Source organism: Protopterus annectens, chromosome 6.part0 (assembly GCF_019279795.1).
Source record: "Protopterus annectens isolate FY-2018-M chromosome 6.part0, PAN1.0, whole genome shotgun sequence".
In the NCBI taxonomy this organism is placed as follows: Eukaryota; Metazoa; Chordata; order Ceratodontiformes; family Protopteridae; genus Protopterus; species Protopterus annectens.
The window spans coordinates 1,853,888,559-1,854,032,737 of NC_056737.1; positions in this window are offsets into that span (position 1 = coordinate 1,853,888,559).

Consider the following 144,179-nt stretch of genomic DNA (forward strand, 5'->3'; position numbering starts at 1 on the left):
GCAGACTAGAAGGATATCAGTGTACTACTGTTCTTAGGTTTTATTGACCTACATTTCAGTTTCAGACTTCTTACCCTTCAGAACTAACATCCCACTGCCTGACCTGTTGTAGTCTGTCTGTGTAGGCCTGGAGGGGGGCTGTTCTCCATAGCCATCAATCAGAGGCCTTAGCACAGCCTTTCTTTGTGTTTGTCTACGCCTGTCCTGCTGGCTGAGACTGTTGTGTATGTAAGCCTCCCTGACTGGCATGTGTGTCCTATGGACACACATTTGGCCCACCACATTTCCGGCAGTGGATTTTGTTACCTTGTCTAGTACTGGCTACTGTGGTGACACCAGTATTTGTTACAGATTTCATGCTGCCACTATAGGTGTCTACTATCTGCTGGCATCCCATTCAGCCACCCGATTCCTTTGCATGCTCACATCCATACCATAGATACATGTAACAAAACATACTACTCCATTCAGCAATTGATAGGGAGAGTGACTTACCTTGTGGCTGTGCCTGTATTGAGGATGGTGCTGGAGGACTGACTATGTCGGATGCACATAGTACACTCCCTATACATAGTTAAGCACAGGTAGTGTCATGTTTGGCATCCTTTTTACTGTATGTGTGAGTCAGAAAGAGGTGTCATTCCCTGGGTTCCTACCATGTCAGTGTATATGCTATGGGCTGCCTCTTTGTCAAGGCCTGGGCATACTGGGCACACCTCGTTCTACCTACTGGGGCAGGCTCAGGTTGTTCCTCCTCCGAGTCACTCTGTGCCTGTGCAGGCCTTGGCAATGGTGGAGGGCTGTGTGGCCCTGCCCCATGCTGTTCCTACTGCAGCTGTTTCCACAGGATCATATTGTGTAGCATGGTACATATGATGACAATTTGGGTACACGTAGCTGGTGAGCACTGCAAGGCTCCACCGGATATGTCCATGCACCGGAACAGTGACTTGAGCATCCCAAACACATGCTCTATTATGATTCTGGTCTGTGCGTGTGCCTCATTATGGAGTTCTTGTTCGGGTGTGTGTGCATTTCTGATGGGTGTCATCAGCCATGGCTCCAGTTCGTAACTAGCATCCTCCACTAGGTAGCCATAAGGGATGTCTCCACTGGCAAATCTCTGGTACAGCTGTGTCATATGCCATATGTGGGAGTCATGATAGCTTCCAGGGCAGCCAGCACACATATTCATTATAATGCCCTGGGCATCACACATGACCTGGCAGTTGATGGAGGAGAAGCCCTTGTGGTTGATGTAGACCCTACCTCGCTCACCAGGTGGTGCTTTGATGTGTATGTGCATGCAGTCTATAGCACCCACTACCTCAGGGTATTCTGCTATTTGGTGGAAGAGATGCATATTGCTGGTCAATGCCTCATGGCTGTTGTGGAAATATACGTGCTCACTGGCATGTGCTGACATTGCATCCAGGAAATGGTGGAGTACCCTGGATGCTGATGCCTGTGAGATCCCCATGATATCCCTAGCTGGCCTTTGGAAGGTACCTGTGGATAGTATTCTTAGGCCTACACATACCTTGGTATCCACTGGGATGGGTTCCCCTCTGTTGGTTCTGTGTGTGAGGCATGGCCGGCACAGCTCAACAATTTGCTGTAGGAGGTCCCTGTCCAACCTATAGTGGTCCACTGTCTCCAGCTCATATAGCTGCTGGTAGGTTACCCTGAGTCTGTACACTCTTCTCCTTCTCTTCACTGTGGGTTGGTCATCAGTATTCTCATCCTCACCAATTCCAGTCTCTTCCACAAGTTGATTTATGAGAGCTAATGCAGACCCTATAATTTTGTTGCTTTTCTTACGTACAATTTCCACGCTTTTGTACACCGGTGGTGTAGAGTTTGAGGGAGAAAACAGAGGAAAAGGTATTTGCATAGTTTATAGTAATGTGCTCAGCTGGGCTGGGCTGCTGCCTGTATAATTGGCTGATTCTGATACATTTCACCTGCCAGCTATGCTAGTTTTCCTCGATTGCCTTCCTACTGCTGTTTTCCCTTCCCATTGCCTTCCTGTTTAAGCCACAAGGCCTGCCATGCAAACACAGTGCTCAGCTGTGCACGGAGCTGCTATTTCCTGGTTTACTTTTTTTTTTGTTTAAAACACAGTGTGCAGCATGCACACCTGCTTAGGCAATGTAAAGAGTGCTTGGCAGCTTCAGACACCCCCCCTTGCTTAGCTCTGCTAAACTAAGGGCAAACCCGAGCCACAGGGCTCCAGTAAGCTTACAGTATGCCTGACACACCCCTCTATAATGTCAGCTAGCTCTTAGGCTTGCACCATTGTCTTCCTGCACCTACACAGTTGGGTGCAGGCTAGCCATGAGGGGGAATCTGGGATTCAGTATCATTCCCCTCATTTGCATAGGATTGCCTGCTAATGCCTAGTTACAAGTCTGACACTGAGCCTTCTCCTTTAACAACCACTATTCACTGGCCATGTTGTTTTCTGCCTGCCATTGAGTATAATGGCAAAATTGTGATTTTGGATATAATACTTTTTTCAAGTTTTTTTTTTTTTTTTTTTTTTCGGGCTGATCCCATTTGAGCGCCGCTGCCCTACGCTTAAATGGCCGAAATTGGCCAAAAAAAAGTTATTTTTTTTATTTTTGCAACTGCTTTACACATTATATACACCCTTTATTTGGAGTTGTCATGGCTCAGTTTTGTAGTTTGCAGAAATGTACTTGGTTACTAAATGAGTACATTTCTGCAGATTACACTAGTCCTGCATGGCTGGCTGCCAGCTTCCTGGATCGCAAATTCACCTCATTTGCATGGTTTTCACCTGCAAATGGGGTAATTTGCATACAGGAGCTGTGTCCGTGTAGGAATAGTGCAGGAGCACTCATGCACGTTCCAGGAGCTTGTTCCTAGATCTCTCTGCAGCCATATTGCCTCCAGCAACTCCTGCACCATTCCTGCACACTGTGCAGAGCTTGCTGAATCCCGGGGACAAATCTGACATATACTGACATTAATGTGTGCTCTCTCAGTATATAACACTCTTTTTCCCATGTTTGCAGATGTTTAGGTGTAAGCTTACTGGTAGTCATTTTAACATACGTAGCTGGCTAACTGCTGTATAGAACATACACATCAAAATTGCAGATGTTTAGATGAGCAGTGCTTAACGCTGGAAGAATATATTGCAGCCATGCATTCCCTTGTAATTATCTATTGCTGTACTTAAACAGTTACTAATTTATTTATAGCTTAACAGGATGGCAGTTACCTGGCAACTTTACTACTTGTCTCCGACGGGCACAAAATTGTGGATTAAACCAGTAGAACAGATGCTAAATATTTCTTACAAGTATCTGAAAAAAAACAAAAAAACATTAAATTATAAATCAAGATATATTATTCTTTCTCTCTCTGTTAATTATTTGCATCAATTTAATCTGAAATTCTTCCTTTAAGGTGGAGAACTGGTTATAGCAGAGATGCCAGTTCATCACAGGATGCGTATGTATGTAATGTGATGGTTTAATCAGGAATTTTGCTTTTTTTCTAACTGTAGTGCAATCATGAAGTTGGTATATATAATAAGCAGGGCATGTAGAAGGGGGCACAAGGGGATATACTCCCCTGAAAAAAAATAAAATTTTACTTTTGTTTTCTATTTTTTGATAGACATATATAAATATATGTGGAAATGTCAAAAAATCAACATATTGAATGGCAAATGATCAGCCACAAATGGTCAAAAATCAGCCAATCAAAAAAAAAATTAAAACTTTTGTTTTGCGGGGATAAGTCTCCCTCTTCTCCATACCCTCTGCTATATATATATATATATATATATATATATATATATATATATATATATATATATATATATATATATATACTCCAAGATCCTGTACATTCAAGACAGTAAAGTTAAAGTCCAAAACATGGCATGTCTACAGCTAGTGGGGTTTGGCTTTACTGGCCTGAATGTATCCATGAAGGCTTTAAACGTAAAAAGTCATGGGCCATATAGCTTAAACATAGGTATGTCCTTAAGGGGTCATTTGCATATATCCCATTGGCCTTCACTGCAGGAGGTGTAAGGTAAATTAAAGTTTAGGTTAAGTGAAGACCCTAGCTTGGCTAAGCCTTTCTTGCAGTTTTTACAGAATAATTTGAATAGTTTGTCTGTTACCTTTTTACACTTTTCTTGGATGTTGTTTGGGATATTTTGCAGGCACTTTAATGTTTATGGCCATCAGATGGGTTTTAACCCCTGTACTTTCTAAAGTTTAACCAGGCAATTGACTTATACTATATTGATGTGATTAGAGTAAGTCATAAGCATGGCATGCCTATAGTGACTGGCATATGGCTTGACTACCAAAACATGCACAACAAAGATTTAAGAAATAAAAACTCATGGATATTCAAACGACATATAGCTGAAATGCTGGTATGTCCTTAAAGGTGTCCTTTGCATATATCACAAGTCAATTTTAGTTAATTTATTTGTACTTTTTACTGAATAGTTTGCCTGTGTAACCTGTTTACTCTCTTCTTGGAAGTTGGTTGAGATATTTTGCAGGTGCCTGGACATCAGCTGGGTTTTTAAACTATAGCCAAACAATCCACTTTTGCTGTAGTGATGATGTTAAAAAAAGTTTGAAACATGGCATGTCTACAGCTAATGGGGTATGGCTTTACTGGCCTGAAAATATCCATAAAGATGCAAAAAGTCATGGGCATTCAGATACCATGTAGCTGAAACACTGGTATGTCCTTACAGGATTGTTTGCATGTATCCCATGGGTCTCCACTGCAGGAGGTTTAAGGTATTACACAGAGAAGACACTAGTTTAACTAAGGATTTTTTTGCATTTTGTTCTGAATATTTTCTCTGTGTAATCTTTGATAAGTTTCCATTTTATTTATCTGGTCAAAAAACATTCACCAAACTATGCAAAGAGAAATGGAGATAACAGTGTTATGGGAACCGAGTGTAGTGTGTGGGTTTTGCTGGACCAGAAGTATTAGCTGACTCTGGCAGGAAAAAAAATCAATAAAAACGACATGCACTTAATAGTATGTCAACAAATTACATTTTATTCACTACTGCTACTGTTATTGCTGAGTCTTAATTACTTGTTAAATTTGTTAAAACTATTTAATGTATTCAGACTTTTATTCTAAGTTATAATAAGAACACAGTTTCTGTAGTTTTTCCTATAATTGTGTATTTCTGACACCTTCACCATTTTTTCATTCATCTTTGAACATATTCATCAGTTCTATAAGGTTTTTGTTACACATGCAGTACTCCAGATGTAATTTAACCAAAATGTTGTACAAAAGTAAAACCACCTCCTAATACCTAATGTCATTTCTGCTAGATATATAACCAAGTATAATGTTAGTTTGGAATTATGAGGGACATGTATTTTAGTGATGTATCAAACTAGTTAAACAAATATTGCCACTAATTTTTATTCATGATAATTGCAGGGAAAAACATAAAACATCAGATGTCAATACAAAATTCAGTCTTCACAACTTTAAAGATAGCAAACATAATAGATAGATATTTGTTATTACATCTAAATTACCAGCTCACAATTTATCAAAACAATGAGCTTTTAAAAGCTGTTTTTCTCTTTGAACAAACAGTTATGCCATGGTTGTAGTGTGTGTGTGTGTGTGTGTGTGTGTGTGTGTGTGTGTGTGTGTGTGTGTGTGTGTGTGTGTGTTGAGGGGGACTGTATCCCACATCTTAACTTGTATAAACAAGCTCCAGGTCACACAACCTTTGGGAAAGGGGAGCAAAACAACTAGTAAAAGCTTATTATTTTGATGAGTTGCATCTGTGATAAGTTCAGACATGATAAAATATTTAGGTTTCGGGGAAAAAAAACAGATACACCTTAAGTTGCCACCAAACATGCCTTTTCCCTGGCAGTCAGATTTTCTGGAACCACATAATGCAAATCAGTTTAATTAATGGCTAGTAAGGTTGAAAACTATCCTGAAATCTATGATTAGCCTGTTGATATTAGTTGGAGGTTGGCTTAATGGTTAATGTGTTTACCTAACAGACACAAGGTGTAGAGTTTGATTCTCACTTGGAGTAACTGGCTAGACTTAAAATGCCCCACAAGGGCAGTTAGTCTGGTATGAATCTATATACAGTTTAATCTTTGATTCCATTTCATGTTGTTTATGTCAGGGTACCATGGTGACTCATTAATTAAGGCTTCTGTCTTACAATTCCATAGACTGGGGTTTGATTCTTACCTCTTGTTATTGCCTGTGTTGAGTCTGCACATTTTCTACATTTGAATATAATGTTTATCTCCTAAAATGCCCTTTAGTTTGTTTTACTAAACTACACACACACACACACACACACACACACACACACACACACACACACACACACACACACACACACACACACACACACAAATGTACCTCAAATTCTGTGGCACAGATCATGGCTAAAAGGGTCCAATAAGAAGCAGTTCACTTACCCAATTAAACTATTTTCAAAAGGGTCTGCCTGGCATATGTGATGTTTGACCATTATGACCATTAGTGGCTTCTTTATCTATCATTCTATATCAGATAATAGACAAGTGTTAAGAGTCAGCCATCAAGTTTATTTATTACCTTTTGTTCTCTGGTTAAGACAACTGGATTTGAGACCTTTTTCAGCCATGATCTATACTCTAACAGCATAAAATATATTAGGATATTACTAATCAACAATATCATATGAAAAAAAGAGTAAATGGGAAAATTCAGTGCATGATATATTCAATGCAGGTAGGGTAAAATTGAAAAAATCCTGTCAGAGTGGAGTGAGAAAAATCCAGAGAAAAAAATACAAGCTGAGATATGCATACAATATGGTGCAATCATACAGAAAAATATATAATAATATATTCTCATATATGCATATAAACTATACATTATGAGACTGAGAATTTTTTTTTCTTAACTGTATTCCGTTATCTTTGATATGGCATGCTAAGTTACCTAACCATTGCCGTGGTAGCACTTGCAGGTAGATTTTCTAAAGAGATGCTGTTTAAGTGCATCTTTGAAGCTTTTAATGGTTTCTATATTTTTTTAATATCACTAGGCAGGTGGTTCCAGGTAGCAACTCCCAACCAAGAGCAGGCTGTGTCACTTACAGCAGTTTTAAATGGAAAACTTACAGAAAAATTGTCATGTGTGCTTCTGGGTTCATAAGGGTTGTCTTGTAAAGGAAGTTTCACTCTTAGAGGGGGTCAGTAACAATGCTTTAGAACCCTGAAAATTAGAGCACTCAGAAGAAAATGTGGCCCTATAAGGCACAGAAGACCATTCTACCCATTTGTGGTCCTATGAGACACAGAAAGCCACTTCTATTTTTTAGCAAACTGCAGTGGTGAATCTGGGTGTCTGCTAATAGAATGAATCTGTAGATTTTATTCTCAGCAGTCTATATTCTGTTTGTCTTGTGAGCCGAGTGCATAACAAGAAAATGGAAGGTCATATTCCAGTTTGGGTATTAAAATATTTTTGGCAATGGCCATGGGAGTAATTGGTGAGAAGGGGTGATTGATCTTATACTGTAGATTTAATTGTGCAAGGACTTTGCTAGTTATAATATCTGTATATCTGGTAAAGGAGAGAGTAGGATAAAGTATAAGGCCTAGGTACCTCTGTTCGGTGGAATTAGGTGTCATGTTCCCATTAAGATCTGTTAAGGGAATGGGAGGGATAGTGGGTAATTTATTGGCTGAGTCTAAAGACTGTGACATTAATTTTCTTAGGGTCAATGAGTACCTACTTAAATGTGGACTAGGTGTGTAACTGAGTGAGGTTGTCCTAAAACCTGGTTTGCAGGTCAGACTGGTTTGCATTGGATTGCAGGAACAGCATATCATCTGCATACATTATTTAATATCTGGTAATTCTATGGGAGATCATTGACAAAGATGGTTAAAAGCAAAGGACTTAGCACAGACCTTTGCAGTGCAATTGTGTTACATGTGCAAACAGCAGAAGGTGAGATGGTACTATGGACTTGGAAGGTTTTATCTTTCAAACAGTTGCAAAACCAACAAATAGTGTTGTCACAAAAGTTGAATCTTTTGAGTTTATTGAGAAGAAGGCTATGGTTGACTGTTTTGAAAGCCCTTGTAATGAAAACAGAGACTTTCAGTAATGAATCATTCATTCAGGTTGCAATAAACTGTATCAGTGGACATCATTAAGAAGGTAAGGATACTGAAGGCATTGTAAAAGCCATGCTGTGCATCACATAACAGCTGCTAGTTTGATAACTAGTTCTTTCTATAAAAGTTTTTCAAATATTTTGGTAGTAGGACACAAATTATAAGCCTATAAACCATCATTCCATTATAAGATGTGACTTTAGGTAGTGGGATTATAACTGAGTGGTTGAATGCCCAAGAGGAGAGAGTGGTTATGTTAAGGGGTTTAGTGGGTTTTTTTCAGCTGTAAGCCTTAGAAAGGTTTATGAAATTTGTTGAATTTGGATCCTGAATTGTTAAGTTTGAGTGGAAGGAGCTTGGTCTGCTTTACTGAAATTTCAGAGAAGTGAAAGGTTGTTGCGTAAGAGGCTAGAGGGTATAAATCAAAGGAGGAAGATTCCTATTTGTTGTTGATGGGGGAGAAAATTATTGGAATGACTTTAGTTATATCTGCTATAGTGGACTGCAGAAAGTAGGCATAGCTATTAGCAAAACTGGAGTGGTTAAATTTTGGTTCATTTTTTGGTAGTTGAAGAGTTATTTAATACCTATGTTAAGCATTGTATTTATTTCCAAAACAGATTGGGTCTAGATCAGTTTGCTACCTACGTCTGTCTAAGGAATAGGATTTTTGCAGTATTGGTTGCAATTCTTGTTTCTTTCCTTGGTATAGCTCGTTATTTTGAGGGTTCCTTTTCCAGTTCTTCCAGGCAGAATCTCTGGCTTTAATTTTGTTTTTGATATCCACTGTAAGCCACTGTGATCTAAGCCTTCTTTTTGTAAGGAGGGTACAGTATATCCTGAATCATGGTCAGTTTTGAGCTGAAAGTGACTAAACCAGTGGTAGGGTCTGTCATGGCAAATTGGGGAAGGGGTGACCAATCTGTAGCTCTGAATAGGATGTTGAGATGTGACAACTTATTATTAGGGAATTATCTTCCTTCAGTTTTTTAAGATTTTTTTTGTATGTTCTGAATTATCAAATGGATTTAATGGTTTAGCAGTCGCACATAGCACTGGAGAGTATTTCAGTGTGAGGGCATCTGTTTTTTTAAGTTGGTTATTATTAGGTCATGGCTTAGTTACAGGTTTGACTTGTGGCTATGTAAGTAAAATTACTTTGAGAAAAAGGTTCAGAGGTAATTCTGTTAAACTACCATAACTAAATTTGTGGGATTAAGTCCCAGCAATCATGTATTATTATTTTATAACACTTGCATATTTTAATATAACTCTGTATAATGTTTCCTCTCATCTTGTTTAGTGCATTAATTTGTAGTGTTTTGTTTACTTGCCTGTGAAGGTGAAAGCTGTTAATTGCTGTCATGCTGAATATAAAAGCTAGTAACTGACTGAAACATGAGCAGCACAGTTACAGACAGTAGTTGTTTTCCTGGTGTAAAAAGCAGTATCCATGCACATTCCCATTATTTTATAAAGAACAGCTTGTTAAATGTATAAATATGTACCAGCTTATTGTTGTTTAGTTATTTATCTGAATCCAGTTCTTCATGCTTTCTAATATTTTAAAACCTCAGGCCCATCTAACATGAATAGCTTCCTTAAGTTCATTCAAATGCATATTCATACTTCATTTAAGTTGTCTGTCCATTTTAGCCTCTGCTGCCCAGTTCTTTTTTGTTTTTTGCCTTCAGTCTTTTCCAACATTGGTGTCTTCTCTAGTAAATCCTGTCTTCTCATTATTTGGCCAAAGTATTTGAGTTTTAGTTTTGCCAGCAGGTCTTCCTGTTAACAGTTAGAATTTATTTCCTAAAGAATAGATTGATTTCATTTTCTTGTAGCCCATGGAATTCTCAAATGTATTCTTAAACATCACAGTTCAAAAACATTGATTTTTTTTAATGTATAGTCTTACTTATAATTCAGTTCTCACAGCCATGTTATTAATTGGAAAACCTTATCTTTGAGTAGATGGACCTTTGTTAACAATGTGATGTCTTTGCTCCTTAAGCACTTACCCAGCTTTGCCATAGCTTTCCTTCCAAAAATCAAGTGTCTTTTAATTTCATGTCTGCAGTCACCATCGGCAGAGATCTTTGAGGACAGGTGTAAAAATTGATAATACTGTACTGTATCGTAATTAGCTGAAAACACTGTATGCAATAAGACTGAGAAATGAAAGTCTTTATTTGTTACTTACCCAAGCTCATGCTGAACAGGTGTCAGTCTCTTCTTTATGGCCCAAGTCTTGTGCACTTTTCAGAATGAATTCTCCAAATAATGTAATTCATTCAATAAGGCTTTATTAGATGTTCACAATATCTGAATACTGTCTTCATTAATAGTACTGATAAACAATTAATGTTCAAATTTACTGCATGTCATATTCTGATTGTCCTGAACAACGTAAACTTACATAGTCTTTAGATGACCTGCCTTCTGTACTCAGGCTCGAGTGTCTGTCATCTTGTCTGGGGTAACAGATCGAACAAACTTACTAACCTTAACTGAACTGCTATCCTGAACACAACATATTATATTGCTTCAGTCCAGTAATTTTCCTTATTTACTTTTTCTAACCTTGCTCTCAAGCTTTGTCTCATATGTGGTTTATTTAAGGAACATTCTGTAGCTAGCAAGATTTCATCTTTCCCTTGAGAAAAGAACATTTTGTCTGCAGACTTTATGCTTATCTTTTCTTTCTAATAAACTATCTCTCATGCTTGATCAGCAAAGTTATTTTTCTTTCTGCTTAACTGCCTTTTAGGCATAAATAAAACATAATTTATTTTACCCTTTAGCCTGTCTAATGTCTAATAACTGCTTTAAAATGGAAGTCCCTAATCTAACAGTTGCCCCTGAGGTCCCTGATGAAAGTCTACTGGGACCTACTTCTGTAGTTACCTTACATTTATATTGCTAACTACTGTATACAGCTTTATGCTATCTAACTCATAATATGAAAAAAAAAAAGTGGTAAACCTGCAATTTTAATATTGACCACTAGGTGCCACTTGAGAATTTATGGCCTGTTTGAATTGAAGTCTTTTAACTTTATGATTTGAATGAACGTGCAATTTTAATTTTGACCACTAGGTGTCACTTGAGCATTTATGGCCTGTTTGGATTGAAATCTCTTAATTTTATGATTTTATTTTTATATTACCTAGATTTATAGTCTTTAGAGCCTTTAAGTCTAAGTTCTGATGTATGAGTGATATATTTAAAAGCTGTTCGGGTGACATTCTAAAATTTGATAATACTGCACTGTACCATAATTAGCTGGAAACACTGTATGTAATGAGACTGAGAAATGAAAGTCTTTATCTGTTAATTACCCAAGCTTGTGCTGAAGTGGTGCCAGTCTCTCCTTTATGGCCCAAGTCTTGTGCACATTTCAGAATGAATTCACCAAACACTGCAGTTCATTCAATAAGGCTTTATTAGATGTTCACAATATCTGAATACTGTCTTCATTAACAGTACTGATAAATAGTTAGTGTTCAAAGTTACTACACGTCATATTCGGATTGTCCTGAACAATGTAAACTAACGCAGTCTTTAGATGACCTGTCTTCTGTACTCGGGTTCAAGTTTCTGTCATCATCACTGAAGTAACAGGTTGAACAAACTTACTAACCTTAACTGAACTGTTATCCTGAACACAACATGTTATATTGCTTCAGTCCAGTAATTTTCCTTATTTACTTTGTCTAGCATTGGTCTCAAGCTTTGTCTCATATGTGCTTTATTTAAGGAACATTCTGTAGCTAGCAAGATTGCATCTTTCCCTTGAGAAAAGAACATTCTGTCTGCACACTTTATGCTTATCTTTTGTTTCTAATAAACTGTCTCTCATGCTTGACCAGCAAGATTATTTCTCTTTCCTGCTTAGCTGTCTTTTATGCATAAATGAAACACAATTTATTTTACCCTTTAGCCTGTCTAATGTCTAATAACTACTTTAAAATGGAAGTCCCTAATCTAACAACAGGAAAATAGAATTTGTCACTGTTTCCATTTCTTTCTCATCTGTTTTCAAATAATTGATAGGGCTAGATAGCAGCATTTTATTTTTTGATACTGAGCAACATGCCAGCTTTTGCACCTTCTATTTTCTACTTCATCAATGGGTCCTTCATTTCTTCCTCACTTTCAGAGTGGTAACATTTACACATCTGCATCTACTCAGTCCTTTTATTTGTTTTGTCACATTTGCATGTTATTGTCTTCATTCCTGCTTCTTTGTCTAGTATAAGTTTCATTAATAACAACAAAGATACAAGAAAAATATTTCACAGATATAAATGGTTTTGTAGGGGGTAAACATGTACTTTGATGTGAAATCTGGGTGGAGTAAAAAGCAACAGATGGGTTGTGGCTTAAGACTTAGGTTTTACCTCTCATTTAGCAGCTACACACAGATAGCAGTGAGGGATAGCCCAGGAACATGAGTTCCATCATTTTTGTAGTCAAATCTTGCTTCCTGGTAGGTTGATGTTCTACCCCAATATATAATAATGATTTTTCAGGTCCGAATCAACCCCATTTCGGTAAATGTCTAGATTTGCCACTGCATAAGATATATGCAACAATAGCATTCTTACTACAGGCACAACTTACCTTTATGAAGAGCTACAGTCTATAATTACATTCTTGGTTTACTGCAACCATGGTTGGTAAAGATACTCATTTTAAAGGTAGGCCTTTCAGTTCATTTAGAATAAAAAAAAGTTATATCTGGTGTGTGCCAAACTGTCTTGTGATGAATCCAAATCAGGACATGTCCGAGTTTAAAAAAAATCATAAGGCCATTTAATATGGCACAGGACTTAACATAGCTTTTAACCACTTGGCTCAAGAATCAGGAGCAGAATAGGACATAATCAAGTAAAAACTCTACAAGTCATGAGTGCTTGTTAAATTATTAATTGCATGCTATTGCAATGTCTTTCATCTTTTCCTAGTTAGGGGTCACCACAGTGAATGTAGTTATTTAGTGAGGCTGTGAGTTGTGTCAAGGATGCCACCATCTTGTGTCTTTAGTGAAATCTTTGCTGTCAGGGAGTTATGTGTAGAGAATGTTATCATGGGATCTCAGATATTGCAGACTCAGATGCACAAATTTCTGGCAAACAGCTCATAACCCATAACTGGAGTAAATAAGTTTGAGGTTTTATTAGCAAATGAAGAAAACAACATGTGCATGTATATATATATATATATATATATATATATATATATATATATATATATATATATATATATATATATATATATAATGTAAACTTCCACTCCTCCCCTTACTTATTGTTATTTTGAGCCTGTAGCTCTTTGGAGAAAGGCAATTAGCAGGATGCAAATCCATCCTGCTTTTTCTATGGGAGGCTGTGATCCCAGACAACATAAAAAAACAGCAGACAGTCAAATAAGTTATACAGAAGAAGCAACAACTGAGAATAAGTTACTACATCACTCTGTGAAGGTAAGGCAGCTATGACTGTGCAAGGAATCTTGCACTTAGCAACAGCATGCAAGCCTTACATGTCTTTTAATGCTAATGGTGCTTGCTTACCGAGTTTATACTGTGGCAGAAGTAACAGGAGGCAAATTAGATATTGACTAGCAGTTCTTTAAGAACTCAGGTCAGAATTTTGCCAACAGAAAATTATCCATGATATTTTTCAGAATTTTTGAGACATTTTCAGATGCAGGAAGTGTATCTATATAGGTATGGCAGGCTATGCAAGGATAGCAAAACACTACTAGATGAATCTGAGATATAACCTTTCATGACCTGGTAAGTAGTCAATTATCCTTCAGAATATGAGCAATTTGGACTTCACAAGTTTGGTAAAGGATAAGATGGAATGCAGGGTGATCAGTGAGGCAATGATTTAGCAGAGTGATGAGATATAACTCATATCTTTGTATAACAATCACTGTGAACAAAGCACTTTAATTGGTTAGGCAGTTGAACACACATTTCAAACAGGAGCTGTAGTTATGTGATCCAACATGTGCACTTCATAAATGATATGTTGGCTTTTTAATAGTTATGCTACCACGTGAGACAATGTGTGGTAATGATGGATGAAATCAGACAACGGCTTCCAGTATGCTTCTAAAAAAGATTGTTCATATTTGCTTCCAAAAACTGAAAAAGAACTAGAATATCTCATCATTATTGATTTTAATGACTTTCAGGCATTCTTTCTTTCATTTGCTAAAGATACAATGACGCTGTTTATCCAAGAGACAGCTTTTCCTCTCAGCTGTGTACAGGTAGCAGATAGATGAGATCATTATTAGTGAAACGGATTAAAGACCATGCAGTCTAGATGATATAATAACATTTAGGAACTGGGTTTAGCTCAGACAAAGGCATGAAGATTTGATGAATTTGCAGTATAGATTAGATGTCTTGCTTTTCAAAGTAGACACATATTAAGAACTCAGTCAATCTGGGAAGACTTGGGATATGGTAGTCTTGTGAGGACTGCCTGATACCATTCAGTCCAAAATGGATTTTAAGTATGTTCTTGAACCATTTATCATGAGAAGCAAGGTATCCATGTTTTCTTTACTATTGGCCAAATCACGAACTAGCTTAAAATCCCCACGATGCCTAGATCCTCCCTGTGGAGGTAGAGAGTAAGTTAAAGAATTCCCTGAAGGGACTCTACTGTTATTTTAGGTGTCAGATATAAGCATTCTTTGGTGAATTAGAAACAAACCTGCAACAGTATGGTAACTGGTAGTCATAACAGCTACAGATACTCTTGCCATATTATGCAATAGTAGTATCATCTCATAATTAGGTTTAGTATAATTTATATTCTCTCTCTCTTCTTCATTTCATAGTCTAGTCCAGCTTGCACATATATTTAAGCAATAACCAACAACATGGTGTGGTATATTGAAGATTTACCCACGGTTGGTGCGGTTTAATCACGAGGGCGAAGCCAGAGTGATTAAATAAAGCCAACTGTGGGTAAATCTTCACTATACCACAACCACAGAGTCGGTTATTGCCATTATACAATGACATTATTTAAGAAGAAAAATACTTACTTTTCTTAAATAATGTCTTTGTATAACGGCGCATTGCTGTTCTTCCGCTGGTTGTGGTACACTGCTTCCTTGTTTTGATGTACTCACCATGAGTATGGGACTTGCGTCCTACGCATACCCAGTACATCAATACTTTATAATGGAAGCAATGGAGAAAAGAAAGTCTCCGTTGCTCCGTTTTTTAGTTTTTCTTTCTTTTTTTTTTTTTATTTGTTAAAAAAAATGTTTTGAGCACTTTATACCAACGTAAAAAAGTCTGGGCTACCGAGCCATTTTTGGTTGGTATATTGTGGGATTTGCAATGGGCACGCTGGCCAATCAGCGTACACGTTTTGGAATATTAATGGGGGGGGGGTCATTGTATAATTGTCACCTTCCTTCTTACTGGTTGGGACAGTGTCCCTGCCACCGTATTTCCTGGGTGGCTCACGAGAGTATATTCATTAGGACAGTGGAACCAAAGGCGGCCCTGTCCCTGGAGGCCAAATCAACTTTGTAATGAGTGAATAAGGTATGAGGTGTTGCCCAAGTCACTGCAGCACAAATGCTATCAAGTGGCAGTCTAGCTCGAAAAGCAGAAGAGGTTGCCATGGCTCTTGTAGAATGGCCTTTGACTCTAAAAGGGAGAGCTTTGTCATTAAATTTATATATATATATATATATATATATATATATATATATATATATATATATATATAAGTTATACAATCTGAGAGTCATTTCGAGACTGTGACCTTAGAAATGGGGGCACCTTTCTTTGCTTCTGAAAATGACACAAATAACTGATCAGAATTCCTGAAGTCTTTTGTCCTGTGTAAGTAAAAACATAATTGTCTATGTACATCCAGTTGGTGAAGTGTATATTCTGCCTTATTGCCATGGTTTGGGAAAAAAAACTGGTAACTCAATGGACTCATTTAAGTTTGACTCTGAGAATATTTTTGGTAGAAATGATGGATTTGTTCTGAGGGAGACTGTCTTCATGAAAAATGATATATGGAGGCTGGATGCACAATACATGCAGTTCTGAAACTCTTCTAGCAGAAGTAATAGCAATAAAAAAAAACTGTTTTCCATCTTAAAAAATTTAGAGCACAAGATGAGGCAGATTAAAAAGTGGAAAAGATCAAATAGAACAGAACAAAATGTAGGTCCCATGGAGGTAGAGGAGCTCTTATGGGTGGCCTTAACAAAACAGCTCCCTTTAGAAAGGCTTTACAAAGTTTGTGGGACATCACATTAGAAAAAAAATCTATCATATGGAAATTAGAAGTTGCTGCTAGCTGAACACTAATGGTAGCTGCAGCAGTGCCTTCATTAAATAATTTGGCCAGAAATTCAAGAATAGGAGTTATGGGAGCAGAAAAGGGATCAATATGTTTTGTCATTGCCCTGGAAGAAAATCTTTTCCATTTGCTGATATATAATCTTCTGGTTGAGGCATTATGAGAAGATATTAAGATATGTTTGACCGAATGAGGGAGATTAGGAAGCCTGTCTATATTTGGAACTGGAGCAGCCAAGTTGTCAGTTTGAGGGTTTGATGAGAAGGATGGAGCATTCCGGACGTATGTGTCAAAAGCACCGCTGTCATCTCTAGGACATTAATATGCAAATAGGCCTCATGATCCTGCCAAGTACCTTGAACTGTCCTGCCCAGCTAATGCCCCCCACCCTATCTGGGAGGCATCCGTGGTCACTGTTGCCATCATCTGAGGTGGAAGAAAGGGTTGACCTGATATCGCATGGGTTGAGTGAAGTCACCAGTGAAGGTCCTTCTTGCAGGACTCTGTTAACAGAATTTAGTGAGACATGGGTAGTTCCTGCAAAGACCACTGGATGGAAAGTAGCCATTGTAGAATTCTCATCTGCATGTGTGCTAGTGGAACTAAACTTATAGCTGCTGCCATGGTTCCCAAGACCTTTAGAACTGTTCTCGCCTGACATTTGTCTTGGAGAGAAGATTGAAGACTTGTTGCCTCAGAACTGAAACTCTTTCTGCAGGTAGTTTTGCCATCATGCTTAGAGTGTCTAGGTCTGCTCCTATAAATACAATATGTTGCGATGGCAACAAGGCAGATTTTTCATAGTTTATTATGATTCCTAGGTGACAGCAAAGAGATAAAGTGGTGTCTCTTGCTTCGAGTAGTAGATGCTTGGTGGTGACAGTTTGGAGCTAGTCGTCTAGATACGGAAACACTCGGAATCCTAGATGTCTCAGGTGAGCCGTGACTACTGCTATACATTTGGTGAACACTCTGGGGGCTGTAGTGAGACCAAAGGGCAGAGCTCTGAACTGGTAATGACTGGCTCCCAGCTGCAAGTGCAAATGACTTCTGGATGGTATGTCCATCTTCATGTGGTAGTATGCATCCTGGAGGTCTATGGAGCACATCCAACTGTCTTTTCCCAAAAAGGGAAGGATTGACTACAGTGTTACCATCCAAAACTTGGTCTTTTTCACAGATTTGTTTAATTTGCTGAGATCCAAAATTGGTCTCCAGTCACCTGTTCTTTTTGGCATTAAAAATAATCTCAAGTAAGTTCCAGATCCTATTTAGCCTGCAGGGACCATTTGGATGACTCTTTTTTCTAGCAACTTTTGAATTTCTAGGGTTGCTTGATCCCTTTGACTGGGTGGAACATCCAGGATTTTCATTATGTTTGGGATGGGAAGAGAAAAGGGTATACAGTAGCCTCTGGATATGATTTTTTGTATCCACTTGTCTCTTGTTATTTCTAGCCAGGCTTCTGGGTACAAAGATAAGACTCCCCTGACTGCCTCCAGAGCTGGACAGATGGGCCTCCTTTCAGGAGTGCTGAAAGGGCCTGCCATGGAAAGAATCCCTGTCACCTTGATTTTGCGAACCCCTTCTGCCACGTGGATGGTGTCTTCCATTAATATTTCCCTCTCTGCCCCTGTGGGAAGAGTCACCACGTGTGTCTTGAAAAACTCTCTGGGATTTCCAGAACCACATTTTTTCCCCTTTTGGCCTTTAGGGCAAGGTCTTGAAGGTACAGAAAAACAGACTCCTACAGCAGAGAGAGTTTTTCCTTCTTGTTCACACCTGGTTAACATCTCTTTAAATTTCAGCCCGAACAAGGACAAGCCATCGAACAGGGCATTAATAAAAGAAGACTTGAATGGTTCCACAAAGTCACATAAGCACATCCAGAAATGTCTCCTTAGGGAAATTTCTAAACCTACTGCTCTACTCACTCCATCTGCTGCATACAAAATGAGTCTCATGGAGGAGTTGACCAGATAGCTTAAGGTGGAGATCTGGGGTAATACCTTTTCAGAGAGCCCCACAGCTACTGTACCTTGAAGAGTATCTCCTAACTCATTCAGGAGATCCCTTTGTAGCCTTGTAAAATGTGTCAGGTAGTTTAGCATTCTGAGTGTGAACATCACTGAGGAAAACATGTGATTCCCATATATATACATCATACGAGAGTCTTTGTTCGGTGGATGGACAGATGAGGATGTTTCAGAAAGCTCCTTCTTGGTGGCTGCTGCCACCACCATAGCATCTACAGGGATACCTTTAGTCAAAAAATGCCCTATGCAGCTCGACTAAAGAAGCTCCAGCTCTACTCAGTTGCTTACCGCCTACTCAGAGGTGATCTCTGCCTGACGTTCAAGGCCATGTCTAACCCGGAATTGTTGGACATGCTCCACCTCAAGAAAACCAAATCCATTAGAGCTACATGCTCCAGGAATTTAAACCTTAGCACAACAATAAACAGGACATGCTGGAGGGATAGATTCATAACCCAAAGGCTTCTCTCGCTCTGGAATAGAATCCCAGTTCATGTTAGGCAGAGCCCCTCGCTGACCCTCTTCAAGAGAAATCTTGATCAGTGGATGGGAAATCATAAATTTACTCCTGGGATCACTTCTATGGCTCTTCTGGACAGAGGATCAGGAATCTAGTCTAAAAGGGAGGTGAAAGCCAACATGCTGGCTAGGCTTATAAATGCCCTAGGGCAGATAGCCTAGTACCTACCTATGAACCTATGAACCTATTCAAGGGCTGTAATAAACTTATTTGGCCTCCTAGGGACAGGCTCCACTGCGTCTGGAGACTCCCACGCCTTTCGACTAACTAGTTCTATGAGCTCATCGAAAGGTGGAGACACCCAAGTGGCTGAAGGGTGAGACCCAAAGGCCTTCAGGTAAACAGACTCCTCATCAGAAGGGTTGATGGGCTTCCAGCCTCCTCTCTGTTTAAGGATTTCTAGGATGTCTGTGAAGGAAACATCCTCAGAGGGCGACCATGGGTACCCTTCTGACTCATCGAGGTCTGTGTCTGAGATGACTGACTCCTCTGGGGAGTCCAAGTGCTTTCTTTTGCAGAGTCTCTTATGAGAGGCCTCTTCAGAAGCATATTATGGAGAAGTTTTGGAAGAGAGGGGTTCATCTGATGGGGTACCCTGAGGCCTAGGGTCTCTGCTGGTCTGTGGATGGTGTGGTGCAGAGACAGATGCCGACGCTTTAGGGAGAGGAATGTCAGATCCTCTGAGTGGAGCTTCCTGGGGTGACAGCACTCTCCTCATCAGCTCAAAGTCCCCCCTCCCCGATCTGACAATCCCTCCAGCTCAGAAGAGCCAGAAGAAATCACCGGTACCAAGGGGGTTGGCTCTAAAGCTGATGTAGGAGCCGAGCTCACTCACGCCGAAGCCCCGAGAGATAAGTTTGGATCCGACAACTGTCTGATCTGACTCCCCTCCCCAGACTCAACTGGAGAGTGTCAGCTCCTAGACTCCTCAGACAGAAATGAGGATGTTGGAGCAGTAGTCAATGCCAAAGAAACCAGGATGGTTCTCAACACTGACGGTTCCACAACAGTCGGCTCCAAGCATTCCAGCTCCAAGGCCCCAGGTTGGCTCGGAGGAGGAATCGATATCGATGGGGTAGTCTTGGCCGGCTCCAAATCCCTGTGGGTTGAAGCCAAAAGAAGTTTGGCCGGTGGCGGTGTCTTCAGAAGCCTATGCACCACCCTATCTACATCATCATCTGAAAGACTCCTGTAGGACCTAGAGGAGAGGGTGGGAGATCTGACTGACTGTAATATTGGTGAACTCAGAACGGGACTAACCAGTTCCAATTCTGGGGACCAAGTCCAGATTTCAAATTCCATAGGAACCAAAACCGGTGGCACTGATAAAACAGTCTTTGTTGGTTCCAAAGTGGTCGGAGCCAGAGATACAATTTTGCTCACTTTCTTGGCAGGTTCTAATTGTCCCAAAGAGAGAGAAGATGTTTTTGATTTGTCCGATTTAGCTGAAGAAAATTTTTTAGATCCTGATGTCCCCGGGCCTTCTTCCAAAGCTTCCTGGAAGGGGGAATTTAACAGACCTCTAACAATCAACTTATTCCTACACACTAATAGCACTCTGGAAATAAAGGAGTGACATATTGAGCATGATTCTTGCTGATGAACTGCTCCCAAGCAATAAACACAAATAGTATGAGAGTCCATAATAGACATCTATTGAGTGCACTTACTACACTTTTTAAAACCCGAAGGTTTAGTCTCCTTGTGCTCTTTTGACATGTTAATACACAATTCACACAGACACACACAGAAGAGCAAAAACCAACAGCTAGAACAATAGCTATCAATTTCTGAAGTATACGAAACAAACAAACTTTATTTATTTATTTATTTTTTTAGAGTAAGAGAGGTTGAAAAAGGTTAGGTTGAAAAAAGTTAGGTTGCCCTCTAACTAAAATGGGCTGCAGCAGTCCTCTAATTTAAATGGGCTGACATCCCTTATCTAAAGAATAGAAAAACAGTAATAAAACAATATACACTCAGAAAACAACTGCCCTCTAACTGACGTGGGCAGATTTAGCCCTCTAATTCAAACGTGTTAAACAATTTAGTCTAAAGGCAGTTAACTGGGATAGGGGATAAAACAAAGCCTAATGGAATGATGGCCAAAAGCAACAATTCAGCAACAAATGACTCTACTTACTACAATAACTAACTAGTACAAGAACAGTTTTTAATAAGGAGCAATTTTAAGAGGCAATAAAAGGTAATGAAAGGTAATAAAAGGTAATCAAAGGTAATAAAGTGGTTCACTTAGCCAGAGCCAAGATGGAAGCTTGCGATCTGTTTAGCGGCAAAAGAGATCTGGGGAGTTTCACTAGAGCATGATGGGATAAGGATACAGCCACGAGCCAGTGGAAGACCTCAAGCTTTAGTAATGAGGCCATGTCAGAACCGAGGATCGGTTCCGAGCCCAACCAGTAAGAAGGAAAGTGAGATAGGACAACATAGCATTTATTGTTTTCCAGTTTGTTATACCCTAAAATGTCAATATGGAGGCTGCCATATTGATATGAATTCATTTTTTGCAAGTGATATTGCCTTCCTGATGATTTTATGGGGCACAGAGTGCACTGTGGTTATAAGATCATGTACTGTGATTTCCTTTCTTTGATATCCTTTAATGAAAAAAATTGTGAATTCTTACTTGTTTGTTTTTTTATTTCATCTTATTTCAATTTATTTATTTTTCTGTCACTGGGACCATCATCTGATTTTTTTCAATGACTTTACTTCCTTTGATTTTTGTTAGTGACCATCTTAGACATAACATTTTAAGGTACATCTGAATGTCAGGTTTAAAGGTAACTGAGTCAGGGGTCTTTTCAAACTCAGAACTGTAGTTCCAACTCACATTTACTAGCTAAGGTGTAAAGACTAACCTGGCTAGTGACATACTCTTAAAGAGTTATTTTTGACCCTGTAACTATCTTTGGTATCTTAGATGTTGCTAATAAGCCACCCCCACTCACTTATTTGCCTGAAATAAAGACAATGGGACTATTAAAAATACACAATGCAGTGCCATTATACTAAATGTCACAGATTTGTTTTTAGCCTGTCATGGACCACTGTTGCTTAGCTATGCATTAGGAGTGACATAGCTCCAGTATGCTGGGGAAAGGGCTGCATAGTAAATTATTGCAGCTGTGATAATGGCAGTAATTAAACTACTGAACAGTACTATCATGATCTCACTATGGGTGGTCATATGATTTATGTGAAAGACACAAAGAGTTGTTGTACCTGAGGCTAGGCAAAGTCAAATGCAACAAAGTCCCTCATAGCTGCAACATAGACAATGTGAGTAGAACACAGAAGGCAATCAGATCAAAGTGATTACTCAGTTCTTAGTTTTGTAGGCAGTGGCGGCTGGTGACTTCAAATTAAAGGAGGGCTGCAGGAGACAGCTGAATGGGTGGGACCAATGGGAAGGGGTGTATAGGCCAGACAGAAGTCACCTCTCAAGAATCTAGAGGAAACAGAAAAGTGAGAGAGAGTGCTTTGAGGCGATCAGTCTAGCTCAAGAAGACATGCCCCTGATTGTGTTGATGAGGAAAATGCTGCAGTCTCTCAAGCTGAATCATATGCTAAGAAAAGTACATACCAAAGGAGGACTTATACGCTATTATGGGCCTAATGAGGGAGAAGCAGAGAGGGAAAATAACTTCCTTGGACCTTGAAGATATACGCTGATGATTAGTGTGGCTAAATAAAAAGATTTCTCTACAACAGTGGATATATGATGATCAAAAGATAGCTGATTGCTAGTGAAAATATCCAGGTCCCTGATGACTGAATCAGCTTTCAAAGGGATGTCCCTTATGTGGTGGTGAATAGATACCCTTGTTTGCTGAAGAACACAATGCTGCATTTATTGACATTTAGTTTAAGAACATGGTTCAGTCATAATTTGTTGGTGTATGTTAACCTTCCTGGAGAATCTGGAAGTCAGATTAAGAGTCTATGACAACTCTTAGATTGCAGTCATCTGGAAATTTAGCTAGCCACAGGGTGACAAGTTTGACATCAGTTTTTTTCCTTTGTTGACTGGCTTTGCCCCATTTAGTTTAGTAGCCTCTTTTCAGGGAAGACCCAAGGTGGTATTTACACTACTAGGGAAATTTGGCCAAGGCATCGGGGATCTTCCTGTACTCTTTGGGGGTGCTAGATGGCACTGGAGTGCTCCTACAGCAGCAAGTAAGAGGCCTTAAGGGAAGCAGCAGCATGGAGGAGGAGAAAAAAGACATGGAGAGTTTGGAGATAGAAAGTGAGAATTTGGAGAAACATTTGTTTGATATGGATCTTCAGAATTTTAACAAAGATTCCTGTGTGATGGATGTTATAAATAAGCAGCTTTTAGCTGTCTCATTGGAGACAAAAATAAGTGAGTCTGTGGAAGTGGTATACATAACATAACTTATATCAGGAGGGCTTGCAGATGATGTTCTGTTAAAAATATTTGAGTAGGATGATCTAAGTGACAGTTCTGCTGTTTCATGGGGTGAAATATCTAACTTTTTTAAAGTGTGGTGGATGTGATAAAGGAGCCAGGTGATATGGCACCAGGGAATGCATCAGTAAAAATTATTCAGCAGTGACAGAAAGTAAAGGATGAAAGCAACAACAAACTGAGAAGGGCTCTGGTGTTATTGCAGCAGAGAATGTAGTAAGAAAAACATATGCAACAGTGACAGCAAGCAAGAAAGGAGATAAGCAACAAACTAAATAAAAAAAGAAGTTATGTACTCACCATAATGTTCCATGTGTGTTGTCCATCTGCGCCTTCATTCTTACCAGGATGGGACAGCATCCCTAGCACCATCTTTCATGGGTGGCTCAAGTGAGAATATTCTTCAAAATCATGGAACCAAAAGAGGCCCTGTTCCTGGAGGCCAAATTGACTTTGTAATGAGTGATAAAGGTATGCAGTCTTGCACACATTGCCAGAGAACAAATGGTATCAATTGGTAATCTAACCATAAATGTGGAAGAAACTGCAATGGCTCTTGTAGAGTGGGCTTTAACTCTATGGGGAAGATCTCTGTTCTGAGATTTATAAACGAAGGTTATAGTCCAAAAGCCATTTTGAAAGTGTCACTTTGGAGACTGGGGAACCTTTCTTTGAATTTGAATAAGATATAAATAGTTGGTCAGATTTTCTGAAGTCCTTAGTCCTGTGTAAGTAGAAACACAATTGGCTGTGCACAGGTATGGACCTCATAAATAAAGATATTGGGGACCTACAGACACTGGATCCTACCCAGTTTGACTTTGTTAAGGGCAGATCCTGCCTCTTAAACCTGGTCGATTTCTTTGAAACAGTCACCAAGGCCATTGACGAGGGGAAGGTGGTCCACACAGTCTACCTGGACCTCGCAAAAGCTTTTGATACAATACCCCACTCGAGCATTATAGATAAGCTCACCAGCTTAAATATAAACCCCTATGTCACTAGATGGGTTGCAAACTGGCTCAAGGACAGAACCCACATGGTTAGAATTGCTGGAGCCATGTCAGACTCCAAACCAGTTACAAGTGGCATCCTACAAGGCTCAGTCCTGGGACCTCTCTCTTGTTCGGTATATATTTCTCGTTGGTACAGGCCAACATGGAAGGGCTGTGGCTGACCAAGTTCGCAGATGACTGCAAACTGGGCGCCATAATAGACTTTCAGCTGACACAAGCATCCTCCAAAAGGGCCTCATAGAAACAGACAACTGGTGCCAGAGCCATGGCCTCAAGCTAAATGCCAAAAAGTGTATAGTCATCCCCTTTGGCAAAAACAAAGTGCCCACAAATTAGCACATAGGTGGTAATCCATTAAGTACAGAAGAAGTAATTAGGGACCTGGGGACCCAAGTTGATAGCAATCTCTCATTTGACAACCACGTGGCCAAAGTGGTTAGAAAAACATTTTATATAGCTCACCTAATCATGAAGGGATTCACATCTAGATCAGGGGAGGTCATCGTGCCTCTTTACTCATCCCTCATCAGGCCCATAATTGAGTACAATGCCCCTTTTGGGATGTACCTTACCAGACACCTGCAGCAACTGGAAAGACCCCAAAAGTACCTCACCAAGAGGATCAAAGGGCTCAAACAGATGCCATATGCTGCCCGGTTAAAGAAACTCCAGCTCTACTCAGTGGCATACCGCCTGCTCAGAGGCGATCTGTGCCTGATGTATAAAGCCATGTCCAACCCGGAATTAATGGACATGCTGCACCTCAGAAAATCCAAATCCCATCGAGCTACGCACTTGAGAGACTTGAACCTCAGCACTGAAATAAATAGGACATGCTGGAGGGACAGATTCATAACCCAGAGGCTCCCTTCACTCTGGAATTAAATCCCAGTCCAGGTTAGGCAGAGTCCCTCATTGACTCTCTTCAAGAGGAATCTTGATGAGTGGATGTGAGATCGTAGGTTTACCCCGGGTATCACTTCTGTGTCACTGTTAGACAGAGGCACAGTATACTAACCTCGAAAAAGGGCATAGCAAAATTAATTTAAAATGGGTGGCGAAAGCCAAACACACTCTGGCTAGGCTTATAAATGCCCTAGGGCAGATAGCCTAGTATGAACCCATGAACCTATGAACCTATGAACCTATTCTGCTTTATTCTCGTAATTTGGATAAAACACTGGCAGTTCTATGGATTGGTTCAAATTTGATTCTGAACATACTTTTGGCATAAAGGAAAGATTTGTTCATAAGGAGACCCTGTGTCTATGGAACAGTAAGTAGGAGACTTTATTAACAAGGCTTGCAGCTCTGAAACTCTTCTAGTAGAAGTAATTGCTATCAAGATAACAGTTTTCCATGTCAAAAATTTGAATTCTCAAGATGATGCTGGCTCAAACAGGGAAAAAAATTAAACAAGCTAAGACAAAATTTAAATCCCATGGTGGTGGAGGGTCTTTGATAGGTGGTCTTGATAATAAGGTACCTTTAAGAAAGGCTTTGCATAGTTTGTGAGACATGATATTGAGGCCTGATTCACCTAAATGGAAAATGGATATCACTGCTAACTGAACTCGAACAGTAGCTGCGGCTGCACCTTACATTGAAAAGTTTTGCCAAGAATTCTAGTATGGAATTGACTGAGGCAGAAAATGGGTCAATATGATTATGAGAAGCCCATAATGAAAATATTTTCCATTTGCTTTTATATATTTTTCTTGTTGAAGCCTTACAAGAAGATATTAGGATGAGTTCAACTGATGAAGAGAGGACAGGAACCCTGGCAATGGTTGGAATTGGAGTAGCCAAGCTGCCAATTTGAGAGTTTGAAGAGAAGGATGGAGTGTTTCTGATGCATGAGTCAGAAGGTCTGGAACTGGGACCAGAATCCAGAGCTCCTCCTGAAGATGAAGCCACAGGAAGGGGAAGCAGATTTGATGAGGCCAATATGGGACAATGAGTATCAAGTCCTTTCGCAAGCAATTGGCTTTCTGAAGAACTTTGGATATGAAAGGGAAGGGAGGAAAGGTGTAAAGGAGACCTGAGGGCCAATCGTGAACAAGAGCATCCCTTGGTGACTCCCCTGGAGGGAGGATAAGGACAAAATAGCTGCTGAATTTGCCATTCATGGATGTTGCAAAAAAGTTGCAGCAAAGCTGGCCCTATTTGCAGAGAATTTTTTCTGCTACTTCCTGTTTTAGGGACTACTCTTGAGGCATCCGAATTGCTCTGCTGAGTCTGTCTGTTGTCATGTTGGATTTCCCCGGGATATGTGTTGCTATCAGAAAGCATTGGGAGGAGGACACCCACTTCCATACTCTTAGGGCCTCTCGACAAAGGGGGTAAGATCTGGTTCCTCCTTGTTTGTTTATATACCATACAAATGACAATTTGCCTGTCTGCATTGCAATAGTTCCCAGTAGAAGAGAGTCCTGGAATGCCTGCAACACCAGTAGCACTGCTCTCATCTCTAAGACATTGATGTGCAAATGGGCCTCGTGATCCTGCCAAGTGCCTTGGACTGTATTGCCCAGATAATACCCCCCCACCCTATCTGAGAGGTGTCTGTGGTCACTGTGGCTAATGGTTGGGGAAGTACAAACGGTCAGCCTAGTGTCACATGAGTGGAGTAAAGTCACCAACGAAGGTCTTTTTTGCAAGATTCCGTTATCAATATTTTGTGGGACATAGGCAGTTCCTGCATCGACCACTGAGTGGACAGTAGCCACTGGAGAATTCTCATGTGCAGGTGACCTAATGGGATCAACATTATTGCTGCTGTCATGGTCCACAAGACTTTTAGGACTGTTCTTGCTTGTGCTTTTTTCTTTGTAAGAGTTACAACCTGATGTTGTAGAACTTGTACTCTTTCTGGAGGAAGTTTGGCCATCATCCTTGTTGTGTCCAATTTTGCTCCTATAAAAATGACATGCTGAGAAGGCAGCAAGGCAAATTTCTCATAATTTATTGTAATTCCCAGGTGAGTGCAGAGCTGCAAGGTGGTGTTTCTCACTTTTATTAGTAGATGCTCAGTGGTGGCAGTTAGGAGCCAGCTGTCTAAATATGGAAGCATCTGGAATTGTAAGCTTCTGAAGTGAGCCATGAATACTGCCATGCATTGGTGAACACTCTGGGGGCTGTTGTAAGGTCGAAGGGCAGACCTCAAAATTGGTAATGACTGGCTCCCAGCTGAAAGTGCAGGTGCCTCCTGGATTGCCTATCCATTCTTATGTGCTAGTATACATCCTGGAGGTCTATCGAGCTCATCCAATCATCTTGTCCCAGAAAAGGGAGTATTGACTGCATTGTTACCATCCGGAACTTGGACTTTCTTACAGATTTGTTTAGGTTGCTGAGATCCAGAATTGGTCTTGAGTCCCCCTGTTTTCTTTGGAACTAAAAATAATCTTGAGAAAGGATCCTATTTGGTCTGTGGAGACTGTTTGGATGACTCTTTTATATAGCAACTTTTGAATTTCTAACATTGCCTGATCCCTTTGACTGAGTGGAATGTCTGGGATGTTTTTTTATGTTTGGGATAGGGAAGGAAAAGGTTATGGAGTAACCTCTGAATATGATGCTTTGTACCTACTTGCCTTTTGTTATTCATAGTCAGGCTTCTGGGTACAAAGATAAGCCACCCCTGACTGCTTCCAGAGATGGGCAGGTGGGCCTCCACTCAGGAACACTGAAAGGCTTACCAAAGAAAATTCTCTGTCACCCTGATTTTGTGGACCCCCTCTGCCATGTGGTCAGTGTCTTTCATTACTACTTCACCCTCTGCCCCTGGGGGAAGATTCAGCACTTGTGTCCTGGAAAGCTCTCTGGAATTTTCTAAACCACATTTCTACACTTCCTTTCTGACCTTTGGGGTATGGTCTGGTAGGTAGGCTAAAATAGACTCCTAAGGCAGAGAGAGTCTTCCCTTCTTGTTCACACCTGGTTAGTGCATCCTTGACTTTGATCCTGAACAGATATGAGCCATCAAATGGGGCATTCACAAAATAAGATTTAAAGGGTTCCATGAAGTCACACAAGTGCATCCAAGAATATCTCCTTAGGGAAATTCCTGAACCCGCTGCTCTACTTGCTCCATCCGCTGTGTAAGAAATCAGTCTCATGGAGGAGTTTACCACTGAATTTAAGGTAGAGAGCTAAGAGAAAACTTTCTCTGACACCCGTTTCAGCTGCTGAAGCTTGGAGAGTATCTCGTAACTCCTTCAGGAGATATCTATGTAGTCTTGTAAAGTGGGTCAGATAATTCAGCGATCTAAGAGCAAAATTTGCTGAAGAAAAAATGCACTTTCCATATCTATCCATCATGTGAGACTCCTTGTTCAGTGGATGAACAGAACAAGATGTTTATGAAAGTTCCTTCTTGGTGGCTGCTGCCACCACTTTGGCATCTACTGGGATTCCCTTAGTTAAAAAATTTTGTCTGAAGGGGGAGTGATGAACATATTTGGCCTGCAAGGAAAAGGTTCCACTGAATCTGGAGACTCCCATGCTTTTTGAGAAACTAAATCCAGAAGTTCATCAAAAGGCAGAGACACCCAAGTGGAGGAAGGGTGAGATCCAAAAGCCTTCAGGTACGTAGACTCCTCTGTTGGTGGACTTACAGCTGTCTCTCTGCTTAAGTATTTCTAAGATGTCTCCAAAGGAGACATCGTCAGGAGGTGGCCATGGGGACCCTTTGGCTGCATCAAATTCCGTATCCGAAGTGACTGACTCCTCTGGGGTGTCTAAATGCTTCCTCTTACATAGCCTCTTCTGAGGGACCTCTTCAGAGGGGTACTCTGGAGAGGTTTCAGAAGAGTGGAGAGCACCCTGTGTGGCATCCTGAGGCCTAGGTTCTCCGCATCCCTGTGGATGCAAGGGTATAGAAGCAGACACTGGTGCCTTTGGTGGAAGAATGTCCAGAGATGACCACGGAACTGCCTGTGGAGACAGCACTCTCATCATCACCTCAAAATCCCCCTGCCTCTGATCCAAGAAAATCCCTGGATCCGAAGAACCTGAGGAAATCCCTGGAATCAAGGAGGATGGATCTGAGGCTGAGGTAGGAGCCAAGCTCACCCAAGCCAACACTCCAAGGGGCAAGTTCGGATACTGAAACTGTCCAATCTAACTCGCCTCCACAGACCTGATTGAAGAGTGTCGGCTCCTAGAGTTCTCAAGCTCTGATGGAGCCAAGGATATCAAAGCAATGATTGGATCCGAAGATCACATAAGATCCCATAATAGGTCTCAGTTCTGAGGGTTCCACCAACATCAGTTCCAGACAGTCCAGCTCCAAGGTCCATGGTCAGATCAGAGGAGGAATCGAAGTAGAAGGGGAGAATATGGTCATATCCCAAGGACATCAAAACAATGATTGGATCCGAAGATCACATAAGATCCCATAATAGGTCTCAGTTCTGAGGGTTCCACCAATATCAGTTCTGGACAGTCCAGCTCCAAGGTCCGTGGTCAGATCAGAGGAGGAATCAAAGTAGAAGGGGAGGATATGGTCATATCCCAAGACCTTGGGGTTGGATCTGATAACAGCTTGGCTAGCGCCGGTGTCCTTAATAGCCTCTGCACCACTCGATCCACATCGTCATAGGATAGGCTCCTGGAAGACCAAGTGGAGGGGGCTGGAGACTTTGAAGGCTGGATAATAGGAGATCTAAGAGTAGGGGAGAACGACTGCAACACAGGGGACCAGGTCTGCAGCTCAAACTCTACCGGCACCGAGACTGATGGTGTCGGCGCAGTAGGTTTCTCAAATCCAACAGTCTTAGGATCCGGTGAGGAAATTTTTGTAATTTTTTGGAAGGCTCCGATGGATCACTGGAAGAGGAAGATCTCTTCCCAGATTTGTCAGATTTAGAGGAAGGAGACTTGTCAGATTTTGATAAACCTGGACTTTCTTGTATTGCTTCTGAGAAGGTTTTTTTAAAAATACCTCTTAGAATTAATTTATTTTTTTTTCCAGAAGAGCCCTATGATTGAAGGAGTGACAAACTGAACAAGACACCTGGAGATGGACAACTCGTAAGCAATATACCAAGTAGTGTGTCTATCAGTAAGGGACATTTTCTGTCTATGTTTCTCACATTTTTTAAACCCAGAAGGTTTCAAAGATTTAGAGGACATTTTGAACACAAGTAGAACACTAAACAAAAAGGCTAGAACAGTTTTTTTTTTAACAATAGCCATAACAACAACAGCAACAACAGCAACCGCATCAGTAGTTCAACAATCAACTACAGTTGTAAAGGAGAAGAAAAAAGGGCAGGGCAAAGCCCTCTGACTTAAATGGGCTATGCCTGAAAGAGAGAAAGAAAGGGGAAGCTCTCTAACTTAAATGGGCCAAGAGTAAAGCAGTTCTCTAACTTAAGCGAACTAATTTTAACAATTGAGAAAACAATAAAGCTAAGATGAACCCTCTAACTAAAACAGGCTTGTAAAGGTGTTAGATAGAAGCCGGGATAGGGAAAAAAAGGCCTAATAGAAAACGACGGCCAACAGCAGAAAGAAATCAGCAGAAACAAAGTAGAATTAACAAACTAGCACCAAACTAATTATGTAAAGCAATAATAATCAAGAATAATTAGAAATAAGCAATTCTCAACAATAGTTATAACAATAAAAGAGTATACTTAGCCAGAGCCAGTAGAAAGCACCCGGTCTTGTTTAGTGGCAAAAGAGATCTGGTGAGCTTTCCTAGTGCATGCTGGGATAGGGTTTAGCCACAAGCTAGTGGAAGACCTCGAGCTTGTATATAAGGCCAAATCAGATCTAAGGATCGGATACAAACCCATCCTGGTAAGAATAAAAATGACAATGTAATATATATTATGTATGGAACAATTTGATAACTGTTCTGGGTTTTAAAACTCAAGAGTTTCAGTCTTTTATATATATATATATATATATATATATATATATATATATATATATATATATATGTGTGTGGGATAGAGACATTTTGTAACTTAACATGTGAAACTGATGGATTGATGATAACATTTCTGGAACTGTGTAATAAGAAGAAATACATTTATCCATGGAACAATTATTTTGTTTTCTCCTAGTAACTTAAATGTTTAAGAAATGTTACTTTGCAGTTTGGAACTGGTGAACTGGAAGAAGAAGGTGTTATAAAATGCATGCAGGGTCTATGTGAAACTGTTGATAATACTGTGAATGTTACAAATGACAGAAACTTGTGGAATGCAGGGTGGAGGTTGGAATTTGTTTTGAAATATGAAAACAACATTGTGAAATCCTTGCCAAGTGCTATTTTTGTGGCTGGTCATAGAGAGACAGCCTAAATCATGTTTCTTTTGTGGCAACTTTTCTCATTTAAGTAATGATATTGACAAGGTACAATGTAACCAGTATGGGGAGAAAGGACATACTGCAAAAAGGTGTGTGCCTGAATGCAGGTTGTGTAAACAAAAGGGACACTTTTGGATGGATTGTTAGAGCAAACAGTAAATAATGAAAAAGAAGGGAGAGGAAATAAAACATACATGAGGAAGGACAACAAGATGCTGCGGAGAGGGTGAACTATGTGAAGGAGTAACTGTAAAAGAATTAAAAATATGGAGTGGAAAAAGAGGGAGAGAGAGAGAGAGAGAGAAAGAGAGAGAGAGAGAGAATGAATGCAGGAAGAAAGGTCATACGAAGGTATTAATAGTGATATTTTTGAAGTTCTAGCTAGTGAAAAATCTGATATTGAGGATCAAAGATTATTATAGCAATAACCCACGCCTGGGTGTGGGTAATGCTGGATTTACCCACGGTTGGCGTGGTTTGGTCCCGAGGGCGAAGCCCGAGGAACCAACCAAAGACAACCGTGGGTAAATCCAGCATTACCCACACCCAGAAGTGGAGTTATTATATTAATGACATTATTTAAGAAAAGAAATAATTACTTTTCTTAAATAATGGCATTATAATCTCTTTGCTGCCCTTCCGCAGCTGTCTGGTGTTCAGCGGCAGTTCTGATGTACTGCGCATGCCTCGCAGTACATCAGAGCTGTGGGCAAAAGCAGCGGAGAATGCAAGATCTCCGTTGCTTTTACTATCTCGCTATGTTAAATGGGTTTAACATAGCGAGACAGCTTTAAAATAAGCAACGGAGATCTCCGTTGCTTATTTTAAAGCTGTCTCGCTATGTTAAACTCATTTAACATAGCGAGACAGGTTAAAAGAAAAGCAAGGAGATTGCAAGATCTCCGTTGCTTTTACACTGTCGCTATGTTAAAGGAGTTTAACATAGCGAGACAGCTTTAAAAAAGCAACGGAGATCTGCGTTGCTTTTTTTAAACCTGTGTCGCTATGTTAAACTCTTTTAACATAGCGAGACAGTGTTTTATACTAACGGAAAAAGTCCGGGCGACCGGACCTTTTTCCGTTAGTATATTGAGGGATTTACAACAGGCACGCTGGTTGGGCTGGCCAGTCAGCGTGCACGTTTTAGAGGAGGCATTGTATAATTGTACATAAACCCAGAAAATATTCAATCAGGGAAAGAGTAAAAATAAGAAAACATAAATTTAAAAAATATTTCCCTCAAACTTAAAAAGAAGGAACTGCAACAATTTTACAGTACTTTCAGTAACTTTGGGCAGCATTATGAATGCTGTAAGAAGGATAAGGATGCTGGAATGGTGTGCTAAATGTGATGTGGATGTTATTCTGTTAGGAGATGTAAGATTCCTGACAAGTGAAGAAAGATTTCAAACAGAAACATTGTGGGGTGGAAAAATAGTATGGAATTTAGGAAGTGAATATTGTTCTAGAGTGGCTGTATTGTGTAACAAAACACTGACAATGATGGGAAGGTTAACTGTTGTGGATGTGAAGTGGGGGAACATATTTATAGAATTATTGCATCATATTCATGTATAACTAGCAAAGTTGGAAAGAAAGAATCCCTTTCATCAAATATTAGACTATGTGGTGGTTAACATGAAAATTATAATTGCAGGACTTTAGTTGTGATTTAAAGTGAAAATGTAACAAGAAAGGGAAAGATGTTAAAAATACAGGAAGTGGTAATGTAAATTTGCTGTGTGGAACAAAAGTCAAATGACTTCTAGAAGGGGGGCACTTGGATCTGAAATTGATTATTTTGTTTATCGGAAGGCTTGAGGATTGCAGATGGTGATACAGTTGTGGCATGTTTTTCAGGCCATTTAGCAATATGGATGGAGGTGATGGAAGAAAGAGAGTATATTAAAATAGGAAAGGGAATAAAAAGAAAAGAAATAAATGAGAAAATTTAGGATAAAATTGAAGAATGGAGTTTTACATTTATGGGAGGATAATATAATCATCAAGGACTCCTGTAATAACTGATCTGAATGTGGTGTGAACTTAAAAAGAAGTACAAAAAGTGTTTTCCCCCCACTGACAGGATGACGTAAGAAAGGAAAAAAAAGTTAAGTATGGGGAAATGTATAGAAATGTATTAGAGAATTTAGAGAATAATACAAGAGTTTTATGATATAGAAAAAGAAATATATAAAATAAATCAAGCAACAAAATCAAAGCATTACTGTTTAGGCAGAGCTATTATTTACAAGGGAGGAGGTATCTGTATATTTGGGTAAAATAGTAAAGGAAGATATTAAAAAAAAAAGCCACATAACGCAAGCACTCAGGTCTCTCAACAGCAGGTACAAATACGACTCAGTCATTGTCCACGCTGGTGTAAACGACCTGAGACGTACCTCCTTGGACTACATGAAAAGAGACATTGAGGAGCTCTCTGATTATGTAGCCCAGGCAGGTATGACCCTGACCTTGAGCAGTATCCTACCTTCACCAAGAATGATGCCACAATACAGAGATAAGATGATCAGCTTTAACAATTGGCTTAAACTCTGGTGTCATTCAAAGGGGATCCAATGTCTGTCTGCCTGGGATGACATGCTGGACAAGCCACGCTGCTTCGCAAGGGACGGCTTGCACCTGTCACCCCTGGGATTCCGGATATTGGCAAAGGCTCTTGCTACCCCCATAGTGCCTTTTTTAGGCAAGGCTCAAATTCTAAACCTACCACCCTAGAACACAAAAAAGGAAAAAACTAAGGGTAATGCTGCTCAATGCCAGAAGTCTAAATCTCAAAATGCACGCACTCGAGGCCCTTCTCAGTATGGAGAACATCAATGTCTGTGCTGTGACAGAAACCTGGTTCAAGGCTCCTGAGAGCACCCCAGCACTAACAGGTTTTACCTCATATCATGCGTTCCGGCCCCAAAATCCGGACAATACCAAGAAAGGAGGGGGGGTATCCATATTCATCAAGGACACCCACACCTCAAGACTGGTGGCAACGCACGATGCATCGGAGACCATCCAGGTGCAATTAACCATAGGCAAGACTGCTCTGCAAATTGTAGCATGTTACAGGCCACCCTCACAAACTCAGGAACCTCACATGGCTTTCCTGAAAACACTGGATGGGATAAATGTATCTCCAAACACCATCATACTAGGTGACTTCAATTACCCTAATATAGACTGGGAACACTACTCAAGCCCAAACACCCTAGCCCAAAAGTTCCTGGAATTCATAAACTCAAATGCCATGGAACAACTAGTCACCATCCCACAAGAGGAGAAAACATACTTGATCTCATCATCATGAACATGGGAGCACAATGTTCAACACCGGAAGTATACCCCTCACTGGTGAGATCAGATCACAAACTACTCTTGCTGGAGGTCCTCATCCCACCCCCACCTGAAATAAAAAAGACCACAGTAAAAAACTTCTCAAAAGCCGACTTCACACTTCTAAAGACTAGTGTGGTCTCCTTTAAGGCCCCCGAGCCGGCGGAAAACAGTACTCAAGCCGCTGAATCACTTACAAATGCCTTCTACCAGCACCTGCAGGACTGCATGGATAAGGCAATCCCAAGCAAAACAAAGACTCTTTGTACCAAGGGCAAGCGTCCAGTCTGGTGGACCCCAGCCATAAACAAACTCTACAACAAAAGGAGGAAGCTACTACAAGATAGAGCAAAATCCTTAAAAGGTAAGACACCTTTGATCACTATAAGTAAAAAACTAAAAGCTCTCATAAAATCATCCAAAGCAAATTTTGAGAGAAAAATAGCTAAAGACTCAAAAGACAATCATAAGGACTTCTTTAGCTATGTTAGAAACCTGGGAGGAAACTCCCAGATATGCTCAGAACTAGTTCAAAATGATGTGAAGATTACTGATCCTACAGACATTGCCAACATACTGGCTGACAGGTTCAGTGCAAACTTCTCCCCTCCCCAAAGGGAGAGATATCTATACCAAATGGTTGCAGCCCCCCAAACATCTCAAACGCCCAAGTGAGAACTGCTCTCTCCAAAGCAAAAAACACAGCATCCATGGGACCTGATGGTGTCCCAGGCTGTGTGCTCCACGAACTCAACGAGGAATTAAACCCACAGCTAGGACAGCTGTTTAATCATAGTCTCACCTCTGGATACATACCCAGGGAGTGGCGCACTGCGACTGTGGTCCCACTTCACAAAGGCGGTGCCTCCACAGACCCTGGAAATTACCGGCCCATTAGCTTGACAAGCCTTATCTGCAAAGCTATGGAGAGGATCATAATGGACCTCATAAATAAAGACATAGGGAATTTGCAGACTTTGGATCCAACCCAGTTTGGCTTTGTCAAAGGCAGATCATGCCTTTTAAACTTGGTTGACTTTTTCGAAACAGTCACCAAAGCCATTGATGAGGGAAAGGCAGTCCATACAGCCTACCTCGATCTGGCGAAGGCCTTCGATACAATACCCCACTCGGGTATCATTGAAAAACTCATCAGCTTAAATGTTAACCCATACATCACAAGATGGGTTGCAAACTGGCTGAGTGACAGAACCCACAGGGTCAGAGTTGCTGGCGCTATGTCAGACTCAAAGCCTGTCACAAGTGGTGTCCCACAGGGCTCAGTCCTGGGCCCACTCTTGTTTGGCATCTACTTTTCCGAAGTACAAGCAAACACAGGAGGGTTATGGCTGACAAAGTTTGCAGATGACTGCAAACTGGGCACCGTAGTCGAAAACACATCTGACACAGATATCCTTCAGAAGGGTCTCACAGAAAGCGGATGACTGGTGCCAGAGCCATGGCCTAAAGTTAAATGCCAAAAAATGCATAGTCATACCCTTCGGGAAAAACAAGGTTACCCCTAGCTACCATATAGGTGGTAATCCTCTGAGCACAGAAGAAGTTATCAGGGACCTGGGGACCCAGGTTGACAGTAGCCTGTCATTCGACACCCATGTAGCTAAAGTAGTTAGGAAGACCTTCTACATTGCCCACCTTATCATGAAGGGATTCACATCTAGATCAAGGGAGGTCATAGTCTCCCTATACTCATCACTCATCAGACCAATGATTGAGTACAATGCCCCATTCGGAATGTATCTGACCCGACACTTGCAGCAGCTGGAGAGGCCACAAAAGTTCCTCACCAAAAGGATAAAGGGTCTCAAAAATCTGTCCTATGCTGCCCGACTGAAAGAACACCAGCTCTATTCAGTCGCTTACCGCTTGCTCAGAGGTGACCTTTGCCTGACATACAAGGCCATGTCAAACCCAGATTTGATGAATATGCTTCACCTCAAAAAATCTAGATCCGTCAGAGCCACAAGGGCGGGAGACTTAAACCTCGACACGGCTATTAATAGGACATGCTGGAGGGATAGATTCATCACCCAAAGACTCCCTATGCTGTGGAACAAAATCCCGGTATATGTGAGGCAGAGCACCTCGCTGGCCTTGTTCAAGAGAAATCTTGACTAATGGATGGGAGATCGCAGATATACTCCAGGGATTACCTCAGTGTCACTGCTAGACAGAGGCACAGAAAAATAATGGGTATAGTTCCCCATACTAAAGGGGTGGCCTAAGCCACAAAACCATGGGCTAGGCTTATAAATGCCCTCGGGCAGATAGCCTAGTATGAACCTATGAACCTATGAACCTATGAAAAGGGAAATGAAAAATGTAAAAGGAGAGGTAAAAAAATACACAATCAAATTATGAGGATTGTAGAATAGCATGTGAAAAATATGTATAAGAGTAAAAAGAAGAAAACTAAAAGACAATGTTAAGTAAAAAAATCTAGAATGAGTTAAGAAAGAATTTGAAAAAGCAATTGCTAAAAGTGAATTGGATGAAGTACTTAGGAAAGTAAGTGTTAATTCAGTATAAGGTCCAGATGGTACAGAGTATAGAATGTATAAGAAATTAATGGATTAGTAAAGGGAGCATTTTGTAAATGTACTGAATGAATGGTTGAAGAAAGAATTTGTTTGTGAAGGGTTATGTAGTGGTATATGCTAAAATAAAATATTGGAGACCCATTGCATTAAATAACACAGATTATAAAATGTTTATGAGAATGTTTGTTTTTCTTTCGGCTTTTCCTGGTTAGGGGTCGCCAGAGCGGTCATACATAAAGCTTAAAAAATATTTCAGATTGCACGCATGAATTTCAGCAATGCATACTGGTTAACGCACGGGTGTAATGAGAACAAGGATATATTGCAATCAATAGCCAGTGATGTGTGTGCAGATGCCATGCATCCATAAAATGGCCATACATTTGGCATATGTTCAGTATGTCAACAATGTAATAAATGAAAAACGAATAAAGCAAGCCTCGGAGTACTCCACATTGTGGAGTACTCCGAGGCTTGCTTTATTCGTTTTTCATAACAATGTAATAAATGACAATGGTCAATATTTGCAACAAAGGTAAACATATCTGGAAAATATATTACATAAATACAAAGGTGGAAGTGAGGTGAACAATCTGGACCCACATCAAGGAAAAGCAGAGCAAAATGGTAAGGTTACACATTGCAAATGCATGTGTTGAAGCCACCCCAAAATAATTTAAGCAAATGGCAAATGTATGTCACATGGGCAGACTGTATTGCTGATGTCCACAAAAATGGCCATGTATAAATCACACATACGCAGTAATATGCAATCATGTAACATCAACAGGCATAGGTAAACCAGCAAAGAAACGCAGACAAATGATTGGTGCCAAAGCCATGGATTAGAGCTAAATGAAAAAAAATGCATTATTATTCCCTTTGGGAAAGCTGACCCCTGCTAATTACATTATAGACAGTACCCCCTAAGTGTAGACCCAGTGGTATGTGATCTGGGTACTCAGGTTGATAGCAATCTGAACTTTGACCACTACATATCCACAACATACCTCTCAACCTCTTAGAGCAAGAAATCTGGACACAGCCATAAATAAAGAGAGGACAAAGGCCCCAAAAATAGGATGTTTTTTAAATGTTGCGCTTACAGACCTAGACAGTTGATAGAATAACAAGTTTTACATTAGCATGAATTTTCTGAAGGGTATCAAGTCTGAAACTCAAATGTCTGTCATTATTCTCTGACTTCACCTCTCAATGATTTGCCAATGACTTGTCAGAAAAACACAATTTTATGAGAAAAAGATCAAAATATGAGGCAAAAATCTGGACATTCTGTGAAAATCTGTACAATTGAGAGGTATGAATTCACACAACAGTAAGGCATATCTTATAATTAAAGGCATTGTATCTAGATTTAAGGATGTTGTAATTCCATTATACTCAGCCCTCATCATCCCATTAATTGAGTACAATGTTTCCTTTTGCATGTACCACACCAGACACCTGCAACAACTGGAGAGACCTCAGAGGTTTCTTACCAAGGAATTACAGGGTACGCAAAACAAGTCTTATGCAGAAAGACTTAAAGCTCTGTCACTGTATACTGTCTCCTATAGGTTGCTAAGGGGTAACATGTGCCTGGCTTACAGGGCAGTTTCTGACTCGGCCCTGATGGAAATGCGACACATTTGTAAATAAAACTGCACGAAGGTCAGTCATTCCAGGGATCTTTACCTAGCTTCTAACGTTGAACAGGTCATGCTGGAGAGACACATATACATCTCCCAGAGCCTGCCACTTCTCTGGAATGAGCTTCCAATTCATGTGAGACAGACCTCTTCCCTGACCCTCTTCAAATGCAACCTAGAGCAATGGATGGATGACCACAGATTCACTCCTGAGGTGGCACCCATGTCTCTCCTGGACAGAGGAGGTCATTATTAACTACCATAGATCTTTACCTCTGCAAATGTCACTCACCTAACCACTGATAATTGGGGCAACTCAGGATAAATATGGCTAGGCTTGTAAGGGCTCTAGGGCCATTAGCTTATGATCCTATAAGAATTTCAATCACATACATATATCCTGTCATGCGAATGTTGAATAAACAATCATAGGTGCATGTAACACACCCTGTTCATTACTGAGCAGAGGACACTCTTGTGAGCATCATTGTAGCACATCAATGATAAGTCAGTGAATGCTCATATGTCAAAGGTACAGTGTTGTATCATTATGGACTGGACTATGTGCAGAGATATGTATAATTATCAGTTAATGTGTACAAATATTGCCAGAAGGTGTGAACTTATGTGAATAGGGAATGTATGTGGAAATGTAACATAAAGCAAACACAGTGTAATGAACTGTTACTGAATAAATTATTATCCTCAATATTAATGTTAAGTTGGTGTTCAATGCAGTCAGAAAAGGAGGATTGCCTGTAGGTATGACATACATGTATATGACTCCACATGGCATCAGCATTGCCAACACATGGCATACAACACAACATGCCAGTGGCAAACATGACAACTGTCATCCAAAACACATGTGAAATGTCATGTCTTTCTGTTGCACATACATGAAATGGCAATACACAAATCCTAACCATACCATAGTAGTAGTGCTGGACTATGGACAACATCTGTCAGTTTCCTTCGGTAAAACACATGTTTACAGGGTAATTGTTGCAACAATAATTGTAGGTTAACTATCATAATGCATGGACAACTGAATGTGGAAGGAAAGTGTAATATGTTAGTGTGTACATGTCTGTCATGTACACATTGAAACATAATTAAATGTCACACAATGATAGCTGCATGGTATGGTTGCATATGTAACACACAAATGGCAGCTACACAGTATGCATGTTAGTAGCACAACAAGTAGTGTACTTGCTTTTGATGCAGAAGGCTGTAGGTTCTACTCCCATAACATGTAAATGGGTTACTAATACTGTTTTTCTCTAAGAGATTGCTGCTGCTCTGGAATAAACTTCCAGTTCATGTGAAGTAGTGCTCCTCAATGACCTGGTTCAAGTGCAATTTGGACAGATGGATGGATGACCTCAAATTCTCCCTGGGGTTGGCACCCATGTCCTTCATGGACAGGGGTAGTCAGTGCTGATCTGTAAAGTATGTCAGTCTAACCAAGGAAATTTGGGGCAACCCAGGATTAACATGGCTAGACTTATAAAGGCTCTAGGGTCACTAGCCTAGTAACCTCCTATGAACCTGTATACAGTCCATTCAATTATATGGCAATCAGCATGTTGGCAGTATAACACAATTGGAGCACACAGACAATACTTATGGACCCGAGGGACTGGTCAGTTGGGGATAAGCCTCACAGATGATCTCCCTGGAAATCTTCCAGAATGAGTCACACATAGCCTGTGCTATGTTTTGGAAAAAAAATTCTCCATCATGTCCTTCATCTATTTTTGAAACACATTTTTCACAACCTCCGAGATCTCCTCTCAATAACTGTCTCTCTGTTGGTCCTGGCATCTTCTCATCTGAGGTGTAGCAAGCATGATGGCTTGTGCAGGTGTGGGTCCAGCTTCCTTGTCATTGTTGTCATCCTCTGAGGACTCTGGCAGTGGCCTGGAATGCACTTGTAGTCTACATCTGATTGATTCCAATGCTCTGTCAAGAGAAATCATGAAACAACACAGAAATAACATATGTATATCTGATACTACCTGGCTGCATAACATATCCACTGTGATACAATGAATAGGCACAAAACAGCACTCATAAAATTTTAAAATACATTATGACCATAATTCACTGTACAACCATATGCGATTTGTGTCAGTAGCCAAAACCATAACAATAGTCAATCACAAAGTAGAATGGAGCAGGCAAATGTTTATATAAACACACCAAAATTTTATTGTAATCCAAGGTTAAAATTGTAGAATATCCAAATGTATAAGCGCTTTCGTCTCCTTTTTAAATAAGTTGAAGAGACTTCATCAGATACATTTAGTTACTTTCATCACTCCAAACTCTCCTTTGTAATGTTTCTCAAGAGGGAGTAAGACAATCTTCAGAGAACATGGCTCTCACCCCCTGCTTCCAGATTTGCTCTCTTGTTTGGACCCCCTCCCAGCCTTCACCATAACAATGAAAAGCAAATGTCTATCATGCCACACATTTCCATGAAAATCATAGCTGGCATTAAAATTAAATTCATGTGCACATCTGAGATTTAACATACATTAATTAACATGCCCTCCACTTGTGAGTTCTGCAAATCCAAATATGAGACCGAAGGTGTAGTAGCATACCTCAAAGTTCTTATTTAAAACACAGTTCAGTTTAAAATGGTGCAAACATTAGCAAGTAGCACAATTATAATCAATGCAATTACTGCTAGTGAATGGCTCCTAATGCACACAACACCTTTCCTGTGTCACTTTATCTATAGTTATGGACATGACTAATAACAGAACGTCAGGGACAATGTATCCATCACCAATGTAAGTAGTTCAATCAAAGCTGTGCAATGGCATGCATAACACAGCCAACAATGGAAATGATGACATCACCTGAACATTTTCTTATTGGCCAGCATGAAGCATGGCAAGCATGTGCAAAGCAAGCACATGTAACATATTCTGATATTTTAATTGAATCATGCCTGACACTACCTCATGCCACATTAACATAACTGAAATTTGACATATTAATAGCTTGTAAGTGTCAAAATATTATTATTGAAACCTGCACTGTTTAATAATGTTGCCTCCTCAGTAAACAGTCCAGCTGAGTGTCTGACAACGTTATTACTTCCATTCTTTTTCCCTTGCATGTGCTCCCTGAGCAGTTATTTCTGTGTGTGAATGTAAATTGTACTCTCTGCATGTAATGCATCATATGAACAGTCACAAAGTGACGCTATTAAAATGAAGACAAAGTGAGATGCCAATATTGTGGAAACTAGGCAAGCCTTATGACAAACATCTGAGCCAGTCAGCAATGTAGTTGGCTGACCCCACATCAGTATAACAAATACAACAGTAACAAGTAGTTATAATGTTCAATTATTACAGCCCATAACACAAGAATCTAGTATATGTTGTACAAACAGTACTGTATGTCTACAACTGCATGCATAACCTATCTAAAATTAGTAGCAATCAGTAGCCTACAAGATGCAAATATCCTGATGATGCTTGCTGATGATGAAATGTTGCAAAGAAATGCCTATCTGCACATGTATCCACAAACACAGGACACAAGTATGTTGGAATAAAAACACCCAAGGTATTATAGGCAGCTGCAATACCAATGTTGAACTGAAGGGCATACCACACAGTCTACAAAGGACAGTATAAACACTACCACAGCAGAACCCATTCAGTCTATGAATAGACAGACTGTGGACAGTAGATTAGCCTCTGGAAACCACATACAAGCATACTAACACATAAACAACATTTAAAGCACTGCAAAGTTACATCTAAAACAGCCTTTTCAAAATTGTGTGACATATACACAAACCCAACTGTCATTTAGGTTGTAGCCTAGGGTGCCCAGACATGTCGAAGACTCCTGGAAGTAGCCATCTAAATACTCCAATGGAAAATACACTAAAAATGGACAAATGCTCAGTTCACAGGTAGCACTGGTCTGATCTGTCTTCTTCTTTCGGCTTTTTCCCCGTTAGGGGTCACCACAGCGGATCACCTGTCCACTCATGATTGGCAGTGGAGTTTTACAGTACCAGCCTGGCACCCAACCTTCCACAGAAGGCACACGCATGCACACACTCATACCTAAGGCCAATTTGGAGTGTCCAATCCACCTACAGCATGTCTTTGGGATGTGGGAGGAAACTGGAGCACCCGGAGGAAACCCATGTGACCACAGGGAGAACATGCAGACTCTGCATAGAAGGCACCCCAGCCGAGAATCAAACCAGATAACCTCTTGCTGTGAGGTGGCAACGCTAACCGCTGCACCACCGTGGCCGCCCCTAGCACTGGTCTGATCTGTAAATGTATCAAAATCAATATTTAAAAGTGGCGCTTATATCATATTATCAGATCACTGGAAGATAACAGGTATGTGCTACACATGGTACTGTTTATCAATACTTATGAGGTACTTGCATGGAGCACTTTTCTTTTAAACCGAGCTAGTGGTTAATGTGCCCTGTTTTGAGAACTTGTGTGGATGTGCGCGAACTGGATTCCATAGCCTGGAATTTTAATGAACCTCATTAATTATGTATGATGTAAATGGTACTTTAAGATGGATACACATAAGGTGCTTTTACTTTTAGTTATACCTGAATCATTGGCAGCTGATAAGTTAAATTGGCACCTGCTAGAATTTCTGCTTTGAGGAATATTACCTCTGTTAATATTACTCATTCTCAAATGTACCTGTTTAGATTTGTTTTTATTGAAAATGTGTGCTTTATGACAAATCCTTGTAACTTACTGGAGTGCTGTTTGATTTACCTTTATGCATACAGGTGTTGCCATCTGCATTAAAGACATGCACTAATTTCCCATATGCAGTTGTATAGACAGATTTACATAGTAAAAGTGAACAGTACATAAAGATAGATGTATGGATTATCCATATGTCTTGCAGTTGACTCCGTACACTCTGTGGTGTATGTATGGAAATCTATGATTCCAACATTATCCATGAGTACTATGTTCTTTTGCTGTTACAGATATTTATCCACAAGTCTTATAACTACTGGTTCAGTATAAAAAGGATTTGTGCTCTCTGAGGCCTGCTTATGGATACATGACACTTTCCAGAAGTTGTTCAATTAATAATTTGTGTCATGTTTTAATGTAAAATGCATGCATACTCCTGCAACATGATGTTATTGCATTTGTCCTTCCATTCAATGGATATGTAGCATATGGGGTTTGTATTTCACATAAAGCCTCTACAGTTATGTTGATTTTACAACTGTTATGTATGCAGGCATTGTTGTAACATTTTATATGTCGCATTACTATATATGACAGTGAGTGTTTCATAGAAGTCTGCATTGCACTGGAATGCATGTTTTTTACTGTAATATAAACTGTCCAGATGATCATCTGCATAACTGGACCTCCATAAATATGTGCATATCACTGTCTTTCATATGGTAAACAGACCTAGGGCGATAATTTCTCCCCACAGGAAAATGACATCATAGTAGATGCTGTGCAGCAACATAGGCAGAGACTCCTTGAATGTGGAAGCAATACAGTATGGAGGAATAAAGTGTGTGTTGACATCACCAACATGATTAATGTGGTTGGAGGTCACAATAGATCCTATGAGGCCTGTTGCTGATGCTGCTCTGACATGATCCTCTGTTCAGCAAATGGGTTTTGATGGCATGAGAGATCAAGTGATGACACCAGTGGTGGCCCCCCATTGACCTCTGATGAGATCACAATATTTCTTGCCTCCCTGTATATGATGAGTGAGGAGTGATGCATACCTAGGGGTAGGATACAAGCAGGAGTTCCAGGCTGAGGATGTATGTCTTACTTTGCATTACATGGATGACTATAGAACAGGTCATAGTATACTGGTGTTGCATGCATATTCATGTATTGTCATTTTGGATTTACAGCAGCAGAATTGAATCTTGGACACAGATCCACACAAGGTGATGATGATGAATGTAAGTGTAATGATGTACTCATACAACTGCAATACAGACAGAACAGTGCAACCAGGAACGCTGTCTGCATTAACATTCACAGGTCCAGCTACTTCTGTACACCAGGGAATGACAGGTGAGTGTCTTCATACAGTGTTACTGTGACCACTACCTGTTATTGCCTCAGCCTCATGTCATAGCAGTGCTGTTTACTGTAATACTGATATCTCCTTAATATTGTACACTACAGGTATATCCAGTGGGGGCCCAAGCCATGCAGATGCAAGTACAGACTGACCAGATATGTTACAACAGGTTCATAGTTTGCATCAATGTTTGTCAGACCTGTGATACATGACATCAATGCCACTGTTTTTCTAGACAGGAAAATCTGGCCAGTAGATGCAATGTCCTTCACATGAGTATCTGCAGCCCCTGTTACTTTGTTGTATATTTCATGCTGTCTGTAATCTGTTACCTGCATACATGACTGTGTTGTCTTTCTCTTTACTTTCCCACTGCAGGATCTGCAGTATAACACATAAACTCACAACAGTGGTAGTTTGTCATTGTTATGCTATTGCCCATCTTTCATACATGTTGTTGTTACTCCTGTTGTTGTCCTCCATTAATACTGTGTCCTTTTACCCATTCCTAGGACAGACTGCATCATCATTAAGTGCAAAACAAGTGGTATGTCTGTATAAAACCTACTGTATGTTTTAATGCTGTTCAAATGGTCCATGCTGGCAATTATGTGATTAATGATGCTGACTATGTTTCCCTACAATAGTTGAAGTTCATCCCTCTTCTCCTGCACCATCTTCCCATAAGGATTTCAGGTGGGTGTTATGTTTGCATTCATCCAATATATCATGTGTGTTGTATATGTAACCTAATTTTCAACACCATGTTATATAGATTCCATGACCCATACACAGTCAAGACCTAATGGTACATCAGTACCATCTCTAACATTGAATTAATATATATGTGCCGTATTTCTTCAATGATATCCAGCAAGTGATGTAAGCATGTTGTCCTGAGCTATGTCATCTGTCCCTTCTTTTAGTACATCAGCTACCTGTACCCTTCATCAGCCCATCCAATGATCATGATGTGGGGTATGATGTGCCTCAATATGGTAGCAGGACAGTGACATGTTGATACAGTCTGGCCAAGATGGTGACAGTCATGTGGATGCAGCTGTAGCCTTAGATGTGGAGGCAAACATGTCCAGCTATTCTGACAGTGAAGGGACATTGGATGGTGGACAGACTCATGTTAAGACTGCTGCTGATGTTGAGAGTCCCCCACAACGCATTGATACTGGCCATCGCAGTAGATGTAGGTGTGCAGCTGGTATGCATGGGTAGGTGTCAGAGGGTGTTCGCCTACTCCTACAGACAAATGGATGTTCCCAACAGTGTCATGGATCTGACATCTGTGCACTTGCTTGTGACACAGATTGTGTTGCATACCAGCTGGATGTGCAGCATGAAGGATGGCAGTGCAGACATGGTCAGGTAATGGTGTCAGTGGCTGCCCAGAAAGAAAGTATGTTATGTATGGCCTGGTCAGTAGAATTCCTGGCCTCTACAATACTACAGCAGTGCCACAGTACAAGCACAGTTCTGTGTGCCCTGACTATGCTTAGCCAATTGTCACATAGAAGAGGCAGGCCCCCTCTCAGCAGAACCAACTTTGCCTATTGGGCATCAATGTCTATGCTCCAATTGCGCACACTTCTACTGCTGGCCCATCTGCTGAGGGCCCAGCAGTCATGACCAGACAGTCAAGCCACAGTCATGCTCCATCACCTCTACATGTTGATTTCATCCCATCAGTTTCCTTTGTGGAGCAACCCGGGCAAAGTGTTTCCATACTTGATAGGGACAGACCAGACCGTGGTGTTTGCCTTCAGTGTGGGTGTCCTAGATTGCATTACAGTGACATAGCCAGTTGATCCACTCTGTGCAGTAGTGTCATTCTCTCCCTGTGGCAATGATGTCATCTGTCTGTGTTCATTGACAAGCCTGATGCCAAAAAAGTACAACAATTTTACTAAACATAGCTGACTCATTTATTACATTACGTTATCCATACTTTACAGTGACATATTTGACTTGTGATATTAAAAACAGTTAGGCATTATGTCCAACATTGTTTACCTGTTTGCAGCTTTTTATAGTGGCAAGATAGGAATGTGTTGTACTGATGTGCTTCCCATATTGTGTGCCAAACACAGATACAATAATATGAGTCTGTATGCATACCTGTGTAATTTGTGCCCTGAGCTGATGGTCCCTGTTGTGATAGATTTGTATATGTTCAAAGTGTTATATGCTGTGATTATGTTATTCTGTCTGATGCTCAGTGTGTATATCTAGTGGGTACTTGCCATTAGATGCCATGTATGCTGCTGTGGTTGGGCAACACCTGAATATCAATGTTTTATCTGTGTACTTCTGTATGTGTGGCTGTGGCTTGTCCTTACTCAAAGCCATGGGTCAGATGCAGCCATGTTGCCTGGGTCTGCACTTGTGCATACACCTGTGTCTTTTGGTCTCTATGTCTCTTCTGATGCCTGTGAGATGTCATCTTCAGGCATCTGAGGATCTTGGGGTAGTTCACCCACATCTGAAGCTGGAAGACCACCATGTGGTCTAGTTAGCATGTTGTGCAACATGACACAGACAGTTATCATCTGTGCTTCCTTCTCAATTGTGTATTGCACTGCACACCCCAGATGTGTTTAGCGTTCAGTACACTGAACACATGCTCTATGGCATTTCTGGTTATTGCATGTGCTCTCATGTAGGCTCCTCTGCAGGGCTGGATGGTTCATGGTACAGGATTATTAGCCATGGCTCAAGTAGTTAACTACAGTCACCTGTTGTGGGGAGTAAACACACATGTTGTCAGCATGGATATTGTTGGGAGGGGTATCCTTAGCTTACATCCTAGCTGTGTTCCTATACTTACACAGTAGTAGGCCCCTTAGGTATTTCATCTTGCTGGAATGCAGCCCTGAGTCCACATTTCCACCATAATGCAGCATCATGGACATTTCCAAGGTGTGTTGTTATGAGGATTGTTATGCTGCCATCTGCTGTACGTACAAGCTATCAGTCAGGGATGACCATCCCTTTCAGTTTATATATTGGTCTACTTCAAGATGTATTGGGTTCTTGATAGGGATGTGTTTACAACTTATTGCACCAAGTACATCATGTAGTGATGTAGAACTGATGCATTACAGTTCTTCTCTCCATTGGGATGGAAAGTGTATGCAGTCATCCACATTGCTACACATTGCTACCATGAATTTTGCCAGGATATGACTGACAGGTGTCTGTGACACTCCCACAGCATTCCCATGTACATGTCTGGTATGTCCCAGATGCAAGTACACCCAGGCTGAGACACACTTTGATTTCAAGGGGGATGGGATTTCCTCGCAGGGTCTCCACAGATATGGGTGGGGCTCACATGTTGCAGACAGCCTGCACCAGCTGTCTGTCTAGGTGGTACCTGTCAATTATTTGTTGGCCTGACAATTGGTTTAGTTGCAGCCTTGCTCTGCCTCTAGCTGGCTGCCTTCTAGGGCACACAGACACAACCTCATGTATGGTTTGTATCACTGCAACCTGTTACAGTTCATTAACTGCAGGTTGCATTTTTCTTTTTTTTTTCTTTGGTACTCTTACAGAATATGATAGAATCTGTAGCAGTTGCTTCCATTCTTTGTGAGTAAAGGATTTCAGAAACAGAGATGGCTTTGCAGTTTGTCGCATTTAAGTTGAATTGAGTGTGCAATGTATTTCGGAATCAGAAGGATGTGTGCAGAATTTGTAATTATCCTGCTCTGAATAGCGAAGTACTCAAAATGCATTCAGCATTTCTTCAAAATTGCATCCGCAAGTGGTGCACTAAAGACTTCCTTTGGTGTGCTGCACTGTCTGCAAATTGCTTTTGTAATTGAGCCCTGTGAGTCAGCATATTAAAATAATAGAGTGATAGTGTTAGTGAATGGGTGACTGAGTAAACAAATATGCATGAAGTAGGGTATAAGACAAGGATGTCCTATGAGTGGAATGTTGTTTGCATTAATAATGAATGTAATAATGAGGGAATTAGCTTATAAAATGAAGGATGCTAGATATGTGATGCAAAAGGAGGTGGTCTTTCTGGTAGTTATGACGTGCAGATGACATAGTGATAGTTGTTAAGAAGAAAATATGGACGAGGGAAGTTTTGGTTTGTCTGAATGGATGCTTAAAGGAAATGGGATGACCTTGAATAAACATAAAAAGTAAGGGTTTGGGTGATGTGGTGAAAATTGGGGGTGTGCATTTTTCAATGAATGAAAGTGTCTGCGAGGAATAAAATTTGGTAAAAATTATGTAGTTATAATGCAATGGGAGGATTTGATAAAAGAAATGAAAAAAAAGTATCTTTTTATGAAGGACTTACAGATTAGCATTCAGGAAAAAGGCTTATATGGTGAATATAGTATTAATGGAAGAAGAGCATATATGTCAAGGTTTATATGACCCCTCACAAATATGAAAAGGTGTTTTCTTTCATATTTGGATCAGGACTGAACCCAGTTAAAAGAAGTGTGTTGTATATGAGCGAAAACGAAGGGGGGATTGGGGTTACTAAATCCAGTTGTTTGTTCTGCTTCTTTAAAAGTTGTTGAATATTAAAGCGGGTAAAGGAAGAGAATGAAAACTTAATAAAAGTACAAAAAGTTCCTGGAGATGACGAAAATAAGAAAAGCAGAAACAGAATATGTAAATGAAGAAATTAAAAACTATCAAGAAAAATACTAACTAGAAAATAAAAAAATGAGAAAGATAGAAGGCTGTGGTGTAATAATGTGGCAAAACATTATTATATAAATCCATCGGAATGATTAAAGCCATTAAAATAAGGACAATGTGGTGTACCAAATTAGTAGAGTGTCAGAATTTCCAGTGGATACTGGTAATAATCAGGTTACCAGTAAAGAGAAATATGCCATATAAAAAGAAACCAGAAATAGTGTCCCCGGGATTCATGAAGCTTGCGCCAGGCGCATGCATAGCGTAGGCGTTATAACGCCAAATATGGCCATCGAGCGATTCAGGTACGATCCAATTCCACGTGCACTACTGGTGTATGCCAGATCTGCGCAGCCCCCGGCGTAGGTATGCTAATCACCCCATGTGCAGTGTCGCACCATGCAAATGAAGGCATATAGCGATTCATGAAGTGGTGCAGGCGTAGCGTAAGCCCACGGAAATGTAAACCAAAAAACACGGTTTACATTTTCCCAAACAGAACATCGGAGCTATGGAAGAGGGCCAGACCCAGGTATCACAATGTTAACATATGCCAATGGCGAAATACACAGCCAATGGCATAAGAAAAGATGCACAACACGTAAATAACAACATTTAATGTCATGTCCACAATAATGCACAGCACAACCGCAGGGAATGTGTGTGGAAGCTGTAACATAAAGAAATAATATAAAAATGTCATAAAATCGCAACGTAATAGAAATCAGGTTTACAGCATAATACACAATGGTAGGCATGGAACACCACAACCAAGGTGCAAGGGTTGCTAAGGGCTTGTGATAGTGTTCGGCGCGGTAACTATGAATTAGTAGTCAATGCAATGCAAATGAGGCAGATAATACTGAATCGCAAATGTCCCACCGGATGAAGGTTGTACCATACGGCGCAGCGGTATAACACCGAGGAGTGGCTCAGAGGAGATACATGACATCAGCAGAGGGGTGTGCCACCGCAGCAGTAAGCACATTGGAGCATTGCAAATCTGGCATGTCCATTGCTAAGCAAAGCTGTAGGACAGGGGTGGGGAGGAATCGTTTAGCTGAGAGCACACATGGTGCCCAAAAGCGCATGTGTACGAGGATGAAAACGTGCCTGAAACCCAGTAATCAGACGAACGCGCCGCAAACAATAGCAGAAACAGGAAGGTCAGGGGAAGAAAAGAAGGAAATGCAGAAGTAGGGTAATTGGAGTACTAATGAGCAATCAACACCAATCAACCCACGAAGGCCAATCGATGGCAGCTGACAAGTCTGCTTGCAGAAACCTGCAAAACAGGATAGGGGAGGCATTTGAATGCAAAGAAAGGAGGGGAGGTATTGGATTGCAAAGATAGGAGACCTGACACAGCAGAGCAAAGCAAACCGACAGCAGACCGGCAGTAGCACACATAACGCAAGATACGCCAGGTCCAGGAAAGTACAAATGAAAGTAGGCTGCAGGATGCACGCCAGAAAATGGTAGGTGCAACGTGCAGAAATGTAAAGGGAAGGTCAAGAGGTAATCCACGGCAGGCAAATGTAATTCAACACCAAAGGCACCACAATAGTAGTTCCGGCAGTAAAACACATAAGATAACCTGTAGCTACGATCGTACATACACACCCTATGACATCATCGGTGTTCACAGCACAATAGTATAAAGTGTGAAAGCACCCAACACACACCTGTGTATTCCCAAACACTGCACCATAGGTGTAAACACACGGGGAACTTTTAAAATGTACATGTTGGGAGCTGCCATAGCTGTGATACATCAGCATGTGTTAGAGACTGACGGTGTTGTGGAGGATGATGCCGACAACCACCGCAAGCCTCGGAGGAGAAGGAGAGTGTTCAGACCAAGGATAACCTACCAGGGGCTACATGACCTGGAGATAGTAGAGCGTTACAGGGTGGACAGGGACATCTTACAGCAAATAGTGGAGCTGTGCCGGCCACGCCTGAGAACCAGAAACAACAGAGGGGAACCCATCCCAGTGGACACGAAGGTATGTTTAAGCCTGCGAATACTAGCTACAGGTACCTTTCAAAGGCCAACTGGAGATATAATGTGTATCTCACAGGCATCAGCATCCAGGGTACTACACCAGTTCCTGGATGCCATGTTACCACATGCCAATGAGCAGATATACTTCCCCAGAACTCAGGAGGAGTTGGCCAGCAATATGCACCACTTCCACCATGTGGCACACAACCCAGAGGTACTGGGTGCGATAGACTGCATGCACATACAAATCAAGTCACCACCCGGTGAGCAGGGTAGGCGCTACATAAACCGCAAGGGATTCCACTCCATCAACTGCCAGGTCATGTGCAATGCCCAGGGCATTATCATGGATGTGTGTGCTGGCAGCCCTGGAAGCTACCATGACTCCCATATCTGGCATGCCACACAGCTGTATCAGGTATTTGTCAGGGGGGACATCCCGCATGGCCATCTCGTGGGGGATGCTGGCTATGCACTGGAGCCGTGGATGATGACTCCCATCAGAAATGCACACACACCCATGCAAGAACGCCATAATGAGGCACACGCACAAACCAGAATCATCATAGAGCATGTGTTCAGGATGCTGAAATCATGGTTCCGGTGCTTGGATACATCTGGTGGAGCCTTGCAGTACTCTCCAGGCACGTGTGCCCACATCGTCATAGTATGTGCCATGCTACATAATATGATCCTGCAGAAGCAGCTGCAGCAGGGACAAAATGGTGAAGGCCCTCATAGCCCACCGCAATTGCCAGGGCCATTACAGGCACAGAGGGATTCAGACCATGAACACACTGTGCCAGCCCCAGTAGGCAAACGGAGGCATGCCCAATATGCCTACGCCTTGGCAAAGAGGGAACGTATAGCACATACTCTGACAGTGTAGGATCCTACGGACTGACACCTCTCCACCTGCACACACAGTAAAATGGATGGCACACAAACATGACCACCTGTAAATTGTAATGTATAGGTGGCCCAATGTGTGACTCCTACATAGGCAGCCCTCAAACATTGTAAACACAACAGCCAGTGGAACACGGAATGCCAACACCTGAACAGTACATGAGTCTTACAGCATATGGTGGTGCTGTGTGCCTGTCATGTTCCCCGCCAGATATATATATATATATATTTTATATATATATATATATATATATATATATATATATATATATATATATATATATATATATATATATATATGTACACATATGCATATATATAATACAGATAGAAAGGGCAATAGAGGGATATATGGTGATATAGATGGATTCAGCGATATCTGCAAATATAATAGATAGTTCAACGACATTCATAACATCTTGGAGGTACAAATAAATAGGATACCGCCAACCATGGAATGTGTAACATACCGACATGCGTAACCACGAGGCTGAAAGACCGATAGAACACAGTACCGGAACAGTACATCCGCGAATAATAGTATGATGATATGAAGGGACAGTTAGTCACCGCTGCCGGTGTCGCGGTCCACATAGTTACTGTGTTCAACTGTGTCTGTGAGTGCCATAGTCTGTGTAAGTGTGCGTTGAGGGTGCCGTGTGCGTCTCTGTGTGACTGTAATGTGTGTGTGTGTCCGCAACATGTGTTTGTTAGTGCCAAGTCAGAGGCAGATCAGTACGGTAGGTGTGGGTATAGCTAGCCGTAGGCATAGGGTTACTACCTGTCCCACAGTAGGAGGGACAGCCCCACCCTGGGCAGGTGTGTCCTGACATAAAACAGTACAAAGGGCAAATGTCCGAGATGGTAGGACATAAATATGTCCCATATATAATGTAACAGTCGTATTTAATAGTTATGCCTGTATGTAAGAAACGTAAATGTTACATGCAATATGATAAGTAGCCAAAGTCACACAACAATAGGTATGTAGTGAGGATAAAAGTATGTGCTAACCTGTGTACTGACCGTGGCTACGTGTTGGCCTGTAAACACCGCTTTGTGTCCCGCAAGTGTCCAACAATGACCATATGAAAAGGTGGCAACCCATGGCAAACAGGCTCTTTTAACAACACAACCACAATGACTGCAAATATCTGGGACAGAAATACAAGGGATAGCTGTCACTTACACATATCCCTTGATATATCGCTGCAATTATGGAGGTATACAAGTAGCAAGCTCACCTGCAGACGATATAGAAACCAATTAACAACGGCCCAACGTACAATCCCGTAACATAAGTCTACTAACTGTTAGCTCTCTAATTAGGGACGGAGCCCACACACATATATACGGATTATGTAGAAATGCAAGGCCCACAAACCTGTATATGTTACGTACAACCACCGACATCCCCCACACTAGAAACTAAAGCAATACAGACTGTAATAGCAGCACAAACATCCAGTCAGTCAATTACATCTGCAGAACCCTCAACATACCGTGTGAGAGACACAATTAAAGGCATCATGCAAAATTGCAGGCGTTGTATAATGGAACAAACAGCCATGTTACAGGTTTTGATTGCAATACTCTGTTATCAGACGTTGGGATACCAAGTATATACTGCTGCAGAGTCAATAGTACAAAGCACAACGAAAAAGTTGAGGTAAAAAACACACCTTTATCAAACACAAAGCTTTCAGGTACAAGACCCTTTCTCAATGATAGACACAGGTACATTAAAATCAGACATTAAATACACGCCCAACACATCATGTGACCCGCAGCCATGGTCATGTGACTAATACATTAAAATAATTACATTACTTATAATTTTAAGACATAGACACGTAAAATTAGATAAAATTCATACATACATATATTTGCTTACTTTTGTGTACTTATATTTACATGCACATATATATACGCAAATACATTACCTATATTACTTTAACTTAGTGTGTTGTATTTTTATTAGAACAGGTTTTAAGGAAACATCAAAATTTAATCCAGGGGATGTATTAGCTGCTAGCCTTACTATCCACTCATGTTCTTTATTATCTAAATGATTACATAAGTCCCCTCCCCTGATAGAGCTAACAACACATTCTATTACTCTAAACTTGAAACTGTGTGTAGAACCACAATTTAAAATATGCTTAGATAGAGCATTAGTCTCCACTCCCTCCTTATACTTGATTTATGCTCTATGATGCGTTCCTTAAGTTTTCTAGTCGTCTTGCCGACATAGAAACAAGTGCATGCCTCACACGTTGCCAAATAGACAATGTTACTTGTCATACAAGTTGCATGGCACCGAAAAGTAAATATCTTCTTAGTGACAGGATGAACAAAACTACTACCACATTCTGAAGAATCAGCTTTCCGTTTGTATATATCACTACAGCAACTACAATTATAACAACTAAAGGTACCATTACCTAGTCCATTAAGGGAAGTAGCATTCACATATTCAAAATCTTTGTAAGCTAGAACATTCTTAATAGTTCTCATATTTCTGTATGTCACGTGATGTGTTGGGCGTGTATTTAATGTCTGATTTTAATGTACCTGTGTCTATCATTGAGAAAGGGTCTTGTACCTGAAAGCTTTGTGTTTGATAAAGGTGTGTTTTTTACCTCAACTTTTTCGTTGTGCTTTGTACTATTAACTCTGCAGCAGTATATACTTGGTGTTCCTTTGGTGCTTTATACTGCAAGTTGGGTTTTTCAGCCTGTAGCAGCCAAAGATGGAGTCTAGAAATCGTTTAAAGCATCTCTTTGAAAAAGAGATTAATCCTTTGTTACTTGTTACAACAGAGATTCCTGTACTTCAACACAAGACTACCACTGTTTCATCTACTAATGCGTTGGACTTTGAACATAAAGTACAAATATTGGAAAGGAAGGTTGGTACCTATAAGCGTTTGCAATGGCAACGTTTTAGCTTTGATGCTTATCTGGAAAAAGGTATTGCACCACGTGGTTTGAGGGTATTAAAATGCCCTCATATGGAAATACATATCCTGAACTGTTAAAGCAGTGGCAGTGCTTAAATTTGAAGTTAAGCCATGACTATATGGTACTTATGAATAAGTTCTTTAGTGACATTGAGAATGAAATGAAAAAAGAAATTCTCACACTGGAAGATGAACTTTTATCTTTGTCATGTTTTTCATCCATGCAAACTGTTTACCAGTCCATGTTGGATAGGCTAGCCACCATGGATGATCGACTAGAAACTGTGAAAAAAAGAAAACTTGTACGTGACATGGGAGATTACCAATCAGGTAATATTTTCTCATGGCTTAAAGTTGAAAGAACTGTTCCACAAGTGAATAAACCTAACAACTTTAATAGTGAATCTGTACCTACAACAATGAAGCAGAAAGCATATACTACACCTTTAAATTCCCTAGATGAGTTTCCCCTGTTAACAACTAATGCTTTGAACTTGGAGCCAGAACTGCTATCCACTTCACATAGCGATGACATCACTGAGGGCGCGGCAGCTCTAAGTAGCACTGTGGCTTGTGCAGTTACTGAATCTGCTTCTACATCTACTGCTTCAACAGCTACTAATGAAGGCGGGCCTGGGTTGTCTTTACGATCTTCACAACAAACTTTAAATAATTTCTTTAAACCTTTTCAACTGCAGCAAGCGGAACGTATCAAAGAACGCTCAAACAGCTCGAGGTCAACGTCGAGGGGAAGAAGTAAACATAGGAACAATATGGTAGTGCAGGACAATAAAAGGAAGAATGAGAGCCCCCCAAAGCAACTGAAATTAGCCAGAAGGCAGTAGCAGGCATAGTAAATCTATCTTCCTTTGTTGTGAATGAACATCATTATTCTCTTTTGAGCAAAGGTATGAATTTTATACCTACAAGTGTGGAAGACATGGTAAAAGTTATAACTGATTTAAAATTGTTTATTAGATCTGTAGCTCTAAAAGTGATGTTTAAAAGTGATACTTATGACTCCACTGCTTGTAAAAGACGTAGTACGTTTGTACCAGTGTATGCTCCAGTTTTACTGGCATTTAATGACTTATGTGAAACTGAAATAAGACATGTATATAGTAATAGAAAAGCTAATGGACGTTACAATCTCTCTTATGATGAATACAAAGCATTGTCTGAATTAAAAGTGAACCTAATGTGGTAATAAAGCAAGCTGATAAGGACGGCTCCATAGTTCTAATGGATAGGAACAAGTATATAAGCTCAGTATTATCTTTGATTGGGGATGCTACTGCATACAAACTGATACAATATGCTGATGTAAAATAGTGTATTTGTTATGTTAACATGTGTATATATGACTTACAGTTGTCAGGTGACATCTCTTTGGATCTTTTTCATTTTTTCACTGTTTCTAGTCCTATCATTCTCCAACTATATGGCATTCCGAAAGTGCATAAATCATGTGAAAATCCCCCTATGAGACCTATTGTCTCAGGAAATGGTTGGATAACAGAACCTATCTCTTTGTACTTACAGAGGCAGTTACAACCACTTTTGGGTAAATGTGAAACTGTCCTTAAAGACAGCACTGATTTTCTTATTAAACTTAGAACATGGTATTTAAAAGTTAAGCAATCTAACATGGATTGTCAGAATATATACATGGTTGTGTTAGATATTACTACATTATTTACTGTCATACCAAATGAATATGGCATCAATTCAATAAGGGAATTTTTAAGTCACTCTTCCACTTTTACTGTTAGGCACACAGAGAACATTTGCATGTTGTTGGATATAGTTTTAAAAAATAATATCTTTATATTCAATAAGGAATATTATTTGCAGCAAACGGGGGTGGCTATGGGAACCCCAGTAGCAAATACATATGCAAACATTGTTCTCTATGAATGGGAGAAATCTTATGTTGGTAATGGAACTACCTTTTTGAATGAAAATATAGTTTTATATCAGAGATTCGTAGATGATTGCTTTCTTTTATGGAAAGGAACATCCAGTGAGTTACAAGACTATATTATATATTTGAATAATACTACTTCCTTTCTACACTTTAAGGCTGATTATTCTAAGACATTTGTCAATTTTCTGGATATTTCTTTAACTAAGGAGAACAATGTTATCAACACTTCTGTTTTTAAGAAGGAAGTTTCATCAGGAAGATACTTGCATGCGTCTAGTATGCATGCACCCCATATTTTTAGGGGTATAGTAAGGGGGCAACTGGCAAGAGTTAGTAGGTTAAACGCTGACAATGTCAAGTGTTTACAACAAATTGATGAGGCTTGTGGAGACTTTAGAAGAAGTGGCTATCCAGAAGGTATGCTGGTAGAAGCTAGAGAACATGTAGTATCTAATAGGCATTCCATGTATTCATCTGTATTTTTGAATACAAGTACAGATGTTGTTGTCCCAATGGACAAATTAAATAAAAGTGTTAATGTAAGATTTATTATGTCTTACAACTCTCTTTCATATGCAGTCAGAACTATAATAAGGAAATACTGGAAGGTGCTATTAGCTCAGGAAGATATTAGATTAGTTGTAGGTGAAGTTCCTTTGTTCACATACAGAAATATGAGAACTATTAAGAATGTTCTAGCTTACAAAGATTTTGAATATGTGAATGCTACTTCCCTTAATGGACTAGGTAATGGTACCTTTAGTTGTTATAATTGTAGTTGCTGTAGTGATATATACAAACGGAAAGCTGATTCTTCAGAATGTGGTAGTAGTTTTGTTCATCCTGTCACTAAGAAGATATTTACTTTCGGTGCCATGCAACTTGTATGACAAGCAACATTGTCTATTTGGCAACGTGTGAGGCATGCGCTTGTTTCTATGTCGGCAAGACGACTAGAAAACTTAAGGAACGCATCATAGAGCATAAATCAAGTATAAGGAGGGAGTGGAGACTAATGCACTATCTAAGCATATTTTAAATTGTGGTTCTAGACACAGTTTCAAGTTTAGAGTAATAGAATGTGATGTTAGCTCTATCAGGAGGGACTTATGTAATCATTTAGATAATAAAGAATATGAGTGGATAGTAAGGCTAGCAGCTAATACATCCCTGGATTAAATTTTGATGTTTCCTTAAAACCTGTTCTAATAAAAATACAACACACTAAGTTAAAGTAATATAGGTAATGTATTTGTATATATATGTGCATGTAAATATAAGTACACATAAGTAAGCAAATATATGTATGTATGAATTTTATCTAATTTTACTTGTCTATGTCTTAAAATTATAAGTAATGTAATTATTTTAATGTATTAGTCACATGACCATGGCTGCGGGTCACGTGATGTGTTGGGCGTGTATTTAATGTCTGATTTTAATGTACCTCTGTCTATCATTGAGAAAGGGTCTTGTACCTGAAAGCTTTGTGTTTGATAAAGGTGTGTTTTTTACCTCAACTTTTTCGTTGTGCTTTGTACATCAGACGTTGGGATGACAGGTACACCCACATGTTGAACCAAATACTCTACCTGTCACACACAATCCACGGGGGACATGAATCCAAACTATACTTGTCTCCATGCATAGCAGTTGCAGTTACACATAACAAAACACAATACAGACCGTCTCCCCGAAGGTAGGGCAAATAGGCAATGCCCAAGTGGAGAATCCAATTATACCCCACTGTCATCGCGTAATTGGCGAATGGAGTAGCTGCACAGCTGATATGCAAGTAATTAGTCACTCAGGAACACCAATTGGTGAGATGAATCCACATGTTTCAGGTATCGACGTATATAAGGATGACTTGCCAGACATTCAAACCGTATGCTCATACCGAATACCAGTTGAAACACTGTGAGAGTGATAGAAATGAAACGCCGTAACGACAACAAGGTATGTAGAATGCCCGATATGTAAGGTTATGTATAGCATGATCTGTATTAATTAGTTTTACTGTATGTATAGCCTAGTTTGCATTAATTAAACGTGTCCGCAATGCATAAAGTGGGGAAAGGTATTTATGTAGTGATGTCTTGCTGAGCATACTAACGCTTGTAGAAACTGTGTGTCCAGCAGTGGGACACAAGGTACACAGCACAGACACCACAAGGGATGCTACATGAGGGCGTTAAACAGAACAATTCCATACAACCCGCCGTCAGTGGTAGGGTATGTCCAACAGGGACGTGCCATAGCAGAGGATAGTATATGTTGATATACTGTCACAGCACGCATGTGTATGGGCATATAACGTTAATGACATATGTAAGGTGGTCCCGCTGTGCAAGTATGCTTTGCATTATGGGATACTATGTGAAATATGTGTAATGTATAGTATTATAGGTAGATATGACAGATATTCTACACAGCATAACAGGCATATCATGCATACCACAGGTATCATCTATTGGTATGTACAATAACAGGATACATATGGCCTGTAGGTATGGGACATAGTAATAGCATGATAGCTAATCTAAATGGAAGGGCTACCAAGTAACCATGCACAAAGGACATGTAATAGCTTCACAGGTGCATAGTGGGGTACTATGCAGTCTGGCAAGTCCATGTCTAAGCACAACTACAGTGTTCACACTATTGGCACCTCTCTAGGGTAGTGTCCTGTGAACAGCAGAGCCAGGTGTCACCTGCACCTCTGCACAGTACAGCCACTGCAGTGATCCCAGGCCTACATGTGTCTCCCAGCCACCAAGGGAGGTATCACATGAACAGTGCTACTGAGAGTCCCTGTGTGATGTACATAGGACTTATGTTCCACAGCATGGTGAGTGTCCGGTTTGGGAATGTAACCCACAAGCACATCCCACTCATTGTGGCGTGTGTGCACATATCCATCAGCATGTTGCTCACAGTGGCCTCTGCTTATGTCGTGTATGAGGAGTATATCCATCAATAATGTTGTGGACATGGGCCCTGTCTGATCAGCAGAGGTCACCCCTGAGTATGTAGTATGCAAATGTGTACAGATGTGGTGTCCGTAGTGCAGCTGCATATTTAAACTGTCGGAGCTCAATAAACGTCATGGCGTGTTAATGTTGTGGCATGTAAAGCTGTAGCTGTTGTGTAAGGTACACCCTAAATGGGGTGGTGTACCCTTGAATGTGTGTAGATGTCTTGAGTTCAGAGGTACAATGGGTGCCTATGTACCAGCTACACACCCAGTACAGATAGGTGTGGCCACATAGAAGGATATCCATGCCACAGTGGCAATACAGTAACCACAGGAGTGGGTGCGACATATGTGTGTACTGCAAACATGTACAATGTGATATGTATGTAGGGGACTACCATCCATGTGATAGTCAGTGGGTGAATGGTGTAATGCAAAGGTGATGTGCATGCACCTTGTGTCATGCAGCTTGATGCCATGATAGTCATATTATGTATCTGTCACAACGACACCCGTATGGTTGGAGTCAGTATCAGCTGGTGGAGCAATCATGGCACTTGGTATGTAGGGGTTTGAAAGCTAGGCAGGGAAAGTCCCCTGTGCTAGCCTGTTCTGCAGGGAAGCATATACTGAACATGAGGGGCCCTATGACTGAGGACCGTAGTATGCCAAATGTACCTGACATGTAGTAGGTACTATGGTATGCTGGCCTCACTGTGTGTCCTGTCCATGAGCCACATAGCATAACATCCTGAGACACAGGGTACGATGTGCAGGTGGATGTGTATGTTATCAATACCAGAATGGGGAATGGTGCTGAAAAGCAATGAGAGGACAATGTAGGATGTGTGGTGTCCCATACCATCAGCAACTGCCCTGGTAACTGTATGAAAGGAGTCCACCATGTGTAGGGGCCATGCTCTGGCCTTAACAAGCCCAACCCAGGTGGCAGCAAAGGACGGGAGCCCAACAATGTCTCTGTGAATGACGTCCTTGATGATGTGCCCCATAGCCATGCAGAACAGTCCAGTCAGGTGTGTAGGACTATAGTCCCACTCATGCAATGCGGTGCCACCTGTGTGTAGTGTGATAAATGCTGCTGTGTGCCATTCGGGGGCTACAATGTCTGAAACAAGGCTATTACTGAATATGGTGGCCTAGTGGGGAGACATGTAATTCAGAGGTTGGTGGACATCACAGCCTGGGACGTTGGAAGGTGACATGGGGCCAGTGTCCCAGGACATATAGAGTGTAGGTCAGTACTGTGTAGGTGTGACCACAGGGACACCACAATGTTCATGTATGGATTGCGGCCCTGTAGTGAGTGACAGGGTGTAATGTCAGCATTGAATCCATCCTCCAGCATGTTGCCAACAACACTTGGGTCTGCAATGTTCCTGAGTGACTGTTGTATGTGACAGCAGATGTGGGTGTTGCCATGGAATACTGACATACCACCATAATGCCTGGTGGTACACCCCGGAATGTGTGGCAGTCATGTTTACGTAGCTAGTCTTGGAGTATGTGATGAGGGACCCTGTGGCCCCACCATGGCTAACCAGTGAGCCACCCCACACATGGGAATGTACACCACTGTGCAACAGCCTACACCTGTTGTTGTACATCATATGTCCATGGAACATGACCACCAGAGTGGCGTCTGTTATCTGGTGTGTACCATCATGGCTCTGTGTGGAATAGCATGATCCATGCAGTTGTGTACATGGTAATGAAGTGCACTGGGGTATGTGTCAGCATTTGTATGTGCACTGTCCATCTGCACGGGTGTCATGATGTTAACAACCGCTGTCAGCAGACTTCTGTAGTAGGTGTTGTAGTACTCATGTACTGTGTATGCTGTGATGGGTGTGTTGCCGGGATGTGGCTAACGAGGTCGATTAGCATATGTTCGGAATCCAGCAATGAGGGGATAACCCCAGGTGTGTAACACCAGTCACATGGTGGTAGTGTTCATGCCAAGGGTAATGTAGGTCTTGGAGGTGGTGTGTATGGGTTGATCCAGCAGAGCGGAGGGTATGACCCATGGATGTGTCAGTACATGAATGGCTATCCCAGTGAAGTGTGGGATAGTGTCAGTCACACATCAGTAGTAGCTGTCTGAGGCCCACTGTCCACTATACCAACATAGAAGGTATGTTACCCGTGGGGTATGATGTTGACTCTGTCGCTTGTTACAATGTGTATAGCGGTCCCGGACACAGTTAGTTGCACGTGGAGCACCTCTGATGCATTGTGCTAAGTAACTTGCCAGGATGTGTGCAAAACATAGTGGGATATGGGAACCCCTCAGCTGTGGGTGTGCCGGTCCAGGTATGTGCCTGAAAGGTATGGTCTGTCTATAACCTGTCATTGCAGGTGTGCTCTGCAGAGCCTAGAGGCAGGTCCCAGTCACTGCAGAGATGTTTGAGTGGTGCATTATAAGGTGTGCCTTGCCTGCGCGTCACAGAGGAAGATGCAAGCATTGTGTCACATGACCCCATGTCGTGCCTGCCAGTTACCGCCCTGCCGGTGACAGTTATTGGAAACTGTGCAAGACAGGCAGTATAGAAGCAGCAAGAGCCTTACATGTGAGCTGTACTCCCAGGGCTGACAGGTGCAAGTCATCTGTGCCACAGCTTTGTGTTTGACCAGGACAGTCATAGTGGACAGATACCACATGCCTGTGGCATGACAATAGGAGCATAGGCAACTGTTGAAGTGACACAGTCGGTCATTGTACAGTGGTATCGTGTCTGAACGAATGCAAAATGCTCCCCAGGGCTAGGCCCACACCCTCAGGGCTATAAGACTGGTGAGCTATTGCATGTCCCTGCACACGTAGTCTGTGAAGTGGCATCACAGGGCAGTCACACTAACATGGAGAATGACAGTCATATCGTACCTGGTGAGGTGTGGCATGGGTGCATAGGTTATGTTGCAGAAGCAGTTACCCGACAGCAAGATGTAAGCGACTAACGCCTTGTGTAGCCTGCTGTGTGGAACTGCAGTGTGACTCCCTACAGAGTCAGCTATGACTGGTGTGTTGTGAATGTTATAACTCACTATTGGCTGTATGTGATGGGCACACATGAGTCTGTGGGCTATAAGCTGGTGATGTTGTCTTCCATGATGGGGGCTACCTCTGGTGCCTACAGTGAGAATGGAGACATACTGCACAAGTTGTCCTCGTAGGTGTGGCCAGTGGTGTAGATCATTTGAGACTATGTGATGGGTGGGGTGTGTTGTGAATGTTACACATCCCCAAATGACTGTCAGGTGCAGTCAGGGTTGGTGGCAGCATTACCCCCAGCCATAGCTGTCAACCTCCTGTCCCCAAACTGAGGAACATTAGCCCTCATACTGTGTGACAAATGGGCAAAACGTGGAACACTTACAACTGGCTTACTAACAGCTTCAACTAGGAAGGGCATATGATGGCTAAAATAGGCTGGTCTTACGTATAAAAAAGATATTCCAATGAATTAATATGATTCCCATCTATTTAGCCATGGCTAGCAGGTAAACTATTTACAACAATGAATGTGTGACAGACCCTTCCAATGTGGAACCTTGAGGAACATGAACCTTTTAGAACCCCAGATGAGGTACGTTCCTCGTAATGAGGTACACCTGAGAGCTATTCCCCCAGCACGGCTGCAGAAGTGCATCCCCCACAGGCTGTAGTGCCGTATGTTGGGAGGTGAGCATTGAATATGTACATGAGACAATTGCTCTATTGCCACATGTATGACATATCCCTCATATAGACAGGCAGTAGCACTGGTACGTGACAGTTGGACATGCCTGTATATACAACCATGTCCCACAGGATATGTGCGTTACGTGTGTACAACAGCTGTCGTACCTTAAGCAAGCTGGGAAGTGTAGGACAGCCAGTGTACCTGTGGGAAATGGTGTGGAATGGGTGCTATAGTAATCAGTAGGTCATGACATGCTCACAAGTTCTGAACAAGTGCCTAGCATTACCATACAATACAGATAGGGTGTTGGGATAATATCAACCCACAAGTGGTGATGACTGTCATTTAGGGTGGCACCGCAATATAACCCTGCTGAGTATGGTGTGCATGTCCATGAACCATTAGCACTGTAGATGTTAGCAGTACAGATGTACAAGACAGCACGGATATTTGATTACAAATACCTTTGCATGTCACAGGAGTGTTCCACCAGTGGCCTGTTGACAGACTCACAACTACAAATGGTGCAAGAGTGACATGTGCACAGCACACCAGTGCCAGCTACAGTAGAACAGGGTTAATGTGTTGTACCCCACCCTCATTGTAGCCCATACCACACAGACAAATGTTAGGCATCTGTGTATGAAAGGCTGTGAATGGCCATGACCTATCAGTATAGCTGTGTCAGTGTTGTGAACAACATACAGAATGGGCTGTGTGGGTGAGGTGTGTGACATATGTGCACAGTCTGATGGATGATACCAGCAGTGTCACCGCTAGGTGAACATCCCTGTACCCATAAACTACTACCTAGGCTGTGGTCAACATTATGGACACTGTAAGGGATGGTGCTGTGCAGTGCACCCCCCAACATGGTGATGTCTCCAGGCCCCTTAGGTAGTCATATGAGGTACCCATGTCATGTCAGGGTGCCATCCATGAGCACGGAGATCACTGGACAGGCATATACAGCACTGTGGTGACCAATATTGGATCACATACCACCTGTAAGGGGTAATGGCTATGCATGGATGTGCGATACCAGCCTTCACAATGCTCACCTCCACTATGCAGCATGCTGTCTACCTTGCAGAAGGACATTTGCTACACCATGATGATGGACATGCTATATGTCCATATCCTGATGTATAAGACATATGTCATGGACATCCACCGTCCTAACACTAGGATCGCCACAGGCTGGACAGATCCCTGTACCATATATGTGACATACTCCCGCCATACCATGCAACCCTGTCCATCAAAGCTGCACATGTCATCCCAGTCATACATGGTGTGATGGCCGCATGGTAGATGTACTATCAACTGACTGGATCAGTAATGTGGCACTGATGCACCTTGCGGTGGCACAATGGCTATCTGTTACAGCTTGGAAACCATGCCCGCACATGCTATAGTTGATAACCATCCCTGTGAATGTCGTCTGACTAGCCATTGTCCCATGTCTATCACATGTGCAATACAGGCGATACGTGGCAGGATGTTGAACAGTTGTACAATGCTGTGTAGATGTATATGGCAAAACACATGCATGTACATGTGTCCATGCATATGTGTGCATTGTCACTGCTCAAGTCCATTACGGCTGTGTCTGTGTTGATATGTGACATATACACAGCATCCAGGTCAACAGTAGTACCGTGGACACATCGAGGCATGTGCAGATAGGTAAGAACACAAGTGCAGGCAAATAGACATGCCCACAGCAAGACAGCATTTTCATGGAGTATGAACACTGTAATGAGGTGACACACATATATGGTGATGATATCCAATGCATAATGGGTGTGACATGTGTGACACAAACACGTCAGTCGTGTCAGTGTCATGATGCTTTGCAAAGATAACTGTGTAGATGTAGTAGATGTCATAGAAATGTATGTGCAGCAGTATCTCTGTACATCTCTGAAACTGTGACCTGTCACCATCATTATGTCTTACAGATAATGCCCTGTACACGCCTCCCAGCATACACCCACCAGGAGGATGATGTCCTCATCCCACAGCTCCATGACAACTATGACTTGTTGTTCAGCCATGTGCCACAGCATGCCCAGCAGCGGGATGACCTGTAGCAGGATCTACGCAGGAGGGTGAACGATGTCGGTGGCCATAACCGCACCTACCAGCAGGTGCGCAGACACTGCATGGACTTGATACGTCATGCAAATCAGCGTGCCACTGCAATCGCCAGGGAACAAGGTGGAACAGGTGGTGGGCCACCAACCCAGCCCCCACTCACACACACATCGAGGAGCTACTGGCCAGTCTGGGGACACCCAGGGAACATCATCCAGAAACACTAGCTGCCATCGTGGAGGTGGGTGTCTCCCAACCAATGAGCCTGGAGTTGCCTGGTAAGTCAGTACTGCACATATGGCTATTATATCCCATGTAGTTGCATATGTCACTGTACATTATGTAAAGTAACAACATATGCAAGGTATGTGGACACACATGCTGCATACTACATACTGCTACGTTGTGTATGCACACATGTGCATACTATATGCTATTACACAGGTGAATGTGTTCACATGCACAGTGCAACCTGTGGCTGTCATACAGTCATGGATAATGTTCATACTGGTGTGTCACCCCTATACAGGTACCTCTGGCATGCCGCACAGACATGAGTCCATTGCAGGTGAGACTGTCATCAGTATCAGGCATGTTACAGTGTAGATCTATTTGCCATGTGGCCAGTTAACACTTGCACACCTGATGTTTGCTCCAATCATGATATGCAGGTCGCACCACCCTTCATTCACACAGGCCACCCATGTGCAATATATACAAATGTAATGATACACCGACTTGAAACCACAGTACTTGTCATTGTGACATGTGTGGTCAGCTGTGCATACAACGGTGGAGGTGTTATACAATGGAGGCATATGTAGTATGCATTGGAACAACATGTGTGGTACGCACACAGTACCACACAGTGAGCTGTGATATGGGCAGCCCACAGGTGTCACCATTGTTTCATATGCCCCTGCATTGGGTGCACACATTGTGATGTGCCACCTGACATGTCCCAGACATGTAGTGTTCTGTCTGCAATATTGTCACACTATCGCATGACCTATACCCCACATACCAAACATACAACCCGTTGTCTGCATAGCCCTGTGGATTGTGACATATCTGACATCTATGGGTGTATGTCATATGGGGCAACACAGACATGTGGAAAAGATGCCCATCACACACAATTGGCCAACACATATGCACACATGGCCATGGGGGATGGCCAGAGACATGTAGCCACACAGTACTTGGGATGTGTATACACCCTGTTGCACATTGTCCACACATGGTCCAATTATAGCCTTAGTTGACTGATTATACAGTTGATGTGGTACACTGGACAACCTAAAAGCCTGTGCACAGCTACTGGAGGTGTCACTGAAGTCTACCATATATGATCTGTTGAACATCATGACTGTGTTGCAGTTATGGCTATGCAATCTGTACATATTATGCATTCTACAGCAACATAGATGCCTCATGTTGCCATGCAATGGCACAGTGTCTGTAATTCACATTGTATAGCAATGTAGACGCCTCACACTACCCTCCCATGCTCATGCACATTTGCTAAACATGCATTCTATCTGTAGGGCATACACACAACACTGCAATGTGAAGCCCATTATGATGCTGTACATGTGTCAGGACACCATTGTGTCAAACATGTATGCATGTTAATGCACATGTCAGCAGATTACATGTCAAGGTCACGTCGGCCATGTGTACTGTTATCTTGTTCTGGGCCACATGGTGTATCACGGGGATGCATGCATGCTACCATGATTGTGTGAACTGCATGGCTACTGATATGACACCTGCTTGCTGTAGTGTGCACCCCAGGGAGGTATGCTTACTAACACTATTAATGTCTGAGCTGCATGCCCTCTGCTGTATCGCAGGCATGCTGCATGCCATCTGACAAATCACATGCATGGTGTGTCTGTGTGTGTCTGTGTTTGTGTGTGTGTGTCTGTGTTTGTGTGTGTGTCTGTGTGTGTGTCTGTGTGTGTGTCTGTGTCTATTGTACTTTACAGTATTTCTTTGCATTCACAGGTGATGTAGGTGCATTACCCTCCTGTGGTCCATCTGATGTTAGTGTCCCCACAGATACTAGCGGTGATGAACATATGCATGAGGTTCAGGCAGGGTTGTCAGGGGATGAACACACAGGAAATTACATGTCAACAAGGGACTTGATTCCTTTGAGTTTCTTAGTTAAAGTAAATGGGGTTTTTACTAGGTTTTAACAATTTAATTGATTGATTTTTAATTGACTAATTTGTTTGTAAATTGTTTGAGTATTTAAATGCTTTGAACTGTGGTTTTCGTTGTATTCTGATGAAGTCCAGTGACGAAAGCGGGTATTAAACTATTGACTACGCTATTACTATTGTGTTTTTCATCTCACATCTAGACTGTGACATTATTCAGATGAATCTGTGCCAATGGTTACCATCCCAGCTATGTCCCCCTCTTCCCCGCACACAGTTCAGCTGCCAACACATACCGCATCACCAGTGGCCATAGAGGAAGGTCAGTCAGCGTCTGTTAGCGTGGAACAGGAACGTGTGGTGGCTACAGAAGGTGTGTCTACACACCATGGTGTCAGTGTAATGACTGCTGATGTGCCACACAGGAATGTGGCCGGTGCTGCTCGTAGGAGGACCTCTGGCAGACATGCACCTGCAGGACAGAGCACAGCAGCTGGTATCACCAGACGCATGTTCCAGACTGTAATGGTGGCACAGGCACATGCTGAATGGCAGAACAGTGAAGGGCAGAGGCTGCAGAGGGCTGCTATCCATACCCTAAATGACAACATCCAGGCATTGGCAAATGCTCAACAGCAGATTGCTAATGTTCTGGATAGGCGATTAGGTGAAAATGGTCAGAATCCTTGACCGAGGCATGGCAATCCGCGAGCGGGAGCTGTCTGTGCTGGAACACCTGGTAGGAGTGAGGCGTAGGCCACGTGGATGTAGGCCAGCAACACCACCTAGTGTAGGTCAACGTGAGCGTGCCACCTCACATCCCCGCTCCCATAGTGCCAGTAGCAGTAGCAGTGCAGCTGGTGCTGCGCTGTCAACACCAGGACACAGCAGGCCATGTGGACGTGGCCCTGGATGGTCTCAGCGGGGACACAGTTCCAGTGGACATGTGTCGTCGGACAGTAGCCACTCTGTACCTCCACCTGGTAGTGCCCCTGCAACCCCAGGCAGGCACAGGTCACGTGGCCGTGGACGGACACAGTGAGCTGTACAACCTGCTCTGTACAATTTGGGGCTGTCAATTATACCCCGTGTAGGCCTTACAAATGGCAGAACTGTGTACACACATACACGCACACAGCAAACACAACTATAGGGCTCCACAACATCCACATGCATTCTGCACAGACATGTCCAGTCAACTCACTGGCCCTTACACACACACATGATGTTATCCATTGGTGCAGCCTATGCTCCTGGCAAACATATCACCCTGTGCATATGATGAAGCCTGTGCTGCATCCCTGTCATCCACACCATCGGTGCAGGGTTATGCACAAATATTCTGATGCACAGGGTGAACAGCATAGTGAGAGGTGTATGTAATATTACCTGTGTATGCATAGTGAGGGATGTGTATGTTGCAGTGGTTGTGTGTGAATACTGAGAGATGTGTATGTGACATAGGTTGTGTACTGTCGACATGCATCAGTCATACCATGTAGTGCAGGTGCAGCATGCATTGTGATGTGTTCACGGTATGTGTCTCGGTTACATCTGTAGCACCATGTTGGTTGTGATACCCTGGGTCCCTCCTATGGTGTACTTGCATGTGCCTACAGGTAGCAGTGTTTGCAGTCCCCCACATGTAACTGTGGATTACTCACAGGCACGTCTGGCAATATCAGCATGCTACATGTACCCTCAACCTGACTGTTGGACACACCAACATGACACAGATGTCCGCACATATACTGCACCTGACGCATGTGGTCACTGCCACAGGCTACACTGGACAGAGACGTGACATACATAGCAGGACACATTACAGGTATGGTAACATGGTGCAGGGGTTGTACACAGTGGCCTGGCCAATGATGATGTGAGGTGTCGGTGTCACTTGGTAGCTGGAGGCCACACTGTGCAGCAGTAGGACCCTGTAACAGTACGGGAACATGGCCGCATTCACGGGGTGTACACCACTATAATGCACACCCCATAGTGTGCAGGTGGGGACCCTTGCCTGTGTGGTCATCACCCTCACAGTACTATGCACCCACACAATGTGTCACAGAGAAGGGACATGCACAGGCAGCCAGTATGGCTGGGACCTATGGCATCAACAGGGTTGTGCAGTGCATCACCATTACGGGTTAGTCACCATGTGGGGTTAGTGATCATTTCCCACCGTATATTAGCATACACCCTCACACCAAGCACCAGACATACATACAGACACACACACACTGTGGTGACCACACATGTGTATACGGACAGCCGACGTGTGTGATGCACCTCACCGGCCGACGTCATGCTTCCCACACTGACGTATGTACAGATCTCTACAATGGTGTACAGGGATGTGTAGCAACTGGGACATATTCCCCGTGATATGTGGCATTCCTGGTCACACATTCGGACACACATGGCAATGCTGGGAATGATACACCTGCCATATGATGACACGTTTGATAGACATGCAGCGGTATTGATTGCATTATGTGTACCAACGCTATATCTGGCAAATGTGCTGCTATATGCACACAGGAGGTTGTAGGTGTAACAGGTGCCATGTGACATATAGTTGTTAACATCTGACTGCTGTGTATGTATTATGTCAGCACCAGCACGTAACAGTGACATAGCGTACTGTTTGCACATGGCATGATAGGATGGTGTGTGACACAACTGTGAGCCACCCCCTGCACACATACATCTAGACAGGTGGTTCACCATGTTATGTACACACATCCCTCCATACGTGCTGTTTGTATGTCACCGTATACAGGTGTCAATGATGGGTCTGCATTGGATCTGCATGTCGTAGGTAGGTGCAACTATGTTACGGACATCGGCCACTGCACATGCATGGTTGCTGCATGCACAGTACAGATGTCACATGTGTCTCCTGTTGCCATGTTTGTATGCATTGCTATTGTTGGACATGTGTGTTGACATACATAACACATGGACTGCAGTATGATATCACAGGTGTCACAGGCGACCAGTACAAGGGTATGTGTCCCGGTCAACACTGCTACCCCCTGTAGTGTGAGCATTCAACAGACATGGGCCCACCTTCCATTCACGTGTGTAGCATTGATTAGGCCAGTGTTATGCACGAGGTACATCAAAGGCTATGTATGTATGTGTTGTGTGTGCAGTCCATGCATACATCCACACAATCACATGTATGACATACCCAGATGTGTGTTCATTGGTGTACAGCAACAGTCAGGTGTCACAGCTGTGTAAGGGCCATGGTATGTCTTGAGCCGACCTGTTCTTGTATACTGGTATCATTGCAATGCATAACACCTGTTGGATCCCTGTTGGTACATGTGTACTCTGCACAGCTGGTGTACACCGCTGTACAGCCCAGTGGTCATGTGTCACATGGTGTTGTGGGACCGTAAGGCTGTGTAGTGATGCACTGACAACATGGTGCTGACTTGACAGCTACAGTGTACACTGCAGTGTGTACATGTGTGACCTGCACCTGTGACAGCTGTGATGGCAGCTGTGTGTGTACAGGTCACTGCATGTGTGACCGCCCTGTGCGTGAGGACAGGTATACCTTACTGTGCCCTTCTGTACTGTGCCCTTCTGTGTGTACACTCCATCTGCATGCAAGATGGCCCTTTGCAACAGCTAAGTGTGTGAGCATGCCCAGTATGCCGTTGTGTAGATGAACACACAGTACATTCCACACTGCGCCCTTCCGTGATTAGACTCCGTGTGCATGCAAGTTGGCCCTTTGCAACTGCTAAGTGTGTGAGCATACCCAGTACGCCGTTGTGTAGATGGACACACAGTACATTCCACACTGCACCCTTCCATGATTAGACTCCGTGTGCATGCAAGATGGCCCTTTACAACTGCTAAGTGTGTGAGCATGCCCAGTACGCCGTTGTGTAGATGGACACACAGTACATTCCACACTGCGCCCTTCCATGATTAGACTCCGTGTGCATGCAAGTTGGCCCTTTGCAACTGCTAAGTGTGTGAGCATGCCCAGTACGCTGTTGTGTAGATGGACACACAGTACATTCCACACTGCGCCCTTCCGTGATTAGACTCCGTGTGCATGCAAGATGGCCCTTTGCAACTAAGTGTGTGAGCATGCCCAGTACGCCGTTGTGTAGATGGACACACAGTACATTCCAAACAGACGTGTGATACTAAGCATGTGGGCATGGCCATTGACATCCTGTATAGCCATGGTGGTCATCCAGGCAACAGATGTCCATTTTCAATGTCACGATGGATGCCTACATTGAACACACTGGTTGCTCTCTCGAAGGGTGTACTGTCTGTGGTGCATCCCGTATCTATTTAGTGTTGTAGTGCTCCGTAGATATTTAGTTGGCCTGATGACAGCACTGCCGTGTTTGTGTACGTCTATCTTGGGACAGTAATATGCTTTCAGACCGCTCACTCTCTAAACATTCCCTATCGGCATCTTTGCCTTTGCGGATGATGTCACCCACCTAGAAGTATGCCTCTGGGAGTGCTGTATTCAGTAATCTCAGTAGCGCGTTCTGTAAATGCGTAATGCTGTAGTGTGTTAAAGTAGTTAGGTGTATGTTCAACTCCCGGCCCTTCTAAGTGTGTGTGTGTGTGTGTGTGTGTTTCCAGCCGCCTGGGGACACAGTAATGCTTTTAGATGCCTCACAACACATACATTCCCTATCGGCGTCTTTGCCTTTGCGGATGATGTCACCCACCTAGAAGTATGCCTCTGGGGTTGCTGTGTTCAGTAATCTCAGTAGCGCGTTCTGTAAATGCGTAATTCTGTAGTATGTTAGAGTAGGTAGGTGTATATTCAACTCCCGGCCCTTCCAAGTGTGTGTGTGTGTGTTTCCAGCTGCCTGGGGACACAGTAATGCTTTTAGATGCCTCACAACACATACATTCCCTATCGGCGTCTTTGCCTTTGCGGATGATGTCACCCACCTAGAAGTATGCCTCTGGGAGTGCTGTGTTCAGTAATCTCGGTAGCACGTTCTGTAAACGTGTAATGCTATAGTGTGTTAGAGTAGGTAGGTGTATGTTCAACTCCCGGCCCTTCCAAGTGTGTGTGTGTGTGTGTGTGTGTTTCCAGCTGCCTGGGGACACAGTAATGCTTTTAGATGCCTCAACACATACATTCCCTATCGGCGTCTTTGCCTTTGCGGATGATGTCACCCACCTAGAAATATGCCTCTGGGAGTGCTGTGTTCAGTAATCTCGGTAGCGCATTCTGTAAATGCGTAATGCTGTAGTGTGTTAGAGTAGGTAGGTATATGTTCAACTCCCGGCCCTTCCAAGTGTGTGTGTGTTTCCAGCTGCCTGGGGACACAGTAATGCTTTTAGATGCCTCATAACACATACATTCCCTATCGGTGTCTTTGCCTTTGCGGATGATGTCACCCACCTAGAAGTATGCCTCTGGGTGTGCTGTGTTCAGTAATCTCGGTATCGCGTTCTGTAAATGCGTAATGCTGTAGTGTGTTAAAGTAGGTAGGTGTATGTTCAACTCCCGGCCCTTCCAAGTGTGTGTGTGTGTGTGTGTGTGTGTGTGTTTCCAGCTGCCTGGGGACACAGTAATGCTTTTAGATGCCTCACAACACATACATTCCCTTTCGGTGTCTTTGCCTTTGCGGATGATGTCACCCACCTAGAAGTATGCCTCTGGGAGTGCTGTGTTCAGTAATCTCGGTAGCGCGTTCTGTAAATGCGTAATGCTGTAGTGTGTTAAAGTAGGTAGGTGTGTGTTCACCTCCTGGCCCTTCCAGGTGTGTGTGTGTGTGTGTGTGTGTGTGTGTGTGTGTGTGTGTGTGTGTGTGTGTGTATATATATATATATATATATATATCTTTGTAATATGTATGTGGATATTAGCACTATTGAATGTGCTGCATTGTCTGTACATGCTCACCTTGGATGTATCTGAATGTGCTATGGCTCTGTGATAGTGCACATACTGTGTGCTGTAGTGATCCTGGGTTATAGTTGTGTAGTGACCAGTTATTTTGTTGCTGGGTATTACCAGGGACATTGAAAACAATGATAGTACAGCACCTTTAAACGGTCATGTGCACATCTCAGCAGCAGTCAGCAGTGGTTATTACTTTGGAGGATGAGTATGGCTCATATACCTATGTATTACATGACAATACTATGCAAATCAGGTTAACATTACTGACACCCGTTTATCCACAGGTTGTGATACAGATCCCATGTATGTATGCATACATTGCCAGGTGCAGGACTGGACTATGGTTGAATGCATGGAGGGGTGTCCATGGCCAGGAATGGCGATCTGTACAGCCTGGCAGGTACAGTCTGTGACTGTCCCACAACCTTCAGTATCTGGCTGCCACATGCTGAAACAGTGTACATGCAGAGACACACATAAAACAAACAGCTAGGGATAACCCATACAAACACACACATTGCATCAACATTGGGCCATGCAAAACCTGTTTTCCCTCACACACACACAAATGCATACATGTTGATTGGCTGGTTCACTGACAGGCTCTGGAAAAGAAACTACATACCCTGTGCATATGATGACACCTGTGCCACCTCTTGTAATGTGTAACATTGATGCAGGTACAGACTAACATGGTGCTGATGCACAGGGTGGCTTCATAGCACTGTAATAATGTAACAATGTTGTTAACACAAAGTGTGATTTCCTTCTAGGTGTATGTAAGCAGGCATGATACATTCCAGCTATGATCATCAATGTAGTATAGTGTACAGCACTGTTACTTCTGAAGATGTATTATCCATCCATGTGCCATTTGACTGACGTGTGTAGTATTGGCAGCATGTGTTACAGAGTGTGCAGTACGTGTGTGATGTTTGTAGTACAGATTTACATGTATCTATATGTGAACATGGTGAAGGTGCACTGTCTGCATGTACATGTATAGTGGACACATTGGAATGGTGACATGCCCTGTATTTCACACTGTTAACACATATAGTTTCTATTGGTGGCCAGTATGCATTATACTACACATATTGTTGTACTTGTCTACACATGTGTGATTGCTATGGTTTTACACGGTGCTGTGGGTGATACTGTTACTATCTGTCATAGTTTTGCATTATGGTAGTAGACACGACCTCAACAGTCTGAATGACCAATTGTTATATGATATCTTCACAACTGACCCACACATGTAGGACACACAGTAGCATGTGGATCCTACATGTACTATACTATACCAGTTCGCACTGGTATTGACCGCCACACATTGCTGGGACCATTACTGTTTGACATATAGCCATGTTAGTTACAAGCAAAGACAATAGGGATATTCCTGTCCACATCTGGGAATTCATACTGTGGCCTAGAATGCATTCTGCACATGACACAGTTAGTCTACACAAGGGTATCATACAGACAGATACGTGTTATCCAACCCATGCTGTACACCTATAAGGCTAAACAGAGTCAGTTATCCACATTTACTACACATACTTTACCAATAGTAACACATAGGTATTACACCCCAATATGTATAATGGGTAACAATGTGTACATATAGATATGTGCTATGTCATTTGTCATTTGATATTTGCATTTACAGTGGTATTTTGAAGTACATCACTGTATCACATATGCAATGAGAGTTCTGCATGCATATCCTCCAAGGTGGTTGTACAACTATGATGACTGTCCATTATTGACATACTTTGCTGTGTTTGAACTGTTCTGCAATATTACACATACATGAACAGTCACTCACACTATGTATATAAACTGTCGTGTGTGTGTGTGTGTGTGTGTGTGTGTGTGTGTGTGTGTGTGTGTGTGTGTGTGTGTGACACAGATGACCTAGGCCACAGACAATTCTGATACATGTAGTTGACAAGTGCGGTAATGCTCCACCAGATGTGTCCAGGCACCAGAACTGTGACTTGAATGACACAAACACATGCTAGAGTAAGGTTTCTGTATGTGCGTGTGCCTCATTATGGCATTCCTGTTCATGTGGGTGTGCATTTCTGATGTGTGTCATCAGCCACAGTTGAACTGCACATCCAGCATCCCCCACTAGGTGACCATGAGGGTTGTCCCCATTGCCAAATGTTTTGTACAGCTGCGTCAGATGCCACATATCGGAAGCATTGCAGCTTCCAGGGCATCCAGCACACACATTCATTATTATGGGCTGGCCATCACACACAAACCGCCACTTCATGGAGGGGAAGCCCTTGTGGATGATGTAGGCCCTACCACACTCACTGGCTGGTGCTTTGATGCATATGTGTGTGCAGTGTATTGCACACAGTACTTAGGGTATTCCACTATTGTGTGGAAACGACACATATTGCTGCCCAATACCTTACGGGAATTGGGGATATATACATCATCACTGACATGTGCTGACATGGCATTTATGAACTGGTGCAGTACCCTGGATGCTGATGTTTGTAAAATCCACATCATATCACCAGTTGATCTCTGGAAGGTACCTGTTGCTGGTACCCTTAGGGCAACACATACCTTGGTTTCCACTGGGATAGGTTTCCCTCTGTTGGTTCTGTGTGTGAGACATGGCCTGCACAGATCCACAATCTTTTGCAGGAGGGCTCTCTATCTCCAGCTCATGTAGCCCCTGGTAGGTTACCCTGTGCCTGCACACTCCTCTCCGTCTACTCACTGTGTGATGCTGAGCAGCATTCACATTGGCACAACCCTCCACATGTTGCATATGTTGACGTATAATAGCAATGGCAGCCCCTAACATTATGTTGTCTCAGTTAAGCTTTTACAGTTTGCACTTCTCTTAGTATACTACAGTGTTGCAGTGTGTCTGAGAAAAACATGGTGGACTGCTGTTTGTAGAGTTGTACGTGCTGTGCTCTGCTGGCCTACTGTACTGGCTGTGTAATATACTCAGTCTGATTGTTTTCACCTGCTAGCTGTGGTAGTTCTCCTTGGTTAACTTACTGCTATTTGTTTACCTTCCTTTTCACTGTTTGTGCCCACAGTGGGCGGCGCCGCGCATAGGAGCACAGTGAAGTGCATATCCGCTTCCATGTGCGCACACAGGCTTATACATGCGTACAAACACTTACACTGGCTTACACAACATTACACGGGCTTCAACAATCTTACAGTAGCTTACTCATTCTTCAACTCGTGCACACGGGCTGACACACATGTACACATGCTTACTCGGGCTTACAGGCTTGCACTGGCGCAAACACACTTCACCAGGTTTGCAAGGAACTTCAGTGATATCCATGGTGTACACCGTCAGTTTACTGACTTTTCCTAGGAAAAATCATAACACGCCTCTTCCACTGATGAGTCACTGACAGCAGATGTGACACACTGCTCCAATAAGATTACAGTGTTTTATACATACACACTCATGATGTCACCTATCTTCTACGCTGATAGTCCCCTTAACCTACTCTTACACTGTAGAGGCTTGGCCCTTATGGCATGACAAATTGTGCTTCACTATCCTCAGCCTCAATTGCATAGGATTGCCTACTAATGCTTGGTTACATCTCTGAGTGTGCGCTTCCACACATAGCAGCCACTACTCAGTAGCCATGTTGTCTTCAGCTTGCCATTCACCTGCATGACGCAATAACTTTTAACTGACATTACAATTTGTATGTATATTTTACATATTTGTCTTGTTTTGTATGCACAGTGCGTACTCGCGCCGCTGCGCTTAAACACCGGAGATCGGGGGAGGACAACTAGAATTTTATTAATTTCCAATGGGAATACATGCCACTGGCCTTATATTTGGCCATTGGCATGCTTCTTCAACTAAACCATCCTTTATTTGCAGATGACATTGCTCCGTTTAGCTACTTGCAGAACGTTACTCGGTTAACATCCGTGTACATTTCTGCATATACCTCTACTCTTGCACGGACAGCTTACTGTTTCATGTATCGCATATTTTACATCATTTGCATAGCTTTCACCTACAAATGGGGTAATTTGCATATCCTAACATTGTCCGTAACGTTTTTTGAGGGGCTGTGTTACACGCCTACAGGATATTGCTGAATAGCTCGGCGGACATCTTGCCTTGCTCTACTCTTACTCTACTCAGACACCGACCAAAGCTTCGTGAATCCTGGCCTAAGCTTTGATGTGTGCTAATATGTCTATTTGTGGAGTAAGCATGGCTGTAGGTATGTTTTGACCTGCTACGCCTATCATTTCTACAGAGCACCTCCCACTTTCATCATTTGTAGAGGTGACAGCCCTATAGGAACTATATGTACAGCTGTGACATTTGACAAGTCCACACATACCTGCGGTCAATACTAAACTGACTACTTCAGCACTTTTCATACCTTCAGATTTGTCTTGTAGTGGTATAGTTGATGATACTGTTTCCTATAACATGTATCTGTTTCTGATACAAGATATGTCATTTTATTACACCACTACACACAATATATGGAGAAATCACAGGCCAGATGCCATTACATTCCTTTTGTAGGACACACCCGCCCAGAGTGTTGTGTTTCTCACAAAAGCCAACAGGTGCTGATCAAAACAATATTCTGCTATCATCTACCTTATGTGTTCGCCGGTATTTGCGCTTTCCGTCAGTGGCAGAACTGACATGCGTGTGTGGGAGACTGAACACTGTATCGGGGACACTGCATAGCACCCTGAGGGATACATTTATGTTGTTTCTATTAACCTTCCACATTGACTATCACAGGGCATTAGTATTCATCCAGATTTGTCGAGGTACATGCTTTTGACTTATACATGTTTTGTCATTTGTCATCATGTCTTTCTTCACACCTGTCCACCTAATCTCACTAGTTTTGTACATTTATTTAGGTCAAGGTTACCTTCATACCTCTCAACTGTACACATTTTGGGTAAATGTCCCGAACTTAGACGTCTGATTTTGTTCCTTTTTTAATAATATTGTGCCTTTCTGGTAATTTAGTGGGAAGTCATTAGGGACTGTGGGGTTAGACAATAATGACAGACATTTGTAGTTTACAATTAATAACCCTCAAAACATTCATACTATTGACTGATCCATTATTCTATCAATGTTCTGACTTTGTAAGAGGAATATTTGAGATATTCCCTATTTGTACTTATTTTAAAATGCCTTTGTCCAGATGTCTTATTCTGATTGAGAGGTATGGTTACCATCTTATTCGTATGCATGTACATCCATGATAATCACTTACACGACACTAATATAACTCCCTACGTCTTCCCCCAATAGTTTACATGATATCCAGTAGATGGGTTCTTCATTTTAGGAAGTTAGAGGCATCTGCTATACCCACATAGGTATATTAATCACTCCCATGGGACGGACCTCATAAATCTGTGCCAATCAACACCTAGGCACCTAGGTCCATTATTGCATACCCATGATTCCCAGACCTGACACCCCTCCACAGTAGTCATAACACATATTTAATGTGAGCGATAATAAAGTATGACGACACTTCTAAGCACTATCCACTCTCCGCATGTCGGTACATATGTCTTACATTCTGTCAACCCATGTGTTATTACACTTGCATAAGCTACTGTTGCATGTACAGCTATATTGTAGTTGCAGATGACACTTCTTTGCAGCAATCATTACAGGACAGTGCGTTTATAGATTCACTATTTTTGGAGTCCTGCAAAGGACACCTATATCCATGTTTAAAGAGTAGGACTTACAGATCTGGCACACTGATACTTTCCGGGCAGTAGTTTTGAGAGCAGCAGTGTATTTACCTTAATTACATGTCTGTTATGTGTATCCATACTAGCTATGGTGTAACCTATTTATGTACATGTGTTATATCTACGAGGACATTTGTTTATATGTTTGTTAGGTATGTATCAATTGATGTTGTATGTGTTTGAGTGTATGTATATATATATATATATATAAATATATATATATATATATATATATATAAATATATATATATATATATATATATATATATATATATATATATATATATATATATATATATATATATATGTATATATATATATATATATATATATATATATATATATATATATATATATATATATATATATATATATATATGTATATATATATATATATATATATATATATATATATATATATATATATATATATATATATATATATATATATATATATATATATATATATATATATATATGTATATATATATATATATATATATATATATATATATATATATATATATATATATATATATGTATATATATATATATATATATATATATATATATATGTATATATATATATATATATATATGTATATATGTATACATGTATATATATATATATATATATATGTATATATGTATACATGTATATATATATATATATATATATATATATATATATATATATATATATGTATATATATATATATATGTATATATATATATATATATATATATATATATATATATATATATATATATATATATATATATGTATATATATATATATATATATGTATATATATATATATATATATATATATATATATATATATATATATATATATATATATATATATATATAGATGGATAAATTATATATATATATATATATATATATATATATATATATATATATATATATATATATATATATATATATATATATATATATATATATATATATATATATATATATATATATATATATATATATATATATATATATATATAGATGTATGTGTATATATATATATATGTGTGTGTGTGTACATTCTTTATTTCATAAATTTATTTAGTTTAAGTCTGTGGATATATATATCTATACACAAATGTATATATCCATATATAGACATTACGTGTAGAAACCAGCATTCATTTGCTATGCTGTGAGCGGATTACACACAGCACTTGCATTTCCTTATTGTGGGTTACGCCGCGGGCACATGCATATCCTTATTGTGGGTTACATATGTTTACTAAGTCTTTGTGCTTACGTGGGCTTTATTACTTGTGACAGTACCAGTAAAATATCTGTAATCCGGTTAACGGACATATGCGAAACACACATTCACCTTTACATATTTAAATGTCTGTACAGCACAGACGCATTCATTACACTTTAACATTATATGTGCTGTAGTCGTAGTTGAACCGGGACTGCATTCACGTTGGCCGGATGCTGTAACCACTATACGTTTGGTGTTCTGACTCATTTATATGCATACCCATAGTACATAGCTACATTAACATATGCCTCACTGCTTCACTTACGACACAGGCATCCATTCTCCTGCTGGGAAAAATGCGGTACTACATATTACACATTCCCTATTCCCTACTGCTCTGGACCCAAGCTGCATACTTCATCACTGCAGGGATATTCAGAACCCCAAGGCTTATAGTCCTGATACATACAAGTCTTTAATTGTCAGGGTGTTCATGTGGTGATCTAGGTTTAGGCTTCTCCGCCTGGTGAACGGAACTGACCTGACCGACCTGACCGTGTTCAAATGTCAGACAAAGCACATGGACAGAGTTTGTACATTTTAAACATTTTATCTGTGTTTACAGACACAGGTGTTTGGGCACCTGTCAGCAGCTTATAATGTTGGCAATACATAATATGGGTGGGGGTAGTTACAATACATAATCCACGGTGTTGCTGTTCCCATTCACATTATTTTACCTGTGTTTACAGACACAGGTGTTTGGGCACCTGTCAGCAGCTTATAATGTTGGCAATACATAATATGGGTGGGGGTGGTTACAATACATTATCCACGGTGAGTGGTGTTCCCATTCACATTTGACTATTTCCTGTATTCATTCATACGAGGATTATTATTTTGGACATGAATTAGCTATGAATTAACTACAGGTATGCAGTAGTACAGTAAACATATGTGAAGGTTTGTTACAGTAAGAATGTACGGACCTCTGTAATACTCGGGGACTACCCCACATCCTTCACAACATTTCTTGCTAATGTACATACTATTATTCTGTGAACTTTCGAAGTTTGTGAGAGCAGTATTTACATCTGTCCCTATTTGTCCACCCATCATTTTAGGCTTTGTCCAGATTTTGTTGCTGTAATAGGTTGAGTGGTGGTGTCGGTATGTGATTGGGTTGAATATATACTGTCGATAATTCAGTGGGGAGTAGGGTTACCACCTCTTCCACTTTGCGAGGGGAAGTCCCACTTTGGACAGTTGTGTCCTGCGATGACACCTAAGACATGGCAAGTGTCCTGTGATTTTAAGACACAGGTATATTTCTTATTTTCTTTAATAGTTGCTACAGGTGTTTTGCATCTGAAACACACAACTATTATTTGGGTTAGCATAAGCTATTCACATGCTATGACATAAGCTTTTATCTTGGCAAACAAGTGTAATTCTGTCCTTTGCACTGGCCGGGGGTATGTTTTATCCTGCAAATTCTCACATTTCTACAAGGGATGTCCCACCTTGGGCATCTGAACAGGTGGCAACCCTAGTGGGGAGACCTGCATGGTGGACAGCTGTTCCATCCTGCGTAGTATGTTTTGCATGTCTGTGTAGGCACTGAACAGTACCGTGACTACACATACATGTTTTGTCCAGATGTGTACAGTACTGGACACCGTGGCATGTAAACAACTCTGAGGTTTCAACAGGTTACTTATCCCACGCGGGATGTACACACATTTTGCCGAAACATGAATGCGCGGGCATTTGGATTTACGTAACTGTGATGGGATGTTTACAAACGTGGGATACATATTTGCAATCCTGACACTACCTAGGACGATACTTCCTACTACATATGGGGAATACTCGCTATGTGTAGGTGTACGGCTGCGCAAGGCTGGTAGCTGGATTTGGTGGACATTCGGACATGGGTGCGGGTTATGTGCTATACAGGGGTTGTTGCGTATTGCATTTGCATGCATGGGTTCTGCTTTTGGATATCCCGGTTCCGCATATAGCATCCTATGTGTATGTGCCGGTTATGTTCCTGTTCATGTGTATAGCACATTTTAATATACATATGTTTGTGTGTGTTTGGTATACAATTTGGACCATCAGGTTTCTTTACGGTTGTTATATAGCCACAACTGCCCAGCTGTGTACTATCACTACCACTGTGGGACTGCTGGTGACCATGCCCATGGGGCTAGATGTGTGTATTGGCAGCGCGCTGACATGATGCGCTTCACTTCCACTGGGTATAACTACTGACAGTGCAGTACATTACGGACACACGATTTTAAATATCATTTGTTCCATGGACGGAAACTCATATTGTGTTGCGTGCATTTCTGTTTGGTTCTCCATTCTGTGTGGCCGGGAACTATCTTGCATGCTTTGCATACGTTTCATTATCCACGGACACTGATAGGTGCGATTACTATTGCAGGCAGGCTATAATATTCAGCAGTTTAGGTTGCTCATCGCCAGCCAACATTGACACGCCTCCGGGCACAGCTTAGTAACGCCCCATGCACTCGCGCACGTGGATGTGGTGGCAGCACACCTTCATTAATATGCATATGGCGCTACTACTACACCATATATACGCCGCACGGCCGGTGCAGGCCTTACACCGGCCTTGCGCCAAGCTTCATGAATCCGGGGGTGTGTTTATTTTGTGGGGAAGAAGAGACAACAGAGCGTGTTTGTTTTTTTGGGAAATGTAAGGGAGTGTTGAACTCTGGAAAAAGTTGTGTGAAAAAAACTTTTTTGAGAATATTAATGACAATATAGATATAATGATTATGTATGGATATTAAAAAACATGAAGAAAGAATATTTGAAAAGGGGAGATAAAAATGTATTTTACGTAATATGGGATATTTGGAATTAAAGACTGAATGAAATTTTGTTTAATGGGAAATGGATTTTCCAGACATATTCAGAAAACTTAGATTATGGTTGCAGAAGATGGAGTGGGGGTCAGTTATGGAAGAATAACAATAATGATTTTATAAGAAAAATTATAAACATTAAATATGAAAATAATGTCTATGTCTTGTTAAAAGACCCCTACTGTCTTTTGATAGGTGCTATGGGATCTTTTACATCCACCACCTCAAACAAATGGAGCCTTGGTTTAACATCTCATCCAAACGACACCACACTCAGGAAATCGGCACCCCCCCCCCCTTATGCTGCACTGCAGGGTCAGCAAATGATCTATCTGGTGTAGGAACAGAACCCACTACTTTCTGCACCAGAGGTGAGTGTGCTATTTGTTATGCCACTGACCCTGATATTGACAAATGGCAAAGAGAAGAGATCCTAGGGCCAACCTCTGAGGGACACTGCTTGTAACTTCATTTTTTTAATGAGAATGTGCCCCCAGTACTAATAGAGTGGGTTCTGTTGGTACACCAGTCTGCTCTCCATCAGGTATCACAGGGATTTATAATTAGTTTGATTAACTCACCAATAATGCCATACTGTAGAATAGTATCACAGGTCTTTGCTAGGTCCTAGTTGTTGTTGTCTTTTGGCTTTTCCTGGTTAGGGGTCACCACAGCGGAACTCCGGTCCGCTAATGATTGGCAGTAGATTTTCATGAATGCCGAGGTGCCAGCTCGACGTTCAACCTTCAGTGAAGGCATGCCCATTTACGCATGTCTTTCGAACACCCACCCAACCTCGGGGAGGACATGCAGACTCCACACAGAAGGCACTCCCTGCACTCCAGCCAAGAATCGAACGGGAGAACCTCTTGCTGTGAGACAACAATGCTACCACTGCACCACTGCGGAATGGCTTGTAAGGAATGTAAATAAATTTGCCTGCATGTAATGCATCAATAACTTGTTCAAAGACATCTAGCACATTCAGGAGGCAAGATTTGCCTTTAAGAAACCCAAACTGGCTTTGGTCCAGTGCTTGAAGACTACCAGTATCCTTTTCAATAAGTTCCATAATGCTATGTTCTGTTACTTTACTGATAAGGCCAATAAGGCTCATATGTCTGTAGTTACTAGGGTCAGTAGTAGGTCCCCTTTTGTGGATTGTGATCAATGCAGTGCTTCACCATACCTCTGTTATGAATCTAGTGTAGAGCCTGAGATTAAAAAGGCAGCACCCTGGCACATTATCTGGACTTATTGAACTAGCTTTTTTGGCATTGTAGAGGATACTCAGAAATGATTGGGGGGGGTAACATGTGCATAATAATTTGTTGTAGAATGTTAAGGAGGCTGTAGGAGTAAAGTTTGAGCTAAATTTTTCAGGCAACATGTTGTCTATGTCCAGAGCTGAAGAGTATATGCTCTTATGCATTAGATCCATGCACTGCTAGACATTAGTTCTAAGGTTTCTGACATAGCTGACAAAGTTTTTATGGTCATTCTTAGCATGATTGACAATTGAGAAAAAAATCACGGCACAAGAAACTGTTTAAAACAAAAACACAAGTCCAAGCAACTGTAGAGTCGTCACACTGGTTTAATAAAAACTTCACTGGTTTAATAAAAACTTCACTGGTTTAATGAAAACTTATTTTCAGTTCCTTCTTACTTTTGGAGGATTTTATTTTCATTGTCAATTCTTTATTGATGTTTCTGAATTTTCTTCTAGATGATTGGGATATTAAGTTTACACATACAGGATAAGAGTTTCCTCCTCTTATTGTATAGTTTGTTTATACTAAGTTCCACCATTGGGGTATATTCCTGAACTTGTCATTGTATGTGTGTCTTAGGGTGACCAGTACTTCAATGCATGCATTGATGTGGGCATAAAAATTATCTGCAACTGTGAGAATGTGAAGGGGCCATTGAAATGAGGAAGATGCTGAAATGTCATCAGGTCATCAGTTAGCTACATATTAGTGGTGGTGTAGGCTTCAAAGTTAATAAACAGATAGTTGAAGTCACCTAAGAGAATAGTATTAGATTCACTAGGGAGAGATGCTAGTTTGTTTAGTTATGTATCATTAGCTGGATGTGACATGGAGGGGATTTGGCAGCTTGCTGTCATATGGTATGGAATTTTATTTACCTTGTAAAGGATATGGAGGAGCTCAAGGTCATTGCCTGCTTTATGAGTTGGAGGTGAATTGACTACTTAGGAAGACAGACACGCCTCTCCAGTAACTCTGTCATTTTTGGCATTAGGTCTGAAAGTGTGGTAGGCATTGAACCCCCTCACTAGGGGGTGCTATCATTATTTCAGTAACTGCACTGATAGCTGTATATTCAACAGTTAGCAATGCCTGTAAGGAGTGCAACTTCCTATTGGTGGTAACTCAAGTAGATGTAAAAGATCCCATCATAGCTATCAAAAAAAGTAAGTTTACTTTATTAAAAAAAAGAAAAAAGAGGAGTACTGTAAATACATGGCAGGCACAAAAATAACAAGAAATAAAAAAGGTAGTATTTATACTGTTTTGAACCATATTCCGCCAAGCTTTTCCCCATAATTTTTTATCAGTTTTCTTAATATTACTTAATATTAAAGAATAGTCCCAGAGCAACACTTCATCACATCTAGCAATCCAAAATATCCAAGCAGCACCAACAAAAATTTTCTCATAGATTTCTCTTTGTTGTCTGAACAGATTAAGGTAAGTAGAGCATATTAAAGCCGCCAATGTTACAGTCTTAGGCCTAGTACGTAGATGAAAACGTAGCAACAGTATTCCAAAATTGCTGTATCCTTGATCAAGAAATAAGAACATGTTCCATTGCTTCTTTACAATGGCAGAAATGATTAAGACATTGTTCTTTTATTTTACATTTCATTAAATATTTAACTGCTAGTTTACCCAACGTCAGTCTCCTTAGAAAATCTTGCATCTCAACATGTGAGCAAATTGAAGCTGACATTTAGTAATCATTCTCTGTATATTCTTGGTCTGAGCTGCCTGTTGTTTAATATAATAAAATCTATTCATTATAGATTTTACCACAATTTCATTTGAGGCAAAATATTCTTAGGATCAGTTTTTGCATTCTAAACAGTTAGAATAATATTGTCTAGTAGGATAGTTTCCCACACTCTTACAATTTATTTTACAAAGGCAGTATTCCAGACAGTATTATATCTAGCCCATTAGTTTACCAAGAATACCAGTATCTTTCAGTAATAATTTCCATAATATCCAATAAAAAATGTAATTAGGCAAAAAATACAATTGGGTTATACATGCCCAATCTACCGCATTTTATGAGTTTTAACCTGTATCCCCACAGGAAATTAAAAAAAAAATTCTTGTAAGCGTTTTTCTCTTAGGAACGGATATATATTACCCACATATCCGATGGTTCCTAAAATAGTAGAGTGTAACAAATATAAGTTTTTATGATATGATACAAAAACACCTTTCCATGAGTAACCATGTTAGTAACAGTATTCATTAACTCATCACATTGTTTTAGGTAGCTTATCTCATTTCCATATACTATACTCAATACTTCTTTGCTATCCATTCGGAAAGGAATATTATAAATAATGGAAGAGACACCAAAACCTTTGCACATCTCCTTGTCTTGTTCAGAAATCTGGCCAGTAGACTTCATTCTTTCCCGGTCTGTAATATGACTTCCCACAGGCCTGTTGCTCAAAGGAAGTAATGTAAAAGAGTAGGGGAAGTTTCCAAATGCCCTAGCCAAATTTCCCCAGGTAGTATAAGTACCACCTTGGGTCTCCCCTTGAAAGAGGCCACAAGCCTAATGGGACTAACTTTGTCAACAAAGGATAAAAATTAAATTGATAATAAACCAAACTGTGTTGCAAAATAGTCTGGCCAATTAGACGTTTGTCAACATATAGCAATAAATGTCCTCTTACCAGTTAATAATTATGCAAACAATATGCAGCCAGATCTTTTTAAAAGTGAACACATAAAATACTTCATTTAAGAAAGAATGAATAAAGCAGCACAGTCATAAATTAAATATACAGAAAATATATAATTGCCCACAGAAATAGAAACCAATCTATATTATAAGAAATAAAACATCTGGCTGCAGCCAGTGTTTCCCTTGCTAATTTATGAATCAAATTAATTGCTGAGCCCTAACTACAGTAGCTAAATTTTCAGAACATATTAAGCAGAGACAAAGTGCTGAGAAATCAAACACCGGTACACTTCTTTTCCTCTTTCTGCTCTCTTTACTGGTTTATATAATTTTCATACAGTAATCACACATGTAATTAGATATATGGAAATCATTCTTCATCATTCTCTATCACTCCATTACACAAGGGAGGCAACAGCAATGAACCATCCAAGTACAGACCTATTGCTATCCTCTCTCCGCTATCTAAACTCCTTGAAAAATCCATTCACAGACAGCTTATTAAGTACCTTTTAGTTCATAACCTCTTAACCCCTATGCAACATGGATTCAGACCCCATCATAGTACATCTACTGCCCTACTGTCCTTTACTCAAACCATTGCTGAAGCCATTGACAAAAATTTACTGGTTTCTTGCCTCTTTCTTGAACTTTCTAAAGCATTCAAAACCATATCACACTCCAGACTTCTCGATAAACTATCACAACTCAGTTTATCTCCCTCTACTATTAAATGGTTCAATAGCTATCTCACTAATAGACAACAATCAGTAAGGTGGCAGGCAACCTGCTCCCCTTACCAGTCCAAAGTGGGGTGCCTCAAGGCTCAATTCTTGACCCTCTAATCTTTAATATTTTCACAGACCAACTGCATACTTCCTGTACAGCATCCTCCCTGACACAATATGTGGATGACTCCACCCTTATTACCTGTTCTGACAGTTTCTCTAACCTCCTGTCTACTACTCAACATAGCCTCCTATCTGTAGAAAAATGGCTAACCAACAACCAACTAATTTTAAATCCCCCAAAACAAAGCTACTTCTCTTTCTTCCTAAAAACTTCTCTAACCTCAAAACAACCTTCACCATTTTTTCTCTCAACAATACCATCATACAGCCTGACCGACATACTAAACTTCTTGGTGTTATTATTAATCATCATCATCATCATCAGACCCCTTTTCCCATTTTTTTACATGGGGTCAGGGTATCATGTTAACTGTTGTCAACTCTCTCGATTCAGTGCCACACTCCTGCCTTCTTCAACATTCATGCCTGACAGTCGCAGATCTTCTTTTACACAATCCATCCACCTCTTTGCTGGATGTCCTCACTTCCTCTTACCTTCTTCCTGTCTGAAAATGTGATACCCATATTCAGCACTGTGTCAGAAAGACCAAACAAAAACTCGGCCTACTCTACAGACATAAAAAATACCTAGCCCCTGACTCTAAGCAGAAACTACCTCAGGCCTTCCTCCTTTCATGTTTACTTTATGCCTCCCCCATCTTTTCACATCTATAATCTACCCTTTTGGCTAAACTCTGTCAATCATACTATAGTGTTGCAAGATTTGCTAGTAACCAACCCTACAAATCTCATCACTGCCATGCACTAAAACAACTCCAGTGGCTTGACTTCCCCCAGCACCTGCTTCACTCCTAGCTGCAAATAACTCATATTCTACTCTTAAAATCCCTTTCCTGTCCTGCTCTGTCCTCTCTAATGTCACATTATACCCCTCCCATAACTCTCCGCAGCTCTGATCAGCTCCTTCTTGATACCTATAAACCAAACAAAAAACACTGGTAAACTTCTTTACAAATATAGTATTTCCCATGCATGGATCAAACTCTTCCTTAACACCCAAATCATTTCTAACTTAAATTTATAAAAATAATCCACCACACTGGCTGAACAATAAAGGAACCACCAGGTTTAGAGAACACCTCAGTTTATTATCACTTTTGTCTCAAAAAGACTTCTTGAGAATAAAATAACCATACAAATACAACTACTTAAATACCAGTTCCTTAATTAAATCAATGAACCAATTAAAATATGTTACATAATTTAAAGAACCAGAGTAAAAAACTCACTAAAATACACAGGGAAAAGAAAAAAACATGTCATTTTAGAACTTTCAACCTTCTGTTCTTTAAAAAGCATTTAATGTTTACAGAATCGTTGTTGTCTTTCGGCTTTTCCCGGTTAGGGGTCGCCACAGCGGAACTCCGGTCCACTAATGAATGGCAGTAGATTTTTACCAATGTCGAGGTGCCAGCTCGACGTTCAACTTTCCATGAAGGCATGCCCATTTATGCATGTCTTTTGAATGCCCATCAAACCACGGGGAGGACATGCAGACTCCACACAGAAGGCACTCCCTGCGCTCCAGCCAAGAATCGAACAGGAGAACCTCTTGCTGTGAGGCAACAATGCTACCGCTGCACCACCGCGGCTGCTCCAATGTTTACAGAATCATTAATGCTGGGTAATTTATCGGCCCCCAGCCTTAGCTGCCACATGGTTTCTTTCTGTTCAACAAGGTCCTTTAAAGAACCTACCCTAATGTTCTCCAAATATGTTCTAAAACAGAAAACAAAAATGTTTTTATAACCCACACATTTTTTGGAATGTTTAAATAATGCATTATTAGTATTTTTGTTTTTTTTGGCATCAGCGAATGTGCAGCTCAGTGATCCAAGCATAAATAGACACTATGCACACCACGGCAGAGATTGTGAGTCTGCTGCATGGCTTATGTGAAGAAGAGTAACTGCAGCAAAAACTGTGAGATGACCCGCACCACATGTGGAGTGGCATGGGATATACATTCCTGGAGAAAATGTACCTGCTGAGGGTAGTGGAGGCCAAGCGGGTATCTATTGTCATATCCATGAGAATGCTGGCAACTGCCAACTTTGGCTGTGTAAGAGATGACTTTCTTCGCAAGAGACAGCTTGCACCTGTCACCCCTAGGCTTTCAAATACTGGGCAAGGCTCTTGCTGCCCCCATAGTGCCTTTTTTAGGCAAGACTCAAAAGTCAAACCCACCTCCGTAAACAGCACAAATAAAACAATGAGGATTATGCTACTCAACGCCAGGAGTTTAAATCTCAAAATGCATGCGCTCGAAGTTCTTCTCAATATGGAGAACGTCGACATCTGTGCAGTAATTGAAACCTGGTTCAAGGCTCCACAGAGCACCCCAGCACTACCGGGCTACAACTCATACCACACCTTTCGGCCACAGAACATGGACCAAAACACAAAAGGAGGGGGGTGTATCCATATTCATCAAGGATACCTACACCTCCAGGTTAGTGGAGTGGCATGATACCTCTGAGATCATCCATGTGCAACTAACATCGGGCACATCTGCAATGCAAATTGTGGCCTGCTACAGATCACCCTCCATGACCCAGGACAACCACTCTGCCTTTCTGGAGACACTGGAAAACATGAAGATCCTACCGAACACCCTGATATTGGGCAATTTCAATTACCCTACCGTTAACTGGGAAAACTACTCAAGTACAAACTCCCAGGTCCAGCGCTTCCTGGAATTTATCAACTCAAATGCCCTGGATCTCCCCTACCAGAGGTGAAAACATATTGAACCTGGTCATCACCAACATGGGCGACAGGTGTTCCGCACTGGAAGTCAACCCGTCACTGGTTAGATCAGACCATAAACTAATCACTCTGGATGTCCACACCATACCACCACCCCCCACCAAGGAAACCACAGTGAAAAACTTTTCTATAGCAAACTTCACCTTACTTAAGACAGAGGTGGTAAGTTTCACAGCCCCCACACTAAAGGATAACAGTGTCGAAGATGCAGGAACCTTAACAAATGCACTCTATGAGCATCTACAAGGATGCATGGATCGTGCCATCCCTAGCCAAACCAAGACTCACTCCCCTAAGAGAAAGAAACCAGTCTGGTGGACCCCTGCCATAAACAGGCTATACAATAGAAGGAGGAAAATAGTTCAGAAAAAAAGCTAATCCCAGGAAGGAAAGACATCCCTGATCAGTATCAGTAAGAAACTAAAGTCCCTCATAAAATCATCCAAGGCTTATTTCAAAAGAAAAATAGCCAAGGATTCAAAAGATAACCACAAAGCCTTCTTTAGCTATGTTAAGAATCTAAGTGGCAACTCACAGATATGCTCTGAGCTAGTGCAAAATAGCACAAAATATACTGAACCTACTGATATTGCCAACATCCTGGCAGATAGATTCAGTGCAAATTTCACCCCCCTCTCACCCCCAAAATGGCCTACAACAATACCAGAAAAGTGTAGTGTCCTGGAAATCACAGACGCACAGGTGAAAACAGCCCTTTCAAAAGCCAAAAGCACAGTGTCAATGGGGCCAGATGGTGTCCCAGGCTGCGTCTTGCACAAACTACAGAATGAACTAACCCCCTACCTAAACACACTGTTCAACCTCAGCCTCTCCACAGGCTATGTTCCCATAGAATGGTGCACAGCAACATTTATTCCGCTCCACAAAGGAGGGGCCACAACTGACCCTGGTAACTATCGCCCCATAAGCCTGACTAGCCTGGTCTGCAAGGCTATGGAGCGCATCATCATGGAACTCATTAACAAAGACATTGGGAACCTCCAAACACTTGACCTGACCCAGTTCGGGTTTGTTAAGGGCAGATCATGCCTACTAAACCTGGTCAACTTCTTTGAGACAGTCATCAAGGCCATAGATGAGGGGAAGGTGGTTCACACAGCCTACTTTGACCTCGCCAAGGCTTTTGACACCATTCCCCACTCAGGAATTATAGAAAAACTCACCAGCCTGAACATAAACCCCTATGTCACGAGATGGGTTGACAACTGGCTTACAGACAGAACTCACACGGTAAGAACAACGGGCTCCACGTCCGACTCTAAACCAGTCACAAGTGGTGTCCCACAAGGCTTGGTCCTGGGACCGCTACTGTTTGGCATATACTTCTCAGAGGTACAGGCAAACACAGAGGACTATGACTAACCAAGTTTATTTATTTTTATTTATTTTATTTTACATTTGTTGACCGGGATAGTCCGACTGGATACATGTCCATTTTCAGCGGAGGCCCGGGGAGAAAAGCTCCACAGAGAAAAAACAGAAAACACATAGGTTTACAGGTACATAAATGAAAGGCATAACAAATTAACATTCTTTATGCTTTCCTTGGCATGATTATTGTATCAACAAGACAGTAAAGAATCCAGCTCAAAATTACAAGTACAATACAAATTCAAGAGACAAATTCAAGAGACAATAATGTTACTATGTTCAAAAAGTTCTACACCATTGCAGGGTTCCAAGTGATCATGGAGAAACTGATTACAGTAGAACGAACTAAATAGGGTAGTAGTCAGTTTATTTACGAATTATTTGATGCCAAAAAAGAGGAGAACCCCAGTTAGCTAGTTCAAGTAGGATAGGATATGCTGTAGTTCAATTAGCAACTAGTCCGGATTTGCACATGAGCATAGCCAATGTGCCTTAAAGAATTGTATAAGATGTTTTTTAAATTGAGAGAGGGAGTTAGTGAGTCTTAAGTAGTTAGGTTAAGTAGTAGTTCCAAACCTTTCCTATTGTATTGGCGAAGAGAGCATCGCCGCCCATATTATTGGATTTGATGGTTTGGACCAGAGATCTGTTGGAGGAGCGAAGACTACTTAGGTTAGAGTAGGGGGGCAGTAAGTTATTCAGTGAAGGGGTTTTGTCAGGTTCCTTAATGATTTTAAATGCTACAGAGAGTTGGTTTAGTTTGAGAAGATTGGATAGTTCTAACCAGTCAAGTTTCTTTAGATTGTGGCAGTGGTGAGTTCTATAAGGAGCCCCTGTTATAAATCTGGCAATGTGATTGTAAGTCACGGATAGTTTATTAATATCGCATATGTTGAGGAAAGAGAATACAGGTGAGGCATAGAGAAGTGTGGAGAGGAGATGGGTACGAGCGATAGTTAGTTTAGCATTGGGAGTTAGGAAGTTCTTGATTCTATACAAGGATCCGAGTTTCTTATTTACAGCTTTTATGGTCTGGCTGATATGCAAGTCAAATTTAAGTTTGTTGTCAATAGTCACCCCTAGTAGTTTAGTGTTGGTATCGGGTTCAGTTATGGTCCCGTTTTTAGACTGAATGGAGAAGGTAGTATTGTTAGCTTGTGTATTGTGTTGCACTAGAGGACGAGCTGAGGTGGGAAAGAATAGTAGTAACTTAGTTTTTTTTGGGTTTAGGATGAGATTCGTCTCAAAGAGACATTTTTCTACTGTAGCAAAGCAGTGTTGGGTTGTTACTTCTAAAGCAGGGAGAGTGACATCTGAACAGATAAGGGTTGAGTCGTCTGCATATTGGATGCATATGGCTTTGGGGATGACTGAATAGAGTTCATTTATGAAGACGGAAAAGAGAAGGGGACCTAGTATGGAGCCTTGGGGAACACCTATGGTATTGGGTAGTAGTTGAGAGAGCTTATTTTGCCATTGGACTGCCTGTTGCCTTCCAGAGAGATAAGCAAGGAACCATTTGAGGGCTGAAGTGTCAAAGTGGAAGGTTTCTAGCGTGTGGAGAAGTAGTTGGTGATTGACCATATCAAAGGCTTTTGACAAGTCAAGAAAGAGAGCGGAAGATATTTTTCTGTTATTACGATTTGTATTAATTGAGTCAGTAAAAGAAAGGAGGGCGGTGGTAGTACTATGGTGGGGTCTGAAACCATGTTGGGATTTGGTCAATAGGTTATTTAGAGTGAGGTAATGGAGAAATTGTTTATGAACACATCTTTCCATGATTTTGGCTATTGGAGACAAAATTGCTATGGGTCTGTAGTTGGATGGTTCGGTAGAAGAGCCACCCTTATGGAGTGGTATGACGTAGGATATTTTCCAGATCGAGGGGGTAGTGGCCTCGGTAATAGTTCGATTAATCAGGATAGAGATAGGATAGGCTATAGCATCTGCTGCTATTTGTAAGTATTCCGCTGGGAGTTGGTCTGCCGAGAGGGTGGTTGGTTTGAGTTTCTTCAGTAAGATTCTGATGTAAGAGGTGGGGATAGGCTGTAATTTAAAGAGGGGGAATGTATTCTCAGAAATGTTAGCTAGGGGAGAGGAAGGAGGGGGTAGTTGATTGGCTAGTGACTGGATATTTTCAGTAAAGAAGGAGTTAAAAGTATTAGCTATGTCTTCTGGGTTTTTGCCAATAAGTGTCTCAGGGGTAGGGGTACCTGATTTACCGGGATGGAGGAGATTATTTAAGCCAGCCCAGAACTTTTTTGGGTTGTTCTGGTGTTTCTCTTGGAGGTGACAGAAAAAGTTCTTTTTGTCCAATTTACTGGCTTTTTTCATTTCGTTTCTAAGCTGCTGGAATTTAATACGGTCTAGGGGTGCCTTGGTGGATCGCCATTTGTCCCAAGCTTTATCTCTAAGTTTAAATTTGGATTTAGTTTCCTTGGTTAGCCAGGGAGCTATCTGCACCTTAGTTCTGGTAAGTCGGTTAGGTGCATGAGTGTCCAGAATCTTTAGGAATGTGTCAGTAAAGAATGTCACACTCTCATCAAGGGGCAAAGATTTTAGCTTAGACCAGTTACAGGATTTGAGTTCAGCTACAAATTGGGTTGATACAAATTTCTTCTTATTTCTAATAAGTTTGTGTATGGGAAGGTTATTGTTAGAAAATTTGTGTTTTATTATGAAAGTGACGAGATGGTCACTAAGATCATTGGGAAGGGTCCCAGTGGTGTATTTATGGGTGGGATTATTGGTAAGAATCCAGTCAAGTATACTCTCTTTTTGGTGGGCATTTCCTACTCTTGTTGTAGAGATTATATTTTGGGAGAATCCATACAGGTTAATGGGTATGGGGTTAGTCTGTGCGGAGCACTGGGTCCAATCAATGTTGACATCGCCTAGTACAAAGGTTTCTTGAGGATAGTTAGTGGCTAACCAGTTTAATGTTTGTTCCATAGTTTCTACATTGTTCCCAGGTGGGATATAAATTACAAAAAGGTTAATACTTTTTTGGTTGTTTAAACATATTTTTAGGGCTATTGACTCTGCATTAGCAAGTTTAGGTGGTTGGATAGGATGCATTATGATATTAAGTGAACTTTTGTATAAAACAGCTATACCGCCACCCCTTTTGTTTGCTTGATCAACCCTTAATATATTATATCCAGGTGGAAGAATTTTTTCATCTTTGGTGACTGGTTTGAGCCATGTTTCGGTTAGACACATAATATCAGGGAAATGAGTGGCTAGCATGGTATGGAGGTTATGGAGTTTATTGTTGATGCTTCTTAGGTTGAGATGGAAGATAAGAAGGGAGGTAGTTGACCTTTGGGCTAAAGTTGGGGTGACAGAGTTGGGGTGAGGGGTTGGGCCTGGGTTTGGGTGTATATCACCATCTTTAGTGATACATTTTATTAGTTGATCTAAGAGTTTTTGAAGTTTATATAGTATCTTTTGCCCGTGTTTTGTTGTTGGGCCCTTTGGGTGTAGTTGGGTGAGGTAGGTACTGTAAGTACTTGGGGTCCTTAAAGGGTGATAAAGAGGAGAAGGTTTGTTAGGGAGCAGATTTGTGGCAATACAAGTTTGTCCCTTTGGGTAGTGAAATCCTATGAGTTCAAGGTTTTCATAGCTAGATAGTAAGTAAGGGATGATTATAAGTGGTAGTGTAAGAGGAATAAAAAGATTCTTTGTTTTGACATATTAGGAGGCAGGATAGTATACTAAGATAGGTGGGTCCAAGAATTTGGATGATAAGTGTTAATTGAATATTGGGATTATGGGAGGAGATTTAGTTAATGGGTGGACTAGTTTGATAGGTTCTAAGGCTGATGAGGTGTGGTTGTTGAGCTGTTAAATGTAGGGATAGTGGGGGCGGGTGGGATAAGGGGGCAGGGTGGGGAGCGGAGCGAGCCCGAGCGCAGCGAGGGCGAAGCGGAGCGGGGTTACACCACCCAGGAGCTTTCTGGGTCTCAATGGTAAAATACTGCAGGTAAGTGCAGGAGGCCACTAATGCTAGTTACTAGACCTGATAGAGTCTATCTTACCTGGCAAGAACTAAGGTTGTAGTCTAGGTATTATCTGACTAGGGTAGGCAGCAGCCTGAGTTAGATACTGTTTGGTTGCCTGCCCAGGTATTCTGTCCTGAGGTAGTAAGTTAATTCAAGACTTATACAGCAAGTTAAAGTTATTAACCTTTTCTTAGTGAAATCTTAGTTGTGGGATTGAAGGCTAGGACCTGTCTGTGCAGTCGCACTGTGATAAGAGTGTTCCTGTAACAAATTTTAACTCTTGGTTGCCACGTGGTTAGAATGTACGGGGCAAGTACCTAGGGAAAGACAGAATATGCACATTTATTGAAATGTAACAAAACCCATGCAGCAATAAAGTAAACTTGTAAGCGTTGTGAAAACTACACAAGCAACAGAGTTCTAGTATTAGCGTCTAACACAATCCCTCAGTATTCTGTTGTAATACAATTAAACAATAGGCAAGACGAGCGTAATTACATGATTCATCTGAAAAGTACATTGAGTCATACTGAACTGGCAAGGCAGAACACTGGCTATGATTTGTCGTTTGGTGTGTTTGCGACACCCCCACTTATTAGACTACTCTACAGAGTACGCCAGATAAGGTTTGGCGTTGTATTTATTTAAAAGCATGCTTGCTAGGACAAACAAATGACAGAGTACAACAGATACGTTTATGGCGTTTAGAATATTAACATGCACCAGGTGTCTCTACCCTAGTTTAATGCTTTACACATACAAGACGTCTAGGCAACAAAGTATCACAGACCACATGTATCCATACGCACTTGCATATTATCTGAGAGTTTGTTTAACAGTGCTAACATTAATAACAAAGCAGTTTAGGTAAAAGCATACTATTTCTGAATTATGAGCGTAAGAACAGTACGCCAATTCACTTGCAGTTGTCGGCAAACACCGAGAAAGTTAAAGCACTGTAAAATCAGTAATAATCATAGGTACATACCTCAGGACAGAAGCAAGCGACCAGGCAGAAAAACTCAGCAGTACCCTTTGAAATTATGGCGGGCACTAGTAGATGCTTTAAAATCTTTCCTACGTCAGAGGAATGAGGGAGGGATAAGGACACACCACCCAGGAGCTTTCTGGGTCTCAATGGTAAAATACTGCAGGTAAGTGCAGGAGGCCACTAATGCTAGTTACTAGACCTGATAGAATCTATCTTACCTGGCAAGAACTAAGGTTGTAGTCTAGGTATTATCTGACTAGGGTAGGCAGCAGCCTGAGTTAGATACTGTTTGGTTGCCTGCCCAGGTATTCTGTCCTGAGGTAGTGAGTTAATTCAAGACTTATACAGCAAGTTAAAGTTATTAACCTTTTCTTAGTGAAATCTTAGTTGTGGGATTGAAGGCTAGGACCTGTCTGTGCAGTCGCACTGTGATAAGAGTGTTCCTGTAACAAATTTTAACTCTTGGTAGCCACGCGGTTAGAATGTACGGGGCAAGTACCTTTTCTTAGTGAAATCTTAGTTGTGGGATTGAAGGCTAGGACCTGTCTGTGCAGTCGCACTGTGATAAGAGTGTTCCTGTAACAAATTTTAACTCTTGGTAGCCACGCGGTTAGAATGTATGGGGCAAGTACCTTTTCTTAGTGAAATCTTAGTTGTGGGATTGAAGGCTAGGACCTGTCTGTGCAGTCGCACTGTGATAAGAGTGTTCCTGTAACAAATTTTAACTCTTGGTAGCCACGCGGTTAGAATGTACGGGGCAAGTACCTCAGGACAGAAGCAAGCGACCAGGCAGAAAAACTCAGCAGTACCCTTCGCCAATGACTGCAAACTCAGAGCCATAATTGACTCTCCGGCTGATACGGACATTCTCCAAAAGGGCCTTACTGAGACGGACACCTGGTGTCAAAGTCATGGTCTCAAGCTAAATGCCAAAAAATGCAGTCATCCCGTTTGGGTGAAACAAAAACACCCATGAATTACCACATAGGTGGCAGCCCCCTTAATACAGAAGAGGTATGGACCCAAGGTAGATAGTAATCTCTCCTTTGACAATCATATTGCCAAAGTAGTTAGGAAATCCTTCTATGTAGCCCATCTAATTGCTAAAGGGTTCACATCTAGAAATAAAGAGGTTATAGTGCCCCTCTACTCATCACTCATCAGACCCATCATAGAGTACAATGCCCCATTTGGGATGTACTTCACAAGACATTTCCAACAGCTGGAAAGACCATAAAAGTACCTCACCAAAAGGATTACTGGCCCCAAACATATGTCCTATGCAACCCGACTGGAAAAACTCCGGCTGTACTCAGTGGCATATCGCTTACTCAGAGGTGATTTCTGCCTGACTTACAAATCCATGTCCAACTCAGAATTGATGGACATGCTAAACCTAAAGAAATCCAAGTCACTGCAAGCCACTCACTCTAGTGAGCTAAATGTCGCCACAACAATAAATAGAACATGCTGGAGGGATAGATTCCTGTCACAGAGACTCCCCATGCTTTGGAACAAAATTCCTAACTACATTAGGCAGAGCCCCTCACTAAACTCTTCAAGAGAAACCATGACGAGTGGAAGGATAACGGAAAATACACCCCTGGGATCACTTCATTGACTCTTTTTGACAGAGGCTCATTTAATTAATCAATGGGGTGGCGAAAGCTGGCACACTCTGGCTAGGCTTATACATGCCCTTGGGGCAGATAGCCTAGTACCTACTTATGAATCTAAGAGTTGAAATATTTGGTGCATGGCCACAGGTGAAATCTAAGATAGTACAGAGCATTCCAAAGACTGCACCACTGTCACCCCTGCCTATGGCTATAGCTACCCTAACCAACAGTATTCTTGTTGGCATAGTAAGTGTAATGTCTAATTGTGGACATTCCTGTTGTCATGAATGTCATCCATTGATTGTTTGTTCACATGGGAGTGCCTCAGCAAGGTTCCCATACATGGTTCCAAAGTCCAGAGTGCTACATTGTCCCTTGTACAAAGCGTATCCAACCCCCTACACTGCATTGCTACATGGTACATCTGAAGTTTTTCCCTGACACTGGTTGATGTGATCCCTGAATGCTCCAGTCTGCTAGCTGCCTATGTGGCCAACACATGTACCTCCCATAACCATTGCACCGATGGTAACATTACAGTTGCCTGTCACTGTTCCTCACCTCACCTGTACAAATGATAATGACTGAGACCTGTCCATCCCTCTGTGGGGGTAAGGTAGTGTCTGATGTACAGCATGGCCAGCCATTGCACTGTTCTGCATAGCCTAGGTGTGGTAATGCATGAATTGATTTTATTCCTCATTATCTTTGTCATGGCCCATATTTGTGATTCTTATGCCGTCTTTTTCCATGTGCTACAGCATACTGCACCTGCCTTGGCTTCTCATAGAGTTCCACTGCAGCCACTCCCTCTGATAATTCCTTATCTGACTCCCAAACTACTGCCACAGTCTGTTAGGCAATGCAATACTGTTATGTTCTTGTGTTGTATCTCCTTACATACTACCATATTGTGTAACATGGCAAGACCAGGTGCATACTACAGTGTTATACCAGATGTATCCAAATAGTGAAAGTGAATCTTCAGGAATCTGTACACATGATCAACTATGTTCCATTTCTGTAAAGGTGCTGTGTTGAACTCCATCTCTGCGATGGTCTGGGGGCTTTGGATAGGGGTTATCAGCCATTCTTCCATGGCAAGTTCTGCATCACTGTAGCACACAACAGTATACAGCACTATCTGTTGCTAGCTGCCTATGGCCATAGGAACATCTACAGTACTCTATAGCTGACAATGTGTCCATCTACCAACTAGATAACCCTGTGGAAAGTTACCTTGCATGAAATGCTGGTAGACTCTGCATTAGTGCTAGATGTGGCATTCATATGAACTGCTTAGATGGCATTGTATACAATATCCTGTGAAATGCCCTCCAATATGGTGTCTCTGCTACAGGATAGTAGTCCACAATGTCCTAGCTATCACCTACTGCCAATCCTGTCTGCAACACGGAGGATGATGACACACAACATCTTGTCGACATTGGCTCTGATAACAGCAACTACCACATGCTGCTCTGTGAATGCTGACACTAGTCTTAGTATCACAACATGCATGACACTTCTGTGCAGTGGAAAATCATAGCATTCAGAAATGGCGATCACAATTTCCCTTTGTGTTAAATGAATTTGTTTCTGAATCACTGCCATCTTTGATTTCATAATTTGCATAAGTAATAGCTCTCTGTAACATGTTGATTCTTATTTGCATGCAGTTTTTCTCTTTGCCTAACTGTTTACTGTGCTGTTCTGCATAGTGATATCTGCTGTTTCTGAGTACCACCATCTACATAATACAACAGATGCTGTAATGAATACCAGAAGAAAATAACATGGCTTTACACATATGTTAGCTGTGAAATTAAATGTAGACAGGAACCCTAGAGTGCATTATGTAAATAATATTTCCTTCATATGTGGCAATCTCTGAGTTGAATAAAAGAATGTAAAAACACTTTTTGATAAGACAAGCACTACATGTGGGTGAAGCTTTTTTTTTTTTTTTTTTTTTTTTTAATATATATATAATTTCACTCCCAAGCTTGAAACATTTGATCAGACTCAGATCTACAACTACAGTTTATACTGTCTAAGCTGATGTGTGATACTGGTCATCTGTGACGAGTGGCTAGGTTTAAAATTTGTTATCCCTGTGGTGAGAATCAATTACCTACCTAATTACTCTGTTTTTTACATTCTAGTATGTGACTGAAGTATAGCTACCCAACCTTATCTATATGCTATAACAGGTGTTGAGACAAATTCACGACAAACAATATAAGTTTTTACAAAATGAAAGAAAATCAGGTTCAAGTATAAAAACAAATTAAATGATTCCCAAGTCTTTTTTTTTTTTTTTTGCATGAGCCAGTCTTGATGATGGATGAACAGGAACTCATTATTATTGAATTATTGAGAAAGAATCTTGACATCTGGGTAGAAATGACCTTTGGCATGTTAGCTGAAGGCAGAGAACAAAATAAATGTAGTTGATGCTTTCCACATCTGTCCTGTATCCACCTTGCCCTGCCCTGCTATATACTTGTGCTCCCCAGTGTTCCATCCTGCCCCATTAACTTTCTTTGCCTTTTTCTTCTCCCCTTTGCCCTTCATTTCCCATATGTAAAAGGGATCCTATATGCCAACGATCTAATTATTTACTGTAGTAGAAAGGAACCTGATATTAACACAATGAATCTTACTTCTAATCTGATATATACCACTATGAAACTTCAGAACAAACAATATATGTACACCACAGTGAATCTAAATCAGTGCTCACTGGTACTTCAAGATAAACTAAGCTTCACCCCCTAAAAAGGTTGATTGATGTTCCCCATGCTGCATCTGATACTGTATCACACTGCAAATATTTAGGGTTTTGGCCTCAGCAGTTCTGTGATCTTACCATTTTAACATAGTCCTTGGCAAATTACTCTCCCAGCTAAAAAAGAGGTCTATATCATATAATCAAAAACACTATTAGTGAAATGCTTATTAGTCAAACACTAATAAGCAAAAATCCTAAATGTCTAACAAACATTTCAGTAAAAACTTTCCCTGGGTTAAAAACCAGTTGGCCAACCCAGCGAACTACACAAAAACATGACCAAATAAAACCCATTCTAGTGGGGGGCTATACCCGCACACCCTCCTAACTAAATATACCAACTTTGAGATTGCACTACATTGAGGAAAAGCGCAAACCCCTGATGATGGCCGACTGGTTATTTTCCCAGTGAAATGTTTCGCTGAAACATTTGTTCGATATTTAGACTTTTCACTTATTAGTGTTCAACTAATACGCGTTCGACTAATAGTGTTTTCGATTATATGATATAGACCCCTAAAAACTGCCTCTAATCACTCTTGTTATTCTAGTAAAGAACATTCTGACAGGTGAGGCATGCACATCTGCTGATCTATCAACACATTAGTTGATTTCAAATAAACAAAGACTTGTATTAATTTAATATGGCAACTTTCCATATAGTTGTATTTTCTATAGCTGGTAAGCAAATAAAATTAGGATAAACAGTAACTTATCTCTTCATTTCAGGCACTCCCACTCAGTGTTTATAAATCTCCTTGTTATGTATTTACTATCATTTATTGGAAAAGCTCTTCCTTACACCTATTCAAACTCAGTTTTCACCAATGGATGAGAAATCTTAAATTTACCCCTGGTTTATCTCCAGTGGCCCTTATGGACAGGAGCAGTTTGTAAATGCCCTAAGGCACAGGCATGCACCAAAGCTGTTTTAACCTGTGGGTACAGATAATTGGAAAAATTGGGGCATGAATGACTAGGATTAAAAAGGCACAAGGGCCATTAGCCTGGTAATTAATTTCCCATGATCCTACGTTGTTTTGTATCTTACATCTATAGATTTAGACTTCTATTTTAACTGGTTAGACAAATGTTCCTTTTCTGATCTACTGAGTGAAATAAATATGCAGTTTATAAAATATCTGTGGAAACTAGTCTCTTTATTACTGAACAACTTAAACTAGTAATTCCATTGTTATGACATAGTTTGAAGAGTATCTTAGCTAGTGTGAAGGCTTAGTGTGTACAGCACCGGCACAGGTACATCTTATTTAAAAGAAACAATAATGGAAAGAAATTGTGTATGACATCACTGTGCAATATAATTAAAAGTTAAATTACATTTATGGAAACAACAAAATCTACAAAAAAAAACATGAAATGGGAAGCAATTTGAATTATATCTGAATGCACTGCAGTACTTTATCTACTACATTGGTGACTTTTTCAAAGAAATTAATGAGGTTAAAGAGAGAGGATCTTCCTTTCACAAAGACAAATTGATAAGGATCTAGACTGAAGACATTTTCATTGCCCATATTATTGAGGTCTGAGATAAAACATTCCACAATGTTCCATATGAGACTAGTCAGATTAATGGGTCTATAGCTACCAGGGCCTGTGATTGGGTCACACTTGTGTAATGATATTACAAGGAATGTTTTTCAAGTGTCAGGAATGTGACCATTGGAGAGACTTAGATTAAAGATGTTAAGCTATGGTTTCAATAGGCCATATTTACTACTTGTAGTCAGGCAACCTAGTATTGTATCGGGGCTCATGGATAAGACATTCTTAAGTTAATTTGAGAGGGATGAGAGAACTTGTTCCATAGTAATTAAAGGGGGTAGCCAGAACTGTGGAATCTGTAGAATGGCTATAACTATAGGCAGAGAAAATATTGCACTGAATTTGTCATCTTGGATATTGGCAATTTCCACTGGATCAGAATGGGTAGTGTTATTTGGGCTAACTGAATATTGTTGGATGTTATTCCTTAACTTCTTGTCATAGTTAAAGATTGCAGTTATTTTTGGTATTAATGGCCTCATACCCTGCTTTGAACTTCCTGATGGTTCCCTTAAGGTCTTTAATAGTTTGCTTAAGTGAGTTCTAGAGGTTGGTAGATTGATAAGAAATAAGTATTGTTTTCTTGTTATATAATTTATTTATACAGATATCCCACCAAAGAGATTTACTTTTAAATTTCTCATTATATTTGGTTTCAGTAAGGACTGCCTTATCAATACAGCTCTTTATCCAATACTAGAAATCAGAGACATGGGCAACGACATTAGCAATTGGATCCACCAGAGGAGGATTATAGCCAAATTTAATGGATCCATCCGTGGAGGGTTACAGCAGAATTTATTCAGGTTGTGAAGTAACTAAAGAAGGCTTGCTTTTGAAAAGTTCCTAAACACAGAGGTATTTGTAGGAGAAGTACTACCAATTTTAAAGGAAAAGGTCACTAATTTATCGTCTTATTTAATAAGGGAGGATGACACATATGGATGTGTTCAAGAAGTGGCTATATTTATGTGGACAAGATTGTGGGTACTGAGACCTCCAGTAGGATGGTTAATTATTTCTGAAATAGAGTTAGTATTTATAATGGCAAGGAAGCACTAGTCATGCCAACCACTGAAAGTGCAGGTCAGCCAGCTTATTGATGGATAGTTGAAGTCTCCCAGTAGAAAGGTGATTTGTTTAATTGGAATTTCAGTCGAGGAGATAACCCAGCTATCATGCTCAGAAGGAAATATAGAGAGTTTCTATATTTAGTTATGAAGTGGTTATTAGTCTTGTTTAGGGTAATTTGGACATCTAGGAATTTAAATGTGGTGTACTGAGGAATCTGTCATCATCTCCTTTTGGCTTATCCCGGTTAGGGGTCGCTACAGCGCAACAACGGTCCACAGAACGATTGGCAGTGAAGTTTTACGGTGTTGAGTTGCCAGCCCGGCACCCAACCTTCCACAGAAGGTATACACACACACGCAGACTCATACATAGGGCCAATTTAGTGTCCAATCTACCTACAGCATGTCTTTGGGATGTGGGAGGAAACCAGAGCACCCGGAGGAAACCCACGTGACCACAGGGAGGACATGCCAACTCCACACAGAAGGCACCCACCGAGGAATCTGTCATGAGGTGATGATATCCCTGACAAACACTGATACACCACAACAACTGTCAGAAGGTCTGAACACATAATAGGCACTTAACCCAGGAATAGAGAGGGTGCTACCATTGCTTTGAAACAATTTCTATGTAACTACACTTATACAAGAATGTTCAATCTGTTTCAGGCAATTTCTGTTTAGAATTCTGGCATTCAGTAGAGCCACCTTAATATGTTCTAAGTTGGAATTTATTACGTTGGAATGGCAAGCAGATAAACTCTGCCTAAAAAAGGCACAGAGGAGACAACAAAGGCTTTAGCTAGAATGCAAAATCCTTGGTAAGAGAGGTGCAAACCACCCCTGCCAAAGCAAGAAGGCTTGTCAGCCATCTCGTTCCAAGCTGACACATACTGGATCCCCCTAGAATGACACCAGCTACATAGCCAATTAATAAAGCCAATTGTCTTGTCTTGGCATCTCTGCATCATTCTGGATGATGGTAAAAAGCCACTCAAGACCAGTGTCTTTCCTGCCACAGACACATGCATAACAAACTCAATCATATCCTTCTGTATGTCTTACTGGATAGATTACCCAAGATCATTCACTCCCACCCAACATCTTCAATCAATTAAACAAATTAAACAATTAAACAGTTCCCCAATGCATTTTATACACGTAAATTCATAAATATAATAGCTAATATATATATATGTTAAAAATATGTAAAAAACATATATTAAAACATATGCTTAATATATTGTACACATGTACGTATATAAATATATAAAAATCTCATTAGATGTTATTTGTGCGCACAATATATTAATTTGTTTAATTGATTGAAGGTGTTGGGTCTATTTAAATGAATGGTGCGAACTTTGTTGTTGACTCTGATGATGTTTCCGTGCTATGAAATGAAAGCGCTTAGTCCATTTGTTTTTTGTTTTAAATTGCTGTCTATTTGAAATAAATAGTTTTTATTGTATTAGAGGTGGCCTTTATTGAGCTGGAAAACTGCTGGAGAATTTGTGGTTATTAATATTATTTAAACATACTAACATTACAATCACTACAACAAAATGATAATTTCATCAATGCATCCAGGAATAGCTCAGTCAGTAAGTTAATAAGGCAGAAAAGAGACAATTATTTCACTGTATGCAAAAAGGAAGTAGTAAAATCATTAAATTTTTGCAACCAAATTGAGACAGAGAATGCAATGAAATTTTTATAATATATAACAAGGATGAAGAGGTTATCTTACCTGTTGTAGACTATGCTATTATCTTGGCTACCTAATAAAATATAACTGGTTTGAATCAGTGTGCCAAACTGAGCAAGTCTCCTGGGTTTTAAAGTGTGTAAGACTCTGTCCACACAGAAGTCAGCCAATCAAAATGTAGCTAACATCCCCACAGAAGCTGGCCAATCAAATACTGGCACTCCATTTCTTCAATGGAACTCAAGCTCAGGTATCTATCAGGTGGAATTCTCAGCTCTTACTAAAGTCTGGAACTTTGCAGACCTGGTTCTGGAAAGCCAATAAAGTCCCTGTAGTTCATTGAATCAGCAGGAACACAGATGGAAAAGCACTTTGGAATCTTGTATTCTGGAAGTGATTCCCTCCTTTGGAAAGATGTCTTTCTTCTTCGTTTGTGAGCACCCATGAAGCTGGTAATATATAAGTTCAGGGAGGTGTCCAGAACTTGCCTTACATGGAGATGATCCCTCTGCAAATAATGTTTAGACTTAATTTTTTTCATCAAGTTGATTTGTTGACCAGTTGTGCTTGGTCAGTTGATAGGGTGAACCTATTTTCTTTAAAGCTTAAAACCTCTTCATATATTTTTCTTATCACTGTGTAACTAAAGTAGCTGCTTCCATCAAACTACTGGACTAGCCAGTGAAGACGAGCTCATGTTTGAGAAGTAAGTTAAGCACTGCACAAGTCAGACAGATCAGAAACTCAGATGCATTTACAAGGCTGTAGTCCCCCCCCCCTCCAATTTTAACTTTATACTGCATTAAGAGATCTCCTTTCACAACTTCTTTTGGCTGTATATATGGGTTCATAGGTTCATATGTGTATACTTGGCTAACAACCACTAGGGCATTTATATGCCTAGCCATGCAACCCAAATGTGTCCCACAAGTTATATGTTTTAGATGTTTATATAGGGGTGATTGTTGGCTAGATATGATTTCTTGACTGCCTCTGCCTATCAAAGATCTGGGCACCAGATCAGGAATGAATTTTTGATTTCCCATCCAGTGGCTTAAATAGGGTTAGGGAGGGACTTTGTTTTACACGAATGGGGAGCCTGTTCCAGAAAAAGTGAATTCTGTGAGAACTATATCTGTCTCTCCAACATGTCCTGTTTACATTGCAAGTAACATTTAGGTATTTTAGATCTAGCAGTTATTATGCTGTTTTGTTTTGTGGATGTGCAAAAGGTTCATCAGAGCAGGGTCCATGGATGCCTTATTTGCCAGTCATCCATCTCCAATTAGTAGTCCATAGGAGTATAGAGATAGGGCTTTGAGGTGATCAACATAGGGGCATTGTGTTTATGCCCTGTATTCCTTTTGTAAGGAACCTTTGTGGATGTTCCAGCTGCTGCATGTGCCTGTCAGGTACATACCGAAGGGGGCATTATACTCAATGATGGGTCTTATGAGGCCCATGTATAGTGGTACAATGAATTTCCTGGACCTAGAAGCAATGCACTTACTTACAAGTTGAGCAACATAGCAGAATTTCCTTACTACCATGGATACATGTTGGTCAAAGTCCAGGTTACTGTCTTACATTCATTTCAGATCCCTGACTACTGGTTCAGTTCTTAGGGGTGTTTTATTGATGATGTATTTTCCTGGGGTTGCCGATTTTCCAAAAGGTACTATAATGCATTTCTTGGCAATGAGTTTTAAGCCATGGCTTTGACACCAGTCATTTGTTGGTGTTAGACCCTCTTGTAAGGTGTTAGTGTCTTAGAGACATTCTATGACTGCACCCAGTTTGCAATTGTTTGCAGACTTGGTCAGACACAGGCTTTTGACATAAGACTTCACTTCTGAGAAATAGATGCCAAAAAGGAGCGGTCCCAGCACATAGCCTTGTGGGACCCCATTGGTGACTGGCCTCTTTGAGGAGGTGATCTCATCAATCCTAACTTCCTGGGGCCTATCTGTGAGCCAGCTGACTATCCAGTGTGTTATATAGGATTTTATGCCTAATTCTATAAGTTTATCAACAATGTCAGAGTGGGATACTTTAGCCAGGTCAAGGTAGGCAGTATGCACTGTTTTACCCTCATCCATTGCTTTGGTGATTTACTCAAAGACGTCCAGCTGGTTCAGTAGGCATGACATTCCTTTGACAAAGTCAAACTGAGATGGATCAGATGTCTGAAGTTCTCCTATGTCTTTGTCACTAACCTACAGTCTCCCTTTCTGTACAAGCAAGAGCAAGATTCTAACAGGATTGCTAGATTTGCAGCATGTCACAATGCAAGAGTCAGTTACTGTTCTGCATTTTGTCATTTGCAATACATGAAATTCAGTCCACACATGTCCCAAATATATACCTTTTTTGTATACCAGAACAACACAAATGCCATTCTGACATTAAGCAGATTTATAGTAGGCTTTTCATAGCCATACCTAAATCCAAGAATTGACTTGGTGATTTATGCTTCTCTGTCCACATTGGTAAGTTCTGAAACAGACTTCCATTTATGCTGTAGTAAATTTTGTCAAAGTATGAGTTCAAAAAATGAATTGAAAGACTATCTCCACACTAACTAGACATGTACTTTTGAAGTTATTTATTTATTTTTATTTATACTTAACCAGGATAGAACATTGATTCACATCACATTTCTTTCTAGATTCAGCCCAAGATCACTGTTTGGTCAAGTGACTTGCTTAGAGTCACACAGCAGAAAACTGAGGCTAGGGCAATCAACTCCAGAACTACATAACGCAGCTTATTAACAGAAAACATGATTTTCCATAGGAAATACAAGACTTACAGCTGTGAATTCTACAAAATGAAGAATAAAGCATGGTTAATAAGTAAACACAACATGCCTCCAGATTTGTTGTAATGCCATTAAAACATTTATTTTTTTTTTGGGGGGGGGGGGCTTTCACCTGCCTCCAAAGTGTTTCCTACATATACTGATTTTAACATTGTTGTACCTGAAGTAAGAGAAGTACTCTAAGGTATTGCGGTCTTAAATTTAGTATGCATGCATGCCTGCATTTAATTATGTATGTATACATGCATGTTTGTATATTTACATGGATGTAGTATTATTCTCCATCGAGCAGATGGAATATTGACGTCTGTAATGTTGATGTAAAAATGTTGAAAAGTGGAACATCAGCAACTACTGTGCGTGCTCTGAGGCTTAACCTTGGGGCAGACAAAAATAAAAGCAATTGTTTTTGAAGAAGGAAACCCCCCCTTCACCCACATGTGGGGGGGGGGGACTGTGGCCCACACTCCCTTGTAATTATATATATATATATATATATATATATATATATATATATATATATATATATATATATATATATATATACTGTTTCCAAGATCATGCAGTTCCTAGGCAAAGGGAATATTTCCCTACCCATGGATTGTTGATCTTGCACTCATGTCGATCATGTGTTTCTGTATGAGCATTTATCTCAGAAGTACTAAACTCATTTATATATTCCAACTTTTGCACATTAGTCCCATTGTTCTTTGTGCATTGAACAGTAAACCACAAAATGTTCTGCTTGCAAATGCACATTCTAATTAGAATTTTTAAACTTACTATTGTTTTGACATCTGTACCTGTTATCTTATAATAATGCAAAGCAGTGATTTGCATTATCATTTATTGGATGTTGCTTTGTACTCCTCTTTCATTTTCATGTTCAGTATATGCATTACCTCTTTTGTTGTATTTCTGAAGTTATTTCATTTGTAATTTGGATTGGGTTTCTCATAGACTCCTGATATATCTCTGATCTTTCCCATTCCTGACTCACCTACTTACCTTCAACTACCAACATTGCTGATAGTTTCTTCTCTAGATTCTCCTTCACTTGTCTCTACTCGCTCCATTTTCCCTGTGGGCTCACTCCGTTCCCCTACCCTACCTCCAATTCCCACCCAACCCCAGGGGGTCCTACTCTTATACCATCTAACCACAGCCCTTCCATCTTCCACCAATCACAGCCCTTCTCCATTGTTAATTAACACCAATTCCCTTATTTCACTTACCTCTTCCAATTTCTCCCACCACACCCTACACCTATTTCCTTCCACACTTAGCATACCTCCAAGCATATAACAAGAACCTAACAACTTACTCTTCCACATGTATAAGCTACCCTCCTCAGCCCTCTTACAGAGGTTATTCATACTTACACTTTTACCACCCCTAACTTTAGCTTACCTGCTAACCTCCTATGAACACCCTATATATCCACACTTTCTCCACCCCAACACACTATCTACCTCTCCTTCTCTACCTATTCTCACTAACCATGTTAACATAACATCTACATCCAGCTATCTACTAGCAAAATTCCATAGGATGACCCACATTAGATATGATTCTCCCAATCCCAGAAAGTCTCTAACTCTATATAGTAAGTTCCCAAATCTTAGATTTCAAACACTACACCTCTCTTTATAAGATGGTGACATTCATCCAAATCCAGGCCCAGTAACTGATACTACCACTCAACTCCACAACCCCAACCCCCCATCCTATCCATTCCTTTACTAAACCACCTAACTCACTCTTATTAGCTCACCTCAACATATGTAGCCTTAATAACAAAGTTGCACAACTCCATGCTCTCCTAGAAGTCTACTCCTTTGACATTCTTTGTTTAACAGAAACGTGGTTAAAACCTTCAACTAAAGACAATGAAATCATCCCACCCGGTTATAATATTTTGCGACTTGACTGTACAACCAAAAAGGGTGGCGGTGTAGCTATCCTTTTTAAATCTGGCCCACAGTTTACTACCTTCGACTATAAACCACCTCAGGTCTCCAACTCTGAAATTCTTATTACCAAGCTTCAGCTTAACAAAGTCAAATCCATTTATATTATCTGTACCTATCTTCCTCCTGGTAATAACATTGCCACAATAGAGAATATCCTCTGTTGGCTATCCCAAAATTTACCTCAAGAAACCATAATCCTAGGTGATTTTAACATTGATTGGAAGTGTTGTAGCAGTAGCCACCCTGCAAGCCATATAAACCATTTTGGTTTTTCACAAACCATTACCTCCCTACCAGGATAAACAAGCCTAATAAGAAAGAAAGTACCTTAGACTGGATTCTCATAAATAATCATTTCCAGACATATGAATCTGGAACCTTCCCTGATGATGTAAGTGACCACTCACTAACCTACATCATCAGGCTTAAAACCAATCTACCTAACCCAACCATATCTAGGATAATTAGAACCAAGAAAAACTTCAACCCCAATCTCTTCCACAGGGAACTAAGAGCATGTAACTGGTCTCCCTTAAAATACCTCCCACTGGAGGAAGCTGTTAATTACTTTAATTCTAACTTCTTAGCCATACTAGACCACCATGCACCAACCCGCTCTATAAGAATAAGAACTAAATCTGCCCCATGGCTTTCAAAAGAAACCAGGCAAAAAATCAAACTCAGAAATAAATACTGGAATAAATCTCGCTTAACTAAAAACCCAGTAGATCAACAAAACTTCAGGCAACTTAGAAACGAAACTAAAAAAGCTGTACTGTCTGACAAAAGAAACTACTACTTACAATTCCAACAGACCCACCATAATCAACCACAAAAGTTCTGGATAAGTATTAATCAATTATTATACCCAGGTCAATCCATCACACCAAACCCACAAGGCACAGACCAAGAGAATCCCAAGCAGACTGCTAATGCCATTAATACCTTTTTCACTGAGGCCATTCAAACCCTTGCCAGTCAGCTATCCACTCAAGACTTACCTATATCCAACTATATCACTAACCCTCCCCCTCCATTTCTCTTCCAACCAGTCCCAACTACATATATTCTTGCCCTTATCCAAAAACGTAAACCATGCACTCCTTCAGCAAACCAACTACCTGCTGAATACCTACAAAAGGCAGCCAAATCTATTGCCTGCCCCATTTCCATTCTTATCAATAAAACCATCAGTGAAGGACACATTCCTAGCATATGGGAGGTCTCCCATATTATCCCCCTTCATAAGGGAGGTAACTCCACTGAACTCTCCAATTGCCGTCCCATTGCCCTACTGTCTCCCCTAGCAAAGATCATGGAAAAGTGCATCCATAAACAATTGCTAGACCACCTAATCCAAAATAACTTACTTTCCAACTCTCAACATGGTTTCAGACCTTCCTACAGCACTACTACTGCCCTCCTTTCCTTCACTCACTGTATCAACAAAAAACGCAACCGCAATATGCTTTCCTCTGCACTGTTTACAGATCTCTCTAAGGCGTTTGATATGGTAAATCACCAGATACTTATAAATATCCTCAAATCTCTGTCACTAGATGCATTAGCTATAAAATGTTTCCAATCCTATCTGGACAACATACAACAGGCCGTGCTTTGGCATAACATTCTATCTACCCATCTGCCCGTCAACATAGAGGTCCCCCAAGGGTCCATATTAGGACCTCTCCTATTTTCTATATTTATCAATGACCTTCACCTAGCAATCCCCCAAGCTACATGCATAGAATATGCAGATGATTTGACACTCCTATGCTCAGCCACATCAATATCTGAACTTCACTCCCTTACCCAAAAGGTCTTTAACACAGTTGAACAATGGTTTACTCAATGCTGTCTCCTTCTAAACCCCCAAAAAACAAAACTCCTCCTTTTCACTCCTACTTTTAAGCCCCCCCCCCAATAGACTTCACAGTAACATCCAATAACAGTACTCCCATATCCCCAGACCCAACTGCCAAACTACTAGGTATCACCATAGATAACAATCTTAACTTTGACACCCATATTAACAATACCTTAAAATCTGTTAATAGAAAACTGGGCTCTCTCTACAGGATCAAACCATTTCTCTCTCCTGCAGTAAGAATAACTATTGCTCACACTCATCTAATTTCTACTCTCCTCTATGCCTCACCCATATACAGTAATCTCTCTAAAAACAACCTTAATAAAATGGAAAACTCCTACAATAGCATAGCCAGATTTGCTACAGGTAACCCTTTCAGAACCCACCACTGTATTAACCTAAAGCAACTAGGATGGCTTGAATTACAAAATCAGCTTAAATTCCACCACTGACCATTGCCCACAAAACCCTTCACCATCCTACCAATACCCCTATACTATCTACCCTCATTATCCCCTACAACAATCTAAAGACCTTACGTTCATCACATAGACTTCTTGTAAATATTTGTAAGTCAAACAACAGGGCTGGCGACTCTCTTTTTCTCTAATACTGCTGGAAAATCCTGGAACCTTCTTCCTAGTGAACTTTTCTCTGTTCCCTCTATATCACTCTTTAAAAACAAACTGAAACTTTTCCTCAGAACACACTGGTTGTGCCCCTGTACTAAACCTGACTGATCTACTAGCTCTCTTACTTGGATCTACCTGCTCTCCTCTTCTCAGTATTCTTGTTCCTTTTCTTAGAAACAACTGACCTAGACATCCCTAGATATTTTTACTTACATCCTCATAATTTCATTAAGGAGACTAGTTTTTATTCTTATACTGATTATAACAGCTCCTACGTTTTGTTTGCCTTCTTTATGTCAACTTATTTACTAATATATTGTCTAACTCAGCTGTTATCTTTTTACATGTTGTATTGCAACTACATTTGTATTGTACTAATTGTATCTGTATATTTAGCACTATGCTATGAACAAATGACCTCTGTGATTATTCCCTGTTCTTTACCTGCAGTGTTCAACATACAAATTAATCTTTTGTGTAATGTGATTGTATTTTGCTTCCTCGGAGCTTATCTCCCCAGGCCTCTACTGAAAATGGACATATATCCAGTTAGACTAGCCTGGTCAACAAATGTAAAATAAATAAAATAAATAAATTTGTCTTACCCTCTGTGCCCTTTCTGATTTCTTTTAACTATTATTATTTTTCATTGCAAATTTAATCATACAGATTAGCTGATTAATAATTGTACTTGACGCATATTATAGCTGTACCTGTTTAGCAACTATTCTTGGATCTTTTTTACTCATGGCTGCACTAAAATGGGTGCTGTCCAGCTGGAAATTCCAAGTCTCCAAATGTAACAAACTAACTGTAATAATAAGTGAGATAAAGCAGCTGGCGTGTTTATATATACAGTGGAAAAGTATTTGCCCCCTTCCTGTTTTCTTATTTTTTTGCATGTTTGTCACACTTAAATGTTTCAGATCATCAAACAAATATACATTTTAGACAAAGATAACCCAAGTAAACACAAAATGCAGTTTTAAGTGATTATTTTATTTATTAAGGAAAAAAAAACTATCCAAACCTACATGGCGCTATGTGAAGAAGTAATTGCCCCCCCGAAACCTAATAACTGGTTGTGCCACCCTTAGCAGCAACAACTGCAATCAAGCATTTTTGATAACTGGCAATGAGTCTTTCACATCATTATTGAGGAATTTTGGGCCACTCTTCTTTGCAGAATTCATAGGTTCATAGGTTCATAGGTAAGTACTAGGCTATCTGCCCATGGGCATTTATAAGCCTAGCCACAGAGTGATGGCTTTCGCCTCCCCATTAGATTAGTAACCTGGGCCTCTGTCAACAGGGCTCCTGAAGTGATCCCAGGGTAGAACTTACGATTACCCATCCACTCGTCAAGATTTCTCTTGAAAAGTGTCAGAGAGGAGCTCTGTCGAATATGGATTGGGATTCTATTCCAGAGTGAGGGGAGTCGCTGGGACAGGAATCTATCCCTCCAGCATGTCCTGTTTATTGTTGTACATAGGTTCAAGTCGCTAGAACGAGTGATTCTGAGGGATCTCGTTTTTTTGAGGTGAAGCATGTCCATTAGTTCAGGGTTTGACATGGCCCTATAGGTCAGACATAGGTCACCTCTGAGAAGACGGTAAGCGACTGAGAAGAGCTGGAGCTTTTTTAGTCGTGCTTCACAGGGTAATTGTTTAAGGCCCTTAATCCTCTTAGTGAGGTACTTCTGTGGTCTTTCTAGTTGTTGCAGGTGTCTAGTGAGGTACATCCCAAATGGGGCATTGTACTCTATTATGGGCCTAATGAGTGAGGAGTAAAGGGGCACAATCACCTCCTTGGATCTGGATGAGAAACTCTTTGTGATCAGGTGTGCCACATAGAAGGATTTCCTGACCGTTTTGGCTATGTGGTTATCAAAGAAGAGCATGCTATCTACTTGGGTACCCAGGTCCCTAATTACTTCTTCTGTACTTAGTGGATTCCCATCTATGTGGTAGTTTGTAGGTACTTTGTTTTTCCCAAATGGGATTACTATGCATTTTTTGGCATTTAGCTTGAGACCGTGACTTTGACACCAGGTGTTTGTCTCTGTGAGACCCTTTTGCAGGATGTCTGTGTCAGCTGGAGAGTCAATTATTGCACCCAATTTACAGTCATCTGCGAACTTGGTTAGCCACAGTCCCTCCGCCTTTGCCTGTACTTCGGAGAAATATTTGTTTTAATTCACCCATATTGGAGTGTTTCCAAGCATGAACCACCTTTTTAAGATCATGCCACAGCATCTCAATTGGATTCAAATCCAGACTTTGACTAGGCCACTCCAAAACCTTCATTTTGTTTTTTTTTAAGCCATTCAGAGGTGGACTTGCTGGTGTGTTTTGGATCATTGTCCTGCTGCAGAACCCAAGTGCGCTTCAGCTTGAGCTCACGAACTGATGGATGGACATTCTCCATCAGTATTTTTTGGTAGAGAGCAGAATTCATGGTCCCATCAATCACAGCAAGTCATCCAGGTCCAGAAGCAGCAAAGCACCCCCAGACCATCACACTACCACCACCATGTTTGACTGTTGGGATGATGTTCTTTTTCTGAAATGCTGTATTACTTTTACGCCAGATGTAACGGGATGCACACCTTCCAAAAAGTTCAGCTTTTGTTTAGTCAGTCCACAGAATATTTTCCCAAACATCTTGGGGATCATCAAGATTTTTTTGGCAAAAGTGAGACAAGTCTTTATAATCTTTTTGGTCAACATTGGTTTTCGCCTTGGAACACTACCAAGCATGCCATTTTTGCCCATTCTCTTTCTTATGGTTGAGTCATGAACACACTGACCTTAACTGAAGGAAGTGAGGTCTGCAGTTCTCTAGATGTTGTTCTGGGTTATTTTGTGACCTCTTGGATGAGTCATCGCTGCTCTCTTGGGGTAATTTTGGCAGGCTGGCCACTCCTGGGAAGGTTCACCACCGTTCCATGTTTTCTCCATTTGTGGATAATGGCTCTCACAGTAGTTTGCTGGAGTCCCAAAGCTTTAGAAATGGCTTTGTAACCTTTTCCAGACTGATAGATGTCAATTACTTTGTTTCTCATCTGTTCTGGAATTTCTTTAGATCGCAACATGATGCCTTCCTTTTTGGGATCTTTTGGCCTACTTCACTTTGTCTAACAGGTTCTATTTAAGTGATCTCTTGATTCAGCAGGTCTGGCAGTAATCAGGCCTGGGTGTGGCTAGTGAAATTGAACTCAACTTTCACAAAAATGTGATTAACCACAGTTACTTTATGATTTAACAAGGGGGGCAATTACTTTTTCACACAGGACCATGTAGGTTTGGATAGTTTTTTCCTTAATAAATAAAATTGTCACTTAAAAACTGCATTTTGTGTTTACTTGGGTTATTTTTGTCTAATATTTAAATTTGTTTGATGATCTGAAACATTTAAGTGTGACAAACATTTAAAGAAATAAGAAATCAGGAAGGGGGCAAATACTTTTTCATTGCACTGTATATACAGTATATCTATATTGGTCTAGGACACATGCTCAACTAACATATGTCTGAATCACAAAACATCGAACACACATACACAAAAGCGCTTAACATCGAAAAGCGCTTCCGTGTATGTATAGTTCAAAAAAAAAAATCTACATTTCTGCAGGGGGGCTTTGCCCCCTGCACCCCCCACATGTGAGGCTGTGCCCCCCACACCCCCTACTTTATTATTCTCACTCTGAGATCGCAATACAGTGGGGAAAAGGGAATTTTCCCTTACCCGCACTATAGTCCGATCTAAGAAACAGGCACACATACACAGAAGCGCTCGTCGATGTTAAGCGCTTTCGTGTATGTGTGTTCGATGTTTTGTGATTCGAACATATGCTAGTCGAGCATGTGCCTGGATCCCATCTATATATACTACATACTATACATACATACGCACACACACACACACACACACACACACATATATATATATATATATATATATATACATATACATTTTATATATATATATATATATATATATATATATATATATATATGGTTTAGCATCAGAAGGTCGAACTTGACCCCATCGAATGATGGGATCATTAACCCACTTCAGCGAAACTGACAAGGTCAAAATACGACTCCCCGTAAACCTTGAAATGGGCTTTAACATGGGTAGAGATGGGGGAAAGATTCGTATTTCGACAATGTTGGGTTCAACATTGTCGCCATTCGGCCTGCAGACTTCGACCTTTTGATTGTCACCCTATATATATATATATATATATATATATATATATATATATAGATATATGCATAAATACACACACACACACACACACACACACACACACACACACACACACACACACACACACACACACACACACACACATATGTATTTATATATATATTTGTAGCCATTTTCATTTTAAGACAAATATATCAAGTTGCCCTTTTAAGTATGTACATGCACCATAATGCATTGCATTGCTAAGCTAACAGTTAGTTGGGTGAGAGATGATAAAGCATTAACATCATTTCCATTGAGCTGCCATGTTTTTATGAATAAAAGTTACCTGTTTGTCGAAACTGATTGAGTATCCTGGCATTTTTAAGACTACAAGCAAAGATAACTGTGTAACCATAGGTGCACACCTCTGACATGGCATCAAAGCCAAGATGAGCACCAAAAACATGTCTTACCACTTATAAGACTGAGACATAGCTTCTCAAGTAAATTTACAAACTCAAGAGTCAAATACTTCACAGATAAAAAGTTGTTTTATCTTGAAAAGTGTTCATTTTACTGAGTTTAGACTGTTCAATGTAAAAACTGAATTTCTTCAGCGGTGATGAAGTTGAACCAGCCAGAGTCATTCAGTTTCTCAAAACCCTTTGGCTAGCCTGTCTAGAAGTAGAGGTTCGTGCGAGTTCATGTGGTAACCAAATCAGATAAAGAAACCAATGAAATCCAGAAAATACGATTCTGTACTCAAGTGAAGGCCATATGAAGTTCCCTCTCATCTGCAGAGGGCCAGTCCATTAGTCAACACAATGAACATTTTGTGCCAAAATAGAATACTGTACAAAAAAGGACATGCTTCCATAGATGTGTGTAAACAAAGGGTAAATGTGCTGAAGCTTTTGGGAGACAATTGTTTGCACTGGCAAAAAGTTGTGGGTTTTAATAGCACAAAAGCTGAACAAATAAGAGACAGAATTGTGATTGGGCTGGCTGATGTAGAAATGTTTCACCTGAAGTTAATTTAACTTTAGTAAAAGCAATGCAAATCACCAAAGAGATGAATTTAGTTAAACGACAAAATATGTAAAAGAATGGGACTTTTTGCTGTAGTTTGTTAGAGTTCATTAAAGAAGTTGCCTGTGAGATTAAGACTGAAAACAATGTTCAGAAAATGTTTTTTTCTGGGTTCAGTAACTGCTATGACTGATACTGAAGCAGACTGGTAATTCTGGCAAGTAAAACTTCCTATTCATGGAACTCAAGTGAGTTTCAAGATTGATATGGAGGCTGATATTACTGTGATGATACATGCTGCGTATTGAACTTTCTTAAAGCATCTGCAGTTGCATGAAACATAGACTGAAATATCCATCCCTGCTGACAAACTCAGGTGCATTGGTAAAGTTAAAAAATCTTTAGTTTTCGGTTTGTGTAAAATAGTTTGTGCTGCTGCATGCATGCCGGGCTTAGCTTCTGTTATTAATTTAGTCAGTTTAAATATGTCTGTTGAAGTGACCTGCTTGACTGTGAGACAGTAATGATTAAGGTAAAACTGATTACTGTTCCATGTGCCTTGGCCATACATGGGTAGGTTCCATTTCCAGTGCTGTCCAAAGTTCAGGCAGAGCTTAATCATTTACACCACCTTGCCATTAATGAACATGTAAATGAACTGACTGTGTGATATGATCTTATACTCTAAGTAATTAAGAAAAAGTCACATGAGAATCTGTGTTGATTAAAAAAAAGCACAGTGATGCAGTTGTGATAAAAAGGTTTATTCTAGCAACACTAAAACATGGGAAGGAAGTCAAAAGCTGATGATCTTCATTATCCCTTTGGGAAGGCTGTACTTTAAATAGCTGCGTTTTGGTATAACCTGAGAATGTAAATCTTTGAGCATAAAATGAACAATTTACCTATTGGTCTAGATGGTATTGTCATTATGGAAGACATCCTGTTTTTTGGTACAGATAAAGAAATACATGATAAAAGATTAGAGACCGTGATACAGATTGTTGCAAATTCTGGTTTAAAGCTAAACAATGAAATGCTTCTTTAATAAAACAGACTATAGTACTTGAGCACATTATCTGTGCTAATGGAATCTGACCAGATGTATGCAAGGTCACAGCAATAGTAGAACTTTGCCCCCCCCCCCCCCGCATGACCTTACTTATGTGTGCTAACCCTAACCGTAACCTTAACCCTATCCCTGCCCATAAGCCTAACCCCACAGATTATGTTAGTAAAACCCTTTCCCTATCAGTAAAACTACACAAGACAAAAGGACACAGAGCATGCACAACCCCTAAAGTGCACAACATTAAATCTATCACTGTACCTAACCCTTATACTAACCCTAACCTCTGAACACTTGCACATACACACTGACCGCTATAACACAGTCTTACACATCTTTATATCCACTACCTTTTCATTCAAACTTTAATTTTCCTGCACACTCCTGCTTAACTACACTATATACAACTAAATTCAACCATATGTGCATTCTTTCTTTTTATTTATACCAATATATACATGCTCACAACCGCTGGTATTTTAAGACAAATATATGGTATTACCCTTTTAAGAATGTACATTGCCCATAATGCACTGCATTGTATTTTTAAGCTAAGAGTCAGCTGGGCGTGAGATGGTGATGCATTAACAGCATTATTGTTGAGTTGTCATTTTGTTATGAATACAAGTTTACCTACTTGTCTAAACTAATGGTGTATGCTAACATTCTAGGACTATCAAAGAAGATAACTGGGTAAACATAGGTATTCACCTCTGACTAACTAAATCTAGCTTCTTTAAATTGTACATTGTATAGGTATCATTCCTTGAAAAAAAAAAAAAAAAAAAAAAGTGTCTTTTTTTTTCCTTTTTTGACATCAAGCGAGCACCCTTAGCACTCCCTTACACAAGATATATAGCATTATCAGCCTCAAACCTAAATATATTTCATGCTGTCTGATCTGTAAACATCTTTAAAAGTACTGCCCCTCCCTTGCCAGCACTCTGTTCCATGTGACAGATTCCTTCCTTCTCCTTGTCCTCCTCTCTGGTGCATAAATCACTAAAAATTCTCAGCTTTAAATATTGTTATACTATTAAAACATTCTCTTTTTTGTCCCCTACTTGAATGATCTCCATAGAAATATTAATTGTCCCTTCCTTTAAATTAAAAATCCTTCCTTTTCACTAAACCCACCTGCAGCCTTTTTCTTCCTAGTTTAACTCTTACCCTTTACTCATCTTCAGCTCCTCCTGCTCTTCTGATCTGGACATCACATTATACAGATCATCTAGTTATTCTTAAGCCTGATATTAATCCTTTTTTTCTTATTGTAATGCTACTTGCAGGTCTATTATTATGCCTTTCATTATACAGTCCTTCTGCCATTAGCATATCTCAACCAGCAACAAGATGTGTGACTGTTTCCAATTCTCTTGTACAAAACATACATTTGTCTGTTTCTCCCACATGTTCAATGGACTTTGCTAACCAACGTGTAAGTAGTCCATTTGGGCCACAAATATTAACCTTTCATCTTTTGGTTTAAATTCACCTCTACTTAACCATTCCTGCATTTGATCCTGATCCACATGAGGTTATTCCAAGAGTTTTCTCTACTTGCAATGATGTTTATGCATTTTCCACATTTCTTGCCTTCTCATCTGATCCTGCACCTTATATTCTTTTGTTTTTGGCACATTCATTTGCTGCCTGATTTTTATCTACTTCTGGTTTGATTTCCTTTCCCACTTGACACAGATATGCTTCTGCTAAACTAAGCAGGGAAGTCATCTTAGATTTATTCTCCTCTTGTTTCAAAACATTCCTTACATTTGGGTCTTGTGAGGTCAGCAGATATGTAGGCAGTCCCACGACTGCAAATGTATACATGTAATTAATTTCAATGAGGCCCATACCTCCTTCAGAATGGGAAATATATAATCTTGGTATGGACTGATTTTTATAAATCATTTAATGTAGCATGAAGCAACCTTCTTGTTTTCCTGTCCAACCTATCCAGTGCCTTTTGGAGCTAGTCAACCACACCAAAAACTGTGCAAATTAGTTTATAACTTGGACTTTGTTCCTAGATGTCAATTCTGTTTTCAGTATTAATTTAAGTTTTCTAAAATATTCTTTACTAAGTTTTGTTCACGTTTGTTCATGTTTTATTGTTGACCCTTCATCATTTCCCAAATATTTATACACTTCGTCTTGCTCAAGTTCTTTTATATCATATTCTTGTCTCAAACTGACATTTTCTTTGTGCTGCAGTTTTCCTGCTTTAAAGGTTGCTTTTGCACATTTATTAAGATCAAATGACATTTCTTATATCATCTGAAAAAGTTTTGACCATTTGCAGTTCTGCTTTCAGTTTCTCATCTGATGAACTATACGGTTTTAAATCATCTACAAAAAGAAGATGAGACGTGTTTACATTTTGTTGTTTTCTGGGATCCAAATTGCAGCCATGACCTAATCTGTTAAGCAGACATCTTAATGGGTTAAGGGCAGGACAAAAGAGCAGTGGTAACAAAGAGTCACCCTGAAATATCCCCTTTTGAATTTTTTTCCCTGGAATAGTAATTTGTCCTTTATCATGGCTTAACTGCAAAGTGGTTTGCCAGTGCTTCATGGTCTCTGTAATGTAATTGATCAGTGTAGAGTGTATCTTATACATTTGTAAGTACTCCTTTATCCATGAATGTGGGATACTGTCAAATGTTTTTTTTTTGTAGTCTATCCGTGCCATACTTAGAGTCTTCTCCTTTTTATAGTTCTCCATTATGACTTTAACAACAAATGATCCTTTGTTCCATGTGACTTTCTTTTATTACCCTTCTGTTCTATTGCCATGATTGAGTTTTCTTCGAAAGGACTATAAACTCTGTTGGCATCAGTTCCAATATATAGTTTATACGTCATCGGAAGGCAAGTTATTGGTCCATAGTTTTTACGACAGCTTGCAGGTTCGATCTTAAGTAGGAGCATTGTTTTTCCTGTTGTTAACCCCACTGGTGTCTGTTCAGGGTGTACATATAAATAGTTGTTACTCATGGCTAAATCTTCATGCAAAGATGTTAATACTTTTGGCCAGAACCTAAGTACTGCATCTGGGCCTTAGGTTTTCCAGTTAGGAGCTTTTCTTAACTTTGTTTCAGTCTCTCTGGATATTATTTCATCCCATTTCATATCCTGTACATTTGAACAATGTATTCTTTCTTTTACTTTTTTTATCCATTTAGCATCATTGTTATGTTCCATAGGATCTTCATAGACATTTCTCCAAAATCTATTTATTTCTTCTATTTTTGATGGTGTTTCAATTCCTTTTGCCTTGTTTCCCAATTATCTATAAAACTTTTTGGGTCATCAATAAATTGCTTATTTTGTACTTTTCCTTTATATTTATCTACATACCTTCTACGTTTTTCTGCCTGTGCTGATATGTTTAGTTTATTATTTGCAATAGTGCATGATAGATCCTGATCTGTTGTAATGCTGTGTGTTGCTTTTATCATGTCTATCTTTCTGAGTATTTTTGTTCATCTGTTTCCTCTTCTATAGTCTTCTAACACTGACAGTTCTTGTCTTAATTGATTTATATTTTTCTCTGTTTGATTCTTCCATGAAGGCATTTGATTTCTCCCCTTCCTTTCCCTTACTACTGTGTGTTTTTGTGGTAAAGCTTTATCTGTTGTTAGTTTAGCTGCACAGTAATGTATCATATTTACTTCTGTTATATCGCATGACTCTCTATAGACAGGCCTAATTACTGTAGTCATATGTTTCATCAAACATCTAACTTTTTAATACTCTCAGTATAATGAAGCCTCTGTACATCAGATTCTCAGATTCATACAAAATGTTTTAAATTATGACATTATGACATTATCGTATCATATCGTAACTGCGGTGGTGGTGCTGCGGTAGCGTTGTCGCCTCACAGTAAGATGTCCTGTTCGATTCTCAGCTAGAGCGTCTTCTGTGTGGAGACATGTGTGAATGGGCGTACCTTCGTTGAAGGTTGTGCGTCAGGGCTGGCAACTCGACACGTAAAAATCTACTTGCCAATCATTAGCGGACCGGAGTTCCACTGCGGCGACCCCTAACCGGGGAAAGCCGAAAGACACAACAACATTGAATCATATCGTCATACCTATGACTTTATATCAACATGTGTATATTCTGTATAATCATGCCAAGTGAATCAAAATCTATGTACAACAAAGCCTTTGCACATCAAATTTTCAAAAAGAAATAAAGTATTATAATGCATGACATTGTATTACTGCATCTACAGACCTACCATCTATAAAATCTCTGTAATACATGTGATGGTACATTATTGTATGTTTAAACTTTCTCATTTTTATATTATGTTCCATTTAAGCACTTGGCATTGTACCCCAGTCCTGGCAAAAAGGAGTCCTCTCAGACCAGTCCACATACCCAGTTAACAAATAAAAATAAATAAATAAATATCAAATAAGCCCAAGAAGCTGCGATACCAGATTGTATACTACATTTGCATATTGCCAGAATACAGAAGGCACTAAGAACCTGGAGTTGGCCAGTGATAAAAACACACAAAGCTTATCTTAAAATCTGAAAACTCAATTACAGGACTATTTTCCAAAACAGGGGTTATTGTATCAGTTAGGGGTGCTGCAGCAGCTGCAGATGGAAGGTGTAATATGGATAATTTTGAAACATCTGCAAAATCCTAAATGCAGTGGGAAATTTGTAGGAGTGGTGATGGTTTTGGGGACAAGGGGGTTATACAAAGGACATGGCTTTGAAAAAAGGCTTTTCTAAAAGTAATAATGCAATGGAAAATGTAGAGGAAAGTTGGCAGAAGCAAACCAATTACTGTGTGACAGACAGAAAAGAAACTCTGGTATGCTGGGACACAGAGATGAAGCAGACCATAGTATGCCGCACTTCCTGTCCTTCTCAACTGCAACCAAAGATTTTAAGTTGAAATTCACTCCCAGGAGATGTCTTTGGGATACATTGATAAGAGTCTAATTCTTGATGGAGGAGGGAGCAGCTGCCAAACCAAAAATAGGTGGCGTGGGATTATGACATTATAAGCCAGCATTCTGTATGCCTTCTTCCTGTATATATATTTTTATTGCATTCAGGAAACAGATGTGCACAACGTTGCTGGATAGTAAAGGTAAATGGTGAAGCATAATATTTAAGTGTTAATGAGACAGATAGGATAGTGCAGTATAATGTTACTGAAAGGGCTTCCTGTGCTCCCAATAGAACATATTTCTGGAAGAACACAGTGTTCCCCATTTCTTCCATGATTCATGGCATTTACCTCTAACAAGTCTACTAAACCAAGACAAAAATGGCTGAACTCTCACAGACACTTGCATGTACAGTTAGCAGACTAAGGACAAAACATGCGAACTACATGACTCATATGACTGCACCTCTTGTTACACTTCACAGTCTTTTATTCATTTGTTTATTTTTGTATTAAATAGGAATGTATGATTCAGTACACATTTCTACATGCTATCAGCATACCATGTGCTATGGTAAGTTACCAAATTACTCAGTGATTCAGGCCATCCAGAGAACCAGTACTGGATATTGTCATAACCATTAAGTGTATTGATCTGCTTTTGAGAGGGGTATAAACAAAGAAAAGAAAACAAGTAAGTGAACTGCAGAATGCCATTGACACATGATGGTCATGTGACTGTTCCAGTTATATTTAAGGCAGTGACCTTTCTGTTTCCTTCCTAACTCTCCACCCATTTTAAACACCCTTGAATTCATCCATTGACATATATGCCACTATGTTTTCCAATAGGTCTTTGTAGGAGTTACACCACCCTTTCTGTTAAAAAATGCTTCCTTAAGTCAAACTTACATCTTCTATTTTCCACCCACACCTCCTCCCCAACCTTTCTGTTTTTAATTGATTAACTTCACAGTCCCTTGGCATATATCTTCTTCTTTGCTCAATGAACAGTGACAAAGTCAAAAAGTGAGGGACAAAGGCCCAAAATCAGGTTCAACTTTTAGGCTTTATTCTAATTCACTTAGAAATCTAAGAGAAAACAAGTTTTGCATCAGAGTACTTTTCCTCAAGAGCAGAAAGTATGAAATTCTAATGTCAGTCATTACTGACCGACTGTATGCCTCAGTTATTTTCCAGAACATTAGAAATAAAATGATTAATAGTTCAAAAATATGAAGCAAAAATTAGGGAGGTTCTGCAAAGTCATGGGCAGTTGAATGCTATGTCCTTTGTCGATACAGCCAATCCATGTCATATCTCCTGATTTTAATTTCCCTGCTTGGTAATTTCACTAGGTCTATATGCCTGTTTTCACAGATGGCCAGTGTTAATGTCAGGTGAAATGATTTGCTGAGAGTTGCACAGTTTGGAAGTTGAAACTGAGAATCACAAACTTAGGACAGAAAGAAGTTTGTTTGTAATTTAGAGTGTTAAAGCATTGAATTAAATTGCTAGAGCACTTTACTTCCTTATTTCTACTTCATGTAAACTACTAGAGTACTTGAGTACTTTGTTCATTCATTCAGCTTTACTGCTGCTCCAGTTCTCTCATTTTCCATCTCTCTGATCATAATTGTCCTCATCTCCACTTTTTTCTACAAGCATGATGTCTCGCTCCAGAACTGTACATAGTACTTCAGATATAGCCTTACCAGTGATCTCCCTTTAATATACTCTTTTCACACTTTCACATGATGCCTCAGTGACCTTTGCTGGAGACCAAGAGTCTCACTGGACACCTAAGGATAATCAGGGATGAGGTGATGATGTCCTGCCAGTCCTGCACTAGCCACTCCTACAGCTAGGGTCCATGAGTGGACTGCGTTATAATGATGACTCCTGGCTCTTCTCATGCAACTCACCTTTGGATCTCTCACTTCCCAGGCCTAACACTGTGTCAGTGTGCTGTTAACCTTAGGAGGTGTTAGGATACCATCTAGTGAAGGTTTACTCCCAGGGTTTCTGGCTGGAGCAGTCGTGATATCTGTCATTGGATAGGCACATACAGAGACAAAGGGGAGCATCTGATGTCTGTGCAGCAGTCAGGAGAAGAACAGTAAAATAAATAAAAAGAAAAACAATTCTCTAACTCTGGTTTCAGTATCTATTTCTCATCAATGCTAAGAAATAAGTTGTCCCTAGCATGTAGTTATATTTTTTGGCTAGTAAAACAGGGCACAGCAGAATTTCTAAGAATGCCACTGGGTCCCTTGCACCTGCCTCTATGTTGTATTACTATAGCATTTTAGTTTTGAAAGACTGACATACAAGTCAATGACTTTTATGAAAGAATTCCTCTGTATTATGAAGAGAGTTAAGTTTCTTCAGGTACTTACCTCTGCAACCCATTGTTTACAATATACCCACGACTTAGTGTTATAGCTAGATGTGATGACCTCTGACTTAGTGATGAAGCTAGTCTCTTGGTCTGATAACCACCATGTCTGCTTTGTTTTAGATCTTCTATTAACCCACCCCAATTCTGACCAGATGGAGTGACTTCATTTTTCTAAATTTTCACCTGGTTTGCATTTGCCAACATTTCATCAGCTCCTTCAGGACAGCAGTGTTCTGATCACTTACTATAATAGGTCACTGACTTCTGGTCCAGACTTTCTTGCCCCACCTCATATATGTATCCTTTTCCTTAGGGTTCACAAGCCATCTTCATATTATGAGGCTTGATGGATGAAAGTTTGAACATCTCTGGGGGCATGTGAACCTTTGGAGTGGTAGACTTGAAATGGATGAATATCATGCTCTTTAACAGTCTGAGATCTTTCATAAGAAGGCAACGTTCATTGTTAGAGAAATCTCTGCAGTGCCTAAGTGACTGGCCATATTGCTGTGGGTGGTGGATTGTTTAACCTTTTGTAAGCCTTTTACATTGAAGCAGTTATGAGATGCTCATTTTTTCACTGACAAGGCTGCTACCTCTAGACCTGCACAGCCTTTTACAGACTCCATGGGCTGTTCTTTGATGGAGGCTATGAGCAATGTTTCTTGGACTTAATATTTCTGAATACAATGAGCTTTTATCTGCACTTTTGCAGATGTACCTTGCTACTTGTTGACTGGATCCTTGTCCATATGGGTTAGACATTGCTTATTTGGATGCTCTTTTTTCAAATGTTGGTGTCCTCTTTGACTAGTTGGATTTTCATTCTCTTTTAAAGGAAACTTTGCTAACTGTAGTTCTCAAAAGAAAAATTTTGGACCCAAACAATCTTTGTAATTATCGTCCTGTCTTGAACCTATCATTCTTCATTATGGTTATTAAGAAGGGCATTTGTGTGCAACCTGAATCATATTTTACAGCTCATGGCCTCATGGCTCATAGTATTGTGACAGAACTTATTAGGGTAGTTAAAGTTATACTTATGACTCAGGGCCAGTAGTTTTATTCTATACTGGTTCTGCTTTATTTCCTAGTGGCATATGATACTGCAGTTTGATCAAATGTCTGTATTTAGACTGCAATATCTCCAGAGCCATTTTAGAATAGTTTGTCCCCTTCCTCTTTCGACATACCCAGAATGTTGTTTCAGGGCTGAACATCTGAAGTTCTTACAATTTGGAGTATGGAATATGCAGGATTGATGTTATGTCCACTTTTATTCACAGTGATTATACTGCTCCTTGGAGACCTGATTAGATTTTTGTTTTTAAAATTATACATTTTTACTCTTCTATCAGACCTGCCTGATGGCTCTACTGTGCTTAATCAGTCAGACAATTTGTTCTTTCAGGGGTGGTGTATTCTGTCCAGGTGCTCAAAAAGCTCATGTTTTCCTACTATGGCAAGAGTCAGATTGTGGGGAAGAGGCCAGCTTTCAAGTCTGACAGAGTAGACTACCCTTCCCCTTGGAACTCATCCATCCCTGCAGCATCTCTCTTAAGCTCTACTGTCTAATGCCAGCAGAGGGAGGCATGCATCTTCATCCTGACTTCAGCCAATGCACTTGTACAGGGGCAACATAGGCTCAGCCCTGAGTGCAACACCTAGTGTTTTCCTAGGTGTCAACCAAGTGACAAGCCAGAGCCGCCTCTCTCACTCATTGCAGGTGAGACAGCAATGTCCACTCACTCTATCTCCCCTTACCTAGTTCTTCATTGCCAATGGCACTAATCAAAAATGTCTCATCTGTGTCATTGTCAGGGCTTCATCCCACTATGCAACAGAACCAGAACTGAGAGTTATCATATCACTGTTGTGCAGGCAAAACCTATTTGTACCTCTCCTTTCATTAGTAACATATGGTGAGTGTGCATTCCCATGTGGACAATTTGGAGGTAATTCTTAATTGGCTTAGGACTAATCAGTTGAAAACAAATACATCCAAGACAGAGACCTTGTCTGCACAGGCAACCCTGAGAAAATCTTCAGAATTTCTCCTTGCCTCTTTTATTATGGTTGGTTGCCATCAGCTAGATTTTGTATCACAGACAAGGAATGTCAGTGTCCTCCTTGATGACTGGCTCACATTTTGAGACTGGTGTCAGCTGTGATAAAGTAAGTTTGCTCTCATATGAGAACATCACACAAATTAAGCACCTTTTTCCCACCTCGGGATCTTTTGTTTGTTATTCTTGCTTTGGTTTCCTCTTGCCATGACTAGTGCAATACCCTTTACACTTGGCTTCCCTACATTGAGACTTCAGTTGCAACTGGTGCAAAATTTTGCACCCTGTTTACTAGCTGGTACTAATATGACCATTTCTTAACAGCTGTAAAATTGGCCATATTGCTGTCAATACAAGGGTGACTGACTGATGCGAAGTTATCATGGATATAAAACCTTCCAGTGTCAGGAGTTATGCAGGGATTTACTTACAACTGGCCAAATTTATAACTCACAGGATCAAATGCTTGCATAAACTTGAACCCTGACTTTTGAGTGCAGTGTCTATGCAGTAGGACATGTTGCAGTATCTGATTGTCATGAAAATTAAAAACAGAATTAACAGCTAATTTACGTCTGAACTGTAACTTCAGATGGAGGAGGCAGCAATACCCCAGTAAAGGAAAGAGCATCAGTCACTGTTCTACAGTTCTCTGTTGGGCACTAACGATCTTTCAATACAGTATTCCCTAGAGCAGACTTCAATAATAGCTAATGTTCCACAGTGTTCAAGAGCAAAGACAGATATTTTTTGTGTGTTTGTTGTTGCACTAGTGAAGTTTTATGCTGCTTTGCAAAGGTAGTGTGAATCCAAGAGATGTGATCTAACAGGAAGTCACTGACTGAGATTTTTGCAATTTCAATCACCGGGGTCAACCATGCTTTCCAACAATCTGACTGATGGAAAGCATCGCGTAATTTCTAGCATGGCATAATAACATAATTTAACAAATAAAGTATCCCTCCACAGACACTGAAATAAGTAGTAGATCAGGAAATAAATGAAGAGGGTGTGTGGCAGATCTGTCACACACCCTCTGCATTGTAAAAGTACCATACAGGACTTTGCAAGTGCTGTCAGTGTCTGCAGACACTGACAGCTAATAAAATAGCTCATGTCAGTATCTACAGACACTGAAATAGCCAGTAGATAATTAAGGAAATGCATGGGGTGTGTGACAGGTTCTGTCACACACCCCCTGCATTGTAAAAGTGCCATACAGCACTTTGCAAGTGCTGTCAGTGTCCACGGACACTGACAGCTAATAAAATAGCTCACATCAGTGTCTGCAGACACTGAAATAGCCAGCAGATGATTATGGAAATGCAGGGTGTGTGTGACTGGTTCTGTCAAACACCCCTGCATTGTTAAAGTGCCGTATGGCCATAGCCATTAACTGTACAAATGTCTGCAGAATGCAGAGATGCCCACCTCAGATATGTTTCACCCTCCTAGAGCAATAAAGCAGTACAAAGCCATAAATAATGGGGAGACAAAGCCACAAAAATAGGGAAACATCCTAAGTAGTGCACTGACAAACCTGAAAGCTGATGGAATAAAAGGTGTGCAGTAGCACGGACTTCCTGTAGAGTATGAAGATTGAAACAGAAATGTCTGACGTGAAAAGTGCCATACAGCCATAGCCATTAACTGTACAGGTGTCTGCAGAATGCCCAGATGCCTGCCTCACATATTTCTCACCCTCCTAGAGCAATAAAGCAGTAGAAAGCCATAAATAATGGGGGGACAAAGCCACAAAAATAGGGGCATGTTAAATATTGTACTAACAAACCTGAAAGCAGACAGACTAAAAGGTTTTCAGTAGCAAGGATTTTCTGCAGGGTATGAAGACTGAAACAGAAATGTCTGCAATCTGAAAGTGCCATACACCCATAGCTTTCAATTCAACAGGTTTATGCAGAATGCCCGGATGCCTGCCTCACATACCTGTCAACCTCCTAGAGCAAGAAAGCTGTGGAAGGCCAGAAATAATATAATTTTTTTCCATACTAAGGAATGTTTAAGCGTAGCTGAGTGGGTGTGCACATTATGGCCCTCCACTTAGCATTGCTTAAACAACCCAGAGGAGATTAATAAAAACATACAACTCAAATTCCCCAGCCAAGATAGTGTAGTGGTTAGATTCCCGGTTTTACATGCAGGTGTCCACGGTTCAAGTGCCAAAGCAGGCAATTTATTCTTACATGGTAAAGCAGTGTTAAAATAATTATTTGCATCTTAAAGCATATAGTAATTGATTTTTGCCAACCAGGGTAGTGTAGATGGTGTAAAATGGAAGTGTGAGTGCATATAACATGTGAAACCACCCATGTAAACACAAGTGTCTCATACAGTATAGTCACACCCCTTCATAATGTAATGAAAACACATAGAGGGATGTCATGTAAAGTAAATCATGTACACTTACTAAATAAAGTCATTATTCTGATAATTTTTTAAAAATAAAAAGTGAGCAATGGTTAGCAATGCTCAGCTATGCTTAGCAGGTTTAAGCATTGCTTAGATGTGAATGCTAAGCAGCAGGTAGCTAAGCGGATTTGCGCACTGTTAAGCAGTGCTCAGCGATTACCCCTTTAAACACTGTTCAAGTCAGCTTAGTGAATTTGCGCACTGCTTAGTGGAGCTTAACATATTAAAAATGGTCCAATGACAGCAAAGGGTAGGAATATTGCCTTATTTAAATGGCACAGGTGGAAATACAACCGGAATCTGTTCTAATTCATCTGTGCAGGTACTATGGCTGTCATAGGTGAAGGAGTGTGCTTTCAGGTACAGCACTGGAGCATTCAGGAGTCCGGGATCATGGCTGGACTCCTTGTAGAGAACCACGAGGAGAGACTGCTACAGGGCCAGTACCAGGGCTCACAGTACAAAGCGGAGGACTGGGACCATCTCGCATGTGATCTCACCAGTGCTACTGGCATCCCTCGGACTGGTGAGCAGGTATGGCACCACTATACTGACCTAAAGCAGAGGAAGGGGGCGCACTTGGCCCAGTAGATCCAAGATGCACAGGCATGGAATGCTCCAGTAGTGAATAAGTATCACTATCAAGTAGTTTGTAGCAAATACTAGCTTGAGAATGTGATAGACAGGTATGCATAACATTTGTTTTCTCCCCTACAGCTGCAGCAGAGAGGGCTAGTAATGTCAAAGCCCATGCTGACAGACTGCTGAGGCTGCACTGACAGGCTGGTGAGTACAAATCTATTTTTCAGTATATTGTTCAAATAGCTAAGAAGGAGTACATTGCTTACTGCTAGTAGGTAAACTGTTACTGTGTGAACTGAATAAATAAAAAAGTTTGACCGACTAATATTGATGTGTAATAAAGATCCCTACAAAAGACTGTTGTGTTTATTCTGGTATGTTGTTGTAGACATATAAAATGTATACAGGTTCTTCACAGCAAATATGGCTGTGACAGCATACATTAACTGAGGTTGTTCTGTGAACCAGCTGTTAAGAAAAACTGTAGATGATGGAGCTGTAAAACAAGACATAACTGAAATGTAAAATATATACTGCACTAATCTCTGAACCCTGAATAGTAATGTGTAAAGTTTCAAAGTGTGTTCCATCCAGCATTGCCTTGCTTTCCAGATTGTAGTAATCCAAAGTATTAATGCACAGTACAATAACTATCTGTCATGCATGCATTACAGGATTACAAGTTCAGACTGTCTAAGCAAGAGACTATTAACCAGAAATCAGTAAAACAAGAAGCAGCAGTTCCTCAGTAGCTCAGTGTGATGAGAAATATCTTAGGTGTTAGTTTTGCACACCCAGACATGGTTTGAATCCAGGGAGTGGTACTTAGATGTGTGCATATCTACACACAAGGAATCAGGAATAAATGAAAAAAACAGTCAGGTAGTGTTAACAGATATTTTCTCCACAGGTTTTACAGATAAGGAAATGTTGGTAGTAGCTGTATTAAGGATATACTAATAAACTGTGTACAATTGTTTAACTGTCCCACCACACGCCTGCAAATGACAGCAGGATAGGTACATACAATATGGACTCTTCCTGCTACATCTTTCAAGTGTCACACTGTCACAGCTAGTGGCCACTGCTGCCAATAAACCTGGACACAGATAGGAAGCCAGTTGAAGTATGCCAGCAGCACACTCACATAACAGCAGTTCAGGGTACTACTCCTGTGCCAGATATGTAACCCTGACATGTACGAGTCTCCTCTAGTTATGTACCCAGAGTTGTCACAGTTTGCCCCATACCATTCCAGCTGACAGTTTAATAGGTATGTTTGTGCTACAGAAGCTATGGGCCATAGGCAGATGTAAAGTGAGGGCAGACCCATAGAGTATTGAGCAGTACTGTTTTAGAAAATAGAAGCATAAACAGTTGTTAATGGACTTTTTGTCTCTCCCTCCACCCCTCATCTTGATCAATACTAGAATTCATATACTACAGGTAGGATTTTCTCCAAACCTAATGTTGGGACTTGTGTTCTCATAGTGTTCATATATTTGATTGGTTGCATGTTAACATAGCTTGTTCAAATACCATTGTTAGTGGCCTGTTGCCGTCAATGTTACTGGCATGCTGTTACAATTGCATACTGTTGTTCCATTTATGCATTTATGCATGTGTTTGTTTCAGATCTGTTGTATGGGGTTAATTGGAACACTCATGTATGCTGTTATAACTAATCTTGAAATGTGTTGCTCATAACTAACCGACATATATTTTTTAAAACCTCAACAACATAGCATGTATGGGAAGGAAGATCCCAGCGCATCTGCCTGTCCTGCCTCATCTGACCATGGCACCAGGACCCAGCACGTCTGGGACCTAACCTGGGACTTCCTTGTCCGCTGGTCCTGCACCACCTTTGGGGATGAAGCCCGTCCCCCCCTAGGAGCAGGCGTTGACAGGGGCCTGTCACTTGAAGTCAGTTCTGGGGCACACCTGAGCAGAGTTGGGTGGGCAGCTCCACCAGATTGAAAGCTGCCTGGTGCACCTCGAAGGGCAGGCCACCACACCTCTCCAGCCCCCAGCACAGCCACCTTCTGGGCCATGAAGTAGCAGTGGTGACTGCTCATGAGTGGGGACCTCAGTCCCACTGTATCCATTTGGGGGCTCATGGGCTTCTGATTCCCAACCACTCTCCCCATCAAAGGTGTTTACCCCCCTCATGTGTCATATACTGCCCCTGTCTGCTGTCTTGTCTGTCTGCAAATGCAACTGATCCCACCCAACCTACCGCCCCAAATATACCTACAGCCCTTCCCCAACATCCCACTCTCACCTTAAAAAAAAGGGCATCTGTCCCACAAAAAAGCATTGCCCCATACATAGCTCTACATTTCACCCCCATGTACAGTGAAACTAATCAATCAACCCACATATTACTCTGTAAATGTCATTTGACAACACCCCTCCCTGTGGGATGTGAGGCTTTAAATTCCAAATTCTACACATTTAATTCACAGCTGTTGCTGCCAAAAAATGTAGAGCTATGGTCCTTTCCTACACCCGTCCTGCACATCCCTAGCTGCTTTTCATAATATTTTACCCTCTGCATGCCCTCATTTCACCACTTTCCTATAACCCCTTTTTCTTATCTTTTAAAGGAATTAGTGTGCGTGTAAGCAGGAGTAAGCAACAGTAAGAGAGTTTGCGCGATGCTAAATAAAGCCAAAATGGAGTAAGCATCTGTACAGTTAACCATATGTTGGCATCGCTTAGCATCAAACAAACCCATGCAAACCCACTTAAAGCCACTTAAAACTGCTTTAGTCACTCTGTCTCTGTCAGTCACTGTTCTGCCTGGCAACAAAATAATCAGCACTGCCAAGTCTCAAACCCAGGACTTTGTACATTATAGTCAGAGCACTGTATCAGTATACCATTTGAGCTGTAGGAATTTTTTTATGCTTTTTCAAATATATCATTCAGTAGAGTCATTCAGTAGTAGGGAAAAAGCTCTGTGGAATCACTCAGGTTTTGTATATATACAATATATACATATACAGATATATATGTATGGAGATACGTATAAATAAAAAATATATTAAAGATATATAAACATATATATATATATATGTGTGTGTGTGTGTGTGTGTGTATATATATATATATATATATATATATATATATATATATATATATATATATATATATATATGGGTCTACTGCTCTAAATCGAAAGATCACTTCTTCAAAATAGAGCAGGAGACCCACACTTCAGCAAAAGTTCACTTCAACGAAAGTGCACTATCGCTGAAGTCTAGTCCCCTGGGCGACCCCCCCCACCAAAAAACTCTAAAACATGCACCCCCCCCATGCGGGGGGCTGTGCCTCCCACACCCCTCTACTTAAATATAACAACTCCGAGATTGCACTACAATGGGGAACAGGGAATATTCCCATTCCGCACTGTAGTGTGACTGCCGAAGTCAATGTTCAAAGTTTCTCTACTTCGAACAAGTGGACTTGACGAAGTGGGTTCGAAGAAGTGAAACTTCAAACATCTGCACGGATCCCATATATATATATATATATATATATATATATATATATATATATATATATATATATATATATATATAGATAGATAGATATATATACATAATATGTAGTGCAGTCATACCTCAGAACCATACCTCTTAACCTCTTAGTGCAGGACATCTGGGCAAAATGGGGGGACAATGGGTGAAACGTAGGGACGTACTTTAAATATTGCCATTAGAATCATAAACAGTTGCAAGAGTAACAGGGTTTGTTTCAGCATACATTTTCTGAAGGATATGAGGTCTGACACTGAAATGTATGCCATCATTTACTGATTTACTGACAGGAATCCTCAGATCATCACAGTGATTTACCAGAGAAATACGAATGATTTGTGGAACAGACTGAAAATATGAGCAATAAACCTGGCCATTCTGAAACAATCCAGCCAGTTGACAGGTATGCTCAGAACCCCTTAGTGCAATGAATTTGGACCAAGCCTGACAAAGTGGGGGAAGAAAGCCATGAACATAAGAACATACCTGAAATACTTGAGTATATAAGTTAAGACAGTTGCTGCAGTAACACTATCTGTTCTAGCATATATTGACTGAAACTGCACAAGTCCAAGACTCAGTTGCTTCTCATTAGTTAGTGACTTAAATCCTCACATCATCCCCGTAATTTGTCACAAATACACAACAGTTATGGGGACCAGACCAAGATATGAGCCAGACAACTGGACATCCTACGCATATCTAGATATAACATGACACTAGGGAAACCACACTAAACTGCCAAACACCATCCAAACTGCAGTCAGACTGACACAACACTACCCAAAATCAGCTATGGGGAATTACACATGTATTTGTAAACATATTAGGCACTACAGGGATGTAACAGTAGTGAAAAACAGACAGCAGTGTGAAAGTGCATACCTACAACCAATTTCACGACAGTCACAGTGACATACTGGTAAGCCAAATGAACAGCAGAGTATAATGACTGTGGGAACAAAAATATCATATTTCCCACTCACACACTACTCCTACATATAGTGGCCCAATTCACAGTGTAGTAGGAATCCTGAGGTGGTACAGGACATGTCTCAGTCTGCCCCTACAAACATATACAGCTGATAGACCATTAGAAACTGGAGCAGCATGCACAGTCAGATAGAGAAAGAGCTATGACACTTACATCTATCCCCCTCCCTACACAGCCCAACTAACATTTACACACTACACTGCTACACAATCCTGACAGTCTGTTAACAATCAGCAGACATACACAGACCTCTCAACTGTACAGATTCCCACAGAATATCTGGGCTTTGTCCTCATATATATCTGGCCTCTACCTCATAACATGTCTGGCATTCTGCTACATCACTGGGATGATATCAGAAATGAAGGCACTAAATAATGATATACCATACCTAGCAACCTCTTACTGCATGACATCTGGACAAAGCCTGACATAAGTGGGGGACAGAGGCCCAAAAACAGGGGCATATTTGGAATATTGCTGTTGTAAACTGAGAAAGTTGCTGGTCTTACAGGTTTTGTTGTAACATATGTATTCTGAGGGATATGAAGTCAGAAACACAAATGGATGTTAGTATTCACTGACTGCAATCCCTAGAGTATGCTACTGATTTGTCAAGGACAAAAACTGTCGGAGGAACAGACCAAACATAGAAGTCAAACCTCTGGCCATACTGCGGATAACCCTACACTTGAGAGTTATGTCAACCACATAACACTGTCAGACTTAATATCACGCAGACAATCAATGTTCTCACAAACCGTGTTAAACTAGCATTAATCCAACTGTATAACAGCAATACTTACACTCTCCCCCTAGGTCTGGAACCTTCTCCCCCATTTTGTTGGACTGTCTCCACATTTTTTGTTGTAATTTGTATTTCCAACTACCCTTTGTGATGCTGTTGTTCACACACCTCTATGATGTTCTCCTCACAGGCAAGGAAAAGGGCCAATGCCCACATGTACTCAATTATAGGTGTGTGTTGACATGCCATTGGCTGTACAAATAACAACACAGCTGTTCTGCATGCAATTAGCAAGTGGGGGACACCAACTGGTGCACAAGCCATCAGCTGCTCATGAGCATTACCTACAAAAGGCAAGCTGCTGCCTGTGCAAAACAGATGTATACCCGACATCTCTGAGAGAGAGAGACAGACAGACAGACAGACAAACAAAAACAAACAGAAATCAGAAACAAGCCAACTATATTTGGAAAAAAAAGGTATGTCAATCAAGTAAGCATGTAATGGAATGCAATAGGGGGTATGTAATAATGGGAAATAGGAAGTTTAACAAATATGTCTCAACAAAACTTGCTCTACTGATATATTGCTGATCAGCACCTATGGCCATAGCACTTGGGTCTGTCTGCAGTGACATAGATCACAGCTCAGGACCCTGATTCACCAACAGGAAATGATGGTTCACATATGACTACTACTGGAGTGTCTGTTGAACATTACTGACAGTAACACTGTTTGGCCAGCTAGTGGGATGTCATACATATCCATATGTTACTTGTGAAATCAACTATGATACACATTTCTCTCACAAATCTAAGAGACATATACAGGGTAAATTACTGTCGCAGACGTGTGTGTTGAACTGCATGTGATATACCAAGCTCATACCATTCAACTGTCCAGTGTTATGCACACTGACCATATATGTGCCTCATATTTGTAGTCATTTACTCATAGAGTTGTGTTATGTATGGCAAATCATTGGCAAATCTGTGAAGACTGACATTAGAACATAATAGCATACATATGAGTGCCGGCCATCCTCCAGGGTATTTCTGTGAATGCAAAGCCTACTGTGATATCAACTGACTTAAGTGTGTTACAGCAATGTTAATAAAGTGTCACTAATGTTGGGTCATTGCCCCCCCATTTATTTGTGGCATCCTCCAGATGTCCTGCTCTAATAGGTTGAGAGGTATGACTGAGCAGCAAGAGTGTAAATACAGTGTGCCATTCTGACATAGAACAGCTATGTATATCAGGTATCACCTGTGCACATGTATGTATGAGAAGGTGTACCTGGTAGCCTCATAACAACAGATATGAGATGCAAAATGTCAGGTAAATAAGCTGTACATGTTGTACACATGTGTAATCTTAGTTTTCATGCATCAAACAGACATAAATTTCTACAGCTACTGGTTGTTGCATTGCCCTGACACAGACATGGGTACTAGAATAAGTATGATTATCAGGTTGAAAATGGAGAGTTGTCCAACTGTGTTATGACCTTGTGACCATGCCCACTACAAACAGATATATGAGCATCTACATAGCTGTATGAACGCAGCAATACCTGACTCTTAAAACCTGCCTCCACCAAGGTACAGTAATCCTCTTTGCTGGGACAGCAGTAATACATGGACCACATAATTAGTTGCTATATTGGCTGTACAGGGCCAAGTAGGAGCAGGCACCAACTTGGAAGCAAGTCAGCCTGTGTTTGAACAAGCATATGAGGTCACAGGTGAATTACTGTAAGACAAACTATGAGTACATATTGGACACATCCACCAAGGCCAATCACAATGCCGTCTTCACTCATGTTTTCAATCTCAGAGGCAACAACCCAACCCACCATGTACTGGTGGTCAATCATACCACATACACACACAGCACAGCGATAGCCAACCTGCTGCAGACAGGTTAAGGGAAAACATCACCCTCCTGTCCCACCATCAGTATAGGTGGATATGCACAGCACCCGCATCCCTCCCCTCATCATCAGGGAGCAGGTCCATAATGCCTAATCAAAGGCAACAAATGTAAGTCTCCATGGGAGCTGATAACATCCCTGTCTGCATCCTACATGAACACAGGCATATGCCCCAGCTCCATTACACACTGTATGCAATCAAAGCTTGAGCACCATTAACATTCCATCTGCAAGGAAGATGGCCACTGTCATCCCTCTACACAAAGGTGAATGACGAATGGTGGATTATGCAATTTACTGGCCCTCATTGCGGGGGGGACATGAAGCATCAGGACCAGGAATGCAATACATACAAGCTCATACTGTGCTGATAGATGACAGAGATATGATGTGGTCGTAAGTGGTGGCTATTGCTAGTCAATGTTGATGTGCAGGTTATGTAAATAACATTGACCAATGTATGAGGTCCTATGATGTGTTTCCCTGTTTATGTCTTCCAGGTGACATGCAGCATGCAAGACAGCCAGCGTAGACTGCAGCTGAAACTGCGGCCATCACCGAGATGATAATCAACCACCATGGGGTGATGTTTGGCCATGGCAAACAAAATCTGTGGGAGTGGACCACCCTGTGAGATGAGCTTGTCCCCAGAGTAAACAACTTATGCCATCATGGATGCACATATGATCAGGTTAGGCATTGGGAAACTAACCTGATACCCCATGCCCAGCAAAGGGCTGCTGCCATGACCATTCTGCCACAGGTGGGGGTCCTGCTGCGCAGGCCCCACTTACACCAACAGAGGAGCTCCTTGACAACTTTTGCGCAGCCACCACACACTAGCAAAGCCAACACACACAAGTTGTGGAGGTGGGTGGCACCCAGACAACAGGTGTGGAGCGTCCAGGTAAGGCCCTAGTGCACATCAATTTAATAATGTAGCAGTCATACTGGCTTCTGTAGAGTATCTAGATGCATATGTCAGGTCAAACTGCATTTGTGGGTGGGGTTTTGTGATGCACACAAGTGTGCATCTATGGTGAAGGACAGCAAATTGTGTAGTATCAGAGCTTGTACTGTACATGTGCAGAAAAGTAGCATTCATTTTGTACCAATGCCACATGTGAGTCTGCTGACAATACCTCTCCCCCACAACTACATAGGTACCTCTGGTCTGGATGAGGGAAAGCAGCCTGAAGCTGGTGAGTATGGTATTGTCCTGTTGTGGCTCACCAATACCCCTGGCATGTTAAGGTCATGCATTTTACCTGCACACAACTGTTACATTTAGCCATATTGTGAAATGTGCATATTCACTTGTGGTGGGGTTAACTGCATTGCATCAGGGTGGTCATCACAGGGGCCTATTTGCAGGAGGTGTAACATATCCATAGCATACCTCACAACCTGTCGGTGCAAGCCATCTGGACAAAATGGGGGCACAAAGGGACCAAACTAGGGACATATTTGAAAAGTAGTCTTATACAGTGCATATAAAAAGTGGTTACACTTCTGTTAAAATGCCAGGTATTTGTGACATACAAAAATGAGACCACAATAAAAAATTTCACAACTCTTCCCACCTTTAATGTGACCTATAACCTGTACAATTCAATTGATAAAGAAAAAAACCTGTTAGGGGAACAAGTATGAGAAATAAAACACGTACAATAAGCTAGATGCATAAGCATGCACAGCCTGAAGCTAATACTTTGTTGAAGCAGCTTTTGATGTAATGACAGCATTACGTCTTCTTGGGTACCACACCTTCCTTCAATTACAGAGACTCTTTGATTAACAACGAATAATGGTCAGCTGTCCTACTAGGCTTTTCCAGACATTTACTCAGTTGTCTGCTACAGCAACAGCCATGGTTCACAGTGAGCTTACAAAGCTTCAAAGGGATCTCATTGTGGAAAGATATCAGCCTGGAGAAGGGTAGAAAAACATTTTCACAGCATTGCATATACCACGGAACACGGTGAAGACAGCCATCATAAGGTAGAGAAAATATGGGAGAACAATGACATTGCGAAGAAGTGGCCATCCTTCCAAATGTGATGAGAAGACAAGACCAAAACTGGTCAGGGAGGCTGCCAGGAGACCTACAGCAGCACTAACGGAGTTGCAGGAATCTCTGGCAAGTACTGGTTATGTACTACATGTGACAACAATCTCCCGTATTCTCCATATGTCATGCCTATGGGGTAGGGTTGGAAGATGGCAGCATTTTCTCACACAGAACAACATCCAAGCCTGGTTAAAGTCTGAAACACAATACATCAAGTCTCCTAAAAGCATTTGGAAAAATGTGTTATGGTCTAATGTGACCAAGGTCAAACTTTTTGGCCACAATTCCAAAAGGTTTGTTTGGCACAATAACAACACTGTGCATCACCAAAAGAACATCATTCTTATGGTGAAGCATGGTGATAGCAGTTTCTTGATTTGGGGTTGCTGTTCATAAGTTGGAACTGGGGCTTTAGCCAAGTTGGATGGGATTGCGAACAATTCCAAATATCAGTCCCTTTTGGCACAATTTCTTCAGGTGTCTGCTAGATTGCTGTAGATGGAGAGGAATTCCACCTTTCCACACGGCAATGACCCAAACCATACATCCAAATCAACAAAAGAATGGTTTCACCAGAAGACATTCAACATTCTACACTGGCCCAACCAGAGCCCACACCTACATCTTAATAGAATATCTGTGGGATGACCTGAAGAGGCCTGTGCACAAGAGAGGCCCTCACAATCTGACAGAGTTGGAGGGCTTTTGCAAGGGAGATTGAGCAAATATTGCCAAGTCAGGAAGTGCCATGCTGATAGACACCTTCTCAAGAGGACTGAATGCTGTAACTAAATCAAAAGGTGCTTTAACAAAGTATTAGTTTAAGGGTGTGCACAGTCGTGCAACCAGCCTATTGTACATATTTCATTTACTTTATGATACCACTAACTAATGTGAATGTTCTGCAATTGGATTGCACAGGTTATAGGTCACATTAAAGGTGAGAAATGTTATCACATGATTCCTGTGGTGTCATGTTATATATCACAAAAACTTGGCATGTTAAGAGGGTTGTGTAGACTTATTATATCCACTGTAAGCTTAGAAAGTTGTTAGAGTAACTGGCTTTGTTTTAACATACATTTACTGCAGGTTATGAAGTCTGCAACTCAAATTATGTCATTAATTAGTGGCACCAATCCACAGATCATCACAGTAATGTATCAGACAAACAGAATATTTATGAGGAACAGACCAAATATATGAGCCACACATCTAGACATTCAGCGAAACTCTTTACAGTTGAGAGGTATGTTCTGTAGGAGTTGCCACTGTGCTATACAGGTGAACAGCAATAATGTATACATGG